Here is a 144,179-nt window from a genome sequence, read left to right as displayed (position 1 = left end):
TGGGGAGAGAGATTGTCGGCCCCTTTAGGATCCCTGAAGGCGCTAAAGATGAACTCCATAATGTATGTGGATTTTCTCAAACAGCACTTCCTGCCATGGTTCAAGAAGAAGAACCGTGTATTTCACAGCAAGATCATTTTTCTGCATGATAATGCACCATCTCATGCTGCACATAAAACATCTGCATCTCTGGCTGATATGGGCATAAAAGGGGACAAACTTATGGTGTGACCCCCATGCTCCCCTGACCTCTACCCCATTCAGAACCTTTGGTGCATCATTAAAAGGAGTGTCTATGATGGCGGGAGGCAGTTCACATCTAAGCAACAGCTCTGGGAGGGTATTCTGTCCTCATGCAAAACAATTGAAGCAGAAACCATCCAAAACCTGACAAATTCAATAGACGAGAGAGTTCAGAAGCTCCTTTCGAACAAGGGGTCCTATGTGAAAATGTAACATCACCTAGAATAAAGTTTTGAGTTGAAAACTGTTTGATTTCAGTTTCTAACAACCTGCTAATGCTTATAATTTCAAAAATGACCATTTTTTTGGTCTTTATTAAAATGAAAAGGTTGATCGAAAAGTTTGGGGGATCTAAGAGTGTGGCAACCCAGTAGTCATGATTACTTCGAATTCTGACAATATGAGGGTCATGCTGCAGGTAGTGCAGCAAGAAGGCACTTATGTGTCTTGCGCATCTCGGAGCCCCAAAATTATTTTCCGGGCTAGATGCAGCTAAAAATTATTATTAATTTTAAATCTGGTGAAGCTTTAGTATAGATGGCCTAATAGGATCAGTGCTGCACACTGCTACAAAGCCCAAATTATTTTCCAGTCAAGATACAGATAAACATGATTAGTTATTTTAAATCTGGTGGAGCTTATTATAGATGGCCTAATAGAATCAGTGCTGCACACTGCTACAAAGCCCAAATTATTTTCCAGCCAAGATACAGATAAACATGATTAGTAATTTGAAAGCTTAAAACGGTTGGTAGGGTGATTTTAACCAATCATCAAGCTTTTACTCTCCCCAGGATGACACAGGGGTAGAAAAGTCGTTTCGGATCCATGATTTGTTCATCTTTATGAACGTGAGTCTGTCTACATTATCAGTGGAGAGCCGCGTGCGCTTATCTGTCAGCACACCACCAGCAGCGCTGAACACACGTTCAGACAGAACGCTGGCTGCGGGGCATGACAAGATCTCCAAGGCGTAAGTGGCTAGCTCCGGCCATTTATCCAGATTGGAAGCCCAAAAAGAGCAAGGGTCCAGTGACACAGTCGTGGCTTCAATGTTTACTTGGAGATACTCCTGTACCATCGTCTCTAGGCGTTGACTATGTGTCAGACTTCTTGTCTCCTGTGGCCTTGCAAAGGATGGGCTAAAAAAGTGGTGAAATGATTCTGCAAAATTGATGTTACCAGCAGATACTGTGGTTCTGTTACGGTTTGAGTGCTGAACACTTGACGGTCCCACGGTTGGCAAGTTGGAACTGTGAGATTCACTACGTGCACCACTGGTATTTTGTGGAAAAGCACATGTAAGATTCTGCAACAGTCTCTGCTGATACTCCTGCATGCGTGCATCCCTTTCTATGGCAGGAATAATTTCTGCAAATTTACTTTTGTACCGGGGATCTAACAGTGTGGCAACCCAGTAGTCAGGATTATTTCTAATTCTCACAATTCGAGGGTCATGTTGCAGGTAGTGCAGCAAGAAGGCACTCATGTGTGTTGCGCATCCAGGAGCACCAAGTCCCTGTTGTGTTGGTGGCGAGGTAACAATCATGCTTCCTTCCTCTGTCCTCTCCCCCCAACCTCGCACAACAGAAATGTGATCAAGGTCTCCCTCATCTGATGAGTCTTCCATCAGTTCGTCCTCCACTTCTTCCTGGGCTCCTGCACCTTCCTCACTAGTTTGGCTGCTACCATGTGCCCTGGTAAAACCATCTCCCCCACCCTCACATGCCTGCCGCCTTGGTGCTGCCGACCGTCTGGACCTTGCAGATGTTAGCCCTTCCGCATACAACTCCTCCTCCTCTACTTCCTCCACCTCCTCTTGTGCCACCACCTGACTCCGAATTCTGTTTAACACGTGCTCCAGCATGTAAATCACCGGAATAGTCATGCTGATAATGGCATCGTCAGCACTAAACATCTTCGTCGCCATTTCAAAACTGTGCAGAAGGATGCATAGGTCCCTGATCTGAGACCACTCCTCCAGCGTGATTTGCCCCACCTCTGGATCTCGTTGGCCCAGGCTATACGTCAGAACGTATTGCACCAGGGCTTGTCGGTGCTGCCACAGTCGCTGCAACATGTGCAGAGTTGAATTCCACCGGGTAGGCACATCGCATTTTAGCCGGTGAAGTGGCAGGCCCAACGACTTCTGTAGAGATGTAAGTCGCTGAGCTGCGGGATGCGAACGGCGAAAGTGAGCACACAGCGACCGTGCCCTCTGCAGAAGGCCATCTAGTCTGGGATAGTGGGCTAAAAATTGCTGGACAACCAGGTTCAACACGTGAGCCATACAAGGCACGTGTGTGACATTGCCCCGGCGAAGGGCCGCACCCAGGTTTGCAGCATTGTCGCACACGGCCTTCCCTGGTTTCAGGTCCAGTGGAGACAACCATTCATGAAATTGGTTCTCCAGAGCTGACCACAACTCCTCAGCTGTGTGACTCACATTTCCCAGACATTTCAATGTAAAAACCGCCTGATGACGTTGAGCCCTACTGCCAGCATAGTAAGTAGGTGTGCAGGATCCCTTCTGCGCAGTTAGAAAGCTTGTGGCATGACCAGACAGGCTTTGGGTGCAGGTGGAAGACCGAGAGGAGGTTGAGGAGGCAGAAGCAGTGGAGGAACTTTGACATAAAGAGGATTGACGCACAACTCGTGGGGACGGCAAGACTTGGACAGCAGCCCCTTGTCCTGCTGTCACCATAGTTACCCAGTGCCCAGTCAGCGACATGTAACGCCCCTGTCCATGCCTACTCGTCCAAGTGTCTGTGGTGAAATGCACCCTGTCACACACAGAGTTTCTCAAAGAAGCGGTGATGTTGTGTGCGACATGCTGGTGGAGCGCAGGCACACCTTTCTTTGAGAAGTAGTGCCGACTGGGCATCTGGTACTGGGGCACTGCGACGGACATAAGGTCTCGAAAATCCTCTGTGTCCACCAGGCGGAAAGGCAGCATTTCTGTAGCCAAGAACTTGCAGATGGTGAAATTCAACCTCTTAGCTTTCTCATGGCTAGGAGGAAATGGTCTTTTACTTGTCCACATCTGAGGGACCGAGGGCTGGCTATTGTGCTTAGACGGGGTTGATAAGGGTGTCCCCGGCAAACTGCCGGTCTGTGAGGAAGATGCAGGCGGACATGTTAGGTTGCCTTGATCCAAAGGTGGTGCTATCGATGTCGGACAGCGCTCAACACCAGCTGGTGTTACCACCTCCAAAGAAAATGATGACCTGCCAATCACGCTGGCTGTTGCGGGTAAAGAGGTGGCAGGTCTGCGCCCCAAAACAGGTGTGACTGCTGTCCCCCCAGTCACAGAGGATGAAGTGGCCGCGGATGCACAAGATATGGCAGACGGTGGTTGGCCCGGCCGGCTAGGCCGCATTGTAGCACACTGAGCTTCCCACTGCAACTTATGCTTCATGTCCATGTGCCGGTTCATGCATGAAGTACTCAAACTATGTATTTTTTGGCCTCTACTTAGCTTTTGCTAACAAATGTTACAGATAACACGAGTTGGGTCATCTTTATCGATCTGAAAAAATGCCCAGGCTATGCAAGGCTTAGCACCCATGCGACCTGAAGAGCCACCACGACTTGTGGTGAGAGGCAGAGTTGTGTTTGAGGATGCAGTTGTTGACGTGCTTCCAGTACTACGTCTCTGTCCAGGAAGGCGCAACCTGACCTCGTCGTCACTAGCATCTTCCTCCACCTCCTCTGCTGACCTCATCTCTTGGCTGACTGTGGGTTGACAGTAAGTGGGATCTCCAACCTCATCATCATCACCCTGTGCGTTATCACACCCGTCGTCCTCAGAGCCAACCTGTTCCTGCCCTGACAAAAAACTAAAGTTGTCGCTCCAATCAGGTATTTGAGTCTTATCATCGTCTTCCTCATTGTCTCCACCAACAGGAGTTACAGTTTGGGAATGAGGGTCTACATTATGGTCAGAACCTTCTGCGTCTGGTCCTGGATCCGACTCATAAAGATTCTGGGCATCAGTGCAGATCATTTCCTCGTCTGGATTCACAGAAGCGCTGGAGTCGACCTCTGATTCCCAGGCTATAGTATGAGTAAACAGCTCTGCAGACTCAACCATCTGTTCTACCTCATACTCAGACGGGCAGCTGGAGATTTGGGAGCTGTGAGGAAGCAAGTGCGATTGGGATGACACCTTTGAGGACTGGAGTATTTGTGATGTTGAAGTTGATGTGGAGGAGAGCCCACTTAAAGGAGCACTTGATATCCGTTGAAGCACCTGCTGTTTTTGTGCCTCATCTGGAATTTGTAGCGATTGGCGTGGCCGTAAGAAAGGGATCTTATCACATTGTCCGCTAAAAGAAGTAGACATTTTAGTTTGGCTGGAAGATGGTCTTTCTTCTGCAGATATTACTGTTGCTTTAACACCTACCCCACGGACACAACCTTTTTTCCCCTTCCCAACACGCCTATTCCCCTTTCCACCAGCAGCAGGCCTTTTTCCACTCATTTTGGTGGTTAACTAATTAACAACTCTGGAGTTGTTTGCACAAAAAAACAATGGATGGGAACCGAGCAGAGCTGAGTGGCCAAACTGTGGTATTAGGCCAAAACTATTGGCTGGGTTAGATGCAGAAAAAAATTATATTCAATTTGCAACCTGATGGAGGTCAGTATAGATGGACTAATAGAGAAAGTCCCACACACTGCTAGAAGGCCAAATATTTTTTCAGAGCTAGATGCAGAAAAAAATATATTCAGTTTGCAACCTGATGGAGGTCTGTATAGATTGATTAATAGAACAAGTCCCACACACAGCTAGAAGCCCAATATTTTTTCAGAGGTAGATGCAGAAAAAAATATATTCAGTTTGCAACCTGATGGAGGTCAGTATAGATGGACTAATACAACAAGTCCCACACACAGCTAGAAGTCCAATATTTTTTCAGAGGTAGATGCAGAAAAAAATATATTCAGTTTGCAACCTGATGGAGGTCTGTATAGATGGATTAATAGAACAAGTCCCACACACAGCTAGAAGCCCAATATTTTTTCAGAGGTAGATGCAGAAAAAAATATATTCAGTTTGCAACCTGATGGAGGTCAGTATAGATGGACTAATACAACAAGTCCCACACACAGCTAGAAGCCCAATATTTTTTCAGAGGTAGATGCAGAAAAAAAATTATTCAGTTTGCAACCTGATGGAGGTCTGTATAGATGGATTAATAGAACAAGTCCCACACACAGCTAGAAGCCCAATATTTTTTCAGAGGTAGATGCAGAAAAAAATATATTCAGTTTGCAACCTGATGGAGGTCAGTATAGATGGACTAATACAACAAGTCCCACACACAGCTAGAAGCCCAATATTTTTTCAGAGGTAGATGCAGAAAAAAATATATTCAGTTTGCAACCTGATGGAGGTCTGTATAGATGGATTAATAGAACAAGTCCCACACATAGCTAGAAGCCCAATATTTTTTCAGAAATAGATGCAGAAAAAAATATATTCAGTTTGCAACCTGATGGAGGTCTGTATAGATGGATTAATAGAACAAGTCCCACACACAGCTAGAAGCCCAATATTTTTTCAGAGGTAGATGAAGAAAAAAATATATGCAGTTTGCAACCTGATGGAGGTCAGTATAGATGGACTAATACAACAAGTCCCACACACAGCTAGAAGCCCAATATTTTTTCAGAGCTAGATGCAGAAAAAAATTATATTCAATTTGCAACCTGATGGAGGTCAGTATAGATGGATTAATAGAATGATGCTATGCCCAAAATATTTTACTTCACTAGGTGCAGTAAAAAAATTGGTATTCTATACACAGGTGGTATATCTTGCAACACAGATAGGCTACTCCACTGACTAACACACTCTGCAATAGGCCAAAAAGGATTAGCTTTGCTAGATTCAGCCAAATGCTGTGAAAAAAACTTGCACAGCACTAGCACAGACCTGCCTGGCAAAAACTGATAGGAACTGATGTAACCTAGTCCTGAAAAGGACTCCAATTACAATTAGTCTTTACTCCCACAATCTATCTATTTAAGAGCACAGACCTGCCTGATAAAAGTCGTAGGAAATGCTGTAACCTAGTCCTTAAAAGGACTGCAATCACAACTATTCCCTACTCCCAAGCTATCTGTAGATTTGTGCAAAAATTGGCTTGAAATTAACAAGGTATAGCGCACACAGCAACAGCGGTGCCGTCTAACACGCAGCTGCAGCAGTGAGAAAATGGTGGCGACGGGGAAAATGGCTTGGTCTTATAGGGCAAGGACATGTGACATACACTGCCAATGACACATGCCCTTGCTTGTGTGAAAAAAAGCACTTCGCTCCGTGTGTGCGCTGCTGATAGGCTGACAGATTGCACCTCCCCACTGTAAATGCGGGAAAGAGAAAAAAAAAATGGAGATCTTCATTGTTCCTGCAGAGATCCATCCCCTGCCCCTCCCCCCACCCCGCTGTACACTCAAACTGCGTATTAACATTAATTTTCATCATTACTGAGAAAAAATCCAGTTATGATTTTGGTGCACGAACAGTTATCGAACATAACCTCGAACAGCCGAATTTTTCTCAAATTGTTCGTGTTCGCCGAACGGCTCGAACACCGCCCAAAACAGCTCGAATTTGAGATTGGCGAACAGTTCGAGTAGAACAACGCTCATCTCTACAGGGGTCCTCAAACTACGACATGCGGCCCGCAGAGGATTTTTATCCGGCCCGGCGGGCTGTGGGCGGAGGAGAGCGGTGCCAGCGCCCACTCCCTCCCGCTTGCTCAGGGCCCCGGCAGCCGGATACTTACCTCTCCCCGTGTCTCTGCAGATCCGCTGTCTTCCTGCTGTGCGCTCCCTGTGACGTCTCAGGTCAGAGGGTGCGGTGACATCTTTCCACCGCGCCCTCCCCTGAGCCGTCACAGGCAGCGCAGAGCGGGAAGACGCCAGCGACGCTGAAGTCGGGACCTGAGCAGCGGCAGCAGGTGAGAAGTGAGGTGAGTATTTTTTTTTTTTTTAATGTATGGAGGCATGGGGCAAAATATTAGGGGTGACATCCTGCATGGGGCTAAATATGGGGGGGTGACATCCTGCATGGGGCATTATATGGGGAGTGACATGCTGCATGGGGCATTATAAAGAGAAGGGGGTGATATCCTGCATGGTGCATTATATGGGGGGGTGACATGCTGCATGGGGCATTATATGGGGGGTCACATGCTGCATGGGGCATTATATGGGGGGTGACATACAGCATGGGGCATTATATGGGGGGGTGACATCCTGCATGGGGCATTATAAAGACAGGGGAGTGATATCTTGCATGCGGCATTATATGGTGGGAGAAAGGGACATCCTGCATGGGGCATTATATGGGGGGTGACATCCTGCATGGGTCATTATAAGGGGGGAACAGCCTGCATGGGGCATTATAAGGGGGAAACAACCTGCCTATTGGGGACATTTACCTGTCCATTGAGGACCTATGCTGCCTATTGGGGACATTTACCTCCCCATTGAGGACCTATGCTGCCTATTGGGGACATTTACCTCCCCATTGAGGACCTATGCTGCCTATTGGGGACATTTACCTGCCTATTGGGGAAATTTACCTGCCTATTGGGGACCTATGCTGCCTATTGGGGACCTTTACCTGCCCAATGAGGACCTATGCTGCCTATTGGGGACATTTACCTGCCTATTGGGGACCTATGCTGCCTATTAGGGACATTTACCTGCCTATTGGGGACATTTATGTGACGCCTCATTCTCGAAAGAGCCCTTTTAGTTTTGAGTTTACCCTGGGTGATGGGGGACTCGGTGTCGGGTCCTGAGATGAAGAGATGGAGTGCAACCGTGGCCCGGACACGACCCGTGCTCAGGGCCGTCACATGAAAAGGAAGATGTTGTGGGCTCGTCCGGGTTGAGTGGCTTATTTAACGACTACGCCACCTGTGGTGCCTGGTGAAGGGTCACCAGCGCCGCTGCAGTCCGCCGAGGCCCGGTGTCATGGCGGCCAAAGTTCTCGCTGCTCCCCACAGGCGGAGCAAGGCCTCAGGGCAGGCAGACAGGATGGAGGGGGAAGAGTAGTAGTACGGGGAGTACGGGCACCGCGTCGCATGGTATGGCGCATAATGAACAGTCCGGAGGCCATAGGGGTGAACTTCCAAAGCTTTACTCACTTAGAGATGACAGCGGGAAGGCGACTCCCTGCTCCCCACGGAGTCCTGCGGCTACCAGGGATGGGGGTCTAACTACCTCCGAGGAAGTCCAGCATTCAGTCGGGACCCTACACCAGAGTGTTCCTGCACTACAGACCTCACCCTTTCCTGTCCGTGTGTGTGCAAATAGGCCAGGACTCCCTCTGAGAACTAGGGTATGGGTGGCAATTCCTCTCCATCCTATGCCCGGTGGGATCCTCTGGGCCTACCGGGCTTTCCCGACCAGGACATGGAGTAGCAAGGTCGTATGTCGGGGGCCGGTACCCCTTTTGCAGCCGGAGTCCCTCCGAATATATCAGGTTGGCTAGGACAGGTGGCGTACTCCGCTCCGTCTGCATCCTGCCTGGGATCCATTTGCTGTGGAGCCACACTCTAGAGCTCCCGGGCCTTCTTGCTCATGGTCCTCGACCGGGCTGAGATATTCCTTATCTCCCGACTGCCCATCATCCCAAGGCCTAGGGACTAGGGCCGTGTTCCATCCCCTGCAGGCCCACACAGGATCCACTTTCAGGGTAGGAGATCACGTTCTGACACCAGTCAGGGTACAGCCATAGAACAGCCGAGTACTGTCCGGATACAGTCAGAGAACAGGACCGAGGACCAGCACAGAGAACCCAGAGGCAAGATGGCTTTTTATTAAATATCAAATTTAAAGTGTAACTAACTTGTAAGTCCTCCACCCTCACCCATTAACTGGTTCCTACCACTTTGTGTTCCCCAGTCTCCCTGTAACCAGGGGAGCAGCACCTAGTGCATACTAGCTCCCTCTGGTGGAGAAGTGTGGTGTTGGATGCAAAAGGTTGGGTCACGACTATCACACCGGCCTTACCTCAGAGGAGGGACACCACACTCCATTAAAGAAGTGCAGCATCCCTGTGGCGGTCGAACCCTCAGGGGCACCACATTCCCCCCTGGTAAAACACAGCACATCCACGGGCTGCAAAAGAAGCAACACCCAGGAAATTTTCTTTTTATAATAACATGAACTATCTTCCCTTTATGGGAGGCACATATCCTTAAACGTTGCATAACACGGTATACAGTATAAAAATATAAAAGTATAAAATTATAAAAGTGCTAGCATTTTTCCAGAGACATTTGTGCAAACAGACAGATACAAGTGCAAGGACGCAGAGTCAGTTCAGAAGTGCGAGGGACCTGCCCTAAACCCTCAACGTGGGCCCTGACAGGTTTTTCTTCTGAGGTCGGTCTTGAGGTAGAAAATATCCGCGGTTTTGTATAAAACCAATATGGAGCACCTAAAGAGATGCAAACTAAATACAATGTAAAGAGTCTGTCTGCTGCCAGTCCGCAGTTACACGTGTCTCTATAAACCGGGTAAGAAATTAAACAATAATAGAAGAAAGTCAACACACACTAAAACTTGTAAACGGATTGCAACAGCCAGGGCTGCTTTAAACCTCGGGCTCTCTCCTTGGAAAGGGCTCATTCCTCCCGACGGAGGCTAGCCGGTCCCCTGAGGCTGAGCGCGGGGTGGCGTCGCTCCCGGACACTTTGTGCACGTCCAGTGCGTACCACCCTCGCACCCCCTGGTGGCGAGAGAAAGTCACTGTATCGCCCGGGAAGAGGTTCCGACCAGGGTGTCCCTTCTTGAGGCGCGGCTCAACGTCCCGCCGGCTGACGAAAACATCGTCCTGGTACTGGGGACTTCTTATGAACCCCCACCACGCCTCATGGTGAAAACGGACGACTTGGCCTTCCACTCGGGGACTGGGACGGGTGGCCTCCTCCTGACGCGCCCGAGATTTAGCAGCTTTAGCCCGTACCTCGAGGCGCTCACAGCGCTGCTCCCGCTGACGCTGCTCCCGTGCGAGCTGGAATATTTGATCGCTGCACCACTGGCTCCTCCTCCGCGCTGCAGCCCGGGTCTCCCGGGGGAAGCCCATCAGGTCGCCCCCCTAGTTTTCTCAGGCCCACTCCTCAGCCTCGGGCCAGGTTACTGCTGGTGCGGGTAGCGGGGTAAGAACAGGTTGCTGCGGGTCCTCTGCAGGGGCGGACCAGTCCGGGTTGGAGCCGGTAGTTTCCTCCGCAGTTTCAGGCACCTCCGAGTCAGGGTTTGGGCGGCACCGCAGGTTCCCACTCATGGCTGCTGATTGCAGCTCTGGAGCCAACGCTTGCTCCCAAGTGACCGCGTGGGGAATTAGGTACTCCGTCATGAGGTCCAGGATAGTCACGGTAGGCTCTGCAGCCGGGGCAGGGATTACACACTCACCCGCCACTGGGCTGCCCTCGACCTCTGTCACCGTGTCGCCTTGTCCTGGGACCTCAACTCCTTGGCGGCGGTCCCAGATACGCAGCAGCATCTCCTCCCGCCACGCAGCCGTCGCCGCCTCCTGGGCCTCTCTTTGCCTTCTTAAGAGTCCCGGAGCTTCCTGCCGGAGAAATACAAAATCTCCCGAGGTCAACACGCTGCCGCCTTGCTCTCTGCCGGGTGAAGGGCCTGAACCGGGTTCAGTAGACGCGTGGACTTGCTCCCCAAGGCGTCCATGTCTGCCTCTGTTGATTGCCAAGCTCCGACTGCAATGGACGCACCTTGTTGCTTTTCTTCTTCCTCCTCTTTCGGGGCGGTTCCTGGGCGGAATGCTGACAGGCCCGCCTTCGTTCAGCCCATCCGATTTGACGGGCATTACCCCGCGGACAGTCTCTGATGGAAGGGGCAGTCCACATTTTTGGCGCCAAGCGGGAGCCCAGTGTTATGATCTGCTACAGGGACTAAGGAAAGACAGGAGAACTGTCCCTACAATAGAACTAAACTAGATCCCTACGATGTAACGGGGAACCTGATCCTGCGATCAGACCCGCTAAAGTCCTCAGCTAGTCTGAACGAAGACCTATAGATGTGAGGGAGGGATCCCTACAAGAACTAGGGACTGGGATAAGTTGGACACCTCCTAGCAGAAATAGTAGCAGTCAAAGACAAACACACAACAAAAAGCATAGAGGTCAGAAGACCTAGCAAAACTAACAGAGAACGGCAACAGAGCACCAAGCTAGCTCAAGAGTAGTAAATACAATGAAGTCCAGCAAGACCAGGAGGGCGGAGCCGGATTAAATAGGCAAAAATGGTCATGTGAACAGCAAACTAAAAAAAACCTAACAGGAGAGTTCTAACAGTACCCCTCTTCTAAGAGGATCCTCCGGATCCCCTAGGCCCAGGCTTACCAGGAAACCTCCTGTGAAACGCTCTGACAAGTCTGGAAGCAGAAACATCATCCGCCCTCACCCATGAGTTATCCTCAGGTCCGAAACCCTTCCAAGCGACGAGATACTGCAAACTCCCTCTATACCGTCTAGAATTTAGGATGCGGGAAATTTCATATTCCCCGTCCTCCACCACCGGAGGAACAGTGGCAGAGGCGTCACCATCAGACACATCAGCTTTTTTCAACAGAGAAACATGAAACACCGGGTTAATCTTCCAGGACGTAGGAAACTCCAACCTAACAGCAGATTGGTTAACTATCTGAAGCACCTTAAACGGACCTACGAACTTGGGACCCAATTTTTTAGAAGGAATCCTCAATCGCAGATTCTTAGAGGACAACCAAACCATGTCACCAACAGCAAACAAAACCTCTTGCCGTTTCCTATCAAAGTACCTCTTAGATTTTTTGTTAGCCTCCTGAAGATTACCACGCACATCCGTCCAAACTCTCTCCAAATCACTGGAAAAACTCTCCTCCTCAGGCACAGCCGAAACCAATTTGGAGAATGACCCAAAAGACGGATGTCTCCCAGAACAACAAAAAAAAGGCGAACACCCAGCAGAAGAGGATGTATGGTTGTTAAGAGCAAATTCAGCAAGTGGCAGAAACTCAGACCACCCCTCTTGATTGTCTGCCACAAAACAACGCAAGAACTGCTCAACATCCTGGTTCTTCCTTTCTGTCTGGCCATTAGACTCAGGATGATATCCAGATGAAAACGACAAATGAACTCCCAACCTGTCACAAAAGGCACGCCAAAAACGAGCCACGAACTGAGGTCCCCTATCAGAAACAATGTCAGTAGGAACACCATGTAGTCTGACAATTTCCTTGACAAAGGCCTTAGCGAGTGTCTTAGCGCAAGGCAGTTTGATGAATGGAACCAAGTGACACATCTTGCTAAAACGGTCCACGACCACCCAGTTGACCGTGAAACCTTCAGAGGGGGAAGGTCAGTAATAAAGTCCATAGCCAGATGTGTCCAAGGTGCACTAGGAACCTCCAGAGGGCAAAGCAGCCCCGCAGCAGGAGCATGCGAAGACTTGGATCTAGCACACACAGTACATTGGCGCACCCACTTAATGACTTCCTTCTGCCATCCAGGCCACCAAAAACTGCGACCCACAAGTCTCTTGGTCTCAGAAATTCCTGGATGACCTGCCAACCGAGACTCATGACACTCAACAAACAAATCTCTCCTAAAGGTCCTAGGCACAAACAACCTCCCATGGGGAGTGTTAGATGGGGCATTCTCCTGAGCTTTAAGAATCTCATCCTCCAAAACGGAGTCCAAAGCAGCAATCACAACACCTTCTTGTAAAATGCTCTCCTCTTCCTCCTCAACACCGACCATGGGAGAAAAGCTGCGAGACAAAGCATCCGCTTTAACATTCTTGGTACCCGGGATGTAAGTAACGGAAAAATTAAACCGCGAGAAAAAAGGTGCCCACCTAGCCTGACGGGCATTCAAGCGCTTGGCAGCATCAAGATAGATCAGATTTTTATGATCAGTGAAAACCTGAATGGGAAATTCAGCACCTTCCAAGAGGTGATGCCAGTGTTCAAATGCGAGTTTAATCGCCAGCAATTCCCGATTACCAATATCGTAATTAAGTTCAGTCTCAGAAAATTTTTTTGAAAAAAAGGCACAGGGATGCATCCTTGTTTTCCTGAGACAACACCGCACCGACCCCCACCGAAGAAGCATCAACCTCAACCAAAAACGGCTTAGTCACATCAGGCTGCATAAGGATGAGAGCAGAGGTGAACCTCTCCTTTAGAAACACAAAAGCTTCAATGGCCTCAGAAGTCCACTGAACCGCATTAGCACCTTTCCTGGTGAGATAGGTCAGCGGTTTGACAATAATAGAAATTTTTTTTATGAATTTTCTGTAATAATTGGCGAAACCCAAAAACCTCTGTATCGATTTCAAACCAATAGGCCTAGGCCATTCCTGCACAGCTTAAACTTTAACCGGGTCCATCTCAAAACCTTCACTGGAGATAATGTAGCCCAAAAAACTAATTCTCTGTACAGCGAACTCACATTTCTCCAGCTTAGCAAAAAGCGAATTGTCCATTAATAACTGTAATACCTCACGTACGCTCCGCCAATGAGACTCCAGATCAGGCGAATAAATCAGAATGTCATCCAAATACACAACCACATTTTTGCCGATTAAAGGTCTAAGGATGTCATTAATAAGATTCTGAAAAAATGCTGGAGCATTGGTAAGACCAAAAGGCATAACCAGATTCTCAAAATGACCCACAGGAGTGTTAAAAGCAGTCTTCCATTCATCACCCTCCTTCATGCGCAACAAATTGTATGCCCCCCGGAGATCAATTTTAGAGAACCACTTGGCCCCCACTAACTGGTTAAATAAATCAGGAATCAATGGCAGTGGGTAAGGATTGCGTACAGTAATTTTATTAATCTCACGAAAGTCCAGACAAGGACGTAAACCGCCATCTTTTTTTTTTACAAAAAAAAATCCAACAGCCACAGGAGACTTGGAAGGCCTAATGTGACCGGTGGCCAAGCTTGTCTGTATGTATTCCTCCAAAGCCTTTCTCTCAGGAATAGTAAGATTAAATAAACGACTTTTAGGAAGAGTCGCTCCAGGGACAAATTCAATGGTACAATCATAGTCTCTATGGGGAGGCAAAATTTGTGACTCCGCCTCAGAAAAAACTCTCCAAAAATCCTGAATAGGTACAGGCAATTCCCCTTTATCCACAGCAGCAATACGTCCGTTACAACACTTGTCATAACACTTAGGGCTCCAGGACTTAATTTCATTGGTAGACCAATCCAGTACAGGATTGTGCAATTTTAACCAGGGTAACCCCAATATTACTGGAGAAGGCAAATTATACAATACCACCAAATCCAAATTTTCTTGGTGAATATCATTAATAGTGAGGGGAAATTCACAGACCTTATGAGTAACACTCTTCAAGGGAGAGCCATCAACAGAAACCACAGCAATAGGGGATGACAAAGTTTTAGGTTCTAATCTAAGTTTTTCCAAGAATCCCCCATCAATCACATTCAGAGTAGAACCACAATCCACAAATACCCGAAATTCAATTAATTCATCCTGAGCAGCAGTACTGGCAGATAGGAATACTCCCTTAGAATTTAAACAGGCAATACGGGCATAACTGACCATTTTTTTTCTTTCTTCATACGAAGCACACAGTTCTTAATAAAATGACCAGAATTTCCGCAATAGAAGCACAAGCCTTCAGAAAGCCTGCAATCTTTTTCCTGAGAGCGGGGTGCCATCGCCCCAATCTCCATCGGCTCTCCATTGTCAGCACAGACCCTCTCAAGACTCGGAGCTGACATAGCAGAGGATTTGCTCTCATTAACCCTTGCACGCAGTCTCCTGTCCACCCGTATAGCTAATTGCATTGCCTCCTGCAAGTTTCCAGGTGTGGGATAAGCAATCAGTAAATCCTTAACCCTTTCACCTAGCCCTGCAAGAAACAAGCTTTTCAAAGCTGAATCGTTCCACCCCACCTGGGCAGACCACCGACAGAAGTGAGAACAATATTTTTCCACATTACCTGATCCCTGCCTCAAACGTCTCAATTCAGACTCAGCAGATGAGACACGATCAGGATCATCATACAACAAACCCAAAGCAGAAAAAAAACTATCCACTGATCTAAAGCACGGATCACTAGGTTGGAGAGAGAAGGCCCATCCCTGAGGTTCTTTGCGCAAAAGTGACATTATGAACCCTATGCGCTGTGATTCATCACCAGAGGATCCGGGTCTCAAACGAAAATACAATAAACAAGCATTTTTAAAAGAAAAAAAATCTTGTTGTTCGCCAAAAAATAAATCAGGCAGACGTACCTTTGGTTCCACAAAATGTGCTCCAGAACAGCTACTCACGTGTTGTTGGAGCTTGGCCACCTCCAGAGAGAGTCCCTGCAAGCATTGAGCCAAATCTTGAACCGAGACCATGATGGAAAACTGGAGATCTTTCCTTAGAGAAATTTTTTTTTTTTTTTTTTTTTTAGGGCTGGACTTACTGTTATGATCTGCTACAGGGACTAAGGAAAGACAGGAGAACTGTCCCTACAATAGAACTAAACTAGATCCCTACGATGTAACGGGGAACCTGATCCTGCGATCAGACCCGCTAAAGTCCTCAGCTAGTCTGAACGAAGACCTATAGATGTGAGGGAGGGATCCCTACAAGAACTAGGGACTGGGATAAGTTGGACACCTCCTAGCAGAAATAGTAGCAGTCAAAGACAAACACACAACAAAAAGCATAGAGGTCAGAAGACCTAGCAAAACTAACAGAGAACGGCAACAGAGCACCAAGCTAGCTCAAGAGTAGTAAATACAATGAAGTCCAGCAAGACCAGGAGGGCGGAGCTGGATTAAATAGGCAAAAATGGTCATGTGACCAGCAAACTAAAAAAAAACTAACAGGAGAGTTCTAACACCCAGCCCACGATGGGAGGCGTTCAAAGACAGTCTTTTTACAGCATTACGGCGCCTTTTCTTCTTGGGCGGGCGTAATTTTAAGTGTAAAACAACAGTTCAAGGTGTAAGGCACACAGTACCCGGTAGCAATGGGCACTTCTTCCTTTGCTGCGGGCACGCGATCCTGCCGACTACGCCAGGTTGTGATGCCTCATTCTCGAAAGAGCCCTATTAGTTTTGAGTTTACCCTGGGTGATGGGGGACTCGGTGTCGGGTCCTGAGATGAAGAGATGGAGTGCAGCCGTGGCCCGGACCCGACCAGTGCTCAGGGCCGTCACATGAAAAGGAAGATGTTGTGGGCTCGTCCGGGTTGAGTGGCTTATTTAACGACTACGCCACCTGTGGTGCCTGGTGAAGGGTCACCAGCGCCGCTGCAGTCGGCCGAGGCCCGATGTCATGGCGGTCCAAAGTTCTCGCTGCTCTCCACAGGCGGAGCAAGGCCTCAGGGCAGGCAGACAGGATGGAGGGGGAAGAGTAGTAGTGCGGGGAGTACGGGCACCGCGTCGCATGGTATGGCGCATAATGAACAGTCCGGAGGCCATAGGGGTGAACTTCCAAGGCTTTACTCACTTAGAGATGACAGCGGGAAGGTGACTCCCTGCTCCCCACGGAGTCCTGTGGCTACCAGGGACGGGGGTCCGACTACCTCCGAGGAAGTCCAGCATTCAGTCGGGACCCTACACCAGAGTGTTCCTGCACTACAGACCTCACCCTTTCCTGTCCGTGTGTGTGCAAATATTCCAGGACTCCCTCTGAGCTCCTCTCAGGACTAGGGTACGGGTGGCAATTCCTCTCCATCCGATGCCCGGTGGGATCCTCTGGGCCTACCGGGCTTTCCCGACCAGGACATGGAGTAGCAAGGTCGGGTGTCGGGGGCCGGTACCCCTTTTGCAGCCGGAGTCCCTCCGAATATATCAGGTTGGCTAGGACAAGTGGCGTACTCCGCTCCGTCTGCATCCTGCCTGGGATCCATTTGCTGTGGAGCCACACTCTAGAGCTCCCGGGCCTTCTTGCTCATGGTCCTCGACCGGGCTGAGATATTCCTTATCTCCCGCCTGCCCATCATCCCAAGGCCTAGGGACTAGGGCCGTGTTCCATCCCCTGCAGGCCCACACAGGATCCACTTTCAGGGTAGGAGATCACGTTCTGACACCAGTCAGGGTACAGCCATAGAACAGCCGAGTACTGTCCGGATACAGTCAGAGAACAGGACCGAGGACCAGCACAGAGAACCCAGAGCCAAGATGGCTTTCTATTAAATATCAAATTTAAAGTGTAACTAACTTGTAAGTCCTCCACCCTCACCCACTAACTGGTTCCTACCACTTTGTGTTCCCCAGTCTCCCTATAACCAGGGGAGTAGCACCTAGTGCATACTAGCTCCCTCTGGTGGAGAAGTGTGGTGTTGGATGCAAAATGTTGGGTCACGACTATCACACCGGCCTTACCTCAGAGGAGGGACACCACACTCCATTAACCCCTTAACAATATTTGACGTACTAATACGCGTCTGTGCCCTGGGACTTAAGAGCCAGACCCGTATTAGTATGTCATGGCGATCGCGCGCGCACACAATCTGTGCGGGCGCGATCGCCGGCGGATGGCAGCTGATTGTCACAGCTGACACCCGGTACTATGTGCAGGGAGCGGTCACTCACCGCTCCCAGCTCATTAACCCCCGCGATGCTGCGATCGAAGTCGATCGCAGCATTGCGGTGGCAAGGGGAGGTGATCTCAGATACTCACCTCCTCTTCCGGCTTCCAGCGCTGTCTGCCGTGGCTTCCAGGATGTTGCCATGACGACCCGATGTCGTCATGACAACATCCGGGTCACCAGACAGCAGGAAGATTTTTTGGACATGCGCAGTGCATCTCCAAACAATCTTCTCCCTGTCCAGCGCTGACAGCCTGCATGGCACAGGGATGGTGCTGCATTCCTGTGCCATGCAGGTGATCAGAGAAAAAAAAGTGAAAGTCCCATAGTGGGACAAAGTAATAAAGTATAAAAAGTATCAGAAAGTGAAAAAAAAAATAAAAAAAAAATTGCAAAAATATTAAAAAAATAAATAAAAAAAATAATCCACCAAAAATAAAAAAATAATGTAACCATCAATAAATATTATTATAAAAAAAAATAAAAAAAATAAAAGTACACATATTTGGTATTGCCGCGTCCGGAACAACCTGACCTATAAAACTGTCCCACTAGTTAAGCCCTTCAGTGAACATGGTAAAAAAAATAAATAAAAAATGAAGCAAAAAACAATGCTTTATCACCATACCGCCAAACAAAAAATGGAATAACACGCGATCAAAAAGACAAATATAAATAAAAATGGTACCGCTGAAAACGTCATCTCGTCCCGCAAAAAAACAAGCTGCCATACAGCTCCATCAGCCGAAAAATAAAAAAGTTATAGCTCTCAGAATAAAGCTATGCTAAAAAATATTTTTTTCTATAAAATTGCTTTTATTATGTAAAAGTGCAAAACATAGAAAAACGATATAAATGTGGTACCGCTGTAAATGTACTGACCCGAAGAATAAAGCTGCCTTATCAATTTTACCACACGCGGAACAGAATAAAAAAAAAACAAAAAAAACAATTCCTGAATTGTTGGTTTTTGTTTATTCTGCCTCCCAAAAATCGGAATAGAAAGCGATCAAAAAATGTCACGTGCCTGAAAATGGCACCAATAACAACGTCAACTCATCTCACAAAAAAACAAGCTATCACATGACTCTGTCTGCCAAAATCTGAAAAAATTATAGCTCTCAAAATATGGCGATGCAAAAACTAGATTTTACAAAAAATGCGTCTTTAAGTGTGTGACAGCTGTCAGTCATAAAAACCCCATATGATTCTGGTATTGCTGTAATCACACCGACCCGAAGAATAAAGTCGTCTAATCACTTATACCGCACGAGGAACGGCGTAAAAAATAAACTCCCGGGTTAGGGTTGGGCTAGGGTTAGGGCTGGGTTTGGGCTTAGGGTTGTGATGGGGTTGGGATTTTTTTCAAAAGTAAGAAAAAAAGATGACGATATGGCGACTAATGTTGAGCGCAAGTGCTCGCTACTTGAGTTTGCATCGGGTGCTCTGGTATGCATTGAGTATCGTGGGTATTTGAGTGACATGCTCGAGTCTCCGTCCCATATGCTTCGCGGCCAAAAAAACTTTGCGGGGATTGCCTGCCATGCACGAGCGATCCCCGCATGTTTTTTTTTGGATGTCTAATAACCGTGAAACATGCGGAGCAGGGATTCGAGCATGTCACTCGAGCACACGCTGTACATGATGCATACCTGAGTACCCGATGCAAACTCAAGTAGCGAGCACTTGCGCTCAAGACTAATGACAACTTATTCAATATGATGACCTAATGTTATCAAATTCTGTGTCGTACCTCTGGGTTCAAGATGTTCACTATACACCTTAATAAAATCCTTGAGGGGTCTAGTTTCCAAAATGGGGTCACTTGTGGGGGAGCTCCAATGTTTGGGCACACAGGGGCTCTCCAAACGCAACATGGTGTCTGCTAACAATTTGAGCCCACAATTTGTTAGCGGATACCATGTTGCATTTGGAGAGTCCCTGTATGCCCAAACATTGGAGCTCCCCCATAAGTGACCCCATTTTGGAAACTAGACCCCCCAAGTCACCTATCTAGATGCATAGTGAGCACTTGGAACTCCCAGGTGCTTCACAAATTGATTCATAAAAATGAAAAAGTGTTTTTTTTTTCATTTTTACGAATCAATTTGTGAAGCACCTGGGGGTTCCAATTGCGCACTATGCATCTAGATAGGTGCCTTGGGGGGTCTAGTTTCCAAAATGGGGTCACTTGTGGGGGAGCTCCAATGTTTGGGCACACAGGGGCTCTCCAAACGCAACATGGTGTCCGTTAACAATTTGAGCCGATTTTCCATTCAATTTGTTAGCGGACACCATGTTGCATTTGGAGAGTCCCTGTGTGCCCAAACATTGGAGCTACCCCACAAGTGACCCCATTTTGGAAACTAGACCCCCCAAGGCACCTATCTAGATGCATAGTGAGCACTTGGAACCCCTAGGTGCTTCACAAATTGATTCATAAAAATGAAAAAGTGAAAAAAAAACACTTTTTCATTTTTACGAATCAATTTGTGAAGCACCTGGGGATTCCAAGTGCTCACTATGCATCTAGATAGGTGCCTTGGGGGGTCTAGTTTCCAAAATGGGGTCACTTGTGGGGGAGCTCCAATGTTTGGGCACACAGGGACTCTCCAAACGCAACATGGCGTTCACTAATTATTCAAGCAAATTTTACAATCAAAAAGTCAAATGGCGCTCCTTCCCTGCCGTGCGCCCAAACAGTGTTTTTTCCCCACATATGGGGTATCTGCGTGCCCAGGGGAAGTTGCACAACAAATTTTGGGGTCCATTTTTTCTTGTTACCCCTGTGAAAATAAAAAAAATTTGGTCTAAAATAACATTTTTGTGAAAAAAGTTAAATGTTCATTTTTTTCTTCCACATTCCAAAACTTCCTGTGAAGCACCTGAAGGGTTAATAAAGTTCTTGAATGTGGTTTTGAGCACCTTGAGGGGTGTAGTTTTTAGAATGGTGTCACTTTTGGGTATTTTCTGTCATAAAGACCTCTCAAAGTGACTTCAAATGTGATGTGGTCCCTAAAAAAATGTTTTTGTAAATTTTGTTGGAAAAATGAGAAATCGCTGGTCAACTTTTAACCCTTATAGCTCCCGAACAAAAAAAATTTTGGTTCTAAAATTGTGCTGATGTAAAGTAGACATGTGGGAAATGTTATTTATTAACTCTTTTGTGTGACATATCTCTCTGATTTAAGGGCATAAAAATTCAAATTTTTAAAATTGCCAAATTTTCAAAATTTTCGCCAAATTTCCGTTTTTTTCACAAATAAATGCAAGTGATATCGAAGAAATTTTACCACAATCATGAAATACAATATGTCTCGAAAAAACAATCTCAGAATCAGGGGGATCCGTTGAAGCGTTCCAGAGTAATTACCTCATAAAGTGACTGTGGTCAGAATTGTAAAAATTGGCCTGGTCATTAACGTGCAAACCACCCTCGGGGGTTAAGGGGTTAAAGAAGGGCAGCATCCCTGTGGCGGTCGAACCCTCAGGGGTGCCACATTTACCTGCCTATTGGGGACCTATGCTGCCTATTGGGGACATTTACCTGCCTATTGGGGACATTTACCTGCCTATTGGGGACCTATGCTGCCTATTGGGGACATTTACCTGCTTATTAGGGACATTTACCTGCCTATTGGGGATATTTACCTGCCTATTGGGGACCTATGCTGCCTTTTGGGGACCTATGCTGCCTATTGAAATACCGGTTGATTTAACTTTACTTGTTCTTCATTTTAAATATTGTATTTGTTCCTGTATTGTTTTTTTACTTCAAAATAAGATATGTGCAGTGTGCATAGTAATTTGTTCATAGTTTTTTTAAAAAAATTATATTCCGGCCCTCCAATGGTCTGAGGGACAGTGAACTGGCCCCCTGTTTAAAAAGTTTGAGGACCCCTGTTCAAAGACATGGTCCAGAGCCTCTCACCTAGCCAAATCAGTTCTCATACTTTGCACTGACGAGGGCCAACAGCCCGAAACACCGTGTCTGCAACTTGAGATTCTGATTTGGCTTTTATCCTAACTCATATTGCACGACTCGTTAAATGGTTGATTGTGACTTGTAGGATTGCTGCTTCCAATAGGTGGCGCCAGGGGCGTACATAGAAATCATGGGGCCCCATAGAATAAACAATAATTGGGACCCCCCCAAAAAAATAAATAAATATGCTGAATATTTGTGGAGCTCAGACAAATATTCAGCATATCTCACAACTTTCCAGCATTTACATAGTAATTTTCCTCCTGCTGAAGTCCTAGATCCCTCTTTCGTTGCCCCATAAAGTATGATGCCAACAAAAGTGCCCCCCAAACACAGTATGATACTCCCATGGTGAATTCCTCCACATTAGCCTCCACATGCAGAATATAATGACCTTATTGTGCCCCACCTCAACTCCCAAGACAAATTATGGTGACCCCAACAAAGTATGAGCCCCCAAATGTGACTCCCACACAGCCCTCCATACAGCATAATGGGCCTTCATACAGTATAATGTCCCACACTTGCCCTCCAAACAGTATAATGCCCGCACACAGCCCTCCAAACAGTATGTTGGACCCCACTCAAACCTTTACACCTTATAATTGCTTTCATGCAGTATAATGGCCCCCCACATAGCCCTCAAAATATTTTAATGGCCCCACATAGTATAATATGCCACCGATAATCCTCCATATAGTATAATGCGCCCCCATAATCCTTCATATAGTAATGTGCCCCCCATAATCCTTCATATAGTATAATGAACTTCCCATGGTCCTCCATAGAATATAATGCACTCCCCATAGTCCTCCATACAGTATATTACACACCCCAGAGGGTAAAATGCAGCCCCCATATAGTATAATGCACCCCACAGTCCTGCAGTATTATGGACACCACGTACTCACTGATTTTTAAAATACCGTATATTTTAAATAAGCCAACCCGAGTATAAGCCGAGGCCCCTAATTTTACTGCAAAAAACTGGGAAAACGTATTGACTCAAGTATAAGCCTAGGGTGGGAAATGCAGCAGCTACTGGTAAATTTTCCCATCCTGGTATGTATGGCACCCCTCATCCTCCAATCCTGGTACGTATGGCACCCCTCATCCCCGAATCCTGGTACATATGGCACCCCTCATCCCCCAATCCTGATACGTATGGCACACCCCTCATCCCCCAATCCTGGTACGTGTGGCCTCCTCAATCCCCGAATCCTGGTACTTGTGGCCTCCTCAATCCCCGAATCCTGGTACTTGTGGCCTCCTCAATCCCCGAATCCTGGTACTTGTGGCCTCCTCAATCCCCGAATCTTGGTACTTGTGGCCTCCTCAATCCCTGAATCCTTTTACTTGTGGCCTCCTCAATCCTTGAATCCTGGTACTTGTGGCCTCCTCAATCCCCGAAGCCTGGTACTTGTGGTCTCCTCAATCTCCGAAGCCTGGTACTTGTGGCCTCCTCAATCCCCGAAGCCTGGTACGTGTGGCCTCCTCAATCCTTGAATCCTGGTACGTGTGGCCTCCTCAATCCCTGAATCTTGGTACGTGTGGCCTCTTCAATCCCCGAATCCTGGTACGTGTGGCCTCCTCAATCCCCGAATCCTGATACGTGTGGCCTCCTCAGTTCCTGAATCCTGGTACGTGTGGCCTCCTCAATCCCCCAATCCTGGTACGTGTGGCCTCCTCAATCCCTCAATCCTGGTACGTGTGGCCTCCTCAATCCCCCAATCCTGGTACGTGTGGCCTCCTTAATCCCCAATCCTGCTATGTGTGGCCCCCTCATCCCCCAATCACTGCACACACAAAAAAAATAAACACATACTCAACTTCCTTCCTGACCTCTGCTCCAGTGCTGCTGTGTCCTGTCTGCCTGCAGCTCATGTAGGCATCTGAGCAGCGCGCGCTCTCAGACACAGAGGTGAGCTGCTGCTGCTGCTGTCGGCATATTCACTCCTCTCCACGCCGGGACTATGGGAGTGGAGAAGCGTGAATATGCATTCTGTTTAGTAGCGGGCACTGACGGCAGGAGCCGCGGTTCAGCGCTCCTCCGTGCCCGCGGCTAAAGCGAATGAATATTCCCTCTTCTCCACGCCCATGGGAGTGGAGAAGAGGGAATATTCATGTCCCTTTAGCAGTGGGCACACGCGGTAGCTGTAGCAGCGGCTACGGCTGGTGTCTGCTCCTCCACCGGCCTCACCTCCCTTCCCCCACCACTATCTACCAATACTCACCTATACAACTCGTTCCCCTGATGCTTGGGGCCCCCCAGCTCGCGGGCCCCATGGCAGTGCGTGGCCTGCCGGCATTGGCGGTACGCCACTGGGTGGCACTATAAAGTTCAAGTCCTCTTTTTCTCTGAAGAGGCAATTTGCACAGCTTCAGAGACATCATTCCACTAACCTCTAGTGGCTACCTTATAGAACTGCACACAAGCAGTTTGTTGTTATTCACACTGCTTTGCAACTGTATAAATCTATCTGCTATCCTGAACTGAAATTACCTGTGCCTAATTACGCTAATTCTGGCAGGTTACCTGTTAAACCTGTTGCCGTGGGAGACGACCACGCCGTTTGACTCTGAGGTGCGCCAGCTACGTTGCCTTCACGAGCCTGTGCTTGCCTTCACCCTGGCTTGCAGTGCACAGAGCCTCCTGCTCTGCAGCTTGCTAACAAGCCACTGAAACCCCCAAACCTTTGCTGAAGGTGTTTAAATGGAATCTGTGGCCATGAGCCACTTGTAAGACCTGGCTGGAAGGAGTGACCCACCCCACTGCAGATCACTCCCAAAATAAAAGCCCATGTCGGGTTTTCTTAAATCCGACTTGGTCAAATAGTTTGACCAGGTCCAAACTTTACTTTTATTTTGCACTGCAATCACAGCTGTGTCTGTGATGGCAATGCACTCCAGCGGGTTCAATATGCCGCCTCTATGCGCATCCTAGGGGACACATACCGTCCCTCGCATATGATCCCCCTCACTGCCTCACAAGGGGCAAAACGCTGCCTCGCTAAATTATGGCTCCTGGATCAAGAACTTTCATATTCAATCTCTACTCCTCCTCAGCAAGCTAAAGAACACCACTCCAGGTCACGAAACCCACCTACTCCTCCATGAACTTTAGGTTATGATGTTTGTCCATACTTACACTCATGATGGACTTCATGTACTTTTTATTATCATTTTGTTTAATTAGGCTTACAGCCTATTAATGACGCCCATAATTTTAAATCGATCGGGTTGCAGTTGTGTGCATTTGTAATACTACACAGCCACTCACATATCTGCCAATTCATTGAGGGGACGGCTGTCACATCAGTATATTTCGCACCAGTGCTGCCCCGGCCTTTATCATGGGGGTCTGCTGCATCCTGCTTGTGCATTGGTTATTTGACCTGGTGTTGGTAAGGCTGGTGTTTTTTTTTTCTGTATTCAAGAAGCCTTATGTTAAAAGAGAGATAGATACGCTAAAATAGCTGCTCTTGAGAAGAGGCTGTCAATTTTAAAGCCCCAAATGAAGAGCTTACCCTCCCCTACAACATATCACCCTCGCACAGAACAGGATCTCTGCCTCTCTGAAAATGCAGGTCGGGCTATTCGCTGGTCCCAACAATGTTTTTACACCTTAAACAACAAAAATAATTCCAACCTGGCCCGGCGTTTAAAATGCCTTAATATGCCTCGCAACCCTATACGTTTACGAACAACCTCCGGCCTTACGTCTAACCCACAACGCATTACCAACCTGTTCCAACAGAAACTAGAACAGTTACATAACGACACTTCTTCTAATAATGCAAATAAAATAGAAACTTTCTTAAATTCTATTTCTCTCCCATCCCTCAGCCCTAAGCTAACTGAACTTCTTAACCAAGCTATTACCCCTTCTGAATTAGAAAAAGCAATTCAGCAACTAAAGACTAATAAAAACCAGGCCCAGATGGATTCACAGCCCTTTACTATAAGACGTATGCTTCTATCCTAATCCCCAATCTTACTAGTTATTTTAATTTGATGAGAGATGGATTTAGGCCAGGAGCATCATCCCTATTCACAGCAATCTCCATGATTCCAAAGCCAAACTCAGACCATACACTGTGGTTCAACTACAGACAAATATCCTTAATTAATATAGATCTCAAACTTTTAGCTAAAATACTATCCCAACGCCTAAACTCAGAGCTTGGTTCCCTAATACATAAAGATCAGGTTGGCTTTGTACCCCATAGACAAGTGTCAGACAACTGCCCAACTTCTGCACCACTGCAAACAACGCATTATAGCTAGCATGATATCATCAAAAAAGCCTTTGATTCTATATCATGGCCATATTTGTTTGCGGTCTTTCGAAAATGGAAGTTTCCTGAATAGTTCCTCTCATGGATCTATGCCTTGTACAGTTCCCCATCGGCCTGTGTTCGTTATTATGGCTTTTCTTCAAAATGTTTTCCCATTAATAGAGGTACCCGCCAAGGTTGCCCCTTATCTTCACTATTATTGCTCCTCGCTATAGAACCATTAGCTATCAATCTTTGTTCCCATTGGAACAAATGTCATTTACCAGAGTAGTAGGGCCAGGAGGCACTATAAGACCCAGATGTAGGTGCCGAGCGGTGGTATGACTCTTCTGCGGTGTTGTGCAGTTTGGGGTGCCACGGTGCTCTTAACTGATTCCTGGCGCTCCAGACCCGTTCACAGGGTACATCAAGCAGATTTAGAGGTAGGTAGGAAGAAGGCAGACCAGACCTTGGTATGAACATTTCAAATGGTTTACTGCATCACAGATCAAGTAATCACAGCTTCTCCAGCATTTAGTTTCAACACTGGTTTTCCATACAGGTGGCGGCTGAATGGCAGCAGGACTGATACTCTGATATGGGAAAAATATTTGGCCTTGCTGCGATGGGCTCTAAAAAGACTGTCAAGGTACTTAATCCTGGCAGCCCCTGTACCCTACACCTGACCTCTAGATGGGCTTGACTCTTGACTAACCGCCAACTGCCAACTTCCCCTGGTCACCATAGTGACCAGACTATAGAGGATGTTGATCAGACATCCTCCAATACAGTCCACTGCTGATCCTTATACCGCCACCTGCTGGTCTCCAGTGGTATTACAGAGCAACAATTTACATTTAATTTAACAGAATGACACCAGGCAATACATCAAAGCATAAATTATTCCACAGACTCCTATGAATTCAAAAATCTTTGTAATGCCCATTTTTGGGTCATCACACATACAAGGGATAGAAATTGCATCAGTTTCTCAGAAACTCTTTATGTTTGCAGACGACATTTTGCTTTTTCTAACTTCCCCACATTCCTCTTTAGCCGCCCTGCTTCATTCTTTCAACAAATTTGAAGAAATTTCTGCCCTACAGATAAATCAAACAAAGTCATACACCATGAATATTTTCCTTCCCATTGCCATAGTCTCCCAACTTAAACAAGATTTCCCCTTTCAATGGGCCCCTAATCATCTTGACTACTTAGGGGTGAAATTAACTTCCAACTTACACTCCGTTTTTTCAGCAAACTACCCCCAAATACTGCAAAAACTCTGTTTGCTTCTTCAAACCTGGGAGAAACTACACCTGTCCTAGCTAGGTCGCATTCGGGCGCTTAACGTGACCTTTCTCCCTAAAATACTTTATCTTTTTCGAGTTATGCCTATCCATGTCCGATCTCATTATCTCAAACAAATACAGCGATTAGTAAACTCCTTTGTTTGGAGGGGAGGCCATGCCAGGGTTAACAGAGCTGCAATCTTTTACAACCACCCCTTGAAAGGAAGTTTAGGAGTCCCTAACCTTTCTAAATATTACCAAGCAGCTCAATTAACTTTGTACCATGCCTACTCAGAGCCCCCGTTGTGGCTGTCCTTGGAGGATCTGGAGTGCCACCCACTAACTCTAGATACCTTACTATGGTTTCTCCCAACCCAATGTAAACACATCACGAACCCATTCATACCCATACGAACCCAACTTTTTCTCAAAATTTGGGAGTCCCTGAAATATTCCTCTAATTTAATTTCCCCCTTCTTACCTCTAGCCCCACTTTGGGGTAGCCCACAGTTTCCTTTCCTCCAGGCAATGAGTCCCTCCTGTATTTTCAACAATGGATTATAGCCGGGATTATAGGAATTCACCATTTATTCTATGTAGATGGTATCATCCCTTTCCCAGTCCTCCAAAACAAATATAAGCTTCCCTCTAAGGAAATATTTCGTTATTTACAACTTAAGAATTTTGTCATGTCACTGCTGAGAAACTCTACCCTGCCATATACTTTTACTCCTTTTGAACAAAGGTGTTGTCAAAACCCACATGCCCCAGGAACAATTTCCCTCCTTTATTCCTACATCAATCATACCTCACATAGACGTAACCTTACCTACACTTCTCTATGGGCATCTGATATTGTCTCTGCTTTATCTGACTTTGGTCCCAAATTTGGTCCTTTTCAACAGCAGGTTTACTGAACACCCTAATGTTGGAAACAAACTATAAAGTGCTAACTGGATGGTATCTGACCCCAGCTAGAGTGGCCAAAGCGGTCCATAATTATTCTTCCAGATGCTTTAGGGGTCGCAGTTCCTCAGGGGACATGTACCATATTTGGCGATTATGCCCAATTGGGCGTAGATTCTGGATTAGAGTATACCAACTCATTTTCTCAATCATAAACATCAGTCTTAAGAAAAACCCTTGGGAAGCCCTTCTTATCAAACAAATTCCTAGCACTCCTAAAGGCATCCAAGCCCTGCTTTCCTTTATATTTCCAACTGCTAAGCAAACTATAGCATTGGCATGGAAAAAATCTAGTTTAGATATATTTTGAAGTTAAGAGGCGCCTTACCTGTTATATGATCAATGAAAAACTCAGCTATACTCTTGGACAAAGTAAAAAAAAATGAGAAAATCTGGCTACGCTGACTAACCACACCCACTTTGCTACTCCTTCTTTACGTCTACATGCTCCTGATCCCCTGACTCATCCTGAATCATGGACTTAACATATTCTTTCTTCTCAGGCTCCCCCCCCCTTTTTTTCTACTCCCAAGCCCTCCTGTCCTATATATGTTTGTCTTCCCTGTTGTATTCCATTTAAACATAAGTTTGTTTTAAAGCCAGACATCTAGATTTCTTAAGAAAAGAGAAATATACTATTGTGTTTGTCAGGGCCGGCTCCAGGTTTTTGTGGGCCCTGGGCGAAAGAGTTTCAGTGGGCCCCTTTAACGATTCATGATGCACAGATACCGCAGAGAAATATAGGTATAGTACAATGCAAAGATTTCACTTCTTACATTACATAAGTGATATCTATTGTAAATTCTACAACCGGCGAATTCTCACAGTGCACAGTGCAGACCGGACAGTATAGTCCTCCATACAATATTATGGGCCCCATATATTGCTCCATACAGTATTATGGGCACCACTAAGTCCTCCATACCGTATTATGGGCACCACAGAGTCCTCCATACAGTATTATGGGCAACACAGAGTCCTCCATACAGTATTATGGGCCCCACATAGTCCTCCTTACAGTATTATGGGCCCCATATAATGCTCCATACAGAATATTGGACCCCATATAATGATTCATACAGGATACTGGCCCCCATAAAATGCTCCATGCAGAATACTGGCCCCCATATAACGCTCCATACAGAATACTGGCCCCCATATAACGCTCCATACAGTATACTGGTCCCCATATAACGCTCCATACAGAATACTGGCCCCCAATATAATGCTCCATACAGAATACTGTCCCCCATATAATGCCCCATGCAGAATACTGGCCCCCCTATAATACAACATGCAGGTGCCCCATATAATGCCCCATACAGGCTGTGCCCCCATATAATGCCCCATGCAGGCTGTGCCCCCTTATAATGCTCCATGCAGGCTGTGCCCCCATATAATGCCCCATGCAGGCTGTGCCCCCATATAATGCCCATTGCAGATGCCCCCATATAATGCCCCATGCAGGTGCCCCCATATAATGCCCCATGCAGATGCCCCCATATAATGCCTCCTGCTGGGCCCCCATATAATGCCCCATGCAGATGCCCCTATATAATGCCCCATGCAGGATGTCACCCACCTATATAATGCCCCATGTCTCCATACATAAAAAAAAAAAAAATAAATCAAATACTCACCTCACTTCTCACCTGCTGCCGCTGCTCCGGACTCCTCACCCATGCCACCGTCTTCCCACTCTGCGCTGTGACGGCTCAGGAGAGAGCGTGGTGGAAAGATGTCATCGCAACCTCTGACCTGAGACGTCACAGTGCAGCAGCTGCGGAAGAGAAAGGTCCTGCTACGGAGGCACAAGCTGTTGTTATAAAGTATTCTAATTTACTGAGATAATGACTTATAGCGCACCCTCTTCTCCCCGCTTGCTCAGGGCCCCGGCAGCAAGTACAATACTTACCTCTCCCTGTGCCTCCGCAGCAGGACCTGTCTCTTCCACGGCTGCTCTTTGTTTCATTGCAGCCATTTGGTAAATTCTAAAAAGTTCATTTTTTTCTCATTAAAGTACACTCTGCCCCCTGAAAAAAAAAAAAAAAACTAATGTAGAAATTTTTGGAAATTTATTAAAAAAGAAAAACTGAAATATCACATGGTCATAAGTATTCAGACCCTTTGCTCAGACACTCATATTTAAGTCACATGCTGTCCATTTCCTTGTGATCCTCCTTAAGATGGTTCTACTCCTTCATTGGATTCCAGCTGTTTAATTAAACTGATAGGACTTGATTTCGAAAGGCGCACACCTGTCTACAATGTGTGCAGAATTATTAGGCAAGTTGTATTTTAGAGGATTATTTTTATTATTGATCAACAACTATGTTCTCAATCAACCGAAAAGACTCATAAATAGCCAAGCTTAATATTTTTGGAAGTTGGAGTGGTTTTTTTTTAGGTTTGGCTATCTTAGGAGGATATCTGTTTGTGCAGGTAACTATTACTGTGCAGAATTATTAGGCAACTTAATAAAAACCAAATATAATCCCATCTCACTTGTTTATTTTCATCAGGTAAACCAATATCAGTGCACAAAATTTAGAAATAAACATTTCTGACATGCAAAAACAAAAAAAAATTAGTTATCAATATAGCCACTTTTCTTTATGATGACACTCAACAGCCTTCCATCCATAGATTCTGTCAGTTGCTTGATCTGTTTTCGATCAACATTGCGTGCAGCAGCCACCACAGCCTCCCAGACACTGTTCCGAGAGGTGTACTGTTTTCCCTCCCTGTAGATCTCACATTTTGTAACATACCTGGTGGCGGGCTTGCATGGTGCACCATCTCTCACAAACTTGATCTTCAGTCCAGTCTGCTAGCCTGGCTTCTATTCATGCTGTCTGTTTGTCTCTGTTCTGACTGCTTAGGGCAGGGTTCTACCCTCTCTATTTTCCTACCGATTGGGCTAAAGTGACATTTATGTTATCCTACCTAGCGGGTGATGCCTTGAAATGGATCACCCCCCTATGGGAAGCATGGGATCCTATCGTCCTTGACCTGCAGGCCTTCCTGGTGGCCTTTCTAATGGTCTTTGATGACCCCAATCCTGAAGCCTCTGCTAATGCTTCACTTCCCAGTATTACCGATGGGTAATGTGTGTGGGTAGCTCACCAGTCCTACAGCCCGAAGAGACTGATGCCCACTCAGAATCCACACAGGATGACTACGCTCCGCAGAATACTTCTCTTACCAACCTCAAGAGGCAGTCCAGACGTGCAAGGCGTAGAGGCAAACCATCACGCCAGGTTCTGTCCTCCCAAAGACCTCTTGTTCCCTAGCCTGCAGAAGCAGCTACCCGCACTGAATCCATGAAGGTTGACCATGTTCGGCAGGCAAAGCAGAGGCCGGAACTCAGTCACGAAATCGGATTGCAGTCCCGCTGCGGTTGTTTGGGTCCCCCTGACGGTCTTTGTCCAGTGAAGGTTGGAGAATCCCAAGACATTAGGCCTGTAGGAGAAGCTGCCCTGGGCATTGGTGTTTCCTCTCCACAGATGACCATGACTGTCTCCGTGGCAAGTAAAAGCCTCGGATTAATCGGAAGTTTCGGGCTTAAAGCCTTGAAGAGTCAGTGTCTGATTCCCGTCCGAAAACTCCAGAAGCCGGTTTGGGCATTGTCTGCAGAAGGACGAGCCCTACTCAGAAACAGTCAAAAGATGTCTGTACAAATTAAGCTCCAGATTGGAGCATTACACTTGAAGAAGCTTTCCTTTCAGGTGCTGACTGGTTTACCCACAAGTCGTCCAGAGCCGAGAAATCTAGTGCCCGCTCAGGTCTGGAGACCTTGCATGGTGTATCGTGGGGGACTGTTAAGGTACAAGGGGTGTCCAGTCCCCATATCTTCAGGACACTCAGCAATGTCTTCTTCTTCTTCACCAGATCTGCTAGTCGCTGACTCGCTGTGCGCTGAAGTCTCCGAAGGAAGAGAAGCGGAGGCAATGTCCCCACACAGTCTCGACGATTGTACCAATGATCTGGCTTCAGGTACCGTCCCGCCTCAGACATGTCATCTCTGAAACCAGTTTGAGGATGGTTCCAAAGCATGAACCCTCCATCTTTAATAAATCTGGCCTTGCTTCCATCGAGGCAGTGGATACCCCCAAGTCTCTGCACTCCTCCAACCAGGCGGAGGACCTCCAGTTGCCTCCTGAATTCTCCGGGGTGCTACCTGATAACAAATGGACAGAGACTTTCCTACACCCTGTACCTGATATCTCGCTCACTTCGTCCAGTGAGCTTGACCAAGTGTAACCCGAAGCAGTGGTTACCCCCGAGTCTCTGCACCCCTCCAACCAGGCGGAGGACCTCCAGTTGTCTCCTGAACCCTCCGGGGTGCTACCTGATAACAAATGGACAGAGACTATCTTACACCCTGTACCTGGTACTTCACCCACTTCATCCATTGCTGAGGATGGCTTGATGAGAGGAAGCATCCTAGTTACCAAGATGATGAGACCAGTTTCTTTTCCTCTAGTGGACAGAGGAGGTAATCCTCTTGAAGAGAAGGATTGGCCTCCCAATTCTCTGCGGAACACTCTTGCAGGCTTGAAGAAGAGGGGGCGTGAAGGGGGGTACTGTAACATACCTGGTGGCGGGCTTGCATGGTGCACCATCTCTCACCATGCAAGATCGCAAACTTGATCTTCAGTCCAGTCTGCTAGCCTGGCTTCTATTCATGCTGTCTGTTTGTCTCTGTTCTTGTTAGAACTCTCCTGTTAGGTTTTTTCTATTTTGCTGGTCACATGAACTTTTTGCCTATTTAATCCTGCTCCGCCCTTCTGGCCATGATGGACTTCATTGTAATTTCTACTCTTAAGCTAGCCAGGTGCTTTGTAACCTTTCTCAGTCAGTTTAGCTAGGTCTTTTGACCTTTATGTTCTATGTTGTGTGTTTGTCTTTTTACTGCTACAATTTCTACTAGGAGGTGTCCATCTTTCTCCCAGTCCCTAGTTCTTGTAGGGATCCTTCCCTCACATCTATAGGTCTTCGTTCAGACTAGCTGATGACTTTAGCGGGTCTGATCGCAGGATCAGGTTCCCCGTTACATCGTAGGGATCTAGCTTAGTTCTATTGTAGGGACAGATCTCCTGTCTTTCCTTAGTGCTTGTAGCCTATCATAACAGTTCTGACTGCTTAGGGCGGCGGCCCGGTTACTTCCTGTTTCTTGTAGCTGCTGTGGGCACACCCCTAATGCGTCCTCAGCCTATTGCTGTCTGTCACTGGATATTTAAACCAGCTTCACCTGGAAGCTGATACCTGAGCAACGCGATCATTCAGTGTGCTCCTTGTCTCTGAATGTGCCAGGTCCTGTTCTGTTCTTGTCTATTTCCGCCACTCTGGGGACTGTATTTCCAGACTGGCTCCTGTATCTCTTTCAGTAGCAGTTCCTGTCTGAACTGTACCCTAGCCTGTTCGTCCCGCCTTCTAGGGGCCGCATACCTAGATCTGTTATCTGTGTTTTCTTGCCTGTCTGCCCACATTCCTGGAGGCTGTATTTCCAGGCCAGTCTGAACACGCTCCTAGCCTGTTCGTTCCGCCTTTTCTGGGGGCCGCATACCCAGACTCGCTCCGGTATCTCGCTGCAGTGTCAGTTCCTCTCTGAATACTCAGTTCCTGTCTGAACACTCTCCTAGCCTGTTACCTGGCTTTCTCTATGTCCGTACCTTCCCTTTTTCTGCAGAGTCTGAACCTGCACCTAACTCCTACTCGTTGTCGCTGTACTTCCGTTTGTGAGTTTAGAGTCCACTCGCTACTTCATTGCAAGTATCTTGTGTGTATCTGGTTCTGCCTTTCCCTTCCAGTCTGTTCCGTGTGAACAGATCCCTGTCCCCTCTGCTCTGCCTTTGCTCACCGCTCCGGCGGTTTCTGCCCGCTCTGCCTTGCTCACCGCTCCAGGCGGTCTCGCTCCGCTCTGCCTTGCTCACCGCTCCAGGTGGTCTCGCTCTGCTCTGCCTTTGCTCACCGCTCCAGGCGGTCTCGTTCTGCCCTGCCTTTGCTCACCGCTCTAGGCGGTCTCGCTCTGCCCTGCCTTTGCCCACCGCTCCAAGCGGTCTTGCTCTGCCCTGCCTTTGCTCACCGCTCCAGGCGGTCTAGCTCTGCTCTGCCTTTGCTCACCGCTCCAGGCGGTCTCACTCAGCTCTGCCTTTGCTCACCGCTCCTAGCGGTCTCGCTCTGCCCTGTCTTTGCTCACTGCTCAAGGCGGTCTCGCCCTGCTCTGCTCTTGCTCACCGCTCCGGCGGCCTCGCCCTGCTCTGCTCTTGCTCACCGCTCCGGCGGCCTCGCCCTGCTCTGCTTTTGTTCACCGCTCCGGCGGTCTCGCTCTGCTCTGCTTGTCTACCGCATCTGCGGTTCTGTTCCTGAGTCCCAGTCTGTACTGGACCTTATCCAGTCTGTGCTCCAACCTGCTAGTGCCTCCCCGTCTGCACGCCAGCCGTACTTGTCAGTACCCCCCTGTCTGCATACCAGCCGTGCCTGCCAGCATCCTCCTGTCTGCACTCCAGCCGTGCCTGCCAGTGCCCACCTGTCTGCATGCCAGCCTAACCTGCCTGTTGCTGTATTCTCTGGTGTGGGTCAACAGCCATGTCCGGGGTCTGACCTGGAGTAGCACCTGGTCCCTCTGCTCGGTTCCTCCCTGGTGCACTGGCGTCGTTAGCCGTCGTGCGACCTTGGTCGGATCGGGTAGATACTTAGTTACGCCCCTCCAGGCACTCTCCGGTTCATGGTCCAGTGGGATCACTAAACACGCACACGCCAGTCAGTCCGGGCGTGTGCATAACACATTTTATGAGGCCCACAGGTACTCTATGAGGTTCAGATTAGGTGAACAAGGGGGCGATGAAATGAAATGCAAAATTTACTTTGCATTTACTTAGTGTCAATGACTGTCAAATCAGCAGTCTTCTCCATGATTGTGGAGCCTACTGAAACAGACTAAGGGACCTTTTTGAAAACTTAGGAAGCCTTTGCAGGTGTTTTTTGTTAATTATTTTAGTTTATTGATATAATGACTTTTGTGTTTTCATTGGCTGTAAGCCATAATCATCAACATTAACAGAAATAAACACTTGAAATAGATCACTCTGTAATGACTCTATATAATATAGGAGTTTCACTTTTTGTATTGAAGAACTGAAATAAATTAACTTTTTGATGATATTCTAATTTTGTGAGATGCACCTGTATGTGTTTATTGTCCCTTTGGTGGTTCAGTAAAATATTGCCACACTGTTTTACCCTCACCCTGTGTTGTCTGAGTAGTATTATGCCCACAGAAGACCCCGGGTCTTCACAGCCAGTGATAGTCTGTGTGTTTATTTCAATTAATAATACTGGCACACCCAATTTCCCCCTTACAGCTCCATTTCTCTGACCTATGCTCAGTACTGGGGGTCCGGCTCTTTACGTGTTATAGATTTGGGGCATCTTGGTAGAAGTTTCTCCCGGTCTCTTACTTAGGCCACGTTCACACATTCAGTATTTAGTCAATATTTTCCATCAGTATTTGTAAGCCAAAACCAGGAATGCAACAATCAGAGCAGAAGTACAGCTCTGCCAAAAATTAAGATACCATTGCAAAATTTTCATTTTCTCTGATTTGTCTCTTTATAGGTATATTTTTGAGTAAAATGTACATGGTTATTTTAGTCTATAAACTACTGACAACATGTATCCGAAATTCAAAGCTAAAAATTTTGTATTTATTTGCAGCAAATGATAAAGCGTCAAAATACTAAAAAAAGACACAGTGCTTTCAGACCTCAAATTACTCATGTTTTAACTGTGAAATCAATATTTGGTGGACTAACCATGATTTTTAATCACAGCTTTCATGCATCTTGCCATGCTTTCCACCAGTCCTTCCATGCTTTCCAATAGAAAACTGTTCAGTGGTCTCTTAATTTTTGCCAGAGCTGTATAATAGAAACACGTCACCACTTCTGTATTTATCACCCACTCCTGGTTTAGACTTACAAATACTGATATAAAATACTGACCAAATACTCAAACGTGTGAACGTGGCCTAACACTGATGGGCCGGAAAGTTTAACATTTCTGTTTTTGACTCTGAAAGTTCTTATTGGCTCTTAATTCGTAGGGAACTTTTCCTTTGTCTGCGATCCTATTTAAGTGCCTACATGTGCAGAATAAAGCAGAAGTCCTGAGTACACCATACAAGGCTGTGCTGTATTGACCCGGGATTTATAGGAGACCCCTAATGTAAAATAATAAATATTTAAAACATTAAAAAAATATAAAAGTTGAAATCACCCCCCTTTCGCCCCATTCAAAATAAAACAATTAAAAAAAAATCAAATAAACAAATATTTGGTATCGCCGCGTTCAGAATAGCCCGATCTATCAATATATAAAAAGAATTAATCCAATCGTTAAACGGCGTGACGGGAAAAAAAAAAGTAAAAACGCTAGAATAACATTTTTTTAGTCGCCGCAACATTGTAATAAAATGCAATAACAGGCGATCAAAACATTGTATCTACCCCAAAATGGTATCGATAACAATGTCAGCTCGATGCACAAAAAATAGGCCCTCACCCGGCCCCAGATCCCAAAAAATGGAGACACTTCGGAATATGATGCCATCTTTACACCTGCAAGCGGGTAAGGTTGATACCTTGAAAATTTTGATGACACTGTCAGATGATACTAACATCTATTTGTATTTATACCAAACCAACTTTTCTTCTACCTGTGTTGTGCTTTACATAACATAGTAACATAGTCTTCCTTCAACCTTAAAAACTAAGTCCATCTAGTTCAACCCATAGCCTAACATGTTGATCCAGAGGAAGGCAAAAAAAAAACATGTGGCAAACACTAGGCTCCGCATTGGGGAAAAAATTCCTTCCCGACTCCATACGACAATCAGACTAGTTCCCTGGATCAACGCCCTATCAAGGAATCTAGTATATATAACCTGTAATATTATACTTTTCAAGAAAGGCATCCATGCCCTTCTTAAATTTTAGTAGTGAATCACTCATTACAACATCATGCGGCAGAGAGTTCCATAGTCTCACTGCTCTTACAGTAAAGAATCTCCGTCTGTGATTATGATTAAACCTTCTTTCCTCCAGACGTAGAAGATGCCCCCTTGTCCCCCGTCTCAGGCCTCGGAGTAAAAAGATCAGTAGAAAGGTCTTTGTACTGTCCCCTCATATACTTGTACATAGTAATAAGATCACCCCTAAGCCTTCTTTTTTCCACAGTAAATAACCCCAAGTGTAATAACCTGTCTTGGTATTGCAGACCCCCCAGTCCTCTAATAACCTTGGTCGCTCTTCTCTGCACCTGCTCTAGTTCAGCTATGTCTTTCTTATACACCGGAGACCAGAACGGTACACAATATTCTAAGTGTGGCTCGCACTAGTGACTTGTATAGAGGTAAAATTATGTTCTCCTCATGAGCATCTATGCCTCTTTTAATGCATCCCATTATTTTATTTGTCTTTGCAGCAGCTGCCTGACACTGGCCACTAAACGTGAGCTTGTCGTCTACCAATACACCCAGGTCTTTTTCAGGTACAATTTTGCCCAGTGTTTTACAATTAAGCATATAATTATACATTTTATTTCCTCTGCCCAAGTGCATTACCTTACATTTATCCCCATTAAAGCTCATTTGCAATTTATCAGCCCAAGTTTCTAGTTTACATAGATCCTCCTGTAATATAAAATTGTCCTCCTCTGTATTGATTACCCTGCAGAGTTTAGTGTCATCTGCAAATATTGAAATATTATTATTATTATTTATTATTATTTATTATTATAGCGCCATTTATTCCATGGCGCTTTACATGTGAAAAAGGGGGTATAATACAAGAACAATTTCAATAATCTTGAACACAATGTGACAGCGACTGGTACAGGCGGAGCGAGGACCCTGCCCGCGAGGGCTCACAATCTACGAGGGATGGGTGAGGATACAGTAGGTGAGGGTAGAGCTGGTCGTGCAGCGGTATGGTGGAGCGGTGGTTACTGCAGGTTGTAGGCTTGTCGGAAGAGGTGGGTCTTCAGGTTCCTTTTGAAGGTTTCCACGGTAGGCGAGAGTCTGATACGTTGGGGTAGAGAGTTCCAGAGTAGGGCGGAAGCACGGGAGAAATCTTGTATACGATTGTGGGAGGAGGAGATAAGAGGGGAGTAGAGCAGGAGATCTTGTGAGGATCGGAGGTTGCGTGCAGGTATGTAACGGGAGACTAGGTCGGAGATATATGGAGGAGACAGGTTGTGAATGGCTTTGTATGTCATGGTTAGGGTTTTGAACTGGAGTCTCTGGGCAATGGGGAGCCAGTGAAGAGATTGACAGAGAGGAGAGGCCGGGGAATAGCGGGGGGACAGGTCGATTAGTCGAGCAGCAGAGTTTATGATAGATTGGAGGGGTGCGAGAGTGTTAGAGGGGAGGCCACAGAGCAGGAGGTTGCAGTAGTCAAGGCGGGAGATGATGAGGGCGTGCACTAGTGTTTTTGCAGATTCATGGTTTAGGAATGTGCGGATCCGGGAGATATTTTTAAGTTGGAGTCGGCAGGAAGTGGAAAGGGCTTGGATATGTGGTTTGAAGGAGAGTTCCGAGTCCAGGGTTACCCCGAGGCAGCGAGCTTGAGGGACTGGGGAGAGTGGGCAGCCATTGACTATGATGGATAGGTCAGTTGGGAGGGTTGAATGAGATGGCGGAAAGATGATGAATTCTGTTTTGTCCATGTTAAGTTTTAGAAATCTAGCAGAGAAGAAGGATGAAATAGCAGACAGACATTGTGGGATTTTGGTTAATACGGAGGTGATATCGGGTCCAGAGAGGTAGATCTGTGTGTCATCAGCATAGAGGTGATAATGAAAGCCATGAGACTCTATGAGCTGTCCCAGGCCTAAGGTGTAGATGGAGAAGAGCAGGGGTCCTAGAACTGAACCTTGGGGGACACCGACAGATAGGGGGCGAGATGAAGAGGTGGTGTGTGAGTGGGAGACACTGAATGTCCGGTCTGTTAGGTATGAGGAGATCCAGGATAGGGCCAAGTCTGTGATGCCGAGAGATGAGAGAGTCTGTAGTAAGAGGGAATGGTCCACTGTGTCAAAGGCAGATGACAGGTCTAGGAGGAGGAGGACAGAGTAGTGTCGCTTAGATTTGGCAGTTAGTAGGTCGTTTGTGACTTTAGTCAGTGCAGTTTCAGTAGAATGGTGCGGTCGGAAACCAGATTGTAGGCGGTCAAAGAGGGAGCAGGAGGAGAGGTGGGAGGACAGTTCAGAATGGACATGTTGTTCCAGTAGTTTTGAGGCATAGGGGAGAAGTGATATGGGGCGATAGCTAGACACAGAGGATGGGTCAAGGGAGGGCTTTTTGAGGATGGGTGTGATTGAGGCATGTTTGAAACATGAGGGGAAGACACCAGTTGTTAGTGACAGGTTGAAGAGGTGGGCTAGGGCTGGGATGAAGATAGTGGTAAGGTTTGGGATGAGGTGGGACGGGATTGGGTCAAGTTTACAGGTGGTGAGGTGTGATTTGGAGAGTAAGGAGGAAAGTTGATCTTCAGAAATGGTGGAGAATGTAGTTTTGGGGGAGGAGGGTTGAGTAGGTGTGGGGAGGGGCTGTGGGGGCTTTAGGCAAAAGCTTTGTCTGATGGTGTCAATCTTCTGCTTGAAGAATGAGGCAAAGTCTTCGGCTGAAATAAGAGGAGAGGGAGGAGGCACTGGGGGACGGAGGAGAGAATTGAAGGTGTTGAATAGTTGTTTGGGGTTGTGGGACAGGGAGGATATGAGAGATGTGAAGTATGTGAAATATTACTCTGTATGCCCCCTACAAAGTCATTAATAAATATGTTAAAAAGAAGGGGGCCCAATACTGACCCCTGTGGTACCCCACTGTTAACTGAGACCCAGTCTGAGTGTTTTCCATTAATAACCACCCTTTGTTTCCTATCACTGAGCCAATTCTTAACCCACATACATATATTTTCCCCTATCCCCATTGTTCTCACTTTATGTATCAACCTTTTGTGTGGAACCGTATCAAAAGCTTTTGAAAAGTCTATATACACAACATCCACTGCATTTCCTTGGTCCAGTCCGGAACTTACCTCTTCATTAAAATTGATCAGATTAGTTTGACAGGAACAGTCCCTCGTAAACCCATGTTGATATTGGGTCATGAGGTTATTCTTCTTCAGATACTCTAGTATAGCATCTCTTAGGAAACCCTCCAGGATTTTAAGCACAGTAGAGGTTAAGCTTACCGGCCTATAATTTCCAAGTTCAGTTTTTGTCCCCTTTTTGAATATTGGCACCACATTTGCTATACGCCAGTCCTGTGGTACAGACCCTGTTATTATGGAATCTTTAAAGATTAAAAATAATGGTCTATCTATGACATTACTTAATTCCTGCAGTACTCGCGGGTGTATCCCATCCGGGCCCGGGGATTTGTCAACTTTAGTGATTTTTAGACGCTGCCGTACTTCCTGCTGGGTTAAGCAAGTGACATTTAATGGAGGATTTTTGTTATCACTAATCATGTTTTCTGTCATGCGATTTTCTTGTGTAAATACTGTTGAAAAAAAAAATCATTTAGCATATTGGCTTTTTCCTCATCCTCATCCACCCATACTATTTTTAAGGGGGCCAACACAGATTCTCAAAAGTGGAGTCCTAGAGCCACAAATGGGGGGCGTCCAAGGCCCAAAGGGCCTGCTGAGGGGTTCCAAAAGCCACAATTAAGGACTTAACTTGTTGGAGGTGTTAGGGTCCTGGGCATGTAGTAGCTCAGTGTTCCATGTCCACTGAACTGATGGACTGCAGCCTAGTTCAGCGCGGTTTGTATTACGACTATCCAGTCTGCAGTGTGGACTGTCAACCTGGAAGAGAGCCGCAGTTATGTCCTGTGACCACCCTGTCGCTTGAGTGACCATAAAAAAGAATTGTGGTACTGAGTGCCATGAGGTCAGAGTAGTTAAGGACCTGATACACCCAGTTATAATAGTGCGGCACTTTACCTTATTCTGGGACTTATGGCCAAAAGGGGAGGTGCCAAGTGACTTAGATAAGATCAGATTTGCCATTAAAAAACTTCCATTGCAGTCGTACGCGAATGGGTTTCCCCTGTGTGTGCACTTGCAGGTGATGATGATGAGAAAGCGACGCATGAGGCCAACATCCCTGAGTTGAGGGCCTCCAGGGAGATCATTGGGACTGCTCAACTAAAGGACATTATGCTAAAAGGGCGTTTGATAATGTCACTGTGTTAAATAGGGTTGCTTAAGAGCCAGGGGCTGACATTAGGTTCCCACATTTTGCAGTAAACAGGGATTTGCTATGTCAGGTGACTAAGCTAGGGGGAGAGGTATTGGAACAACTGGTAGTACCAGGGCCCTATTGGCATAGGGTGTTAGACCTGGCCTATTCTCATGTCTTGGTAGGTCATCTGGATGTAGACAAGACCCACGAGCGGATCCTTGAAAAGGTTCTACTGGCCCAGATGCCACAGAGAGATTTCAAACTATTGTAGGTCTTTTCCTACTTGCCAGCTAACCGCCCCTGTCTCTCCCTTTCGGAGTCACCTAGTGCCGTTACCCATTATAGAAGTCCCGTTTGACCGCATTGACATGTATCTAGTCAGACCCTTGGTAAAGTATGCCTGAGGGCATCAATATATCCTGGTGGTCCATCACTACGCGACACGGTACCCAGAGGCGGTACCCGTAAGAAACTCCTCAGCCAGAAGTATAGCCCGAGAACTGGTCCATATTTTTTCCAATATCGGCCTACCAAAGGAGATCCTGACGAACCAAGAACTGCATTCATGTCCAAAGTGATGAGAGAGTTCTGTAGGGCTCTCCAGATTACGCAACTGTCACGACTGTTGTCGGGTATCCCGGGACCAGGGGCTCCTTCCCTGTCCCTAAGGCTTGGGGTGCCCTGGCTGGTCCTGTTCCCCGGATTATGTCTCAAGGTGAAGATACCGGTGCCACGTACATTGTACGAGCTCCTCAGTCTGTTCCATCCCACCACCCAGGAAAGTGGAATGAATATTGTATGGCAATACACCAACCCGACTAACAAGCTAATACATATAGGGATAAAGGAAAATACCAATCATACAAATATATGCACACAAATAACAGGAGGATAACACTGGGAAGTGGAGGATGGGGAAAAACCAAGGTTGGAGGAGAACATTAACACACATTCAAAACCACGCGACAGTCTTAGCTAAATCCACAAAACGTCTTCTCAAACAACATCTCTCCACCAAACTCCTAGAACCATGCAGCATGAAGCTAGCTCTGGCAATGACTGCTTGACAGCGTCCAGTATTTATAGGAGCAGTGAGTGGCTAACAGTAAACAGCTGAGAGCCTTAATAAAGATAAGCTTCCAGTAGCTCTCAACTGAGCAGACTAAACTCTGCACTGCTAAAAGAAACCTGCACCGTTTAATATGAAGGTGAAAGGCTTTTAATGATTGCAGGGGTAGGAGGAATCAAGACACTACGGTGTTCTGGCTCCTCTCTGTCGCGGTAAACCCGTGACAGCAACTCAGGACATTGCTATACCATCTGCAAATGGACAGCCTAGTGGAAAGGTTTAATAAAACCCTGGAAGCCATGCTCAAGAAAGTGGTGGACAAGGATGGTCAAAACTGGGACTGCCTACTCCCGTATCTGCTGTTTTCCATCAGGGAAGATCCACAGGTCTCTACAGGGTCATCTCCACTTGAACTTCTGTTTGGTCAGCACCATCGAGGTCTCGTGGATGTTGCAAATAAGACCTGGGAAGCAAAAGTTACACTGCACCGGAGCATCATCAAGCATGTTGCAAACCCTAGAGCCAATGTTGAGGTGGCAGAAACACTATCACCGGCCCAGAAAGAACAGTGCTGAGAACTCCAGTGAAAACAAGATCTGTTTTCACAGTTGCCGGGATGTACTCATACTGTGGAGCACAAATTTCTGACGGAGCTACACGTGGAGGTAAACCTTAAGCCATATCGAATCCCTGAAGCTTGACACAATGTGATTTTGATGGAGATAAGAAGAATGTTGAACTTGGTGTCATCGAAGAGTCAAAGAGCGGCTGGTCCAGTCTCAATGTCCTGGTGGCGAAGTCAAATGAAGAATTGCAGTTTTGTAATGATTACCATAAGTTGAATGATGTGTCCAAGTTTGTTGAGTATCCGATGTCCCAGGTCGATGAGCTCTTTGAGAAGTTGGGGTGAGCAAGGTACATCACCATCCTTGACCTATTAAAAGGGTACTGGCAAATCCCCATGTCCCATTCGGGCAAAGAGAAGACAGCCTTCTCTATACCTGATAGGTGTTTTCAATATCCCAAAATGCCTTTTGGTCTGCAAGGAGCCCCAGCCACCTTCCAGGGAGCCGCAGGTCCTAACTCCTCACAAGATATACTCCACAGCTTACCTAGACGAAATTGTGATCTTTAGCCTGGATTATGAAAATCATCTGCAGAAAGTCGGTACTGAACACTCTGAGGAAGGCGTGGTTTATTATAAACCCGAAGAAGTGCACCATAGGGATAGAGGAGGCATAATAACAAGGCAACATTGTTGTGATGGGCGAAATCAAGCTGCAGTAGAACAAGGTGGAGACGATCCAAAATTGGCCGCAACCAGTCTCAAAGAAACAGGTTAGTGCTTTTCTGCGAATTGTAGAATACAATTTGGTTCATCCCAAATTTCGCCATGATAGCCACACCCCTGACTGACCTCCTAAAAAGGCACAAAATCATCAATGGCCAAGTGGACTTCTTAAGCGAAGCCGGCTTTCGAGGAGTTGAGGCTAGCCCTGTGTAAATAGCTGGTCTTGGCATATTAATAAGAGAACAAGACTCAGGGTATAAAAACTATGCACACCCAAGGATAGAAAAAATATATCAAAAGATCTTTATTTATCACAATTATACAAATCACCAAACACACAAAGAGATAAAAACATTTAAAAATAGGCAAAACATTGCACTACATAGTTGCAAAAAAAGGTGGTGCTGGTGTGGTAACCCAAATCAGTAAATCCCCTTTAAACCACAGGTATATTGAACATCATTTGTCAAATATCCCAAAATACAGTGCGAGCATGACTGTCAAAGTACCATGACATCTATATTATAAACAGGATAATACACATAAATGCAAGTAATGGTAGAAATCTCCCTTGGTAGTCATATCATTGATCAATATATGCTAGAAAGAATGAATTGGGATAATTACCTGCCGGCACTGAGGACCCTACGCGTTACGCTGGTGAACCGCAGCTTCGTCAAGGGTAAGTTGTCAGTGGACATGTATGCATTTAAATAGTATGTCTAATTTAGTGTGACCCTTTGCAGGTGAGGACCCATGGCGTGGTATGATTTCAAGCCATGCGGCAGACAGGCGTCAGCATGGGACGCCGGCTGACCGCTTCCTGTATCAGATGCGTTCCACCTGAGTCTTGCGGTGGAACGCAACTGGAAGTGGGCGGTGTGTCATATCCGGCTAGCGGAACGCCCTCATAACGTGATCGCAGCAGAAGGAGAACATGCGTTCCACCTAATCTCAAGGTGGAACGCAAAACCGGAAGTAGCGCGTCTGCTACAAAATATCGGTAAGAGAAGAATCAAGCAAAGCGCTGGCAAGGTAGATGCATATGTGTCACCCTGGCCTGGATGCCACAAAATGTAATAAAGCTGTGTCTGAGAGCAAGGGGGAGGTTCTCTAGTCAGGGGAACATTAGCATGCAGTACCTCCTGTCTCAGGCCAGTAGGGGGAGCAGGCTGCCCCTATAAAAGCTGGTGCTGGGGGCAGGGTTAGAGAGAACTGGATGGCCTGTCTCAGCACTGAGACGTGTCCCGGAGCAGAGCAGGGACAGAAAGTTGTATTGCACCCAAGAGGAAGTGTGGCAGGAGGAGAGCCACAAGCCAGAGACAAGAGGCGAAGAGAGCCTGTCTTGGCAGATAACGGACTTAATTTACCAGACTTTGGTGTCTGAGGCTGGGAGGATTCCACATCCCCCAGCAGATAACCAGTCCGCAGGGGACTGTATATTCCTTGGCCTAAGAAGCCTGAAGGCCCTGCCACAACAGAAGGGACCAGCAAAGCCGTACAAGGCTGGGAGCAGAAAGGAACCCACGTCGCAGGCCATACAGGCGAGAATACACGGAGAGCTCGGAAACGTGGGCTGTTACCCTATAAGGAAGAGATAGCCAGAAGGAGCACAGAAAGCACGGTAGGCCTACACCCTCACCCTGACCAGGGCCAATTTCCCCGTTTCTCTCAGACATCCAGGTCCCCTCCTAGCCGGGACTGTTTGTGGGTCAATTTACCTGTTCTAGTAAAGACCCTGGACTGCAACCTGTTGTCTGCATGCTCCTTGCTCCTCCAGCACTATCAGCACTGGGACTCTCACTACCATCACTCCCAACATCCACTACACTGCCCTGGGGCCGCACTCTTCCCGTGGGGAGTCACACCATCCCAGCTGCATACATCATCAGCCCCAGCGGTCTGCCTTGCAGCGGCGGTTCCTACTGACCGCAAATCCACGGGTGGCGTAGTCGGACATAATCATCAGCACATAATGGACTACCACTGGCCTGACCACACTGAGCCACGGAACCGGGTTGCCACTACTACTCCCATCGTTCCCCTATTGCCCGGATCCGAGTGCCCCAAGGCCCAGGGGGCGAGTCACATAGATACGCCGATGGGGTAGAAAGGTGTCCAGGTCAAAAAGTCAATAGTGAGCAGTCCAATATAAAACTACGTGCATCCATGCATAGACGTGTGGCCACATAAAACGAAGAACAAACAAAATAGCTGGTCTTGGTCGCACTGGACTTCATGAAGGAGTTCGTGGTCCAGACAGTTACTTCAGAAGTTGGGTTGGGAGCAGTGTTGTCACAAGAAATAAATGGAGAGGAACATCTAATCCTTTACCTAAGTAGGAAACTTTCCTCCTGTGAGAATAATGATGCTATCATAGAAAAAGAATGCTTGGCCATGCTAGGATACTGTTAGACCATGCGTCCATGAGTTGGATGAGGGAAAAGAACGTGAAGAATGCCCGAGTGACTAGGTTGTTTCTAGCGCTCCCAAGACTTCAGCCTCCATGTAGAGCATAGGCCAGGGAAACTACACGCTAAAGCAGATGCCCTGACGAGGCTTCCCTGTCTAGTGACTGAAGATGCCAAACCCTCAGGCTTTGGCCAGAGGGGTGGGATATGTAAGATGGTCACTGGTATTGCGCTGGAGGGGAGATATGTTTCACTGAGGTTATTAGCTTCAGTTATATGAACCTGGAAATTTGCTCCAGTATATTATGTGCGGAGATGGGTTAATCAGCCATGACAGGGCCAGGTTTATTGTGAACAGCTAAAGAGTTGGGCGGGACGGCTGTTCACCATATCTCCACCCCCGGGTGTGGCCCAGGAGGTAAAAGTGAAGCCTCAAGATTTACTGATTATGCTGTGTGCTATGAAAGTAGGCTAACCTACAGAGCTCTGCTCTTGCTAAAGAGACCTAAATCCTGTTTTCTGAGCGGGCCGACCCGCAGTTATATGAACTGTAATGAGTGCTGTTTGCTTATGCCAACAAGTCTGAATATGGCTATTTTTCTGTTGACCTAGTTGATGAGGCATATTTTAATAAATCAAATGAAGATTTAAATGAAAAGCATTCTGCCTCGTTAAGCAGCGGAGTGAGCCGATCTACCACGGCACATAGAATATTGCTTTTTATTTGCTTATTCCATGAAAGATATTAGTAACTGTATATATTTTTATTGGAAATTATGGAATTCTAATTCTGTATTTTCTGGACTATAAGAAGACACTCTTTATCTTAAGACGCAGCCCAGGTTTAGACAATAGAAAATAGGAAAAAAAAATTCTCATTAAACCTTTATGACACCTCAGTTCCAGGTGTAAAGTGGAGGGGTTAATGTGAAGGAAATAAATAATCAATAAGGGAAAGTATAACAGCAGTAGAGTTATATTTAGTGGACTAAAGGTTGAAATTGGATATACCAGTATTGCAAACAAAAAGAGGTTTTTGCTGGAGGTGCCAAACATGACACCTCAGCTCCTGGACTATGAGCTTCAAAGTGAGACACATGATCTGTAATTAAGCAGTATATTTCCTATTCACTGTATAAAGAGGAGTGGGGGGGACACAAGATATTTGAAATGAAAAGCTATTAGTTCATCATCCAGTCACTAAACAGCAGTTTGTAAATAGTCCATTCAGGTGATCCTGAAAATATGAGCCTATGGTCAGGACTATAAAATGCTGGGTGGCACAAAAGAAGTTGTTCACATGTGTGGGCTGCCTAGGATGCTGTTGTGATCCATAACTCATTTCTCCTTCCCTTAAGGAAACAGAAGATAACTGTAGACAGAAACGTTTAAGTATTTATGTTATTTCTCTCTTTTTGATTTATAACTGTTTTACATATTTGTGTGTTGGTTTATTATATTTTTATATCATTTACTGTTAGCACTGTATATTTTTATCATCAAGGTTAAAATCTTTAAGAAGTTTGAGATTTGTATGATCTAAAGAATCCATACACTTTCAGAGAGAGTGTGATCTTTTGATTGCCAGACAGTAACATATTTTGGGGACTCATCACCCCGTGTATTTGATGAGTGGTGGCAGCGAGTTTAGATATTGGTGTGTGCGGAATGTGTCGGGGTGTGATTTATGCTTACTTTATAGCCTAAAACAGAGGTTGAGAGCTGGATTGAATGAGAGATGACTTAACCCTTGCAAGCGCACCCCATGTCACGTGCTGAGAAGTACACGTATGTACGTAACAGTCAATATCACTAATTGTAATGCACTTGGGTGCAATAGGGAAGTAATACATTTATTGCTAGTGTTTCTCTGCACCATGTGTTATATGTAATATATATATATAACATCACTGCAGGGACATTAATGACCACTCTGCAGTGCACATAAACACACACAACACTGCTAGACACTGCACATTTACATACACACAGCTCTGCTACATATGCACAGCTCTATTTTTTATAAAACATTGCTTATATAGCGCAATTATATTCTGCAGCGCGGACATTATCATTGCTGTCCCCAATGGAGCTCACAATCCAAATTCCATATCTCTTTGGGAGGAAATCGGTTCTCAAGGATTTATTCAAACAGGTGGTTTTTAGTCAACATGTTTCAAAGTGTCAAGCACTTCTTCAGGAAATTACCACAAGGCTTCTCCCCGTGTGAGCTCCCTGGTGTCTAACAAGTGATGATTTATGTACAAAACATATTCCACATTCTGAACATGAATACGGCTTCTCCCCTGTGTGTGTGTGACTTCTCTGGTGTCTAACAAAGTTTGATTTCTCTCTAAAACATTTCCCACATATAGAACATGAAAAAGGCTTCTCCCCTGTGTGAGTTCTCTCGTGACTAGCAAGCGATGATTTCCGCAGAAAACATTTTCCACATTCTGAACATGAAAAAGTCTTCTCCCCTGTGTGAATTCTCTGATGTGTAACAAAATGTATTTTCTTTGCAAAACATTTTCCACATTCTGAACATGAATATGGCTTCTCCACTGTGTGAGTTCTCTCATGAGTAACAAGCAATGATTTCTGTATAAAACATTTTCCACATTCTGAACATGAATATGGCTTCTCCCCTGTGTGAGTTCTCTGGTGTCTAACGAGTGTTATTTTATGTGCAAAACATATTCCACATTCAGAACATGAAAAAGGCTTCTCCCCTGTGTGAGTTATCCTGTGTCTATCTAGGCGTGATTTCTCTACAAAACATTTTCCACATTCTGAACATGAATATGGCTTCTCCCCTGTGTGAGTTCTCTGGTGACTAACAAGCGATGATTTCCGCACAAAACCTATTCCACATTCTGAACATGAAAAAGGCTTCTCCCCTGTGTGAGTTTTCTGGTGTCTATCTAGGAGTGATTTCTGTACAAAACATTTCCCACATTCTGAACATGAAAAAGGCTTCTCCCCTGTGTGAGTTTTCTGATGTGTAAGAAGATATGGTCTCTGTGCAAAACATTTTCCACATTCTGAACATGAAAAAGGCTTCTCCCCTGTGTGAGTTCTCTGATGTATAATAAGATGCGATTTCTCTACAAAACATTTTCCACATTCTGAACATGAAAAAGGCCTCTCCCCTGTGTGAGTTCTCTGATGTATTACAAGATGTGATTTCCCTACAAAACATTTTCCACATTCTGAACATGAATATGGCTTCTCTCCTGTGTGAGTTCTGTGATGTATAACAAGATGTGATTTCTGTCCAAAGCATTTCCCACATTCTGAACATGAATATGGCTTCTCCTCACCAGTATGAATTCTCTCATGCCTAACAAAATCTGATTTCTGGTTAAAATATCTCCTACATTTCCAACAAGAAAATGTCTTCTCCTCTGTGTGAATTTCTTGATGTGTAACAAAAGATGTTTCGAAAGGAAAACTATTTCCATATTCTGAATGTGTAATTGGCTTCTTTGCTTGAAGAGCAGTTTGTTTTGTAATGCCTCTTTTCTGACTTTTATTTTTCTTTGTAGTCTGTAATGAATCAGAAGATAGGACCTGTTTCATAGGATCAGATGATAGATCTTTGCCGTGTAGGGATGATGGGATATCTGGAGTAATGACATTCACTTCAAATGTATCCTGTGTGATCTCAAGGGCATCAGATATAAAAATTAAAGATGTCAGTTGTCCCTCTGATCTCCTGGTACAGTCGTCTGCCAAGAATAAAACAAATTATTATTTTTGAATAAAATATTCTTAAATTGTATTTTTGAACATTTCTACTCAAAATCTCCATAGAAATGGGAAGTTATGTAGCAAAATTGAATCATTCACTAAGACAATGAAAGTTCCCAGTCTACAAGAAGACGTCAACATGAACTAATAGAGCTTGGTGTTCAACTGTTTATTCATTCTGCCTCCAAAATATTGGAATAAAAAGCCACCAAAAATGTTATGTAGGCAAAAATTATACTAATAAAAACTTCTTCTCATCCCACAAAAAACAAGCCCCCACACAGGTGTCAAAATAGTCACTACTCATATAGATTAATTCACTGATGGTTATAATTTACAAATTTGAGTAACTTTATGGGGTTTTCTTCTACTCTGGTTTTCTGTCATTTTACAACATTGGAGCTTCTACAAACGGTGTGTCATATCTCCTTGGGATCTGCTCCAGCGGCCGCCATCGTTCATTCTGCAGGTGGCGTTGGTGATGGAGGAGACATTGTAACCAGAAGATCTGGGTAGCACAGGCTTTGTCCAGCCACCAAGAATAAGGTGGCTGGGACCAGTAGTACTATCGAGTGTGGCAGTATGGGTGTGTGTGATGTCCAACTGGAGTAATCAGCTCCCTGCTGTAATTGTAAAGCACCACATCCTATCAAAGCTCGAAGAATATTGTCGGAACCTGCCAGATACAGCCTTGTTCTCCTCTGGTTCAGTTCTGTGCATTTGATCTTCTTGTGATCCTGGACAGTTTACGGTCCACTCATGTCTTCTGATTTTGTATTTTCTGTGCCCTCCAGGTTCGTTCTAAAATCTAGGCCCCTCAAAGTAATTTCAAAAGTGAGAGGCTAGTATCTCATTATCTGGCAGCATACAGGACCTGTATAACCGCGAGTGGATGGTAAGGGTATTATTAAAAAGTGTCAAGAGGAACCACAGACGTCACTCAGCAACTCAACTGATGATTTATTAACCGATTTGCGCCAGAGCCTGTTTTCGCCTTCGTGGCCATGCCAATTTTTTCAATTCTGACCAGTGTCACTTCATGAGGTAATAACTCTGGGACACTTCAATGTATCACAGTGATTCTAAGACTGTTTTTTGTGACATATTTTACTTCATTATAGTGGCAAAATTTGTTCGATATAACTTACGTTTATTTCTGAAAATATACAAAATTTGGCGAAAATGTTGAAAAAAATTAATAATTTTCCAACTTGCAAGTTTTATGCCCTTAAACCAGTTATGTCACACAGAATAGTTAATAAATAACATTTCCCTCATGTCTACTTTACATCAGCACAATTTTTAAAACATAATTTTTTTGTTATAAGGGCTAAAAGTTGATCAGCAATTTCGCATTTTTCCCAAAAAAAATAGAAAACAAATTTAAAGTAGCTTCGAAGGGTCTATATGACAGAAAATACCCTGAAGTGACATCATTCTAAAGACTGCACCTCTCAAGGTGTTCAAAACCACATTCAAGAAGTTTATTAACCTTTCAGGTGCTTTGCTGGAATTAATGGAATGTGGAAGGAAAAAATTAAAATTTTATTTTAGACCCAAATGTTTGATTTTCACAAGGGTAACAGGAGAAAACGCACCATAAAATTTGTTGTGCGATTTCTCCTGAGTACGCAGATACTCTATATATGGTGGAAAACTACTGCTTGGGCGCACGGCAGGGGCACCATTTGACTTCTGGAATACAAAATTGGCTGGAATCGATAGCGGACACCATGTCGCATTTGGAGAGCCGCTGAGGTGCTTAACAGTGGAAACCCCCACAAGTGACCCCATTTTGGAAAGTAGACCACTCAAGGAATTTATCTAGATCTGTGGTGAGCACCTTGAACCCTCGGGAGTTTCACAGAATTTTATAAGGCTGAGCCGTGAAAATTAAAAAAAAAAAACATTTTTCTCATAAAAATATTATTTTAGCCCCAAATTTCTCATTTTCACAAGGATTAACAGGAGAAAATGCACCATAAAATTTGTTGTGTGATTTCTCCTGAGTACGTCGATGCCCCACATGTGATGGAAAACTACTGTTTGGGGGCACGGCAGGGCTCAGAAGGAAATTGGCTGAATTGACAGCGGTCGCCATGTCGCATTTGGAGGATCCCTAAGATGCCTAAACAGTGGAAACCCCCACAAGTGACCCCATTTTGGAAACTAGACCCTTCAAGGAATTTATCTAGATGTATGGTGAGCACCTCAGGGGCTTCACAGAGTTTTATAGTGTTGAGCCGTGAAAAAAAAAAAAAAAAAATTGTTGCCCACAAAAATGTTTTAGCCGCAATTTTTTTTTATTTTCACAAGGGTAACAGGAGAAAATAGAACCCACAATTTGTTATGCAATTTCTCTTAAGTACGCTGATACCCCAAATGTGGTGGAAAACTACTGCTTGGGGAACTGCCGAGCTCGGAAGGGAAGGAGTGATATTTTGGCTGGAATAGGTTGCGGACATTATGTCACATTTGAGAGCCCCTGACATGCCAAATCAGGAGAAACTCCCACAAGTAACCCCATGTTGTAAACTATTCCTCTCACGAAATTCATCAAGGGGTAGTGAGTATTTTTAACTGTCAGGCGATTCACAAACTTTATAACATTGGGCTAAGAAAATGAAATATTACTATTTTTTCCACTAAAATGTCGCTTTGACCACAAGTTCGCAATTTTCAAAAGGGTTAATAGGAGAAAACGAACAGTACCAATGCTACTGAGTACATAAATACCCATTATGTGGTCGAAAACTACTTTTGAGGTATAGTGTAAAGCTCAGAAGGGAAGGAGCGCCATATTGGTGTTCAGATTTTGCTTGGATGGTTTGAGGTTGTCATGTCCCAATGGCAAAGCCCCTCAGGTCCCTGAATAGCAGAAACCCCCCATAAGTGACCCCATTTTACATACTACACCTCTCAATGAATTCATCTAGGGGTGCAGTGATCATATTGATGCCACATGTGACTCACAGAAATTTATACAATTGGACGGTGAAGAAAAAATAATTACATTTTTATCACAAAAAATTGTTTTAACCCCAGATTTTTTATTTTCACACAGGGCAATGGTGCCAAAATTTCTGCTGAACATGGAAATACATGAGGCTGTATAGTACTGCTTAGCCACATGTCAAGACTCGGAAGGGAAGGAGTGCCATTTGCCTCCTGGAGCACAAATTTTTCTAGAATACTTTGTGGAATCCATATACAGAGCCCTAAAGTGTTAGAAGAGCAGATTCCCACCTAAATATACCCCTATTTTGAAAATTATACCCTTTTAGAAATTTATCTACAGGTGTAGTGACGATTTTGACTCCATGGGTGTTTTCCAGAAACAAGCAGCAGTGGATGTTGCAGAGTGAAAATTACAAACTACCGTTGTAGTGATCAGTACGTTATTAATGACCAGTACCTTGTGCCCAGCTCATGCTTCTGGAGACACGCACCAGTAAATTAGGAGTGCTCTCATCGCTACAGAAATGCCATATATGTGGATGCTAACTGCAGTTTAGGCACACTGGGGGGTGAGTACTCATAGCGCTTTTCCAGAGCCTTTGTACTATCAGTAACATGGAAGCCCCCTATATTTCCGATATGAGATGACCTGGGTTGGGACTTGCTTTTTTTTGTGGATTGAGTTGAATCTTTTATTGGGAACATTTTGCGGATCCGGGTGGTGGAACCTCTGTGCTGCGGTGCAAGGAGGGACCAGAGGGGCATAACTAGGTATCTACTCGGACTGACCAAGGTCGCACGGCGGCTCAATCGACTCCGTGAACCAGGGAAGGACCGAGCAGAGGGACCAGATGCTACTCTGGACCAGTCGTTGTATGAGAGCAGGTGACTCCCATGGGTCAGAAGGCAGGGACTGACCGGTACAGCAGATGAGCACGGCAGGCAGGCTGACGGGTGATCCGGGAAGACGGACTGGCAGACACCACGGGTAACTGGCAGGAGCCTCCAGGTAGGCTGGCTGATAGGCACGGCAGGTAACTGGTACGTTCTCTGGGTAGGCAGGCAAGCCTGGCCCATAGACAGACTGGCGGGTTTGGACCGTAGGCAGACCGTCGGGCTGGAGAGTGTACTTGGCTGGCGGAGACAGGTAGACAGGCTGGCGGACTGGACTGGTGGTCAGGCTGGCGGACTGGACTGGTGGTCAGGCTGGCGGACTGGACTGGTGGTCAGGCTGGCGGACTGGACTGGTGGTCAGGCTGGCGGACTGGACTGGTGGTCAGGCTGGCGGACTGGTGGTCAGGCTGGCGGACTGGACTGGTGGTCAGGCTGGCGGACTGGACTGGTGGTCAGGCTGGCGGACTGGACTGGTGGTCAGGCTGGCGGACTGGACTGGTAGTCAGGCTGGCGGACTGGACTGGTAGTCAGGCTGACGGACTGGACTGGTAGTCAGGCTGGCGGACTGGACTGATAGTCAGGCTGGCGGACTGGACTGATAGTCAGGCTGGCGGACTGGACTGGTAGTCAGGCTGGCGGACTGGACTGGTAGTCAAGCTGGCGGACTGGACGGCAGGCTGGCGGACTGGACTGGTAGTCAAGGTAGCAGCGGGACCTGAGGGCTGAAGCAGAGTTTAGAACACAAAGCTACAACCTTGCACGGGCACCTCCATTTTGGAGGAGGTGCATTTTATGTGAGAAGTCCTCCGGCCATTCGCCGGGGACTCCTTAGGACGGCGCGCGCGGCCCCTTTAAGAGGGAGGGAGCGCGAGCGCCCTAAGCACAATGCCCGGCAGCAGCAGCAGGAGAGCCGGAAGACGCCGGGCCAGGAGCGCGGCATCGCTGCCTGTCAGGGGGCAGAGACGCAGATACTACACATAACATTTGGGACCACATTTATCCTGCACTCTAGGCTGAGCACTTACATCGGGGTTTCCATCGAAATCTCAGAGTGATGTGATTCAGATGAAACCCCCAAGGGATTCCATCTGGCCTTTTTCTTTTCAGAAGTGCACAAAAATGTATCTGACAGCACTATTATGCACGCCTAAAAAGATTGACATCAACAGATCACAGGTCAGACGGCGTCCACAGTGCCCCATCTGCCTCATAATAGGGAGTCTTCCGCCTGGGTTCCGTCTGAATCATGTATTTCATAGATTTAAACGAAAACCCCAGTGTAAGCGCTCAGCGTAGAGCGCAGGATAAATGTGAATCGAGCCTTACTGTGATCTTTGGGAGGCAAAATGAACAAATCAACAGCAGGTGAAGAATGGGTTTTATTTATTTTTTGCGCAGTTCCTCGTGCTGTATAAGTGCTTAGGCTACTTTATTCTTTGTGTCGGTGCGATTACAGTGATACCAGACTTATTTCGGGTTTTTATATTTGCCTGCTATCTAAAAGATGCTTTTTTTTGCAAAAACAAGTTTTTGCATCACGATATTTTGAGAACTATAATTTTTCCATATTTCGGCCGACAGTAATGTGAGTTTTTTTTTTCTGGGACAAGTTGATGTTTTCATTGCTAAAGTGTTTAAGGCACATAATATTTTTTTATTACTTTCTATTCCATTTTTCGGGAGGCAGAATGAACAAAAAACAGCAATTCAGGAATAGTTTTGGGTGTTTTTTTTTTTTTATACCGTTCACCATGTGGTAAAAGTAATAAGGCAGCTGTCACAGTTCCACCCCTCAGTGTGTCTGGGATGAAGTTACTGACAGCTCGGTTGTCCAGTCTGGTACAGGGTCGTGCTGAAGCTGTCAGTGTGTTGATTGACAGCTCGGCTGTCCAATCTGAAACTGGGAGGCGCTGGCTATTTGCAGGTGTTGATTATTCCAGGTGACTGCCAGGCTACTTAACTGGGCTGTTTCTCAAAGACCTCTGCCAGAAGTACATTCAGCTTGTGTGAGGTTTAATGCTTTGTGCCTAGTGTTCTGTGTATTGATCTTCTGTTGCCTGACCTTGTTCTGACCATCTATCTGTTTAATCCCTTCTGCTCTGATCCGCTATCCTCCTGGTATTCTGACCAATGGAACATTACCTGACTATGACGTACCCTACTGGCTTTTGACTTCGGACTCCCTGACTATTCCATTTCACTACTTGGCCGTGAAAATTGACTCAGCGTCACAGCAGCTTTATTCTTCAGGAATAGTTATGGTTGTTTTTTTTATGCCATTCACCGTGTGGTAAAATTGATAAGGCAGCTTTATTCTTAAGGCCAGTATGATTAGAGAAATACCACATATAATTTTTTTATGTTTTGGCGCTTTTACACAAAAATAAAAACTTATAGAAAAAAAAATTGCTTTTGCATCACTGTATTCTGAGAGGTATAACTTTTTTATTTCTCCACTGAAGGAGCTGTATTGTGGCTTTCTTTTTGCGGAACAAGATGACATTTTCAAAGATACTATTTTTATTTCCATTCATCTTTTTGATCGTGTTTTATTCCACTATTTATTCGGCCGTAAGATGGTAAAGATTACTTTTTTTTGCCATGTTTTTATTTATTTTTTTTACAGTGTTTACTGAAGGGGTTAACTAGCGTGACAGTTTTATAGGATGGGTTGTTTCGGATGCGGCAATACAAAATGTGTACTTTTTTGTTTTTACATAAATATACCTATTTATTGGTATAATTTATTTTTTTACTTAGTCCCTCTAGGGGACTTTTATTACTCTGTTCTCTGGTATAATTCATTGTAATGCATTATTCCTGTCAGGATCACACTGACACAAGCATCTTATGCCATACTCCTGCATGGTCTAACAGGCTTGCCGTACGTCTCTGACCCAGAGATTATCATGACGATAGGGCCAGGGGCGTACATAGAAATCATGGGGCCCCATAGCAGAAGCTTTAATTGCCCCCCCCCCCCCCCCCAAATAAATAAATATTTGTCTGTGGCACAGAAGAGCAGATCTCACAACTTTCCAGCCTTTACAAAGTAATTTTCCTCCTGCTGAAGTCCTAGATCCCTCTTTCATTTCCCCATAAAGTATGATGCCAACAAAAGTTCCCCCCAAACACAGTATGATACCCCCATGGTGCATTCCTCCACATTAGCCTCCACATGCACAGTATAATGACCCCTATTGTACCCCACTTCAACCCCAAAGGCAAAGTATGGTGATACCAACACAGTATGATCCCCCAACTGTGACCCCCACAGAGCCCTCCATACACTATAATGGGCTTACATACAGTATAATGGCCTGCACTAGCCCTCCAAACAGTATAATGACCCCCCACATAGCCCTCAAAATATTATAATGGCCCCACATAGCCTTCCATATAGTATAATACGCCACTGATAATCCTCCATATAGTATAATGCGCCCCCATAATCCTCCATATAGTATAATGCGCCCACCATAATCCTCTATATAGTATAATGAACTTCCCATGGTCCTCCATAGAATATAATTCACTCCCACAGTCCTCCATACAGTATATTACACACCCCATAGGGTAAAATGCAGCCCCCATATAGTATAATGCACCCCACAGTCCTGCAGTATTATGGGCACCACGTACTCACTGATTTTTAAAATACCGTATATTTTAAATAAGCCGACCCGAGTGTAAGCCGGGGCCCCTAATTTTACTACAAAAAAACTGGAAAAACGTATTGACTCAAGTGTAAGCCTAGGGTGGGAAATGCAGCAGCTAATAGTAAATTTCCCAATCCTGGTACGTATGGCACCCCTCATCCCCCAATCCTGGCACGTATGGCACCACTCATCCCCCAATCCTGGTATGAGTGGCCTCCTCAATCCCCCAATCCTGGTATGTGTGGCCTGTTCAATCCCTCAGTCCTGGTATGTGTGGCCTCCTCAATCCCCCAATCCTGGTATGTGTGGCCTCCTCAATCCCCCCATTCTTGGTATGTGTGGCCTCCTCAATCCCCCAATCCTGGTATGTGTGGCCTCCTCAATCCCCCAATCCCCCAATCCTGGTATGTGTGGCCTCCTCAATCCCTCAATCCTGGTATGTGTGGCCTCCTCAATCCCCCAATACTGGTATGTGTGGCCTCCTCAATCACCTAATCCTGCTTTGTGTGGTCTCCCCAATCCTGGCATGTGTGGCCTCCTCAATACCCCAATCCTGGTATGCGTGGCCTCCTCAATCCCCCAATCCTGGTATGCGTGGCCCCCTCAATCCCCCAATCCTGGTATATGAGGTCCCCTCAATCCCCCAATCTTGGTATGTGTGGCCCCCCCAAACCACCAATCCTGGTGTATATGGCCCCCTCATCCCCCAATCACTGCACACACAAAAAAAAAATAAACACTAATACTCACCTTCCTTCCTCACCTCTCCTCCAGCGCTGCGTCCTGTCTGCTGCAGCTCATGTCGGCATCTGAGCAACGCGCATTCTCAGATCCCGAGGTGAGCTGCTGCTGCCGGCATATTCACTCCTCTCCACGCCAGGACTATGGGCGTGGAGAAGCGTGAATATGCATTCTCTTTAGTAGCAGGCACTGTCAGCAGGAGCGGTGACTCAGCGCTCCTCCGTGCCCACTACTAAAGAGAATGAATATTCCCTCTTCTCCACGCCCATGGGAGTGGAGAAGAGGGAATATTCATGTCCCTTTAGCAGCGGGCACACGTGATAGCTGCTTCAGCGGCTACTGTGTGTGCCCACTCTGCCGCAACCTCCCTGCCCCCACCACTATCCACCAATACTCACCTATACAACTCGTTCCCACGCTGCTTGGGTCCCCCGCTGCTTGGGGCCCCCCGCGGTCACCGGCCCCATAGCAGTGGCGTGGTCTGCCGCCATTGGCGGTACGCCACTGGATAGGGCCCTTGCAATGACATCGAGGGGGCACCGATCGGACGAGAGAGGGAGCCCCCTTCCTCTCCAAGCATCACAAATGCTGCGGTCGATATTGATCGCGACATATATTAAGGTGCTGCGGTCGATATTGATCGCGACATATATTAAGGTTAAACAGTCGGGGGCAGTGTGGACACTTCTCCTGGCAGTGACAGATTTCAACTGTCCTGTTGGCGATCGAATGAGCGCAGCTTCTGTACCACGCACCATGGCTATGATGTATCCGTACGTCAAACGTCGGGAAGCTTTTAACAACTATGACATATGGGTATGTCAAAAGTCGTGAAAGGGTTAAACGCTACCAAGGAGTTTCAGACTAATATAAGAGAGGTAGACCGATCCCACCACAATCAAATATATCATAAAGAATGAACTCGGGGGGGAAAAAGTGAGACAGAATAAAAAAACATGTTACATCCCCATAAAGAACATATGTTCTGGGGGAGAAATATAACACTAAACCAGAGTTGCAATCATTTATTTTGGACCCTTGGAGCTACTATGCGTTCTGACCAGAAGAGTAGAGAAGGTATTAGTGCTCCACACTTCAGGAGCGATTGTGCAGTAATCTGAATTCCTTAGGATCGATAACATAATGGAAATACTGACATGGAGCAGGGGTGCACAATTCATTTTCCCGAGGGGCCACAATAGAGACAGTGACTGTTGTGGAGGGCGGCTGAACCAATAAGCTGAAATTAATTCTGCTCAATATTAATATATTAATTATTATTAATTATATTAATATTTACGGGCCCCACACAGCCTCCCCATATACAGCATGAAAACCGCACAGCCTCCCCATATACAGCATTAGCCCCACACAGCCTCCCCATGTCCAGCATGAGACCCCGACAGCCTCCCCATGTCCAGCATGAGAGCCTCACAGCCTCTCCGTGTCCAGCAGGAGAGCCCCACAGCCTCCCCATGTCCAGCATGAGAGCCCCACAGCCTCCCCATGTCCAGCATGAGAGCCCCACAGCCTCCCCATGTCCAGCATGAGAGCCCCACAGCCTCCCCATGTCCAGCATGAGAGCCCCACAGTCTCCCCATGTCCAGCATGAGAGCCCCACAGTCTCCCCATGTCCAGCATAAGAGTGTCACGCAAGGGGTGGAAAAGACTAAGTGCAACACAAAGGGACGAGGGGAAGGGAGCCCAGACTCTAGGGAAACAGGGGAGGGGAGACCTCCTAGGCTGATCTGATATCACCCTGTCTCCCCTACCGTCCCTATATTGGTTCTTCACCAATCGCTGCACAGGAACCTATTTTTGTATTTCTCTAGCGCTTGGCCCTGGATAGGGAAGGGGGGGGGGATCACTGGTGGATCGCCACTAACAACTAAAGACAACAAGGAAGACAGACACTGGGGAAAGATAACATAGCTTGAGCCGACTTCAGAGAGATAACCCACACGTCCTCTTAGCACCAGATAGGAAGTAAACAGACTGCACTGCTTTCACAAGGAAACATGTGAATATCACCGGCAGCAAAGTGAAACTATTTAAACACCCAGGCAAGGGTGTCAACTAGAGAAGGAGGAAGGTAGCCTTTGGGTCCTAGAGTGAAACAACTAAGAAGGTGTCTGTAATGCCAAACGAAGAGATCTTCTGTAACTAACTGCAGGGCAACTGTCTGTCACATCTGACACACCCGTGACAGTACTCCATCCCCTCTACGAATGGCTTCAGGACAAGCAGGACCAGGTTTCTCAGGATAAGAGATGTGGAATGAGCGAACCAACCTGGGCGTGTTCACCTCTGATACTGAAATCAACATCCTCTCCTCTGGACCATAACCCTTCCAGTGCACCAAGTATTGTAGAGAACAATGTTGGAGACGAGAATATACAATCCTCGAAATCTGAAACTCCAGATTACCACAACCATTACTGGGGACGGCAGTAGAGGTAAGGGCTCAAGAGGTTCCACATATTTCTTGAGTAAGGACCTGTGGAATACATTGTGGACCTTAAGGACCTGAGGAAGCTCAAGACAAAACGCTGCTGGGTTAATGACGGCGGTTATTTTATAGGCACCAATAATCCTAGGTCCCAGCTTCCAGGAAGGGACTTTCAACTTTATATTTCTGGTAGAAAACCACAAAAAGTCATTCACATTCATGTCCGGACCTGGCAAGCGTTTTCTGTCAGCCATGCGTTTATACCTGTCTCCCATGATCTTCAAATTACTCAGCACCCCCTGCCACACCGAGGAGAGCGACGAAGCAAAACATTCCTCCTCAGGAACTCCCGAAGCTCCTCCCCCACTAAAGGTACCAAACTGTGGATGGTAACCGTATGCACCAAAGAAAGGTGACCTGCCAGTGGATTCTTGACAATGATTATTAATGGCAAATTCTACCAGCGGTAAATAGGATACCCAATCCTCCTGATTTTCGGAGACGAAACACTAGAAGTAGGTCTCCAAATTCTGATTGACGCGCTCGGTCTGTCCATTCGACTGAGGGTGGAAGGTAGAGGAAAAGGACAGATGCACCCCTAGTCGAGAACAGAATGCCTTCCAGAACTTGGAAACAAACTAGGTCCCCCGATCTGACACCACATCGGAGGGAACCCCGTAAAGCTTCACAATCTCATTTATAAAGACCTGAGCAAGTGTCTTGGCATTAGGAAGTGCAGGTAACGTGACGAAGTGAACCATTTACTGAACCTATCTACAACCACCAAAACCACAGTTTTGCCTGCAGAAACCAGTAGATCATTAATAAAATACATGGACAAGTGTGTCTATTGCCTACTAGAGATAGCTAGTGGCAGAAGAGTACCAGACGGATGGGTATGCAAGACCTTAGAACGCGCGAATACTACAAGCAGATACGTGTTTAATCAAATCCTGATGCAACCCCGGCCACCAAAAATGATGAAAGAGGAGCTCCACAGTTGCCTTACCACCTGGATGACAAGAAAGCACAGAGTTATAATGTTTCTTAATTACTTTGTGGCGAAGATTAGATGGTACAAAGAACAATCCTGAAGGGCAAGAGGCAGGAGCACCCCCCTGAGCCTCCAAAACCTCACCCTCCAATTCAGGATATAATGCCGAAATAACTAACCCCTTCTGTAATATCGGGGCAGGGTTCTCATGCCACCAGGGAAGCTCCGGGACAAAGCATCAGCCTTCACATTTTTGACCCCTGGACGAAAAGTGACAACAAAATTGAACCTAGTAAAAAACAGGGACCATCTGGGCTTGCCTAGGGTTGAGACGTTTAGCTGACTGAAGATATGACAGGTTCTTATGGTCAGTAATAAGATCCAGTCTTCCAGATGAAGTCCTCTTCTCCTAACCTCCTTTTTATACCGGAGCACATACCAAATATGCCTCTCCTCTCACATTATCCCCCCTCTCCCTCCCGCCATGCCTTAGAATACTTTCCACATTTTGTCTCAGTAATAATAAAGAAAGTTAAAACTATGTACATTTCACATTAGTGCAATATATCTGTGGTTTCAAAAAATATTCGCCACTGCCCTGCCCTCCGACAAGGGCACATATTGAACCTAGTAAAAAACAGGGACCATCTGGGCACATAGAATCCGTATGTTTCGCAGCGACTCCTCCCTCATCTGTCCAATATTTTCCTCCTGAAAAAGAGAAAACCATGCCACAATAGACCAACAATAGGAATCAGATTAATCCCATACCAAAAATGAAGAGGGTAGAGAAATGGAGGTGAGGGGCGAAAAATAAAAGCCCGCCCCTCCTACTCACATGTCCAAGACTATATAAATGCTTGCACAGAATGCTCTACAGGTGACCCCTCCTCGAGCAAGCTATCCTAATTGCCAAATAGTCACTGCAAAACAATAAAGAGTCTGTTTAACAAATGTCCTCAGCCGACCGCTCCATTGAGGAGTATTTTTACCTCCGTGGTAGTCCCTCAATCTTTGGCTTGTAGAGATTTCACATTAACGTCAATCCATTGTGTGGCCTCTTCTGGCTCCACAAAAAAGAAGACTTTATCCATAGCTACCACTCGCAGTTTGGCAGGGAACATCATTGAGTATGTTACACCTAGTTCTCTGAGGCGTCTTTTTACTCCTCCAAATTGCATACGCTGCTTCTGGACAACTACCGAATAATCAGGGTATATGCCAATCCGTTGGCCATTCATTGTAATTTCATCACTCTCCCTTGCTTTGCGGATAATGATGTCCCTATCCCTATAGAGAAGCAGCCTTGCAATTATAACTCGCGGTCCTTTGCCCGGAGGTTGCGGCTGCGTGGGCACCCTGTGTGCCCGCTCCACAGCGTAAAATTTAGTGAGAGTCTGCTCCAATCTGCTCTCTCAGCCACTTCTCAACAAATTCAGTGGGATCTCTTCCCTCAGTCTTTTCCGGAAGTCCGACTATCCTAACATTGTTTCTTCTGGATCGGTTTTCCAGATCGTCGTTTTTTTGCCATAACTTCAGAAACTTGTTGTTTAAACTGCTTTTCAGACTTTGTGAGTTTATTAATCCGATCCTCGGCCTCTCCCACTCTGGTTTCCACCTCTCCAGTCCTGGTGTTAACCTTGTGCATGTCTTTTTTTATGGTGGCCACTTCAGATTGTAAGCCCAGAACTTGCTGTATTAAAGTAGTTTGTGCCTCTTTACATAAAGACACCACAGCGAACACGTCCTTAAGAGTGGGGTTCTCCTGTATGTCACACTCCTCCTGTGCTGCCACAGACACCATCTCCCCATCGGTGTTACTGCTCCCTGGGGACATTCCTCCTTCCCGCTCAGCCTCTGGCACCATCACTTCTTCCCTGTCCTCCTCCTCCCCTCCATCTGACTCCAGCTGTTCGGTGCTCTCCACATTGCGGGCATACCTCTCCAGCTTCGCTGCTACATTCATGCGGCGCTGGCAGGCTGCATTAGCCTTGGCCACTTCCTCCCTCTTCTCGGCGCCATCTTGGGAGCTGCTTCCTTCTCCCCAGCCCGCGTCTTTCTGTCTCCGGCGGGTCATTTCGGCTCACTGCAACACTCAGCAGCACTCCCGGTGATCCGCAGCTCTTCCCACACCCTCTGGTCAGCTAAGGCTGGCGGTGGCGGCGGCAGATCGTCCTAATTAGCTAGGCACCGGAGGGAGAGCACGAAGACACCTCCTCTCACATTGCCTACCAGGCTCCGCCCCCTAGGAAAAATCACTTGAAGAGAAATATTATGATGGGCCTCTAAGAGAAAGCGGAGAGTAATTATGCTGTTACTGCTGTTACTACGTGGGGTACCCGGAGCCGGGCCTGTAGATGCTGGGGGTTGTAGTCACAGTGGCGGTGACCCGGTCCGTGACCCAGGTGGTCAATCCAAGGGTAGTAGATGTATATAGGTTATATAATGTCCGACTACGCCACCTGTGGAGTGCGGTTAACAGAGAAAGCCGCTGCGGAACAGTCCTCTGAAGCCGATGGTTTGGCAGCAAGGGTGGTATAACTTCCCACAGGAAGAGTGTAGCTTCAGGGCAGTGTATGTGGATGATGGTGGTTGTGCAGGGTGTCGCGGTGCAGAAATAACCACAGAGTCCGTGCAGTGCAGTCCCAGGGTCTTTACTGGTAGCAATTAGACAGGCCTGGACTGGAGTACTGGCTAGAGATAAGAGTCTGGTCAGTCTGGGAGCAAGCATAGAGTCCTCCTGGGCAGGTGGAGTTGTAGGCCTGCCGTTCTCACTATTCTCTTTGGCTATTCTGCTTGTAGCTGTGATGTAGCCCACGTCCCTGAGAGTAACGTTCTGTGCTCACCCGTATGGCTGGCATCTCGGGCCTTGTGGATGCTTCGCTCCTCCTACTGGTCCCTCGGTGCTGCTGAGCCTCCGGGCGTCTGATGGGGGCCAGGAGACCTGCAATCTTCTGCCCTACGGTATCTGCTGCTGGGCCTGAAGGGTCCCACAGCCTCAGACTCTGGTGTCTGGTCCTCTGTGTAGTCCAGCTAGGACGAGCTATCGCCAGCTCCAGTCCCTAGCTCCTCTCTCCTCGATGTCCTAAACACAACTCCTGACACTAAGCTAAACTAACCCCGCCTCCATATCCAGTTGCCAAGGGGAGGAACTCCCCTTGCTGGCCTGGAGCCCGGAAAATGTTGCATGTATAGTGTACCTGACCAAAAAGGGCCCCCGCTTGCTTCCAGACATGGTATTACCTCTTTTGAGGGAAGCAATACCACTGTGGCAACCAGACCCTCTGGGGTGCCACATTACCTTCGTAGAACCCTGATATCTTATTGGATGAATCTACCTTTTCTTCTGTGCTGCTGAATGTGCTCATATGGTCCCTACACGACCAGGTCCAGTCTTTGTGGCCAAACTTCACTTTTATGATCGACAGCATGAAATGTGCAATGAGGGCCAAGTGTGAATTTCTGTACAATAACAACAGAGTTTCCCTTTATCCTAAATTTTCAATTTCTTTTAAAACTGACTTAACTTCATAGAGGATTGCGATAAGCTACATAGAAAACAATCACACCTGTGCCATGATATATACCTAAGCTGTGTGTGGCTGTTGGCTATTATATACATTTATTCACAGCTGCAGGAGATGTGTTGGCATGCCTCAAGCCCTGGTTTTATGACATCTCTCCATGTCAGACCTTGGCAAAGTGCTGCCCACATGCCACATCCGGCCCTCTGGCTGTTCCAGTCCGGCCCTCGGTCAGAGACAGCCGAGGGGCTGGAAAACAATGGCCCCCGGGCCGCACCGTGCAAGCACTCTTGCTGTCTCCTCTTAAGTCTGTCTCCATCTGCGCCTCCGGCCCATTCCTCCACCAATCAGCGTGTGAGATAGCTGATGCAATAATATCATTTCATCGCGTCTGCTATGTACTCCGGGGAGTCAGTGCACCAGAGACCGGAGCAGAGCCAGAGCGCCGGTAGCACGGAACCGAGGCGAGTATGTGGGGTTCCTTTTTTTCATGTGTATGGGATGTTTGGCTGGACATGGGGAGGCTATGGTGGTCTCATCCCGGACATGGGGAGGCTATGGGGCTCTCATACTGGACATGGGAAGGCTGTGGGGCTCTCATGCTGGACATATAGAGGCTATGGGGCTCTCATGCTGGACATGGGGAGAGGCTGTGAGGCTCTCATGCTGGACATGGGGAGGCTGTGTGGGTCTCATCCTCGACATGGGGAGGCTAGGGGACTCTCATTCTGGGCATTGGAAGAGGCTGTGGGGCCCTCATGCTGGGCATTGGGAGAGGCTGTGGGGCTCTCATGCTGGGCATGGGGAAAGGCTGTGAGGCTCTCATGCTGGACATGGGGAGAGGCTGTGAGGCTCTCATGCTGGACATGGGGAGGCTGTGTGGGTCTCATCCTCGACATGGGGAGGCTAGGGGACTCTCATTCTGGGCATTGGAAGAGGCTGTGGGGCCCTCATGCTGGGCATTGGGAGAGGCTGTGGGGCTCTCATGCTGGGCATGGGGAAAGGCTGTGAGGCTCTCATTCTGGACATGGGGAGAGGCTGTGGGGCTCTCATGCTGGACATGGGGAGATGCTGTGTGGCTCTCATGCTGGACATGGGGAGAGGCTGTGGGGCTCTCATGCTGGACATGGGGAGAGGCTGTGGGGCTCTCATGCTGGACATGGGGAGAGGCTGTGGGGCTCTCATGCTGGACATGGGGAGAGGCTGTGGGGCTCTCAAGCTGGAAATGGGGAGGCTGTGGGGTTCTCAAGCTGGAAATGGGGAGGCTGTGGGACTCTCATGCTGGAGTTTTTGGGGTACTTGTTGTCATCTTTGGGTTTTCGGATAGATCCGGAGAAGATCCATGCAGTCCTTGATTGGGACCGTCCCGAGAATCTGAAGGCTCAACAACGTTTTCTGGGCTTTACTAATTTTCAAAGGAAATTCATCCAAAATTACTCAGTAATTGTGAAACCCCTTACGGACATGACTAAGAAGGGGTCTGATTTTTCCAAATGGTAGGATGCCTCCCTCCAGGCTTTTTCTTCCTTAAAGAATTATTTTGCCACTGCACCTATACTCAGTCAACGAGATGTTTCCCAACCTTTTATTGTGGAAGTGGATGCGTCGTATATGGAGGTTGGGGCTGTGTTGCCTCAGGGTCCATCCCTTGGTAAATGGCATCCATGCTCCTTCTTTTCTAAAAAATTGTCTTCGGCTGAGAGAAATTATGACGTGGGTAATATTGAACTTTTGGCAATCAAATTGGCATTCGAAGAATGGCGACATTGGTTGGAGGGGGCTGTCCATCTCATTACTGACCATAAGAACCTGTCATATCTTCAGTCAGCTAAACGTCTCCACCCTAGGCAAGCCCAGATGGTCCCTGTTTTTTACTAGGTTCAATTTGTGCCCTTGTCGGAGGGCAGGGCGGTGGCAAATATTATTTGAAACCACAGATATATTGCACTAATGTGAAATGTACATAGTTTTAACTTTCTTTATTATTACTGAGACAAAATGTGGAAAGTATTCTAAAGCATGGCGGGAGGGAGAGGGGGGATAACGTGAGAGGAGAGGCATATTTGGTATGTGCTGCGGTATAAAAAGGAGGTTAGGAGAAGAGGACTTCATCTGGATGACTGGATCAGGAGTGGAGAACCCACAGCTCTTAGAGAGCATACAAGGGGTGGAGGAAGAAGGGTGGAAGAGGGGGAAGAGGAGGGGGGAGAGGGGAAGGGGAGGGGGGAGAGTGGAAGGGGAGGGGGGAGGGGGGAAGGGAGGAGGGAATCGACAGCTGGGGAGAGAAATGGTAAAATAAAGGGAATGTTGCTAATTACATATAATGGGTAGTTTTAGAGTTATGAGTTGGAACGTTACGGGTTAGTTTGGAGAAAACAAGAAGGGCGACAATATTTAAATGTGTGCAGGATCGGGGAGCCTCGGTGATATGCCTTTTAGAAACCCATTTACAAAAGGAAACAGCTCACATTATAAACAGAAGGTGGATACAAAAGGCATATCACTCTACTTTCTCCAATTATGCTAGAGGAGTATCAATTTTAATTAATAGATCCACACCCTTTGAAGAAATTGACGCTTATATTGATCCAGAGGGGCAAGGGGTGGCAGTTAAAGGGGTGTTTTTTGGAAAGCCGATGTGCATGGTGGCACTTTACATCCCCCCCCTTATTCTAGCTCTAAAATTAGAGTAATGCGGGAATATGCTGAAAGAGGTAGAGTGATGCTGCTACTAATGGTAGGGGACTTTAATAATGTAGTAGACACTTTTTGGGATCGGAGTAAGAGGCAACTGGGTGTACAAGACAGCACCAATACAGTCTTTGGTAACTTAATTAAAGAAATTGGTTTGATTGATACATGGAGGGCCAGGAATACAGAGAAACGGTGCTACTCATGCCATTCTGCATCATATGGCACGCTATCACGAACAGATTTGGCGTTAGCGGATGGATTGGCAGATGCTATGATAGGAGAGGTACAATATCTCCCTAGGGTGATCTCAGATAATAGTCCAGTTATGGTAACCATTGGGTATGGGCCTCAGAGGGGAGTAGTCAGGGAAGGGTGGAAAATGCATCCTATCTGGTTACAACATCTTAATGTTCAGAAGATAGAGGAGGAAGTGGAAGAATATTTTATTCATAATGACGGTAGTACAGATAAATTAGTTGAGTGGGATGCGATGAAGGCTTTTCTTAAAGGGCTCTTATTTAGAGATATCTGTAGACGTAAATCACAAACTAAAAAAGAAGAAACAGAAAGTCTGGAAGCATTGGGAAGGGCGGAGGAAGAAGCTATAAACAATAACACACCTGAAACACAGCGTGGCCTTAGGAATATGCAGGATAAGATAAATACGATTTTACTAGATAAAATGGCAAAAACACAGGCGTTCCAGAAAGCCAGTTTCTATGCTGAGGGGGAGAAGGTGGGACATCTATTATCCGTTATAGCCTCGGCACAAAGAAGTAACTCGTTTATCTATGAAATGGTGAATGGAAAAGGGAAGACTGTTACAGAGTTGGAGGGGATACTGAAAGTCTTTAGGGACTTTTATAAAAAAAACTTTACTCCTTGGAAGAAAAAATAGCAAATGAGGAGATCGATAATTTCTTGGGGTTAGGATTGCTCCCTAAGCTAAACAACGAAAGCTGAGAGAGGTTGGACTCCCCTATTACTGTGGAGGAGATGGAGATTGCTCTGCATGGCATGACCAATGAGAAGGCCCCGGGTATGGATGGGCTACCGTCAGAAGTATACAAGCAATTTGCAGAACTTTTGCTTCCTAAATTATTAAAAGTATTTGAGGAGGCCAATGAGAGAAGGTTGCTGCCGGCCTCTATGAGGGAGGCGGTGATAGTGGTGATCCCCAAGGAGGAGAAGGACCCCAGAGTACCTGAATCATATAGACCAATCTCATTATTAACAGCTGACGTTAAAATCCTGGCAAAAGTTTTGGCTAATCGGCTAACTGGGGTCATTTCTTCCTTAATACATCCGGATCAGTCGGGGTTCATGCCCAACAGATCTACGGTGGTAAATGTAAGAAGATTGTATCTTAATCTCCAATTGCAGGCTGATAACCCAGGTCGTAGAGTAATCGTCTCACTGGATGCCCAAAAGGCATTTGATAGCGTACGATGGGAATATTTGTGGAGGGTCATGCAAAAATTTGGTTTTGGAACACGGTTTATCGAGTGGGTGCAATTGTTGTATACCCAACCTACGGCCAAAATTAGAGTTAATGGAGCGATGTACTCCTCGTTCCATCTGGGAAGGGGAACCAGACAGGGATGCCCACTGTCGCCGCTCCTCTTTGCCATAGCAATTGAGCCACTAGCTGCAGTTATCAGGGAAGCGAGGGAGGTCCAAGGGTTCAAGTATGGAAGATTGGAGGAAAAAATTGCTCTGTATGCGGATGATCTCTTATTGTTCCTGGGAGATCCATCTGAGTCATTGAGTTGTGCCATGCAGATAATCGAGAGGTTCGGGGTGATATCGGGGCTGAAGATTAATTGGTCCAAATCAGTTTTGTTTAAAGTGGATCGGGAGGTGGAGTGGACAGATAGAGATAAGGAAGCAAATACATTGCAGTGTAAAGAAGTGTTTAAATACTTGGGGATACAGGTATCATTGCCGGTTTCAGAATACCTCAATATCAACTTAGCACCATTACTCAAAAAATTGAAAGCCAAAATAGAGATCTGGACTAAGCTGCATTTAACAGTGGTGGGGAGGATCAACCTTTTTAAAATGATCTTGATGCCCAAGCTGTTGTATGTCCTACATAATGCGCCTATGTGGATATCCAAAAAGAAGTTTAAGTCTTTGAATGTGTTGTTCAGAGCTCTGGTATGGGGGAAGAAGCAGGCAAGAATAAGACTGGAAATCCTTCAAAGACCCAAAGATGAGGGTGGATTGGCGCTGCCGAACCCGGCAGTGTATTTTCTGGCGGCTCAGATTCAGCACTTTAGAGGGTGGTCATGCTCCGGGTCTGGCGGATCTATTAAAAGAACATTGGAACACTACATGGATGAAAGACTGTTACTGGAGGGCCTGGAGGGAGGTGACGTGAAAAGGTTGGGAGAAAACATGCCTACGTTAGATCTCATACATAAAATCTGGAACACACTAAAGAAGGTGAGAGGGGTAAGGGGACTAACCAAGTTTACACCCATATGGAATAATAGTAATCTCCCGGAGATACAAAAAATTGGCACTATAAGAGAGTGGACAGATAGAGGAATAACTTATATGCATCAAATAATGGAGGGGGAAGAACTCAAACCTTTCTCACAGTTGCAGAGTGAATTCCTACTGCCAAAAACAGAATGGTATCACTACGGGCAGGTTAAACATGCAATTAGATCCCAAAGAGTCAAACAACGACTGGTAGTGGAGGCAGATCTGGTACTGGAGTATATTTGTCAGGAGGGGGGTACCAGGGGAGTAATCTCGGGTACGTATAGAGATGTTCTGCATACATTTCTTCTGGAGTTTCCACTGAGAGCCAAGAGTAAATGGGAAGTGGAAGTGGGATACATAAGAGATGATATATGGGAGAACATCCTGGAGTATATACCCAAGCTTTCCATGAGCGATCCTGCAAGACTGTCACACATTTATGTAATTCATAGAGTTTATAGGTCACTGCTAATAATGCACAAAATGGGGTTGAGGAGAAACTCAGAGTGCCCAAGATGTGGAAATGGTGAGGCAGGTATATTCCACATGATGTGGGCGTGCCCTAGGCTATCAACGTTCTGGTCTGGGGTACTTGCTATGATTGAAGGGTCGTATGGATGCGGTGTCTCTGGAGACCCTGTTACATGCTTGCTGGGCTATGTGGAAGAAATTTTAGCTGATAAAAATAAAAAAATAGCCATTGCTAGGTTACTTTACTGCACCAGGAAATTAATTGCAAGAAATTGGACTGGGGCTGATCCCCCCTCGGGTGAAGAATATTCTAAGCGGGTAGCGCACATTATACAGTTGGAAAGAGGTATATATGAAAAAAGAGGGAAACAGAATATATATGAAAAAATGTGGATGCCATGGATACAATATAAGGGACTGTGAGAGGAATGATTCCAAACCTGTAAGATACTTTATAAACTACTACTTGCACAATGAACTTCTGGGTTTCTACCATAAAGGGTAATTGAGAATTACTTTGTTTTTATGATATAACAGAGGGGAGGGGAATGCTGTCGTGGCGGGTGGGGGGATTGAGGGTTTGATTGGATATGTTATATTTCTTATTGTATTCTGATGCCTTGAGTAATATTGTCTAATCAGAATATGTTCAATAAAAATGTATTTGATTAAGAAAAAAATGATTTTTCCTAACTTCTCAGCACATTCTACTTATGCAGTCATTTGGCTTAGTAGTTTACAGATCTGGGCAGGTAAGGGTCAGCATTTTCTGATGCCAGGAGGTTGGTGGATCCTCCAGGTTGTAATCTCTATAGAAGAAGGGCTTTCAATACCCAAAGTAATTTAAAAAGTATTGGGTGGCGGAACATCAGGGATATAACAGCAGAATGGTGATCATATGATTGTCTGATAAAGCAGTGAAAGCTGATGACTGAGAAGAATCTGTGACTTCTCTGTATTTAGTGGTCACTGCTCACCTGGATAGTCATATGTAGGAATCTCCTCTTTACACCGCTCATCATCCCACACATATGTCTCTGTAGTATCAATATGGGTCAGATCTTCACCCTGAAACAAATATTGTAAAAGTCACAGACAGATGGAGAAGTCACATCTATGATCAGCTCTAATCCTGCCATCTCCATCGTTCTCATTACACAAGTATAAAACATATAATATAAGACTGAGCAAAAGACCTTCACAGCTGTCTACACATCATAGGGGAGATCTCATGACACCTTCTCTCCATCTACCTGATGATCCTGAGGAACATTGGGATCTTCTTGTTTACAGTCCTGTGGAAGAAGAGGATGGGGACATCTCTCTGGTGTTGTCCTCTTACTGGATAGAACTGGAGAAAACACAAACAGGGAATTAATTCATTCTTTACATACAGATAATTATAGGACGTGTTTATTTAGTCCTGTCTATTACCAGGTGATGTGAGGGGCTGGGGAACCTCCATCATGACGTCCTTGTACAGATCCTTGTGTCCTTCTAAATACTCCCACTCCTCCATGGAGAAATAGACAGCAACATCCTGACACCTTATAGGAACCTGACACATACAATGATACGGTCATCACCCACATTCCCTTCATAGCAATACCGTATAACGTCCCAGTATTCCCAGCAGTGTCACCTCTCCAGTCAGCAGCTCAATCATCTTGTAGGCGAGTTCTAGGATCTTCTGGCCAGTGATGTCCTCATGTATAAGGGGGTGAGGTGGAGGCCAAGTGATTGGGCTCAGGGGTCTTCCCCATCCCTCAGACACAGGGTCCTGACAGAGTTCACTAGAGGTCTTCTTCACTACTATGTAATCCTGGTTATGGAGAGACACATTAATAAATCTCACTACAGACATTTCCAGAGTCCTCACCTCTCCAGTTCTGTCCATCTGTTATTCCCATAGATAAGAATGATGTAATGTGACGTCATCAGAATCTCTCACCTCTCCAGTAAGCCGGGAGATAATCTCTAGGGTGAGGTGTAATATCCTCTCCACCATTTTGTTCTTCTCCATATCCATCCTTGATGGGTAAATCAGAAAAATTGTCTAGATATAGAAGAACTCCACTGGGAAGATCTGCTATGGTAGGGACCTGAATGTGAAGAAAATGAGCCGATGTAACATCATAAAGAATTCCATGTAATAATACAATAACTGGAGATAATAAGAGGAAACATGATGAAATAAAATTTGCAGATTTAATATTCTCTCATCTCGTACAGAGTGGAGCATAAGTTGAATTGCTGACCAAGTCATCTCCTCCATTCTCCCAATCACTGGCTATGATGGCCTTTGCTTCAACAACTAATTGGCCACAGGTATCAAGATTGTTGGGACTGAGCAGGAAATAGAGAGACTGGTGGAGGACTCAAGCAGTGGTGGCTCAGGAGTAGTGTGGAATCATTAACGTGTTACTATCTTTATTATATTCTGTTTTTTTCCTAACATCTACTAATAAAACCTATATACTTTAGATCACACATCAGACAAAAAAAAAAGAAATGGTCATGAGCCCACAGATATATAGAAAGTAACTAACTCTTTATTAGGTAAAAGAAGTCTAGGTCCAAAACATGAACACAGTAGTTTAAACAGCGTCATCCACAGCCCACCACCAGAGGAAGGCAGGGCTGGCACCATTCCAGCAAGAGAGGACACTTATGGGTCGGTGTGATGCGCCCAGGGGATGGGGACGACTCGGCGCCGCGGAGGAAAGAACGGACAGAGGCGGTAGTTGAAGTCATCCAAGTCTTTACTCACTTTGGTGTCTAGTCAGCTCAGAGCTCCTCTCCGCTGTCACACAGCGAGCTGCGGCCGCCAGGGTGGGGTTCAGCACTCTCCAGATAGTTCAGGAGCACTTATCAGGACCCCCGCTCTAGTGTGTTCCTCTCTGGTTCAACTTCTCCCGCCTTGTGTCCCCACTGAGTCCCGTACAGGTACTACGATGTCCCTTGTGGGTAACGTGTAGTTCCCGGACCGACTAGGTGCCCTTCTTGGTGACTTGTGGTGAGAACGTGGCGTGAAGGCCCCGTCACACTAAGCGACGCTACAGCGATCCCGACAACGATACGACCTGTCAGGGATCGTTGCTGCGTCGCTATGTGGTCGCTGGTGAGATGTCAAACAGTCAGATCTTCCCAACGACAAAGCAACGATGCGGCAACCCGTAACGATCTGTATAACGATGCACGCCTATGTGTTTCTGTGTCTGGGTCGTTAACAAGGTCGTTGGTAAGGTGTCAAACACAGTGATGCATGCTACCCAGCGGGGCCTCAACGATCAAAGAAATGTCCAGACCATTCCGACACGACCAGCGATCTCACAGCAGGGGCCTGGTCGCTGCTAAGTGTCAAACGTAGCGAGATCGCTACTGAGGTCGCTGTTGCGTCACAAAACTTGTGACTCAGCAGCGATCTCGCTAGCGATCTCGCTAGCGATCTCGCTTAGTGTGATGGGGGCTTAAGGCCGGGTCCCTCTGGATAAACTCAGATTAGGGCATACAGATGGCGACTCTGCTCCGTCCGTATCCCCCTGGGATCCACATAAGCCTCCGGACTTTTCCGACAGAGACGTAAAGTGCAACGTCAGATAATCGGGGACCGGTACCCCCTCTTGCGGCAGGGTCTCTCTGGCAGGGCCAGAATAAGGTATGCAGGTGGCGACTCTGCTCCGTCCGCACCCCCTGAGATCCTTTCGCCTGTGGAGCCTATCTCCTCTGCTCCCCTCCTGGGCCTTCTTGCTTGGACCCTGACCGGGGACAGAGCCGGTTATAACTCTGCCCCGACCCCCCCGTCTCGAGGCCTGAGACCGGGGACCGTGGACCCTCAGCCGGCTGCAGCCTTGTGCTGACTTGCTGTCCCAAAGACCCACGACCAAAGACCTTGTTATTAAAATGGCCTCCAGTTATATAGAATTCTAATAAAGTGCTTAGGTAAATTCTTCCTCCACCCTCACTCACTACGTGGTTCCCCCTAACTTTGGTTCCCCCCAACTCCTCCATTCAGGCCCGGGGCAGCACTATGGTGCTTTAGACCCCCTTGAGAACTGGAGTGGTGTAGTGTTGAGTGTGTGGTTGGGGTCCTGTGTAGTACTTCATCCTTACCTGGGAGAGGAGATACCACACCTCGTTCTGAGGTGCAGTACCCCTGTGGCGACTGAACCCTCAATGGCGCCACAGGTGTATGTCTCTACTTCCCAACACTGTTATTGCTATTGTTACAGCTAACAAAGAAATCCCCTAAAATATCAATATCTATTAATCCATTTAAAAACAATCCCAAACAATACGAGATATAGAAAAACACAGTATGGTGAGGAGATGTGTCAGCTAATATCTGTAGACAGTGGAAATAGATGTGCAGCTGATAATGTGTATAGCTGAAGGCTTTTTTCACTCTATAAAGGGACCATATTGATGACATCACACACTCCCAGAATGCTAGAGGGCTAATGCAGTGAGGACAAGTGTCCCCAAATGGTGTATAGCGCATGGACGCCGGCAGCAGGATCTTCCAGGGCGCATGTGCAGGTATTCCAGACACAAGAGGTCAAGATCACGATTTGAAAATGTGTCCTGGAACTCAGATAATGTCAGGACGTCTAAAACAGTGCCCCGTACAGGTGCATGAGCAGTACGAGTCCATCGATGCGGACCGCGCTCCCCCGCTGTCACAGCAACAGTCAGTTACCTGGAGGAGGCGCCGGCGCGGCATAGGAAAGGATAAGATATTGCTGCAGTTTACAAAAAATGCCACAACGGGAACCAATAAATGTCACAGTAGGTGCGATATTAACACCTATAAGGGAAAACATATAATGCAAGAGATTCATATAAGTTACTGCAGATATTTATATATCTTATTAAGGGCTAAAATAGATATAATCAGAATCAATATACAGTGAAGGAAATATATTTGAACCCTTGCAGTTTTTGTAAGTTTTCCCACTGACTAAGACATGAACAGTCTATAATTTTAAGCAATAACGTAGCTACCGGGGGGCAGAGCACTGAGGGGGCCCACCCGGAGCTACGTTACTGTAACTGTATCGGTGTGCACAGCACAACTTTACAGTTACACTCCGGGCAGAGCAGAGAGACTCTGTCCCTGGACTGCCAGGCGGCCGATATGCGGCCCTTGAGCAGGAGGGGGGGGGGCCCGGTTCCAGCATCAGGATCCCCAGCCCGTCACCGCCGCAAGTTAACTGATGAGAGAAGGAGCGCGACGCTCCCTCTCCCATCAGTCTCCCCTCTGCGTCTGATGTCAATGACATCATCACCTGGCGCCAGGCCGCTGTGCTGAAGATGTGTGCCGGCCGGGCGCTGGAGCAGCGAGGGAACGAGGAGGAGAGGTGAGTACAGTGTTAATTTATTTATTTTTCCTATTGGTGGAGGGTGATATTATGCTACATACTTTGCTTATGGTGGAGGAGAAGATTATACTACAGACTGCCTATGGAGGGGGGGGGGATTACACTACAGACTGCCTATGGGGGGGGGATTATACTGCAAACTGCCTATGGGGGGGGGGAGAGATTATACTACAGACTGCATATGGGGTGGGAGAGATTATACCACAGACTGCATATGGGGTGGGAGATTATGCTACAGACTGCCTATGGGGGGGGGGTTATGCTACAGACTGCCTATGGGTGGGAGTAGATTATACTACAGACTACTTATGGTGGGGAGATTATGCTACAGACTGCCTATGGGGGGGGGGGAGATTATACTACAGACTGCCTATGGGGGGGGGAGATTATGCTACAGACTGCCTATGGGGGGGAGATTATGCTACAGACTGCCTATGGGGGGGGGGAGGTTATAATATAGAATGCCTATGTGGGGGAGGAGATTATACTACAAACTGCCTATGGGGGGGAAGAGATTATACTACAAACTGCCTATGGGGGGATTATGCTACAGACTGCCTATGGGGGGGGAGATTATGCTACAGACTGCCTATGGGGGGAGGAGGAGATTATACTACAGACTGACTATGGGAAGGGGGGGGGAGATTATGCTACAGACTGCCTATGGGGGGAGGATTATGCTACAGACTGCCTATGGGGGGGAGATTATACTGGAAACTGCCTATGGGGGGGAGATTATACTACAGACTGCATATGGGGTGGGAGAGATTATACTACAGACTGAATATGGGGTGGGAGATTATGCTACAGACTGCCTATGGGGGGGGGGTTATGCTACAGACTGCCTATGGGGGGGATTAAGCTACAGACTGCCTATGGGGGGGTTATGTTACAGACTGCCTATGGGGGGGGTTTATGCTACAGACTGCCTATGGGGGGGATTATGCTACAGACTGCCTATGGGGGGGGATTAAGCTACAGACTGCCTATGGGGGGGTTATGTTACAGACTGCCTATGGGGGGGGTTTATGCTACAGACTGCCTATGGGGGGGATTATGCTACAGACTGCCTATGGGGGGGGATTATGCTACAGACTGCCTATGGGGGGGGATTATGCTACGGACTCCGCCTATGAGGAGATTATAGTATATGGAGGACTATCTGGTGCATTATACTATATGTAGGCTATTTATACAGTGTGGGGATTACAGTTATGGTCATACAGTCTGGGACATAATGTGGGGTCTTTGCACAGTGTGGGGGCCATCATACAGTGTGGGAGATAATGTGGGGTCTTTGTATAGTGTGGGGGCCATCATACAGTGTGGGAGATAATGTGGGGTCTTTGCACAGTGTGGGGGCCATCATACAGTGTGGGACATAATGTGGGGTCTTTGTGCAGTGTGGGAGATAATGTGGGGTCTTGGCACAGTGTGGGGGCCATCATACAGTGTGGGCGATAATGTGGGGTCTTTGTACAGTGTGGGAGCCATCATACAGTGTGGGAGATAATGTGGGGTCTTTGTGCAGTGTGGGGCCATCATACAGTGTTGGAGCCATCAGTTTGGAGCCTACTAAGGGGTCAGTATAATGTGTGGGGTACTATAAAGTGAGGGAGCATTATACTGTATATAGGAGAGCGTCATACTGTGTACAGGGGAGCTGTACATGGGGGGAGACTCAAGACATTTTTTAATGTTAAGTAAGCAGTTATCGTTATAGGGGAACTCAGGTTATTATGACTGTCAAAGGGGCACACAGACGGCATTATTACTTTCTAGGGGGCAAAATGTGGGCACTGTTTTCTAGGGCACTTGCACACATCCTTACAATATTCTAGAGGTTTTGTTTAACCATCTACAGGGCACACAGCAGGTGCAGTAATAGGGTCAGGTACAGCATCAGAGGCTCAGTATTGGGGTATCAGCAGGATGAGGGGTTTTTGCTGGTTGGGAATAGATGGAGACGGGGCCTGAAATGTAAGGAGTCAAATGTGTCTTTGTTGTGATCTCTGAGGACCTGAGACTGAGTCCTAGATGGAGAAGTTGTCGCGTTGGTCTGGGCCAGATGAAAAAGATGGGAAAAATGAACAATTTAATCAGAAAGAACGTCAGCTGTAAGTTACAATATATAACTGTGCTGTGATCTCCTATATGTTTTGCAGGACTGGCATCTATCAATATATGTCACCATATGGCGGTAATATCAGTGCTGGTCTTTGTATAGAGATTATTTTCAGTAACAGTGTGGTCATCTGCTGAGGTTTTCCTACATCCACTATCTGGGCGCACCACCATAGCTGTAATCAGGGTTACCTGGTAAGGGGCCCATTCAGAAGTTTCGCCCCCCTGAACCAAAACCCTAGCTACGCCTCTGATTTTAAGGGTAGGTTAATTTTAACATTGAGAGATAGAATATCCCAAAAAAAGTCAAGAAAATCACATTGTATAAATTAGATATATGTATTTGCATTTTGCAGTGAGAAATAAGTATTTGATCCCCTACAAACCATTATGAGTTCTAGCTCCTACAGACCAGTTAGACACTCCTAATCAACTTGTTACCTGCATTAAAGACAGCTGTCTTACATAGTCACCTGTATAAACGACTCCTGTCCACAGACTCAATTAATTAGTCAGACTCTAACCTCCACAACATGGGCAAGACCAAAGAGCTTTCTAAGGATGTCAGGAACAAGATCATAGACCTGCACAACGCTGGAATGGGCTGCAAAACCATAAGTAAGATGCTGGGTGAGAAGGAGAGAACTGTTGGTGCAATAGTAAGAAAATGGAAGAAATACAAAATGACTGTAAATCGACATCGATCTGGGGCACCATGCAAAATCTCACCTCGTGGGGTATCCTTGATCATGAGGAAGGCGAGAGATCAGCCTAAAACTACACGGGGGGAACTTGTTAATGATCTCAAGGCAGCTGGCACCACAATCACCAAGAAAACCATTGGTAACACATTACGCCTTAAAGGTTTAAAATTCTGCAGTGCCTGCAAGGTCCCCCTGCTCAAGAAGGCACATGTGCAGGCCCCTCTGAAGTTTGCCAATGAACACCTGTATGATTCTGTGAGTTATTGGGAGAAGGTGCTGTGGTCAGATGAGACAAAAAGACGTAGTTACTCACCGGTAACGGGATTTCTCAGAGCCCATAACGGCACCAAGGAGAGAGGGGATCCGCCCTTCAAGGACAGGAAACCTACAGATAAAAAGGGCGGTACCTCTCTCCTGCATACAGAGCACAGAGAGGACCCCCAGATTAGTAACACAAATTTTAACATTTTTAAGGAGTTTATCAGGAACACCTCGTGACTACATATAAATAACAAATAAGTGTGTACACCCATGCGTGAAGGGAGGGAATGTACGGGTGCCGTCATGGTCTCTGAGAAATCCCGTTACCGGTAAGTAACTACGTCTTTCTCCTTCCCCCATGGCGGCACCACGGAGAGAATTGCAGAGAAGTGTCGTTTAGGGAGGGACCACCGCTTTCAGAACCCTTCTACCAAAAGTAAGGTCTGAAGAAGAGGTTAGATCCAGCTGGTAGTGTTTAAAGAATGTAGAGGGGGAAGACCAGGTTGCAGCTCTACATATCTGTTCTACTGAAGCGCCGGCTTTTTCCGCCCAGGAGACTGCTACTGCCCTTGTCGAGTGAGCTTTCAGATTCTCCAGCACGGTTTCCCCACTTGACAAGTATGCCAGGGAGATGGCATCTCTTGTCCATCTTGCCAGTGTGCCCTTGGAAGCTTTTTGTCCCTTCTGAGGTCCCTGGAAGCACACAAAGAGAGCCCTATCCTTTCTACACTTTTGTGTGGCCTCTAAGTATTTGATAATGCACCTTCTGACGTCTAAGGTGTGTAGGTCTTTTTCCCCCCTGTTCTTAGGACTAGGGCAAAAGGAAGGGAGGGTGACCTCCTGCAATCTATGAAAGTGTGATCCCACTTTAGGAAGGTATGCTGGGTCAGTCCTAAGTGTCACCCTGTCCTCTAGGATTTGCGCGAAGGGGGACCCTGCCGATAGAGCTTGTATGTCGCTAACTCTTCGTGCTGACGTGAGAGCTACTAAGAGTGATGTCTCAAGAGATAGGGCTTTTAGAGATGCATCCGCTAAAGGTTCGTAGGGATGTTTGGTTAGGGCTGTAAGGACTAAGTTTAAGTTCCAAGGAGGAGTATTCCGGGAGGGGGATGAGCCTAGACCTGGATGATGCCTTGATGAATCTAGATATCCACCTATTTCTGGCCAGGTCGCAATTGTATAGGGCTCCTAATGCCGTAATTTGAACTTTCAGTGTGCTTGTGGCCAGACCCCATTCTAACCCCCTTTGTAGGAACTCTAAGATGGAAGTAATAGGGACCTCCCCTTGTACCTTAGAACTTGAATATGAGAGGAATTTTTTCCAGGTTTTACCGTAAAGTCTGGTAGTTACGGGTTTCCTGTAGTAGAGTGGAGATCAAATTTGGGGAAAAACCTCTATCCCTTAAGAGCGCCCTCTCAAAATCCAGGCTGTCATGTGTAGATTTGCTACCGGAGAATGGAGGACCGGTCCCTGGAAAAGGAGATCTGGAATTTCCGGAAGAACCCTGGGGTTGGAGGTGGACATTATCCTCAGCCAGGAAAACCAAGGCCTCTTTGGCCAGAAGGGGGCTATCAAAATTACGTTTGCCCTGTCTTCCCTGACTTTCCTCAGAACTGCCGGAATCAGTGCGATCGGGGGGAAAGGCATAGGCTAGCTGGTGGTTCTATGGGATTGTAAATGCATCTAGTGCTGCTGGGTTCCCCTTGGGGTTTATCGAGCAGAATATGTCTACTTTTTTGTTCTGCCAGTTGGAGAATAGGTCTATGGAAGGGTATCCCTACATTTCCGTGATTTGGTTGATTCAGCTCCCATTCGCCTTGTCTCAGCTGGGTTCGGTTCAGGAAGTCTGCGGTGAGATTTTCTGTTCCTTTTATGTGGAGTGCAGACAGAGACCCCAAATTGTTCCCGGCTAACAGGAGGATGGCTTTTGTTACTTGTAGTAGAGAATGGGACCGGGTCCCCCCCCTGGTGATTTAAGTATGCTACTACTACCCTGTTGTCCGAGAACACTTTTACATGGTGGTACTGTAGAGTGTTTAGAAATTCTGAGAGGGCGAATTTTACTGGTAAAAGTTCCTTCATGTTGGAGGATACGCCTTTTAAGTCCTTTGCCCAGACCCCTTGAGCTATTTGGTCCATGGAACGCCTCGGGTTAAACTGTCCACCTTCGCCCACCATCTTAGGGAAAGTAAGGTTTTTGATGACAAAGTTAGCTGACCGTCTAAGTGCCCTTTTAGCGATTTTTCTGCTCCCAAGATTTCCCACTGTAATTCCCTGGTATGTATCTCGGCCCAAAGGACCCCCGGAATACAGGCAGTCATGGAACCTAGAAGGGACATTGCTTTTCGCAGAGTCATAGAGGCGTGGTCCTTTACTTGAGATATCCGAGCTATCATTTTCTGAATTCTTCCTGCTGGGAGACGGCACTCTTGATTCCTCTAATCTAATAAAATGCCTAGATACTCTTGTACTTAGTCCGGCTCCATCTTGAACTTTTTTAGGGTCAAAAGCCAGCCTAAATTCGTCAAGGAATCCATGACCCTTGCCAGTTGGCCCTTGCAATGATGGAAAGAGTTGCTTATTATCAGCAAATCGTCCAGGTACGGGGTAATCAGAATGTATTGCTCCCTTAGATGGGCCATTACCTCCGCCACTATCTTTGTGAAAACCCGTGGGGCTATAGCTAGACCGAATGGGAGGGCCGTATACTGGTAGTGTTTGACTATTCCCTTTATCGATATTGCTATCCTTAAGAATTTCTGGTAATTTCTGTGTATGGGACGTGATAATAGGGGTCCTTCAGATCCAGGACAGCCATAAAACAGTCTGGAAACAACAGTTTTACTGACGATTTTATTGACTCCATCTTGAAGGTTTGAACCTTCAGAAATTTGTTCAATTTTTTCAGGTTTACAATTGTCCTGAAAGTTCCGTCCGTTTTTTTTTTTTAGGAACAGAGGGGAGTAGAATCCTTCGCCAGCCTCCTGGGCAGGGACTTCTTGAAGGACTGCTCTTTCTTTTAGACCTAAAATTTCTTGTTCTAGTGCTGATTGTTCTACTTCTGACGACCTCTTGGGGGTTATGACAAAGTTCGGTCGGGGAATGGCGTGAAACTGAAATTTTAGACCTGTTTATATCAGGTCTAAAATCTAAGGGCTGTTTGATATCTTTTCCCAGGCTGGGAGGAAATGAAGAAGTCTCCCCCCTACCAGGGGCTGACCCTCATTGGGCGGGTTTTTTATTGTCACTGGGGGTCTGTTAAACATAAATCCTTTAGTTTTTTTCTTCCTATCCTCCCACCTATCCTGGTCTTTGGGGAGTTTCCTGCGTATAAATTTTCTGCTCCGAAAGGGCTTCCTGTATGAAGTACTAGAGAGGATAGGGAAACGTTTCTTGTTATCCCCAGCCTTGTCGAGGATATCGTCAAGAGTAGGTCCAAATAGGAACTCACCCTCGCAAGGAATGGAACACAGCTTTGAATTTGTTGGGTGGTCACCCGGCCAGCATTTAAGCCAGAGGGCCCGTCTGGCTGCATTAGAGAAGCCCGCTGCCCTGGCTGCCAGCGTAACAGAGTCGGCTGACGCATCAGCCAAAAATGCTGCTGCGCCTTTCATTACTGGGATGGAGCCTAGTATATTATCCCTGGATGTTTTGTTTTTAAGTTGTGCCTCTAGTTGGTCTAGCCAGACCATTAATGATCCAGCTGTACATGTGGCTGCAACTGCGGGTTTTAACCCTCCCCCTGCGGCCTCCCAAGCCCCTTTTAGGTAGGTATCCGCTTTTTTATCCGTTGGGTCCTTTAGTACCCCTATGTCCTCAAACGGCAGGGAAATTTTTTTAGAGGCTTTAGCTATTGCCACATCTAATTTTGGCACTTTTCCCCAGAATGAACATACCGGGTCCACAAAGGGGTATTTCCTCTTAGGGGACAACAGGCCCTTTCTTTCTGGCTTTTTCCATTCTCTTTTAATGAGGGAGTGGACTTTATCATTGAAAGGGAAAGATCTTCTTTTCTTTTGTTCCAGGCCGCTGAACATCATGTCCTGGACCGATTTCTTGGGGCGAGGATCTACCAACCCCATGGTGGACCTGACTGCTTTAATTAAATTGTCCGTTTCCTCTATACTGTGTGCAGAATTATTATGCAAGTTGTATTTTAGAGGATTATTTTTATTATTGATCAACAACTATGTTCTCAATCAACCCAAAAGACTCATAAATATCCAAGCTTAATATTTTTGGAAGTTGGAGTGGTTTTTTTTTCGATTTGGCTATCTTAGGAGGATATCTGTTTGTGCAGGTAACTATTACTGTGCAGAATTGTTAGGCAACTTAATAAAAACCAAATATAATCCCATCTCACTTGTTTATTTTCACCAGGTAAACCAATATCAGTGCACAAAATTTAGAAATAAAACATTTCTGACATGCAAAAACAAAAAAAAAAAATTAGTGATCAATATAGCCACCTTTCTTTATGATGACACTCAACAGCCTTCTATCCATAGATTCTGTCAGTTGCTTGATCTGTTTTCAAATCAACATTGAGTGCAGCAGCCACCACAGCCTCCCAGACACTGTTCCGAGAGGTGTACTGTTTTCCCTCCCTGTAGACCTCACATTTTATGATGGACCACAGGTTCTCTATGGGGTTCAGATCAGGTGAACAAGGGGGCCCATGTCATTATTTTTTCTTCTTTTAGACCTTTACTGGGCAACCACACTGTGGAGTAGTTGGATGCATGTGATGGAGCATTGTCCTGCATGAAAATCATGTTTTTCTTGAACGATACTGACTTCTTCCTGTACCACTGCTTGAAGAAGTTGTCTTCCAGAAACTGGCAGTAGGTCTGGGAGTTGAGCTTCACTCCATCCTCAACCTGAAAAGGTCCCACAAGTTCATCTTTGATGATACCAGCCCATACCAGTACCCCACCTCCACCTTGCTGGCGTCTGAGTCGGAGTGGAGCTCTCTGCCCTTTACTGATCCAGCCTCTGGCCCATCCATCTGGCCCATCAAGAGTCACTCTCATGTCATCAGTCCATAAAACCTTTGAAAAATCAGTCTTAGGGTATGTGCCCACGCTGCGGAAGTGAAGCAGAAATTTTCTGCTTCATTTCTGCATGTCCTCTCCCGGATAAATGCATGCGGAATTCCGCACGCATTTATCGTGCGTTTATCGCGCGATTTCCACATGCGGAATTGCCTTGCGTTTTTTATTGCATTGCAAAGGCAATTCCGCTTGCAGAAACGCAAAATTAATTGACATGCTGCGGATTTTTCCCCGCATCATAAACGCAGCGGAAAAATCCGCAGCATGGGCATTAAACTTGCGGAATCCCCTTGGGGACCATGGGGGGCGGATTACATAGTGTTTCACAAGCGTTTACGCTGCGGAAATTCCGCAGCATATACGCTTGAAAAACGCTACGTGGGCACATACCCTTAAGATATTTCTTGGCCCATTCTTGACGTTTTATCTTATGTTTCTTGTTCAAAGGTGGTCGTTTTTCAGCCTTCCTTACCTTGGCCATGTCCCTGAGTATCGCACACCTTGTGCTTTTTGATACTCCAGTAACGTTGCAGCTCTGAAATATGGCAAAACTGGTGACGAATGGCATCTTGGCAGCTTCACGCTTGATTTTCCTCAATTCATGGGCAGTTATTTTGCGCCTTTTTTTGCCAACACGCTTCTTGCGACCCTGTTGGCTATTTCCCATGAAACGCTTGATTGTTCGGTGATCACGCTTCAAAAGTTTGGAAATTTCAAGACTGCTGCATCCCTCTGCAAGACATCTCACAATTTTGGACTTTTCAGAGACTGTCAAATCTCTCTTCTGACCCATTTTGCCAAAGGAAAGGAAGTTGCCTATTAATTAAGTACACCTTATATAGGGTGTTGATGTCATTAGTCAACACCTCTCCTCATTACAGAGATGCACATTACTTAATTGGTAGTTGGCTCTCAAGCCTATGCAGCTTGGAGTAGGACAACATGTATAAAAAGTATCATGAGATCAAAATACTCATTTGCCTAATAATTCTGCACACAGTGTATAGGAAAACAGCTACGTCCCCCTCCACCCCCGGAAGATGATGAGGACGAAGATAAGAAGGACGAATCTGAGTCTACCCCCTCCCCGTCCAAACTGCTAGATTCTGATACCGGAGACAGATTCCAGGTTTTCTCCCATTTCTTCCCTCCTTTCTGCAGGGACTTCAAGGTATTTTCTACCTGGGATTTAATCAAGGATCTGAGCTCTGAGGCGAACTTAGGGGTCTCCTCGCAAATTGTCTGTTCAATACAAGAGCTGCATAGTCTTTTCTCCCATGTGGTGGGCAGATCCTCTGCGCAAAGCGCGCAGTTCCTGTGTTTGGACTTGCACGTACTCTTCCTTCCCTGATGAGAGAAGAAAAAGAAGGGGTGGCCAAATTATAAAGTGAGCTTTCATGAAGATCACTTACCATCCTGCTGTAAGAGGGAGTACCAGATTTGGAGAGGAACCCGTTCCTGTAGATGGGTTTTTCCTCGAAGTTGACGCCCCGCTGGAGTCCTTGCCGCGCTGCGAAGACCTGCTGGAACGGCCGCTTCCGCCGTTACCTTGCTCGTACTGGCGGGAAGGGTCACCGGGGGGTCCTTTCACACGCTTCCCTTGTTGCGGCGGTGGTGGTGAATGGGGGTGAAGGGACTGCACCTCCTGTAGCTCCTCCTCGCTCATAGCTAATGCCAGAGTGTGCTAAAGAAGTACTTTCCCAGTGCTTAGCACCGGTATTTGAACCCCTATAGGGCTCCACCCCTCCACAGCTGGCTTGAATTTTCAATCAGCCAGCCGTGGGGCATTTGTGCGCTGCACCCCCCCTTGGGGGATATGGGCGTGCACCTCTTCCAGTGTGGGGGACACCCCGCTGAAGCTGTTGTGGGCGCAATGTGTGGCGTCACCGTCCGGTCTAGGGATCCCGCGCACGCGTCCAGACACGCCGCTACCAGAAATGCACTGCGGCATGCGTCACGCCCGGCCTGTGTGTGCCCAGTTACGACGACTCCCCAGTGGTGCACCGCGGCACACAGCACAAGGAGGCACCCGGCGCACACGCTCATGCGCAGTGAGACTCGGAAGTCCCAGGCCTACTCACCGCCCTGGACACCAGACACCACCAGAGAACGCGGCGGCTCCAGCCTTCTTCTGCGCTGCATCTCCCTGCCACCCTGGAAGCCCACTGACCTCAGCGGTGGCGCTTCAGGACACCGCACCAGCCAAGGCAGGGAACCCCCGCTGCCTGAGCCAGTCTGGCCAGGCCTGGTATGTCATTATCATGATTTTTCTTTCTTCTTAGAAAAGTTGTAGGTCCCCGTCACGGACAGGAAACCAACTGATGCGGGAGAGAGGTACCGCCCTTTTTATCTGTAGGTTTCCTGTCCTTAAAGAGTGGATCCCCTCTCTCTGTAGTGTCGTCATGGGGGAAGGAGAAACTGAGCTCTTTGGCATTAACTCAACTCGCTGTGTTTGGAGGAAGAGAAATGCTGCCTATGACCCAAAGAACACCGTCCCAACTGTCAAGCATGGAGGTGGAAACATTATGTTTTGGGGGAGTTTCTCTGCTAAGGGCACAGGTCTACTTCACCGCATCAGTGGGAGAATGGATGGAGCCATGCACCATAAAATCCTGAGTGACAACGTCCTTCCCTCCATCAGGACATTAAAAATGGGTCGTGGCTGGGTCTTCCAGACAATGACCCAAAACAAACAGCCAAGGCAACAAAGGAGTGGCACAAAAAGAAGCACATTAAGGTCATGGCCAGTCTCCAGACCTTAATCCCATAGAAAACTTATGTAGGAAGTTGAAGCTCCGAGTTGCCAAGCGACAGCCTCAAAATCTGAATGATTTAGGGATGATCTGCAAAGAGTAGTGAACCAAAATTCCTCCTGACATGTGCACAACCCTCATCCTCAACTACAAAAAACGTCTGACTGCTGTGCTTGCCAACAAGGGTTTTGCCACCAAGTATTAAGTGTTGTTTGCCAGAGAGATCAAATACTTATTTCTCAGGGCAAAATGCAAATAAATGCATCTAATTTACACAATGTGATTTTCTTGTTTTTTTTAGGATATTCTGTCTCTCAATGTTAAAATTAACCTACCCTTAAAATTATAGACTGTTCATGTCTTTGTCAGTGGGCAAACTTACAAAAACAGCAAGGGATCAAATAATTATTTCCTTCACTGTATATAGTAGCAATCTCTCTGGAAAAGCCCAAAATAGGCAGATTAGTATAATGTAGATACATATATCAGTCAGTGCAATATTGAAAGCATGAGTGTGTGGAATAATAACTGGGGCTCACAGAACAGTAGATATCACCTGTGGTGTACACCATGATAAGAGGTGTCTAGCAATGCAAAACTTGGCTCTCTTGTATGGTGACAGAAGTAGTGTAACCGGCTTACAGTAGAAATTCCCATATACAGATCCTAAATAAAACCACCAAGGCCATCTGTTCATTCAATCCCGTGGGGGCGAGAGTACAAATGGAAAATCCATTGGAATTCTTTACGAAGGATTAGTTTTCGACAAGCTCCTTTTCTGACATTTTGCTTGACAACCTCTAAAATACAAAAGGAGATAGTTTTGCTGACACCCAGATGATACTCTCTAATTTGTCTAGCAATGGGGTATCCCTTTTATGTCCGATGTCCCCGAGGTGGCACTGATGCGTCTTCTAAATTCCCTTTTAGTTTTTCCCCCAAAGTCTAAATATAGTGACATTCTTACCAAAATTTTGGTTGAGGGTCTGGATAAAACACTAATCTCAAAGAATAAATTTGAATCATGGCACCTAATTGTCACCATTCCCACTATTTATGTTCTCCATAAAGCTCACAACTTAGTGGACGACAAAACCTAAGATAGAAACTAAATGAGCATATACCCTACTACAAGTAAGTTTAAAGCAAAAGTGCATATAAATAACATAGGGTACTTAGTACACTGTGTTCCAAATTATTATGCAAATAATATTCTCTCAGATTTTCCCAAATTACCTATATGAATTGCAGTCATTGTAATTTTCCAGTCAAATAACTATTAGAGTATGTAACGGGTCTGGGAGGCGGAACCTCTGAGCAACTTATACAAGGGGGCGGTCCTTGTAAGGAAGCAGGTGGCGACCAGGGAAGACAGGCAGGCAGTCACAGCAGGTGACCGGGCCAGTCTCTGGGTAAACGGGCAGGAGGTCACGGCAAGTGACCGGGACAGTCTCTGGGTAAACGGGCAGGAGGTCACAGCAAGTGACCGGGACAGTCTCTGGGTAAATGGGCAGGAGGTCACGGCAAGTGACCAGGACAGTCTCTGGGTAAACGGGCAGGAGGTCACAGCAAGTGACCGGGACAGTCTCTGGGTAAACGGGCAGGTACGACCTGTGACGGCTGAGCCTCCAGGTAGGCTAGCAGGCAGATGGCAGATGAGTGCTCCCAGGTGAGCAGGCGAGAGTCTCTGGATAAGCAGGTGGTCACAGCATGTGACGGCGGAGCCTCCAGGTAGGCTAACAGGCAGGTAGCAGATGAGCGCTCCCAGGTGAGCGGGCAAGAGTCTCTGGACTGGCAGGTGGTCACGGCACGTGACGGCAGAGCCTCCAGGTAGGCTAACAGGCAGGTAGCAGATGAGCGCTCCCAGGTGAGCGGGCAAGAGTCTCTGGACTGGCAGGTGGTCACGGCACGTGACGGCAGAGCCTCCAGGTAGGCTAACAGGCAGGTAGCAGATGAGCGCTCCCAGGTGAGCGGGCAAGAGTCTCTGGACTGGCAGGTGGTCACAGCACGTGACGGCGGAGCCTCCAGGTAGGCTAACAGGCAGGTAGCAGATGAGCATTCCCAGGTGAGCGGGCAAGAGTCTCTGGACTGGCAGGTGGTCACAGCACGTGACGGCGGAGCCTCCAGGTAGGCTAACAGGCAGGTAGCAGATGAGCGCTCCCAGGTGAGTGGGTTAGCTGGTCCATAGACAGACTGACAGGAGTCGGAAGGCAGACCGTCGGACCTCAGGCTAGCAAACGGGTAAGCGGATAACAGGCAGGAATCAGACAGCAAACTGGCAGGAAACTGGCAGGTAACTGGAAACGGGACCTGAGGGCTGAAGCAGAGTAGTGAACAGTGCAACAACATTGCTCGGGCACCTCCATTTTGGAGGAGGTGCCTTATATATGGAGGGATCCTCCGGCCATTGGCCGGGGACTCCTTAGGGCGACGTGCGCGGCCCCTTTAAGAGAGGGGGAGCGCGCGCGCGTTCGCCCTAAGCACGGTGAACGGGGGAGAGCGGGCGCTGCAAGCAGAGCGGGAGGAAGCCGCCGGGCACGGAGCAGAGAGGTGAGGGGAACAGCGTCCCTGCCTAGCAGGAGGCAGGGACGCCGACGCTACAGAGTACAATTGAAAGGTTTTTGTACAAACTGCCTATGATAACAGTATATTTTTAAAAAAATAAAACACTCAAACTGCACTCAAAATGCATGTTCCAAATTATTATGCACAGCCGAGTTTTCAACCTTTTCATTTTAATAAAGAACAAAAAAATGGTCATTTTAGAAATTATAAGCATTAGCAGGTTATTACAAACTGAAATCAAACAGTTTTCAACTCAAAACTTTATTCTAGGTGATGTTACATTTGCACATAGGACCCCTTGTTCGAAAGGAGCTTCTGAACTCTCTCGTCCATTGAATTTGTCAGGTTTTGGATGTTTTTTGCTTCAATTGTTTTGCATGAGGACAGAATACCCTCCCAGAGCTGTTGCTTAGATGTGAACTGCCTCCCGCCATCATAGACACTCCTTTTGATGATGCTCCAGAGGTTCTGAATGGGGTGGAGGTCAGGGGAGCATGGGTGCCACACCATAAGTTTGTCCCCTTTTATGCCCATAGCAGCCAGAGATGCAGATGTGTTATGTGCAGCATGAGACTGTGCATTATCATGCATGAAAATGATCTTGCTGCGGAATGCACGGTTCTTCTTCTTGAACCATGGCAGGAAGTGCTGTTTGAGAAACCCAACATACATTATGGAGTTCATCTTTACCCCTTCAGGGATCCTAAAAGGGCCGACAATCTCTCTCCCCATGATTTCAGCCCAAAACATTACTCCACCTCCTTGTTGGCGCCGTAGCCGTGTTTGCATGGGGTGTCCATCAACCAGCCATCCTCCACTCCATCCATCTGGACCATCGAGCGTTGCACGGCACTCATCGGTGAACAAAACAGTTTTGAAGTCAGTCTTCATGTATTGTTTGGCCCACTGGAGCCGTTTCTGCTTGTGTGCAGTGGATAGAGGAGGTCGACAGGATGGCTTACGCACAGCTGCAAACCTCTGAAGGACCCTGCATCTTGTTGTTCGGGGGACGTTGGAGGCACCAGCAGCTTCAAAAACTTGTCTGCTGCTATGACAAGGCTTTTTTGCCGCTGCTCTTTTAACCTGACGTAATTGCCTGTAGGAAGGAGTCCTCCATTTTCCCTTATCAGCACACACACGTGTGTACTGTGAATCAGCTACATACTTCTTGATTGTGCGTTGATCACGATGAAGTGTCTTGGCAATGTTGATTGTAGTCATGCATTGACCTAAACACTCCACAATTTGTTGCTTCTCAGCAGCCGACACATCCTTTTTCTTTCCCATTTTGAAAGAAAATGTAGGCTGCTTAATAATGTGGGACAGCCTTCTTAAGTAGTCTTGCCTTTCATTGGACACACCTGCCAAACTAATTAGCACAGGTGTCTGCAATTGCTTACAGTGATATAAAGAGCCCTGACACACATCACCATCAATGAGTTTAACTGACAAACAAAAAAATTCTTACCTTATCACTCCTAAACAGTTTTTGAATAATAATTTGGAACACAGTGTAGTGATGAGCGAACACTAAAATGCGCAGATGCTCATTGCTCGGGTCGAGCAAATCGTAATGCTCGTGTGCTCGACCCGAGCAACGAACCGAATGTAAGTCTATGGGAAACTCGAGCATTTTTCTGGCAGCCCCCCCTTTTCCGGAGATCTCGAGGGGGCCTAAAAATTGCCGAAATTGATGGGAACAGTGCTGAAATTAACCCGTTACTGTTCAGGTTCGGCTAATTGAGCCGAGCCCCGAACAGTTTATTAAAAGTTTGGTTCGGGTACCAGAATGAGGGAGCCGAACATACCTGGTTTCCCACGCTGTCATCTGAGTGTCAGCGCAGTAAACACAGGCTCTGATCGGTAGTACATGGTTACCGAGGTCCAGTGCTGTGGGGTCATGCTGACAGATGTCAGCATGATACCACAGCTGTGACAGTGACCTGCGGTAAAAAGCTTACTGTGGGTCACAGATGCTGGCTGATGGGACTACTACCACCATCAGTTGGTGCCTGCTATCATAGGAAATAGCTAGCACAGGCACTGATGAATGCGAGCAGCAGTCTCTCATCAGTGGCGTCTGTACCGAAAGTAATAAAAAAAAAATTTAAATTAATAAAAAAAAATATTCAAATAAAAAAAAAACACATTATACTCATCTACACTTGTTCCGAATCCCCTCGTCCCCTGCAAAAAAGAAAAAACACCATATACTCACCTTACACCTAATCCCCAAAGTCATTGTCCCCTGTAATAAAGGTAAAATAATAAACTAACATAATCCTCACCTGTCCACCATAGTCCATATAGCGAGTGTCCCATGTCAATCTCATAAATAGAACGGTCACATCAGGTAATGTGACCGCTCTATTCTGCAGCCACTATACACTGACAGGAGCGCAATCACTCCAGTCAGTGTACAGGCTGAGCTGCGGGAAGTGAGGTCACATGAGTTCCTCAACTGGTGAACTCATGTGACCTCTGTGCCAGCAGCTCAGCCTTTACACTGACACAGGAGTGATTACACAGGCGTTAATGGAATGGGCGTTAGGTAAGTATTTTTGTTTGTTAATTAACCCTTTCGCAACCTTGGGTTTTGTCGTTTTTGCGTTTTCATTTTTTGCTCCCCTTGTTCGCAGAGCCATAGCGTTTTTATTGTTTGGTCAATATGGCCATGTGAGGGCTTATTTTTTGCGGGACAAGTTGTACTTTTCAACACCATTACAAGTTTTACCATATCATGTACAGGAAAACGGGAAAAAAAATTCCAAGTGCGGTAAAATTGCAAAAAAAGTGCAATACCACAGTTGTTTTTTATTTATTTTTTTTACCACGTTCACTGAATGCTAAAACTGACCTGCCATTCTTATTCTACAGGTCATTACAAGTTCATAGACACCAAACATGTATAGGTTCTTTTATATTTAAGTGGTGGAAAAAAATTCCAACATTTGGTAAAAAAAAAAAAAAATAGCGCCATTTTCCGAGACCTGTAGCGTCTCCATTTTTCGTGATCTGGGGCTGGATGAGGGCTTATTTTTTGCGTGCCGGGCTGAAGTTTTTATTGATAACATTTTGGTGTAGATCCGATGTTTTGATCGCCCGTTATTGCATTTTATTGCAATTTTGCGGCGACCAAAAAACGTAATTCTGGCGTTTAGAATTTTTTTCTCGTTACGCCGTTTACCGATCGGATTAATTCTTTTTTTATATTGATAGATCGGGCGATTCTGAACGCAGCGATACCAAATATGTGTATGTGAGGTTTATTTTTTATTATTTTATTTTGAATGGGGCAAAAGGGGGGTGATTTAAACTTTTATATTTTTTCAATTTTTTTTAAAAACTTTTTTTTTTTCACTTACTGCATGCTTCAATAGTCTCCATAGGAGACTAGAAGCAGCAGTTGTCTGATCGGCTCTGCTACATACAGGGGACCAGCAGATTCCCTGCATATATCAGAATTGGTCCTGTGCTATGAGCGCCGACCACTAGGTGGCGCTCATAGCGACCAGATCATGACAACCACAGGCGTCTGCTGCAGACCCTGGGTTGTCATGCACGCCCATCGGCGACCCGCGATCACGTGACGGGGTCGCCGGTGGGCGGGGCTTAGGACGCGCTTCCAGGAAGCGCGCGTTAAATGCCGCTGTCGGAGATTGACAGCGGCATTTAACAGGTTAACAGCCGCGGGTGGATCGCGATTCCACCCGCGGCTGTTGCGGGCACATGTCAGCTGTAAGAATCAGCTGACATGTGCTCGGTTCAGTGAGGGCTCAGCGCAGCAGCCCTCACTGAACGGGCAGTACGCAAATGTGCTTACTAATACGGCATGGGCTCTAAAGGGGTTAAGAATCAAATATAATTGTGTGTGCTTTTTGTTTCAAATAAAGGACTTTTTTTCTGGCCGTGTATTTATTTCTCCAATTTTACTATAGAATTAGTAATGGGGGCGTCTTATAGACGCCGCTCGATTACTAACCTGGGCTTTGTGTCAGCCGCCAATACAAGGCTGACATGAATCCCAACCCGATTTCCACACTCGCCACCGCTACACGGCAGTGGGAAGAGCCAGATTTGGAGCATCTTATGGATGCGCCTTTTCTGGGGCAGCTGAGAGCTGATATTAGTCTTGGAGGGGGCTAGTATCCATGTCCCCTTCCCTGGCTATTAATATCAGCCCACAGCTGTCTGTTTAGCCTTAGGTTAGATTTTATAAGGGGACCCTGCGCCAATTTTTTCTGACACTCCAGATTGTCCCACGGCGATCATCAGCTGATGAACTTGTGTGAACTCACTTACAGCACTTCTGCTGCATGAGAAATTCCCATGCAGCAGTAGTGCCGTAAGTAAGGTCACACGAGTTCATAAGCTGATGAACTCGTCTGACCTCACTTCCCTCAGTTCAGCCTGTACACTGACTGGAGCGATTGCGTTCCTGTCAGTGTATCACGGCTGCTGAATAGAGCGGTCACATTTTCTGATGTCGCCGTTCTATTCATGAGATCGATGTGGGACACTCGCTATATGGACTACGGCGGACAGGTGAGGATTATGGTGGTTTATTATTTTACATTTATTATTGGGGATAATGGCTTTGGGGATTAAGTGTAAGGTGAATATATGTTTTTTTTTTATTTTTTGCAGGGGACAAGTGTATCAGGGACAAGGTGTAGGTGAGTATGATATGTTTTTTTTTTATCTGAATTTAACATTTTTTTTAATTACTTTAAGCACAGGCGACGCTGACAAGAGACTACTGCTCCCATATGACAGCACCTGTGCTAGCTATTTCCTTTGACAGCAGGCGCCGGCTGATGGTGGTAGTAGTTCAATCAGCCAGAGCCTGTGACCGGTGGTAACCTTTTTACCGCGGGTCACTGTCACAGCTGTGGGATCATGCTGACATCTGTCAGCTTGATTCCACATTGCTCTAACCGCGGTAACCATGTACTGCCTATCAGAGCCTGTGTTTCCTGCGCTGCCACGTAGATGACAGAGAGGGAAACACCCGAACAGGTATAAGTCTGTACCGAACACCTATTGACCTAACAGTAGGTGTTTGGTACGGACCTATACCTGGCTTCAGTGTGGCGCAGCTCAGATGATTCAGAGATCAGAATCAAATGAGCTTATTACAAGGACCCGAGCACCACGCAGTACTCAGCACTGCTCGATACTTGATCAAGCACCCCAATGCTCGGGCGAGTACCGAGCAGTGATGAGCACACTTGACCATTACTAGTATTTAGTAAACACTGGTTTTAATTAAATAAAAGCCATTTATGCTTTAGTTTCTTGCACTCAGTGAAAATTTACAGCTGAAAGAATCTCATTAACTTATTAAAAATTAACTTTTAATCAAATATTTTAAAACAATTATCGCAGTATAAAAGCTGCGCTCAGATCAGTCAAACGCTTATTCACACTCACAGAATAGCTGGGTAGATAAGGTGCTCACTGCGATCAGTAGTTTCAGCAGATTGCAAAGATTAAATGCACAATCAGAGCTTCAAACATAGTAAATCTCCAAAATACCTGCAGTACATTGATCAAGTGCTCAGTATTACCAGTGCTCAGGAAGAATGGCTCTGTGGTGACCCTGAGGGTTCAGTCGCCACAGGGGTACTGCACCTCAGTAGAGATGTGGTATCTCCTCTTCCAGGTAAGGCTGGAGCACTTCTCAGGACCCCACTTTACCACTCAACACTACACCACTCCCATCCTGTAGGGGGCCTAAATGCACCAGGGTGCTGCCCCGGCCCGGGATAGAGGAGATGGGGGGAACCAAAGATAGGGGGAACCATGTAGTGGGTGAGGGTGGAGGCAGGGGCGGAACTACCGCCCGTGCAGCCCGTTCATTGAACGGGGGCCCCGAGGGAGAGGGGGCCCCTCCAGCCTCCAGCAGGGCCGCCATTAGGGCATGACTGCCCTGACTCCAGTATGGGGCCCAGCCGGTAGGGGCCCCCTCGGAGCCCCATTGGGGGCCCCCCTCTTGTGCGTGTCTCTCCTCATGGGGCCCCCGGCCCCATGCTAAGAGCCGGGTCCGGGACATCTCAGCGCTGCGCTGCTGCAGCAGCGCCTTCATGATTCCCCTGACTTCCGGTCATGTGACGGCGCCGTCACATGGCCGGAAGTCGGGAGAACCTGGTGTCAGCGATTTGGACGAGCGCCAGGATTCTGCAGGGATCGCATGGGGGTAAGTATAACAAGTTTTATTTTTTTTAAATACAATTAACTAGGAGTGGGGGGAGATGAGAGATGCACATGTGGGGGGGGGGTGAGAGATGCACATTTGGGGGGGGGGATGAGAGATGCACATGTGGGGGGGGAGCTGAGAGATGCACATGTGGGGGGGGGGATGAGAGATGCACATGTGGGGGGGGAGATGAGAGATGCACATGTGGGGGGGGGAGACGAGAGATGCACATGTGGGGGGGGGATGAGAGATGCACATGTGGGGGGGGAGATGAGAGATGCACATGGGGGGGAGATGAGAGATGCACATGGGGGGAGATGAGAGATGCACATGGGGGGGAGATGAGAGATGCACATGGGGGGGGAGATGAGAGATGCACATGGGGGGGAGATGAGAGATGCACATGGGGGGGAGATGAGAGATGCACATGGGGGGGAGATGAGAGATGCACATGGGGGGAGATGAGAGATGCACATGGGGGGGAGATGAGAGATGCATATGGGGGGGAGATGAGAGATGCACACGGGGGGGAGATGAGAGATGCACATGGGGGGGATGAGAGATGCACATGTGGGGGGGGAGATGAGAGATGCACATGTGGGGGGGGGGATGAGAGATGCACATGTGGGGCGGGAGATGAGAGATGCACATGTGGGGGGGTGAGAGGTGCACATGTGGGGGGGTGAGAGGTGCACATGTGGGGGAGGGGGAGAGATGCACATGTGGGGGAGGGGGATGAGAGATGTGCACATGGGGGGAGATGAGAGCTGCACATGGGGGGGTTTGAGAGCTGCACATGGGGGAATTGGGAGAAAATGAGCTGCACATGGGGGAATTGGGAGTAGGGGGATAATGAGCTGCACATAATGAATGTGGGGTGGGGGAGAGTAAATGATGATGGGGTGGGGAGAGCACGGACATAATATAATGAATTGGGGCAGGGGGTGCATGTAAATAATGAATGCGGGGAGCAGGAAGTATAGAGTAGGGGGCGTTGCGGATGCAGGAGTGTAACTGGTAACAAATTGGCGGAAAGAGTAGAGGTTCTAATTAAATTATATATTAAGTGCCTATTTACAGTTAATGGGGGCACCGTGGTGGATTACAATTTATATTTGGAATGGTAGGTTGTATAATAACTAACCATATATTGATGGTGGATGCACGTCTGTATTCAGCTGCGTAATGTAGACGTTGGGGAATGTGCTCTAGATAACTGTGTTATTTTATGCAGAGACGAGTCCTGGCTGGAAGATGTGATGGCGGTCTGTGCTGGATGAAGGAGAAAAGCGTAGCTGAAGGACTTCACCTAGAGACGTCACCAGTGAGTCAGTGTATTACATGTACACTTACACTATATACTATGTACCGGGCTCCTGTGTATAATGTCACTGGTGATCACTGTATTACCTGTACACTATATACAGAGCTCCTGTGTATAATGTTACTGGTGATCACTGTATTACCTGTACACTGACACTATATACAGAGCTCCTGTGTATAATGTCACTGGTGATCACTAGATTACTTGGACACTTACATTATACATACCATGTATAGAGCTCCCGTGTATAATGACACTTATGGTAATATTAGTAATGTGGTGGTAATATTAGTAATGTGGTGGTAATATGTGGTCTGGTCATGGTGTGGCAGTTTTTCTTCCTTCTGTGTGGCATTTTTCGGTCACTATGTTGTGGTAATATGTGGTCTGGTCATGGTGTGGCGCTATTCCCTGTATGTGGTATTATTGGTCATTTTTTAAAAAAATGTATATGACACATTCCCTTAAAGAAAACTAAATAAAAATATATCTAAAAGGAGTATTGGATATTTTAAGAAAATTTTAATAGGTTAGAGTAGGGCCCGGCCAGAAGAGTCTACCTTATCGTGGTGGCGACTTTAAAAATCTTTTGGCCAAAACAAAAGCTGCTGGCTATGCATGTGGCGCCATCACATGGCCGAACGTCAAGAGAACCTGGTGGCAGCGACGTGGACGAGCGCCAGGATTCTGCAGGGATCGCATTGGGGTAAGTATAACAAGTTTTATTTTTTTTAAATACAATTAATTAACTAGGAGTGTGGGGAATCAGAGATGCACGGGGGGGATGAGAGATGCACAGGGGGATGAGAGATGCACAGGGGGATGAGAGATACACATGGGGGGTGAGATGCACATGGGGGGGATGAGAGATGCATAGGGGGATGAGAGATGCACAGGGGGGGATGAGAGATGCACAGGGGGGGATGAGAGATGCACAGGGGGGGATGAGAGATGCACAGGGGGGGATGAGAGATGCACATGGGGGGATGAGAGATGCACATGGGGGGGATGAGAGATGCACATGGGGGGATGAGAGATGCACATGGGGGGATGAGAGATGCACATGGGGGGGATGAGAGATGCACATGGGCGGGATGAGAGATGCATGGGGGGATGAGAGATGCATGGGGGGGTGAGAGATGCGCGGGGGGGTGAGAGATGCACGGAGGGGGATGAGAGATGCACGAGGGGGGATGAGAGATGCACGGGGGGTGAGCTGCACATGGGGGGATGAGAGATGCACAGGGGGGGGATGAGATGCATGGGGGGGATGAGAGATGCACGGGGGGGATGAGAGATGTACGGGGGGGTGAGCTGCACATGGGGGGGTGAGAGATGCACAGGGGGGGTTATGTTTACATAACTTTGTTGCCTTATGAAGGGCAGGGGGGGGCCCCCAAAAATTTCTTGCACAGGGGCCCACTACAGTCTGTGTCCGCCCCTGGGTGGAGGACACACTTTTAGGCAACACTTACTAATTCATACTTAATCTACGGCCATCTTAAGTTCAAGGTCTTTTGATTGTGATCTTCGTCTCTTGATTGTGGTCCTCTGCTAGAGTCTGCATCCGACTGAAGATATACGGTCCTCGTACTCTGGCCTTGAGACGAGGAGCGGGTCAGAGTTAACCACTGTCTCTACCCGGTCAAGGTCCTTACCTAAGAAGGCCTGGAGGGGAGCAGAGAAGATAGGCTCCACAGGCAAAAGGATCCCAGGGGGATACGGACGGAGCGGCCTACGCCACCTGTATTCTTTATTCTGGCCTAGTCAGAGGGATTCCTTCTGCAAGAGGGGTGACCGGCCCCCGATATCTGACTTTGTTACTTCATGTCTCAGTCAGAAAAGCCCGGAGGCTTAGTGGTTCCCAGGGGGATATGGACGGAGCGGCCTACGCCACCTGTATCTCTCACACTGCGTTCACCCAGTGGGACCCTGCCTTACACCTTGTTCTAACCACACAAACAGTCAGGAGAAGACTTAGTGGGAGAACCTACCAAGGAGAGGAACACACCCCAGAGGAGTCTCGACAGGTGATCCTGATCTACCTGGAAAGTGCTGGACCCCCTTCCCGGTGGCCGCAGTATGCCGTGAGGAGCAGAGGGAAGCTTTGCGGCTAAAAGTTCATCTGAATGTGAGTAAAAGCCCTGGATGACTTCACACCCCGCTTCAGCCTGTTATTTCCTGCACGGCACTGCACCCACCATTTCTCCACACACTGCCCCGAGGCATGCTCCGCCTGCGGGGAGCCGTTCCACCTTAGCTGCTGGTAACACTGGCCTCAGTGGACTGAAGCAGTGCTGGTGCTCATCACCGGAAACCGTAGGTGGCGTAGTCGAAAAATACCACTCTTACTTGAAAGCCCATTAAACACCCCCCCTTTTTATGTGACCGCCCTGGGCACGGACAGAGTCCAGGCCACGACTGCATCCCCCGCTACCCTTACACCGACCCGGCTCCGAGTAACCCCATTTCCCAGGGAGGGCCATCACAACTCCATCTCCCCTCACTCCTTTCTGGATGCACTTAGTTCCTGCTGGATGGAAAGACCGGGTCAGCAGCTTACAAGAAGGTTCTTTTCTACTGTCCCGGTCGTGCCCAGCGAAGCTCCCGTACCCAAGTGTATATCCTAGAAACAAACGTACCCCCACAAAAATCCCTACCTACGCTTTTCAGCCTCATTCATGAGGTCTCATCAGGGAGTGTATTTGTATAAGGGCAATGGATCTAGTAGATCCAAAGATTGAGAACAAGATGGGGTATGGAGCCGGGCGTGAGCCCAGCTTATGTATAGGAGAAGTGTGCAGAGTTCTGCACTCCTCCATAAAAATTGAGATTCTGGGGCGTGTTTGGTGTTGCACAGGTACCCCCACCAATACCATTAGCTTCCCTAAAGAGTCGCTAATATACAGTGGGTACGGAAAGTATCCAGATGCCTTTCAATTTTTCACTCTTTGTTTCATTGCAGCCATTTGGTTAATTCTAAAAAGTTCTTTTTTTTCTCATTAAAATGCACTCTGCACCCCATCTTGACTGAAAAAATGTAAACATTTTTGAAAATTTATTAAAAAAGAAAAACTGAAATATCACATGGTCATAAGTATTCAGACCCTTTGCTCAGTATTGAGTAGAAGCACCCTTTTTAGCTAGTACAGCCATGAGTCTTCTTGGGAATGATGCAACAAGTTTTTCACACATGGATTTGGGGATCCTCTGCCATTCTTCCTTGCAGATCCTCTCCAGTTCCATGAGGCTGGATGGTGAACGTTGGTGGACAGCCATTTTCAGGTCTCTCCAGAGATGCTCAATTGGGTTTAGGTCAGTGCTCTGGCTGTGCCAGTCAAGAATGGTCACAGATTTGTTCTGAAACCACTCCTTTGTTATTTTAGCTGTGTGCTTAGGGTCATTGTCTTGTTGGAAGGTGAACCTTCGGCCAAGTCTGAGGTCCAGAGCACTCTGGAAGAGGTTTTCATCCAGGATATCTCTGTTCTTGCTGCATTCATGTTTCCTTCAATTGCAACCAGTCGTCCTGTCCCTGCAGCTGAAAAACGCCCCCGTAGCATGATGCTGCCACCATGTTTCACTGTTAGGATTGTATTGGGCAGGTGATGAGCAGTGCCTGGTTTTCTCCACACATACCGCTTAGAATTATCACCAAAAAGTTCTATCTTCGTCTCATCAGACCAGAGAATTTTATTTCTCATAGTCTGTGAGTTCTTCATGTGTTTTTGAGTAAACTCTATGCGGGCTTTCATATGTCTTGCACTGAGGAGAGGTTTCCGTCGGGCCACTCTGTCATAAAGGCCCGACTGGTAGAGGGCTGCAGTGATAGTTGACTTTGTGGAACTTTCTCCCATCTCCCCACAGCATCTCTGGAGCTCAGCCACAGTGAGCTTGGGGTTCTTCTTTACCTCTCTCAGCAAGGCTCTTCTCCCACAATTGCTCAGTTTGGCTGGATGTCCAGGTCTAGGAAGACTTCTGGTGGTCCCAAACTTCTTCCATTTAAGGATTCTGGAGGCCACTGTGCTCTTAGGAACCTTGAGTAATGCAGAAATTCTTTTGTAACCTTGGCCAGATCTGTGCCTTGCCACAATTCTGTCTCTGAGCTCCTTGGGCAGTTCCTTTGAGCTCATGATTCTCATTTGGTCTGACATGCACTGTGAACTGTGAGGTCTTATATAGACAGGTGTGTTCCTTTCCAAATCAAGTCCTATCAGTTTAATTAAACACAGCTGGACTCCAATGAAGGAGTAGAACCATCTCAAGGAGGATCACAAGGAAATGGACAGCATGTGACTTAAATATGAGTGTCTGAGCAAAGGGTCTGAATACTTATGACCATGTGATATTTCAGTTTTTCTTCTTTAATAAATTTGCAAAAATTTCTGTTTTTTTTCCGTCAAGATGGAGTGCAGAGTGTACTTTAATGAGAAAGAAATGAACTTTTTAAAATTTACCAAATGGCTGCAATGAAACCAAGAGTGAAAAATTTAAATGGGTCTGAATACTTTCCGTACCCACTGTATATATATATTGTGAGCCCTCGCGGACAGTGTCCTCTCTCCTCCTGTAACAATCGCTGACTCGTTTTTGTTCAAATTATTGTACTTGTTGTTTGCTATGTATACCCCTTTTAAACATGTAAAGGACCATGGAATTAATGGCGCTATAATAATAAATAATAATATATATATGTACATATACATATATGTTATATACACACACATTGCACCCTTAATGCTTACCGCATTCCAGGTGTGTGATCCCGCACTTCCTGTCTAAATAAACCAGGGAGTCAGCTGTTTAATCTATGTACTTTCCCTCCATCCCCTCCTGCATAACTAGGAGGACTCAATGCTTGTGCTCCATTAGATAATGCAGGTTCGGCGTGTGACGCTGCTTCCTGGCTGGTCAGTCAACATGGAGACATCTTGCTCTCACTTCATTGGTTCTGTCATGCTGACTCTCCATAATGTGCCACAACCACCTCCCTCATTTCCTTCCCGCATTAACTCATTGATCAGCATTGTCCTGGAGATACAGCCCTACAGCACTCCCGTAACACCACAAACCAAACAACACCATGAAGACCAAAGAACACTCCAAACAAGTCAGGGACAAAGTTGTTGAGAAGTAAAAGTCAGGGTTGGGTTATAAAAAAAAAAATATACCAATCTTTGATGATCCCCCAAAGCACCATCAAAGCCATTATCATGAAATGGAAAGAACATGGTACCACAACAAATCTGTCAAGAGAGGACTGCCCACCAAAACGCTCAGCCAGGGCAAGGAGGGTTTGACGACTCGGGGTCTTCCGTGTCCATAATACTATTCAGACAACACAGGGTGAGTATAAAACAGTGTGGCAATACATTATTGAACCAACAAACGGACAATAAACACATAGAGAACAGACCCAGCATAATACCCAAGATGGTACAAAATTACACAGTCTCAGGCTAAGTGTTCACGATGCAAAAATGCTGCATATTCTTTCCGCTTCTCCCTGGCAGGAAAAAAGCATGCGGATTTTACATGTGTTTTTCCTGCCAGGGACATGCGGATGTGAAGCGTTCTTCACATGCATTTCTGCATGCGGGTTATCAAGCGCTTTTCCAAGCGATTTTAGCATCACTTGGAAAAGTGCTTGATAACGTGGTCACACTATATAAATCCATGCAACCGGCATGGATTTATATGATGTGACCAAGTAATAGTTAAAAAAAAGAATAAGAATGGTAAAAAATAAAAAATAAAGATTATACTTACCTTCCGATGGCCCCCGGTGTTTTTTCCGCTCCGTCTGGTCTGTTGTATGGGTCGCGGTGGTGTGAAAGGACCTGCGATGAGGTCATTGAGTCATGTGACAGGTCACGCGACCGCCGACGACAGCGGTCGCGTGACCTGTCACATGACTAAATGAAGTCATGGCAGGTCCTCACACCACCGCGACCCATACAACAGACCAGACACATCGCTGAGGAGACCGGGGGCCAAAAAATGCATAGTGGGCACGCAGCCTCACCCTTACTCTGGCCTGTTGGGTATAGAACAGCTGTGACTTTGGGACTTACAGGGCCAACTACCTCAACCAGTGGCTCCCCGCTTTTGGCGTGACCCACAGAGCGGCGGTAGCAGCAAGCTTAGGAAGCTGACAGTCCATCGAAGTACAAGGCCAGAAGACCCGAGGGTCCCACCCTGGCCTCTCCGAGAGTTTGCATGGAGCCAGATGACCAACTGGTCCCAATATGACTTCTCTGAATGACTCCATGGGTTCAAGATTAACGGAGGGTCCCTACTTGCAACCCCAAACAACATATCTATAGGGCCAGGTGACTTCATTGTTCCAACCTGGTCTTCCAAAAATGTATCCATGGGTTCTCTGATAGTAAATGGAGCAGATTTGTATCTTTCCAGTCAGGGCTGTGTACCCCTAGGCTGGAATCATGTAGAATCCAAATCTGTGTCTCTCTGGATCAAGCCATGCTACCAAGCTGATGTCTTGAAGAGTCTGTCTGATCTTTGATTCTCCTTGTAAAGTCTCTCTTTCAATTCTGACTGCTATAGAGGCATATGTTCCTTAAATAGTTCCAATCATCCTCTCAAGTTCACATCCACAAGTCAAGGATTAGGGAAGGTATTATTCCACAGGGCTCAGGACTTCAATGATTGAGCATTTAATGAATTTGCATAGTTTGTCCTACTTTTTTGTGAGTCAACAAGCCACAGGGTCCACACAATGGTTAATCAGCATATTTAGCAAACATTCACTGTTCCTCTGAGTCACTGTCCTTCTTGATCAGCCAAAGAAAAAACACATACATTCAGAAGGCAACACAAACACAATAGTGTATTTCTCTTGGCTTAACAAATCTAGATGTCTGGCTGATTAAGATAAGAAGCTGTTTTGTCACAAAGGGCATTAAGTCATTCATCAGTATTGTCCTGAAGCTCCCGCCCTGCAGCACTCCCCTATGTTCTCTACAGTGTCCCACTGCTCATGACACTTATTCTGCCAACTTCTGTAAGGCCATGCTTAATCACTGCTAAATCAATTGAATATCTATTTATCACAATATCTATTATGTTCTAATTGTCATACATGTTAAAGATTCACTATTTATAACGGTGCTGAAGTGGCTGTACTATTGATATTAATCATATATCTTAGTAGTACGGAAGGTTTTCAATGGAGGGATGAGGAGTGAGTTTTGTATGTGGGGTTAGGAGGTTTTGGGGGGGGTATTTTTTGCAGTTCCAATTACCAACAACCTCCATAAATCCTCATTAATCTTATCTAGACATTCAGGAGCGCCATTTGTTCCTATTCTGGAATAGCTCAGCTACTGAGGGAAATTCATAATTCACCCTAAAGATAGTCGTGGTGTAAGAAACCTCCTGTGAGTGTACGACAATATAAAACACTTCACAAATGGTAGATTTCACCTTGAAACGGCTCTCTACTCGACCCCAATCGACTCTGGTATTCTTCGGAAGGGTTTGTCAGCCATCAATTGGTCAAGAAAAAGATGAGATCCAGCTTTCCCGATGTGAACCAAGACCCTCAAAATCAAACGAAGCAGCTGAAGTTCAGCTGCTCATTTAATCCCCCAGGAGCTGCAGTTTGTAATCGGAAAATCCATTTAGATTCTCTCTGAAGCAGCAATCTTTCAAAATTACCCCCTCTTTTTGGAGGTTTTACCAGGTCAGTTCCCATAAACCGTAAATATGATACGTCCCCTTCATGTACAGAATTAATATGTTTGGGTGTTCATCCACCCGTCTGCTAAGGTCTCATGTGGTTTTACCCACAAATTCCTTTCCACATCCGCATGTGGCCTTATAGACCACCCCTTTTGTCTTAGAATAGATGAAATCATTAATGGTGTATTCTCTCTGCGTGACCTGGCTGTCTCCATAACAGGACAGGCCACACAGCCTTTGCATTTACTGCAGCCCTTTGGTCTCTTTGGTAACCATGGTAATCACTGTGGGGCCAACAAAATGGCTGTGAACAACTCGGTCTTTTATTGATCGGTTCTTTTTGTGGGTAATTTTAGGGGAGGGTCCGACCAGTTTGACCAAGTCTCTATCCATTCTCAAAATCCCCCAGTATTTATCCACAATTCTTCTAACCCCTGTTGGTCCATTATCATAGGTGGTAATTAGTGATGATCGAGCACTAAAATGCTCATGTACTCGTTGCTCGGGTCGAGCAAATCATAATGCTTGGGTACTCAGAGTAAAGAGTATAATGGAAATCAGTCAATGGGAAACTCAAGCATTTTTCTGGTGGCCCGCCCCCGGAGGTCTGGAGGGGGGGAGGGGTCTAAAAATTGGTCAAATTGATGGAAACAGCGCTGAAATGACATGGGAACAGCATGGGAAGACCCCTGGAAGCATCTCTGACTCCCAGGTTGCTGCTGTGAGCAATGTTGTCAGAGTATTACACCACTTTTAAGTACAGACAATAAAACAAAGACAAAATGGATTTACCTGGAGAAAAATGTTAAGAAACATTCTTTCCAGGATAATGACTTGCACATTAGTCAAAATAAATAAGAGAAAAAAAAGGCTCCTCCACATCCTGGGCTATGTTCACATGTAGCATTTTTGCTGTGTTATTGCACCTTTGCATTGCTTTCAACGTTAAAAAAAATATTCACCAGTAAATGTAATTTTAACATTTTAGTACCTAATTTGCCCATGTGGTGTGTGAGACATAATCAGACATCCTCTTTCATGGCCTCATTTTTTGTCTCAGGGCCAAGAGGCGGCCCTCACTATTGTTAGATGGCCAGCAGGTGGCCCTCACTATTGTCAGAGGGCCATTCGACAGCCTGCACTCAAATTTTAGAGGGCCAACAGCCAGCCCTCACTCAACATTTTTGGAGGGCCATCAGCTGACTATGCTTTGCATAGCCATATATTGCTACTGCAATATAATTCATGCATCTGAGGTGGTAAAATTTTATTTTTTGTATTATGGTATTAATACTGTAAAATTTGAAACTTGGGAGGGCCAACAGGCGGCCTTCACAATTTATAGAGTGTTAAAAGGCAGCCCCCACTATTTTTAGAGGGCCAGCAAGCATCTTGTGGACAGATGAGAGCAAGATAGAGCTTTTTGATATAGCACATCATTCAACTGTTTACTATAAATGGAATGAGGCCTTCAAATAAAAGAACACAGTACTTACAGTCAAATATGGTGGAGGTTCCAAGATATTTAGGGGTTGTTTTTCTGCCTCTGGCACTGGGAGCATTGATTGTGTGCAAGTCATCATGAAAAGTGAAGATTCTCAAAGGTTTTTGGGTCGCAATGTAGTGCCCAGTGTCAGAAATCTGGGTTTGCATCCTATGTCAAGGGTCTTCCAGGAGGACAATGACCCCAAACATACTTCAAGAAGCACCCAGAAATGGATGGATACCAAGCACTGGAGAGTTCTGAGAGTTACATAAAGAAGCTACAGAGAAACTGCGAATGGACACATTACATCAGTAAATTTTGTTAACTTTGAAAAATTTCTGTCAACTTCAATGAAATTATTTATTTTACTGACTTATATAGTACCACTATGTCCACAACGATTTACAGACATTATCAACACTGTCCCCATTGGGGCTCACAATCTAGATTCCCTGTCAGTATGTCTTTGGAGTGTGGGTGGAAACTGGAGAACCCGGAGGAAACCCACGCAAACATGGGGATAACATACAAACTCCTTTCAGATGTTGTCCTTGGTGGGATTTGAACCCAGGACCCCAGTGCTGCAAGGCGGGAATGCTAACCACTGATCCACCATCCTGCCCATAATTTCTGTCAACTTTGATGAATTTCAAAAAACTTTGATGCATTTCTGAGTATAGGTCACCATAAAAATTAAGAATCAGTCAATGAGTGTATGGAAAAGATAAATCAAGTTATGGACTGTAAAAGAGATGTTTGTGAGCAGAACAAACACTCATTTCCAGCAGATAATACCACATCGCAGCTATCCCCATACTAAATGCAGCTAACAGCGGTATTAATAGGGAATAGAATAAACTTTTTTTTTTTCTGTTGCTGCAGCACGGACTGACTAGATGCCTGCAATATGCTGTCCCTTGTGCGAGAGCTTATCGTACATGAATTCCAGTAAGAGAATAAATATTGTATAATATAGAATCAATTTGAATCGGTCTCATAAAAAAAAATTCCATTATTAAGGAGTGGGTCTCCAAAACTGTTAATGTGTATGCAGTAAGTACAAGGGCTGGCAAAAAATTAGGAGGCACTCCAATACCCCTTTGGAGAGACGTAGTGAAGGGCCTTCAGAAAATTTTTAGTAAAAATAAAAAAGGAGTGGGTCTACTAGGCTGGTAATGCCCATGCAGAAACCGCTGAACCACTAAGTTCAGCACGTGGGCCAGGCAAGGTACGTGTGCGAGGTTGCCAAGCGTCAGTGCCGCTACCAGGTTACGGCCATTGTCACACATGACCATGCCTGGCTGTAGGCTCAGGGGCAAAAGTCACAGATCTGTCTGCTCTGTTACAGATTTCAACAACTCTGCAGCAGTGTGCGGTTTGTCACCTAGTAGATTAGCTTCAGCAGAGCCTGTTGCTGCTTGGCCGAGGCAGTGCTTCCAGCTTGCGACTGATGTTGCTGACGTTTGGAAGATAGGGGCTGAGTGTTAGAACCCTCCTGTTAGTTTTTGCTATCTTGTGTTTTGAGCGTCAAGTGACCAGCTGCCTATATATTCCAGCTCCACCCTTCTGGCTTTGCTGGACTTCAGTGTTTTTTGCCTGTCTCTCTAGCCAGGTGCTTCGGTGCCTCTCTCTGTCTAGTTTGCTTGGTCCTCTAGTACTTTTTGTCAGTTTGTCTTTTTGCTCTGCAACAACTGCTGTCAGATTGGATGTCCCTACTTCCTGAAAGATTAATCCTGTGTTTCATGTTTCCTTGTTGAAAAAGGCTGACGTTTCTAATAAGGACGCCACTGTCACAGTTCCTCCTGTGGAGGAAGACTGTGAATATGAAATTTCTCGTATTTTGAATTCAAGATGGCATAGAGGGAAATTACAGTATCTTGTCTCCTGGAAGGGTTTCGGTCCCGAAGACAACTCCTGGGTAAGGACGGATGATGTCTCTGCTCCTAGGCTTGTTAAAGCTTTCCACAGGAAGTTTCCTGATAGGCATGGGCCTGGAGGATCCTCATAGAAGAGGGGGTACTGTTAGAACCCTCCTGTTAGTTTTTGCTATCTTGTGTTTTGCGGTCACGTGACCAGCTGCCTATATATTCCAGCTCCGCCCTTCTGGCTTTGCTGGACTTCAGTGTTTTTTGCCTGTCTCTCTAGCCAGGTGCTTCGGTGCCTATCTCTGTCTAGTTTGATTGGTCCTCTGGGACCTCTAGTACTTTTTGTCAGTTTGTCTTTTTGCTCTGAAACAACTTCTGTTAGTGTTATGATCTGCTACAGGGACTAAGGAAAGACAGGAGAACTGTCCCTACAATAGAACTAAACTAGATCCCTACGATGTAATGGGGAACCTGATCCTGCGATCAGACCCGCTAAAGTCCTCGGCTAGTCTGTACGAAGACCTATAGATATGAGGGAGGGATCCCTACAAGAACTAGGGACTGGGATAAGTTGGACACCTCCTAGCAGAAATAGTAGCAGTCAAAGACAAACACACAACAAAAAGCATAGAGGTCAGAAGACCTAGCAAAACTAACAGAGAACGGCAACAGAGCACCAAGCTAGCTCAAGAGTAGTAAATACAATGAAGTCCAGCGAGACCAGGAGGGCGGAGCCGGATTAAATAGGCAAAAATGGTCATGTGACCAGCAAACTAAAAAAAAACTAACAGGAGAGTTCTAACAGTACCCCCTCTTCTAAGAGGATCCTCCGGATCCCCTAGGCCCAGGCTTACCAGGAAACCTCCTGTGAAACGCTCTGACAAGTCTGGAAGCAGAAACATCATCCGCCCTCACCCATGAGTTATCCTCAGGTCCGAAACCCTTCCAAGCGACGAGATACTGCAAACTCCCTCTATACCGTCTAGAATTTAGGATGCGGGAAATTTCATATTCCCCGTCCTCCACCACCGGAGGAACAGTGGCAGAGGCGTCACCATCCGACACATCAGCTTTTTTCAACAGAGAAACATGAAACACTGGGTTAATCTTCCAGGACGTAGGAACCTCCAACCTAACAGCAGATTGGTTAACTATCTGAAGCACCTTAAAGGGCCCTACGAACTTGGGACCCAATTTTTTATCTTTCTTCATACGAAGCACACAGTTCTTAATAAAATGACCAGAATTTCCGCAATAGAAGCACAAGCCTTCAGAAAGCCTGCGGTCTTTTTCCTGAGAGCGGGGTGTCATCGCCCCAATCTCCATCGGCTCTCCATTGTCAACACAGACCCTCTCAGGACTCGGAGCTGACATAGCAGAGGATTTGCTCTCATTAACCCTTGCACGCAGTCTCCTGTCCACCCGTATAGCTAATTGCATTGCCTCCTGCAAGTTTCCAGGTGTGGGATAAGCAATCAGTAAATCCTTAACCCTTTCACCTAGCCCTGCAAGAAACAAGCTTTTCAAAGCTGAATCGTTCCACCCCACCTGGGCAGACCACCGACGGAAGTGAGAACAATATTTTTCCACATTACCTGATCCCTGCCTCAAACGTCTCAATTCAGACTCAGCAGATGAGACACGATCAGGGTCATCATACAACAAACCCAAAGCAGAAAAAAAACTATCCACTGATCTAAAGCACGGATCACTAGGTTGGAGAGAGAAGGCCCATCCCTGAGGATCTTTGCGCAAAAGTGACATTATGAACCCTATGCGCTGTGATTCATCACCAGAGGATCCGGGTCTCAAACGAAAATACAATAAACAAGCATTTTTAAAAGGAAAAAAATCTTGTTGTTCGCCAAAAAATAGATCAGGCAGACGTACCTTTGGTTCCACAAAATGCGCTCCAGAACAGCTACTCACGTGTTGTTGGAGCTCGGCCACCTCCAGAGAGAGTCCCTGCAAGCGTTGAGCCAAATCTTGAACCGAGACCATGATGGAAAACTGGAGGTCTTTCCTTAGAGAAAATTTTTTTTTTTTTTTTAGGGCTGGACTTACTGTTATGATCTGCTACAGGGACTAAGAAAAGACAGGAGAACTGTCCCTACAATAGAACTAAACTAGATCCCTACGATGTAACGGGGAACCTGATCCTGCGATCAGACCCGCTAAAGTCCTCGGCTAGTCTGTACGAAGACCTATAGATGTGAGGGAGGGATCCCTACAAGAACTAGGGACTGGGATAAGTTGGACACCTCCTAGCAGAAATAGTAGCAGTCAAAGACAAACACACAACAAAAAGCATAGAGGTCAGAAGACCTAGCAAAACTAACAGAGAACGGCAACAGAGCACCAAGCTAGCTCAAGAGTAGTAAATACAATGAAGTCCAGCAAGACCAGGAGGGCGGAGCCGGATTAAATAGGCAAAAATGGTCATGTGACCAGCAAACTAAAAAAAAACTAACAAGAGAGTTCTAACAGTTAGGTGTCCCATTTTTGTCCCAGTCCTTAGTTCTTTTAGGGACCCCTCCCTTTATTCTATGGGTCTCCGTTCAGACTAGCCGAGGACGAAGGCGGGTCTGTTCACAAGGAACAGGCTGCCCGCTACATCATAGGGATTCAGCTTAGTCTTACTGTAGGGACAGCTTTTCCCATTCTTTCCTTAGTTTATGTTGCAGATCATAACACTGATGAGAAGGTGCAGGGACTGCTGTAGCAGGTGGGAGCAACCCTGATTGACCCAGGGCCCGCAATCCTCGGCATCGGTAGCATCTGTTCTGTCTCAGGGTCCAAATGGGTCTTGTCTTCCACAATATTCACCCAGTGTGCCGTTAGGGAAATGTAGCGTCCCTGGCCACAAGCACTTTTCCACGTGTCCTTTGTTAAGTGGACCTTCACAGTAACTGCGTTGGTAAGGGCATGGGTAATGTTATGGGATACATGCTTGTGTAGGGCGGGGACGGCACACTGGGAGAAATAGTGGCGGCTGCGGACCGAGTACCTAGGGACAGCCGCTGCCAAGAGGTTGCAGAAAGCTTCAGTCTCTACAAGCCTAAAAGGTAACATTTTCAGTGCAAGCAGTCTGTAAATGTGGCAGTTTAGTATTGTTGCTTGTGGGTGGGTGGCTGCGTATTTGCACTTGGGTTCTAAGGACTGAGGTAGGGACAACTGAACGGTACGCTGGGACATGGATGTGGACATGGTTGCTTACGGTGGTTACAAGTGTGGAACGACAGGTGCAGGGTTGGAGGCATCTTTGCCTGTGTGTTGGACAGGGGACTGGCGTGCACGTACAACAGGGAAAGAGGCAGTGGAGTCACAAGCAGACACTGTTTCTGAACCTTGGTGTTCGGCCCAACTAGTCGGGTGCTTTGCTGTCATGTGCCTGAGCATGCAGGTGGTGGTCAGGCTGGTAATTGCCCTGCCTCTGCTGATGCTGGCATTGCAGATGTTGCAAATTACCTTTTTTGGGTTAACTGGACAGTCTTTAAAAAAAGTGCCACACTTCGGAAGATCTAACAGTTGGACTGGCAACTTCCCTCATGTTAATGTTCAGGGGAACAGTTGCCCGCCTTGTGTTTGTGGCCACCACACTGCCTGTTGTGGTGCTACGGATCCCTCCCCCTCTGCGTTGCTGTCCTCGCTTTACATGTCACCGTCCCAGGTTGGGTCAGTGACTTTATCGTCCACCACATCGTCTTCCTCGTCAACACCCTGGTCCTCCTCCTGATTTTCTGGCAATTGTGTTTTATTATCATCCACCTCTTGCAACAGTAATTGCAGTTTCCCACCATCGCCTTCTTGTGATCTTGGCTGCTCAAATATTTAGGCATCGCTACATTCGATCTCCTCAAGTCCCGCTTGAAGCAGGCAGGATGAAAGTCCAGAACACCTGTGAACAGCTCTTCAGAGTGTCCAAGTGTGGGATCATTTGTCTCTGGGGCACTTGGCATGGTGGGAGGAAGAAGGATCAGGGTGAGGATTATGTGGTCCATACTCACGGATACTGAGACTGGACCATGTGGAACACAGGGTGGTGCTGGCAAACTGACTGGAAGCATTATCTCCTATCTACCCAACAACCTTTTCACACTGGTCGGGCTTCAAGAGTGGTGTCCCGTGCCCCCCTACAAAGTGAGACAGGAAGCTAGGTCGATATGATGTGGGTGTTTGTTGTGCTCCCGCAGCAGGCAAAGTTTAACCTTGCCCACGGTCTCGACCTCGGCATACACCATCAGCATCAGGTCCACTTCCCTGTCCCTTAGCACGAGCATTGCACCATTTTAAATGGAGTATTATATTTTACAGCTTCAAAAAAATTCAGGATTATTACTGAAGTAATATTTGACGACCTCAGATGGACAAGTTTCACTGCTTGCACTGTATAGCAATGATATTCAAATCAACCAAATCTGGCTGTAAGCTATTAAAAAACAAATGGACAAGTATAAATGGTGTATTATATTGCTTTTAACAAAAATTAGCAGGATTAACCGGGAAAAGATTATTATTGATATGAGTTCCAGCAGCAGAAAGAACGTGCAATGAACCCAATCCTGTCCTACACTATCTCTCCAAAAACTCTTCCTAACTACTGCTAACAACAGTATTAATTTTCATCAGAATGAGCCGTTACAAGGGCTGTTGGTGCAGATGAAATAAATCAAAGTGATGTATAATCCCTGCTTAGACGCTGGTAAAATTCTCTCCCTCGCTCAGCCGCAGCTCTCAACTCTGACTGTGTACAGATAGGGTGTCACGTACGGTGTGGGAAGACTAAGTGCAACACAAAGGGGAGAGGAAGGAAGCCCAAACACTAGGGAAAGGGGGAGTGGAGACCCGCTAGGCAGATCTAATAAATCCCTGCCTACCCTACTGTCCACATATTGGTTCCACACCAATCGCAAAGCAGGAAACCTAAGTTCTGTGTACCCCTAGAGCTAGGCCCTAGATAGGGAGGGGGAGGAGTGAGCACTAGTCAGGCCCCACTACAAACTATAGACAACAAGGAAGACAAACAAAGGGGATAACTTAGCTTGAGCAGACACCAGAGGAGAAAAGCCAGCAGTCCTCCATGGGCACCAGAGGAGAAGCTAGCCGACTGCTACTACTCCAAGCAAGAGCCAAGGAACATATAAATTTCACCAGCGAGTCCCTGAAGCAGACTAAGAGTTTTTAAACACCCAGGCAAGGGTGTGTCAATCAGAGCAGAAGGGAGGTAGCTGCTGGGTCCTAAAAGAAGACGGATTAAGAAGGAATCTGCAATGTCAGGCGCAGAAACATTCTACAAACAGATTCAGAGTGACTGTCTGTTACACCTGACACACCCGTGACACAGGGTAGACGGTGACGAGTGTGAAGATGTGCGGTTATGGATTTTAATGATCATATAAGCAGGTTAACAATGCAATTAGTTTTATTCTTTCCATCCACGGTAAACAGCAATTCCAGGTAAATTGGCCATAATGCAATTCTATCAGTCCTCAAGTTTCCAACCCGGAATCAGTAGTTACACTGCCCCGTACCAGGTGATACCCACTGTTCCCCAACTTTTGGTTGGCCCACAGCTTTCTGTATCTCCCGCTGGTATATCAGCAGTCACATCATATGCTCCTCCGGATGACAGATATCGCGACCACAGCACTTGAATACCACCCAGCACTCCCTCAGACTAGAAATGGGTCTTCTTTTTCTCCTACACTGGGATCGGCCCCTGAATGGGCACAAGAGCTCACCCTTCACCCCACAGGTAAGTGTGCCTTAGTGGAGATATTTTCTCAGGTCGAAGTCATCAGCTTGGTCTGCCTGTGAGACTCCCTGCGGTGATGGCTCCTCTGCGTCTACTCTTCCCATCTACACAAGGGATCTAGTGGCTGAGAGAACAATGGCCCACGGCCCCTGAGAAGAAGTCACTGAATGGAAGCACTGATATCTGAGGTTGAACTGATGACCAAACAAATCACTAATAAAACACAGCAAGCAAATTTCTAACAAAACACAACAATAAAATCTACAAAAATGGGTGCTCCATGCTAGAAAAGTTTTTAGTAAGTGGCCAGCTCCTCACAACGAGCATGGGGTCCTGGGTCTTATATAGACCCGATGACGCTATGCTGCCAGCCAATTCTTGTAATGCCACTACTAACATGGCAACGGCATTACAGTGACTGTCAGGCAATACCTGCATGTTAATTGGCAGCTAAAAATCTCCAAATATGTGGGGCAGGGACTCGAGCTCCCGCCCGAGCATTCAAAAAGCACTCACCGAGTAACGAGCATCTCGAGCACTGTGATGCTCAGGCGAGTAACGAGCATGCTTGCTCATCGCTAGTGGTAATCAATTGGACACATTTGTCGTCTCTTTCTTTTTTATTATTATTTCTGATTATCAGTGTACTGCATGAATTTTGGAGATTTGGCTATGATCTCTTGGCAGGAAAGAAGCTGCATCAAAAAAGATTGTTCAATTTCACACCTAGCTGAGACAATGTATACATTGTGCACATCACTAATTTAATTAAACTATCCTAATCCAATCTGCCATCACAGGTGACCAAGACAAGATGGTAAAATCACAAAAATAAATGGAGTTTCACACACTGCTGTACTTGCTTTTTTTCACTAAAAATACAACAAAACCTGGTAGCTATGTTCACACGAGGCGTTTTTTCAACCCCCATTACTTTCAATGGGTTAAAAACACTGAAAAAATGCTTAAAGAAGTGACATGCTCAGCACAAAATACTGATGACTAAAAAAATCAATGTGTGTGCATGAGATTTCTGAAATCTCATAGACTTTGCTGGTACTGTAAAACGCAGCTGAAAATTTGCAGAAAAAACAGTGAAAAAACGCCAGGTGTCAACATAGCCTTACTATGTTTGAAGCTCTGATTGTGCATTTAATCTTTGCAATCTGCTGAAAATACTGATAGCAGCGACCACCTTATCTACCCAGCTATTCTGTGAATCTGATCTGAGCTCAACTCTTTACTGTGATATTTTTAAAAAAATATTTGATTAAAAGTTAATTTTTAATAAGTTAATGAGATCCTTCGGCTATAGATTCTCAAACTCCCTCTGAAGTGATATGGATACCATTTTGGATAAATGGGAAAAGTCTTGATTCTTGCCCTCAGTGCACACAAGGGTGAGGTCTCCCTTTCTTTGAGCTGGTCATTACGTTTATAAAGCTTCCCATTGCTGGGTGTCCATAGTTGGACTCCGATCCTGCTCGGCACTTATTCACATTGAGTTCATCTTTGACACATGGTAAGGTTTTAATATTAGAGGTTAGTACCGTCATGACTGGGCTCACCTTGGCGCTAATAAGATGGCTTTTATGCTTTTTTTTTAATGAAAAACAAAGTTTACTAAGTATCCTATGTTATTTATATGCACTTGTGCTTTTTACTTACTTATAGTAAGGAATATGTTAATTTAGTTTCTATCTTAGGTTTGGGCTGTTTAAAGGCCAGTGTGAACATGCTCCTACACATTGCATATTTACCAACTTATACTCCAGTTCATTGATGCAAACATAACACCGTCTGTAAAAGAGCTGAAGTTGAAAAAGAGGATGGCTTCTACAAATGGTTAATGATCCTAAACACACGTCAAAATACAAACTAGACGCAAATGGCGCAAGCTGAAGGTTTTACAATGGCCCTCACAGTCCCTTGTGCTGAACATCATTGAAAATCTGTGGCTAGACCTCAAAATAGCAGTGCATGCAAGACGACCCAGGAATCTCACAGAACTAAAAGAATTTTCCAAGGAAGAATGCATGAAAATCCCTCAAACAAGTTTTGAAAGACTCTTGTTTGGCTACAAAAAGTGGGTCTGTGGGTCTGTGTGGGGAACAAAGGGCTCCTGTTACTTGTGTAAACCTGCAGGCTGAGGGTCTGCGTGCAGAATGAGTGGGTCCTGTTACTTGCGTGGGCCCTCGGGCTGGGGGTCTGCGTGGGTATGGCGGTAGTGCTGATACTTGTGTGTGGCTGAATTCTGGGGATCTGCGCGGGGAAGGAGGGATCCTGTTACTTGCATGGGGAAGTAGGGGGTCCTGTTACTTGCATGGGGCTGCGTGCTGGGGGTCTGCGTGCGGAAGCAGGGGGTCCTGATACTTGCGTGGGGCTGTGAGCTGGAGGTCTGCGTGTGGAAGGAGGGGTCCTATTACTTGCGCGGGGCTGCGTACTGGGGGTCTGCGTGGGGAAGGAAGGGGTCCTGTTAATTGCATGGGGCTACATGCTGGGGGGTCTACATGAGGAAAGAGTGAGTGCTGTTATTTGCATGGGGAAGTAGGGGGTTCTCTTCCTTGCGTGGGGCTGTGTGATGGGGGACTGCGTGGGGAAGGAGGGAATCATGTTCCTTGAGTGGAGCTGCATGCTGGGGGTCTGCGTAGGGAAGGAGGGGGCCCTGTTGATTGCATGGGACTGAGTGCTGGGGGTCTGCATGGAGGAGGGGGTCCTGTTACTTGCGTGAGGCTGTGTGGGGAAGGAGGGGATCCTATCACTTGTATGGGGGTGAGTGCTGTTACTTGCATGGGGCTGTGGGCTGGGGAAAGAGGGTGTGAAGACATGAGGGTCAGTGTCTGCTCTCGTTCGCTGGCCTGGCTGTGTTTAGAAAGACATGGACCAGATCTCATCCCAGTGAACTCCCGCACTCCTTCCACGAGGGCAGAAAACTACTTAGACCACACAGGGTGAGGGTAACACAATGGGGGGATACTTTATTGTATCACCAACAGTCAATAACATATAGAACAGTCCCAGCAAGTACACAAGATGGTGCAAATGACGGAGTCTCACCTTTTCGCTGGCTCACCGGGGATTAGAACCTCTGTGACTTCGGGGTTTCCAGGGCCGACTACCCCAACCAGTAGCACCTCGCTTTTGGAGGACACCCACAGAGAAGAGGTATCTACAAGATGACTGAGTACAGAGAGATATGTGGCCAGGTGACCTGACTGTCCCAACCTGGATTCTCCAGACGTCTTTGTGTGTTCAGTGATGGTCAGAGAAGCAGATTTGTATTCCTACAGCTGGGGCCGTGGTCTCTAAAGCGGACATCCTGTCTCTTAGAGAAGGAAAGAGGTCTCTTTTCTACCCACAGATGACATTCAGAGCATTATACACAGGCTTGGAGAAGGGTGGGAGGAGGCATTCTCTCTCTCATTGTTCCAGTGGACAATTAACCTGCATATTTATCCTGCAATGTTTGCAGACAGTCACCAAATAACAAACATCGATTGTTCAAACAACCCGCACCTTTGTTACCAAGGAAAACAGAACAATAAGCTGCAGGGGCTGATACAATAGAGAATCAACAGCCATTCACCAAATCATCATACAACAGACAAATCTACAGGAAGATGTACAGACTGGTGTGAACGACGGCTCATGTGCCCTGAATAATACGTCTGGCATAATTAAGAATAAAATCTGTGTAGTCACAGAGGGGGTCCTGTTACTTGTGTGGGGCTGTGTGCTGGAGGGGTCTGTATGGGGAAGGAGGGGGTCCTGTTACTTGTGTGGGTCTGCGTGCTGGGGGTCCTATTAATTGCATGGAGCTGCATACTGGGGTTCTGAATGGGGACGGAGGGGGAGCTGTTACTTGCATGGGGCTGTGTGCTAGGGGTCTGCATGTGACATGATGGGGTCCTGTGACTTGCGTGGGCCGGCATGCTGGGGGTCTGCGTGGGGATGGAGCAGTGCTGTTACTTGCATGGGGCTGCATGCTGAGGGTCTGCATGGGTAAGGAGGAGGTCCTGTCACTTGGGTAGGGCTGTGTGTAGGGGTCTGCATTGGAAGGTGGGGGTCCTTTTATGTGTGTGAAGATGCAGGGGGTGGGAGGAGGGTCCTATCACATGTGTGGGGATGTGTGCTGTGGATCTGAGTGGTGAAGTGGGTGCTGATACTTGCATTGGGCTGAGTTCTGGGGGTCAGTGTGGGGAAGGAGGGGATCCTGTTACTTGGGGCTGCATGGTGAAGGAGGGGGTCATTTTATTTCCATGGGGCTACTTGCTGGGGGGTCTATGTGGGGAAGGACGGGGTCCTGTTACTTGCGTGGGGCAGGAGGGGGTGCTGTTACTTTTGTGGGGCTGCGTGTTGGGGGTCCGCATGGGGAAGGAGGGGGTACTGTCACTTGCATGGGGCTGGGTGCTGGGGGTCTGCGTGTGGAAGGAGTGGGTGCTGTTACTTTTGTGGGGCTGCATGCTGGGGGTATTCGCAGGGAAAGAGGGGGTTCTCTTAATAGCGTGTGGCTGTCTGCTGGGGTATGCATAGGGAAGAAGGTGGTCCTGTTACTTGCGTGAGGAAGTAGGGGGTCCATTGATTTGCACGGTGTTGCATGCTGTGGGGTCTGTGTGGGGAAGGAGAGGGTCCTGCTACTTGCATGGGACTGTGTGGTAAAGGAGGGGTTCCTGTTATTTGCGTGGGGCTGCACGGGGAAGGAGGGGGTCCTCTTACTTGCATAAGTCTGCAGGGGGAAGGAAGGGGTCTTATCACTTGTATGGGGCTATGTGCTGGGGGTCTGAGCGGGAAAGGAGTGGCTGCTGTTACTTGCATGGGGCTGCATGCTGGGGGACTGCATGGGGAAAGAGCGGGTCCTGTCACTTGCATGGGGCTGCGTGCTAAGGATCTGTGTAGGTCAGGAGTGGTCCTAATACTTGTGAGGGGCTGCGTTCTGGGGTCTACATGGGGAAGGACAGGTTCCTGTTATTTGCGTGGGGCTGGATGGGGTCCTGTTACTTGAGCGGGGCTGCATGTTTGGAGTCCTATTGCTTGTGTGGGTCTGCATGAGGACCCTTGATTTCCTTGAGGATTCTCTATGGCTTTTTTCCTGGGCTATGGCGTTTCTCTGCATTATCTGTGGTATGGGGCCCAACCAAGCAGGGCTGCCACTAGGAATTTTTGGGCCCCCTTGAGACTCTACCCAGGCTCAGCCTCAGCTCCGCCTCCATCTCTTACACAGTCTACTGCTCACTCTTGGAAAAACTACACTTCTGCACCACGTCCTCACCATTCACACATTCGCTTTTGTTTTGAGCCAAAGATTTTTTAAGCCACAACCACGACAAAGTAGACTCTTCTGGCCAGGCCCTATTAAATTATACACAGAAGCTCTGTATATAGTGTCAGTGTACAGGTAATACAGTGATCATCAGTGGCATTATACACAGGACCTCTGTATATAGTGTCTGTATATAAATAATAGGCCACAGCCCCACTGTCAGTATTTTTTCTCAGGAGTGGGAGCCAAAACCAGGTGAGGAACAATCAGAGAAAAGGTATAATAGAAACAAGTCACCAATTCTGCATTTATCACCCACTCCTGGTTTTGTGTCCCATACACAGGAGCTCTGTATATAGTGTACGGGAAATACAGTGATCACCAGTGACATTATACACAGGAGCTCTGTAAATCCCACTGGGATTTAGCTTTCTCATAGCAAGCTAAATTCAAGTTGGCAGAAGGACCTGGTCCATTAGAGCAGGATAAATCCTAGTGGGCAGAAGGACCTGTTCTATTAGCCCACTAGATATGACATTAACCCCTTCACAACATATGATGCAGTTACGTCATAGGTCATAAAAATATGAAAAGAAAAGTGCAAAATCCCACTTTTGCCCCATTAAAAAAAACAATAAGAAAAAATACACATACTTGGTATTGCAGTGTTCAGAAATGTCTGATCTATCAAAATATAAAAAATGTATCTGATCTGTAAACGGCGTAACAAGAAAAAAAATTGAAACCCCAGAATTACGTATTTTTTACCTCTGCAACATTGCAATGAAATGCAATAAGAGGCGATCAAAACATTGTATCCACCCCGAAATGGTATCAATAAAAAGGTCAACTAAGGGCGCAAAAAATAAGAAATCAAACAGCCCCATATACAAAAAAAATAAAAACTATGGGTCTCAGAAAATGGCGACACAAGTTCTTTTTTTTTTACAAAATCATAAATCTTTGGTATCTGCATATTGGTACTGACCTGGGAAATCATATTGCCAGGTCAGTTTTACCATATAGTGAACGTAGAGCATAAAAACAAAATTGTGGAATTGCACTTTCTTTGCCTATTTTAACGCAGTTGGATTTTTTTTCCTGTTTTCCAGTACACTATGGGAAAGAACAAATGGAATCATACAAAAGTACAACTTGTCCCACAAAAAACAAGCCCTCACATGTCTACTGGGCCGAAAACTCAAAAGTCAGTGAGTTCACCGCAGGTCAGGGGCTGCTCTCGCTGCATAGTCATTCTCTTTAGCTCTTCACTGTAAGCAGTCGCCTCAAGCCACCGCTCATGGTGATGAGCAAATGTCACACAGATGGATCACGGCGTGGGACACTGGTTCTTTCAACTTTGGAAAAGTGAGGTAGACTGTTGTTTTCTATTTTATTCTTAATTTTACACTTGTTGGAGACAGTGGGGGCTGAATACAACTCTCAGCATTGTCCCCTGCTGAGGCTGATCTCAGGGGACAATGATGAGGCTAGCCTCCAGCACCCGATGCCTGGGAACCGTGAGAACTGTACTGCTGAGTCCCAGGCACCGCTACGTGTCACACTGATGTGACAAAAAAGCATCAAAACAGTCTCAGTGCTGAAAGGGTTAAAGTCCCCTGCTCCCAATAATGAGGAATCTCCACATACCTGCAGAGCCGCCACCACATATATGGCTGTTCTGTGCACACAGGACCTGTGATGAGGTCACAGGAGGGGAGGAGTCAGGGGTCACATGATCAGGGGCCTCAGTGGATGCAGGACTCTGCTGTGCTGGTTGTCATGGTGCTGGATGAGGGGAAGTTTATGTGTGGGGTCAGGAGGGGTTTACAGTGTGGATGTAGCAGAGCCGTGTGTGTACGAGGTGTATGGAGCAGAGCCGTGTGTGTGTACGAGGCGTACGGAGCGGAGCCGCGTGTGTACGAGGCGTACGGAGCGGAGCCGCGTGCGTACGAGGCGTACGGAGCGGAGCCGCGTGCGTACGAGGCGTACGGAGCGGAGCCGCGTGCGTACGAGGCGTACGGAGCGGAGACGCGTGCGTACGAGGCGTACGGAGCGGAGCCGCGTGCGCACGAGGCGTACGGAGCGGAGCCGCGTGCGCACGAGGCGTACGGAGCGGAGCCGCGTGCGCACGAGGCGTACGGAGCGGAGCCGCGTGCGCACGAGGCGTACGGAGCGGAGCCGCGTTCGTACGAGGCGTACGGAGCGGAGCCGCGTTCGTACGAGGCGTACGGAGCGGAGCCGCGTGTGTACGAGGCGTACGGAGCGGAGCCGCGTGTGTACGAGGCGTACGGAGCGGAGCCGCGTGTGTACGAGGCGTACGGAGCGGAGCCGCGTGTGTACGAGGCGTACGGAGCGGAGCCGCGTGTGTACGAGGTGTGCGGAGCCGCGTGTGTACGAGGTGTACGGAGCGGAGCCGTGTTTGTATGAGGTGTACGAGGTTTACGGAGAGGAGCCGCGTGTGTACTTAGCGGAGCCGCATGTGGACGAGGTGTACGGAGCGGAGCCGCGTGTGGACGAGGTGTGCGGAGCGGAGTCGAGTGTGGACGAGGTGTGCGGAGTGGAGCTGCATGTGTACGAGGTGTACGGAGCAGAGCCGCGTGTGTACGAGGCGTGTTGAGTGGAGCCGCGTGTGTACGAGGTGTGCGGAGCGGAGTCGAGTGTCGACGAGGTGTACGGAGCGGAGCCGCGTGCGCACGTGGCGTACGGAGCGGAGCCGCGTGCGCACGAGGCGTACGGAGCGGAGCCGCGTGTGTACGAGGCGTACGGAGCGGAGCCGCGTTTGTACGAGGCGTACGGAGCGGAGCCGCGTTTGTACGAGGCGTACGGAGCGGAGCCGCGTGTGTATGAGGCGTACGGAGCGGAGCCGCGTGCGCACGAGGCGTACGGAGCGGAGCCGCGTGCGTACGAGGCGTACGGAGCGGAGCCGCGTTTGTACGAGGCGTACGGAGCGGAGCCGCGTTTGTACGAGGCGTACGGAGCGGAGCCGCGTGTGTATGAGGCGTACGGAGCGGAGCCGCGTGTGTACGAGGCGTATGGAGCGGAGTCGCGTGTGTACGAGGCGTACGGAGCGGAGCCACGTGTGTACGAGGCGTACGGAGCGGAGCCGCGTGTGTACGAGGTGTGCGGAGCCGCGTGTGTACGAGGTGTACGGAGCGGAGCCGTGTTTGTATGAGGTGTACGAGGTTTACGGAGAGGAGCCGCGTGTGTACTTAGCGGAGCCGCATGTGGACGAGGTGTACAGAGCGGAGCCGCGTGTGTACGAGGTGTGCGGAGCGGAGTCGAGTGTGGACGAGGTGTGCGGAGTGGAGCTGCATGTGTACGAGGTGTACGGAGCAGAGCCGCGTGTGTACGAGGCGTGTTGAGCGGAGCCGCGTGTGTACGAGGTGTGCGGAGCGGAGTCGAGTGTCGATGAGGTGTACGGAGCGGAGCCGCGTGTGTACGAGGCGTGTTGAGCGGAGCCGCGTGTGTACGAGGTGTGCGGAGCGGAGCCGCGTGTGTACGAGGTGTGCGGAGCGGAGCCGCGTGTGTACGAGGTGTGTGGAGCGGAGTCGCGTGTGGACGAGGTGTGCGGAGCGGAGTCGAGTGTGGACGAGGTGTGCGGAGCGGAGTCGAGTGTGGACGAGGTGTGCGGAGTGGAGCCGCGTGTGGACGAGGTGTACGGAGCGGAGCCGCGTGTGTACGAGGTGTACGGAGCGGAGCCGCGTGTGTACGAGGTGTACGGAGCGGAGCCGTGTTTGTACGAGGTGTACGGAGCGGAGCCGCGTGTGTACGAGGTTTACGGAGAGGAGCCGCGTGTGTACGGAGCGGAGCCGCATGTGTACGAGGTGTACGGAGCGGAGCCGCGTGTGTACGAGGTGTGCGGAGCGGAGTCGAGTGTGGACGAGGTGTGCGGAGTGGAGCTGCATGTGTACAAGGTGTACGGAGCAGAGCCGCGTGTGTACGAGGTGTACGGAGCGGAGCCGTGTTTGTACGAGGTGTATGGAGCGAAGCCGCCTGTGTACGAGGTTTACGGAGAGGAGCCGCGTGTGTACGGAGCGGAGCCGCATGTGTACGAGGTGTACAGAGCGGAGCCGCATGTGTACGAGGTGTACGGAGCGGAGCCGAGTGTCTACGAGGTGTGCGGAGCGGAGTCGAGTGTGGACGAGGTGTGCGGAGTGGAGCTGCATGTGTACGAGGTGTACGGAGCAGAGCCGCATGTGTACGAGGCGTGTTGAGCGGAGCCGCGTGTGTACGAGGTGTGCGGAGCGGAGTCGAGTGTGGACGAGGTGTACGGAGCGGAGCCGCGCGTGTACGAGGTGTACGGAGCAGAGCCGCGCCTGTACGAGGTGTACGGAGCGGAGTCGAGTGTGTACGAGGTGTACGGAGCGGAGCCGCGTGTGTACGAGGCGTGTTGAGCGGAGCCGCGTATGTCCTGCAGTAAATGCTTCACCTCTGGGAGTTTTCATCATCGCATTTAGTAACATTGGTAAAGGGGTTGTCAGGAGCTTCTCCACTTCAGATGTGAGCGGCTCCAATAACGTTCCGACCCCACACACATGCATGATCAGCAGGTATAGTTATTGGATATTGATGACAGGTAGATAGTGATGATCGGGTGCTCATTACTAGAATTGAGCAGGTCAGACGCTGTGACGGACTCTACTCGAGTACCGAGTATAATGAAAGTCAATGGGAAACTCGAGCATTTTTCCGGAAGACCCCAACAGGAGGCCTGGGGGGGGGGGGGGCAGAAAAATTTCTGAAATGGATGGAAACAGCATGGGGAAGACGCCTGGAAGCATCTCTACCAGGTCACTGTTGGGAACAATGTTGTCAAGAGTATTACTCCACTTTTAGTGTACGTTCTCATGATCAGGGTTTGTTCAGGTTTTAATGCAGCTGAAATTCCACATGATGCTCGCACCTCAGCTCGCTTGCGATTTTCCCACATGCGTTTTTGTCCCTCTTTGGTGTGTTGATAGATAGATAGAGATATAAGTAATCAAAGGAATTGGAAGCAGCACTCCATTTCAAAAAGGGGAAAAAAGTTACTTTTTTAATGGCCCATATTAGAGGTGCATCTCACAAAATTATAATATCATGAAAAAGTTAATTTATTTCAGTTCTTCAATACAAAAAGTGAAGCTCATATATTATATAGAGTCATTACAAACAGAGTGATCTATTTCAAGTGTTTATTTCTGTTAATGTTGATGATTATGGCTTACAGCTAATGAAAACACAAAAGTCATTGTCTCAGTAAATTAGAATACTTTATAACAAGAGCTTGAAAAATGATTTTAAAATCCGAAATGTTGGCCTACTGAAATGTATGTTCAGTAAATGCCCTCAATACTTGGTCGGGGCTCCTTTTGCATCAATTACTGCATCAATGCGGCGTGTCATGGAGGCGATCAGCCTGTGGCACTGGTGAAGTGTTATGGAAGCCCAGGTTGCTTTGATAGCAGCCTTCAGCTCGTCTGCATTATTGGGTTTGGTGTCTCTCATCTTCCTCTTGACAATACCCCATAGATTCTCTATGGGGTTAAGGTCAGGCGAGTTTGCTGGCCAATCAAGCACAGTGATACTGTTGTTTTTAAACCAGGTATTGGTGATTTTGGCAATGTGCACAGGTGCCAAGTCCTGCTGGAGAATGAAGTTTCCATCTCCAAAAAGCTTGTCGGTAGAGAGAAGCATGAAGTGCTCTAAAAAATTTCCTGGTAGATGGCTGCGCTGACTTTGGTCTTGATAAAACACAGTGGACCTACACCAGCAGATGACATGGCTCCCCAAACCATCACTGATTGTGGAAACTTCACACTAGACCTCAAGCAGCTTGGATTGTGTGCCTCTCCACTCTTCCTCCAGACTCTGGGACCTTGATTTCCAAATGAAAATTGGAACTCTGGGATCTTGTGGAGTATGTCAATGACTGCCTTCTGAACATCTGTCAAGCCAGCAGTCTTCCCCATGATTGTGGAGCCTACTGAAACAGACTAAGGGACCTTTTAAATGCGTAGGAAGCCTTTGCAGGTGTTTTTTATTAATTATTTAAATTTACAAATACCATTACTCCAATTCCCTCCGCACCAGGGCAATCTGGAAGACCCAGGCAAAGCACCAGAATTGGAGCATCTAATGTGATGCGCCAATTCTGGGATGGCTGCAGGCTTGTATTTTTAGGCTGAGAAGGGCCAAATAACCAGGGACCTTCCCAGCCTGATAATATAAGCCCATAGCTGTCAGCTTTACCTTGGTTGGTTATCACAAATAGGGTGAAACCCACGTCATTTTTTTTAAATTATTTATTTATTAAAACCAGGCTAAAAATCACCTGCGTAAAGGCACTTACAATACATGTGCCTTTTTTTTTAAATTCTACACGATGACGCTCTAAAAATTATAAGTGAGGGCGCCTGTTGACCCTCTAAAGATTATGCGGAAGGGCCGCACGGTGACCCTGTTGATTTGGTAGAGGGTGTGTATAGCCCTGAAAAGGACCTTTGTTTTAATGTTGCAGCAGAGATATACAAGTACTGCAATAGCAATTAAACACTGTCTATATGCCTGCTCTAATCTAATCTCTCCCTCTTAGATCAACTTTCCCTGAACTGCTTCCAGAGGAGAGTGTGCTGAGCATCGCGTCACCGGGTCTTCTATAAGACACGATGCAGCCGGCCAATCACAATAATGCTGACATGGCTATGGCATTACCATGTATGGCAAGCAGTCCTCGCATGTTTATTGGCTAACAGGTGCAAAAAATGCGGGGCGGGGACTGAAGCATGGCACTCGAGCACCCCCGATACTCGATCAAGTAACGAGCATACCTGATCACCCCGAAACTCAATCGAGTATCGAGCAGTGCCGAGCACACTCATTCATCACTGCATGTAGATTATGTATGAGCAGTGTGTAGGGGGGTCCACTGTTAGTTGCCAAATTTTGACAGAGTAAAGAAGAAGGTTGTGGTCAGAGAGCACAAAGGGAGAGTTAGTAAAATTATCTGAGCAGGGTCGGGAGAAGACCAGGTCCTTTATGTTTCCGTTGTGAGAGAACAAACTCCATTTTGTATCCTCGTTATCCATTTTATCCGATAACTTCTGTGTCATGGTGATCAAATAAGCCCATGTTCACACTTTCAGTATTAGGTCAGTATTTTACATCAGAATTTGTAAGTATAATAGAAACACGTCACCACTTCTGCATTTTTCACTCAATCCTGGTTTTGCTTTACAAATACTGATGTAAAAAACTGACAAAATATTAAAAGTGTGAACATGTCCTAACACTGATTGGCGGAGTAGATTCACATTTCTATTTTTCCCCCTAAAAGTTCTTATTGGCTTATAGTAGGTAGGGAACTTTTCCTTTGTTGCGGTGCTATTTAAGTGCCTACATGTTCAGAAAACAGCAGAAGTCCTGAGTACAGTCATGGCCAAAAGTTTTGAGAATGACACCAAAATTATATTTTCACATGATCTGCTGGCCTCTGGTTTTTATTAGTGTTTGTCTGATGTTTATATCACATACAGAAATATAATTGCAATCATATTATGAGTACTAATAAGTTATATTGACAGTTATAATGAGTTAATGCAGCAAGTCAATATTTGCAGTGTTGCCCCTTCTTCTTCAAGACCTCTGTAATTCTCCCTGGCATGCTCTCAATCAACTTTTGGACCAAATCCTGACTGATAGCAGTCCATTCTTGCATAATCAATGCTTGCATTTTGCCAGAATTTGTTGTTTTTTGTTTGTCCACCCGTCTCTTGATGATTGACCACAAGTTCTCAATGGGATTAAGATCTGGGGAGTTTCCAGGCCATGGACCCAAAATCTCTATGTTTTGTTCCATGAGCCATTTAGTTATCACCTTTGCTTTATGGCAAGGTGCTCCATCATGCTGGAAAAGGCATTGTTGGGCGCCAAACTGCTCTTGGACGGTTGGGAGAAGTTGCTCTTGGAGGACATTCTGGTACCATTCTTTATTCATGGCTGTGTTTTTAGGCAAGACTGTGAGTGAGCCGATTCCCTTGGCTGAGCAGCAACCCCACACATGAATGGTTTCAGGATGCTTTACAGTTGGCATGAGACAAGACTGGTGGTAGCGCTCACCTCTTCTTCTCCGAATAAGCTGTTTTCCAGATGTCCCAAACAATCGAAAAGGGGATTCATCAGAGAAAATGACTTTGCCCCAGTCCTCAGCAGTCCACTCCCTGTACCTTTTGCAGAATATCAGTCGGTCCCTGATGTTTTTTCTGGAGAGAAGTGGCTTCTTTGCTGCCCTCCTTGAAACCAGCCCTTGCTCAAAGAGTCTCCGCCTCACAGTGCGTGCAGAAGCACTCACATCAGCCTGCTGCCATTCCTGAGCAAGCTCAGCACTGCTGGTAGTCCGATCCCGCAGCTGAAACAGTTTTAAGATACGGTCCTGGCGCTTGCTGGTCTTTCTTGGGCGCCCTGGAGCCTTTTTGACAACAATGGAAGCTCTCTCCTTGAAGTTCTTGATGATGTGATAGATTGTTGACTGAGGTGCAATCTTTGTAGCTGCGATACTCTTCCCTGTTAGGCCATTTTTGTGCAGTGCAATGATGGCTGCACGTGTTTCTTTAGAGATAACGATGGTTAACTGAAGAGAAACAATGATACCAAGAACCAGACTCCTTTTAAAGTGTCCAGTGATGTCATTCTTACTTAATCATGACTGATTGATCGCCAGCCCTGTCCTCATCAACACCCACACCTGTGTTAATGGATCAATCACTAAAACGATGTTAGCTGCTCCTTTTAAGGCAGGACTGCAATGATGTTGAAATGTGTTTTGGGGGTTAAAGTTCATTTTCTGGGCAAATATTGACTTTGCAAGTACAGTAAATGCTGTTAAGCTGATCACTCTTTGACATTCAGGAGTATATGCAAATTGCCATTACAAAAAATGAAGCAGTAAACTTTGGAAAAATTACTATTTGTCTCATTCTCAATACTTTTGGCCATGACTGTACACTATACAAGGCTGTGCTGTATTGATTTCCCAAGTGCTCGTAAAACAAATCTTATTTACAGTTTGAAAGGCACAGAAGAGAGTGTATTTCGCTCACACAGTGACCATCAGCTGACTAAATGACGTCACCGCAAGTCCTGCCAGTACACCGCGGGCCGCAGAAGAGAGAGGATCGCCGCCGGGAGGAGACCGGGGGCCTCCGGAGAGGTGAGTATGAATATTTTTTTTTCATTTTTTCCTTTATAAGGCGGTGTGCCCACGATGCGTTTTTAATGCGTTTCCGCAGTGTTTTTGCAGCTGCGGAAACGCATTAAAAACGCATTAAACACGCATGGTAGAAGGGCAGCAATGTTTCCCAATGATAATCCGCATGTGCTGTGCACATGCTGCGGAAATTTCCGCTGCGGATTATCATTGCGGAAAAAAAGGCAGCACTACCAATTATTTTGCGGAAGTGCTGCGTCTTCGCCGCCATTGACTTGCATTAGACCGCATGGATTACGCATCACTGTATATGTAGATGCGTAATCCAAGCGTTCTAATGTGCGGATGGTACCCGAGTGTAGATGAGAGGAGAGTCTCCTCCACACCCAGGTACCATTAAAAAATCTGTAAAAAAATAATAAAATAAAAAATAAATGTATACTTACCTTCTGTCGGCCCGCGCTGCGCTCCTACTTGCTTCCCGGCACTTTGCAGTGAATTGAAGGACCTGCGCTGACGTCAGAGTCATGTGACGGGTCACGCGACGCTGACGTCGGCAGGTCTTTCAATTCACTGTTGCCGGCAAGGGAGAACGGAGTGAGCGGGACACCGGGGGCCATCGGAGGGTAAGTATATATTTATTTTTATATTTTTACCACTCTCTCGGGTCACACTATATAAATCCATGCTGTTTGCATGGATTTATATAGTGTGACCTAGTTGTCACAAGCACTTTCCAAGTGATGCTAAAATCGCCTGGAAAGCGCTTGTCAGTCCACATGCGGAAATGTTAGTGGGTACCGCTCCATTTCCGCATGTCCCTGGCAGGAAAAAGCATGTACAATCCACATGTACAATCCGCATGTGTTTTTTTCTGCCAGAGAGATGCAGAAACGCTCAGGAAAAAATCCTGGGCATTTCTGCATCGTGGGTTCATAGCCTTATTCTTTTTTTAACTTGCAGGTATGATGGTACCTGGGTCTGATGAGAGTCTCCTCTTCTCCCAACCCAGGTACCATCCACGCATTGAACTGCATAATATCCCCGCATGTATACATGCGGTTCAATGCAAGTCAATGGATGCGAAATCGCGCCCAAATTGGTTGTGCTGCAGATTTTTCCGCAATGATAATAAGCAGCAGAAATTTACACAGCATGTGCACAGCACATGCGGATTATCATTGGGAAACATGGCAGACACCTTAAGGCTATGTGCCCACGTTGCATTTATGAAGCAGAAAATTTCTGCAAGTCCTCTCCCGGAAAAACGCATGCGGAATTCCGCACGCGTTTATCGCGCATTTTTCGCGCGTTTATCACGCGTTTTCCACATGCGGAATTGCCTTGCGTTTTTTATGCATTGGACAAAGGCAATTCTGCTTGCGGAAACGCAAAATTAAATGACATGCTGCGGATTTTTGAACGCAGCATAAACGCTGCGGAAAAATCCGCAGCATGTGCATAGAACTTGCGGAATCACATTGGGGACCATGGGGTGCGGGTTACCAAGCGTTTTACAAGCGTTTCCGCTGCGGAAATTCCGCATCAAAAACGCTTGAAAAACGCTACGTGGGCACACAGCCTAACAAGCGATTTTAAAACGCATTAAATCTGCATCTTGGGCACACAGCCTAAAGGGGAAAGCTTCTGGAGATATGTGACCCCTCTATTCCTACACAAGGTCAAAAAATGTACAAAGGTCCAAAGTGCTTAGCGGACAATCTACATAATATAGTGGACAATCTACATAATATAGTGACACTTGGGCTTGCTCACACCACAGGGGACAATACTAACAGCAGCAAGCGGAAAAATACACCCCTGTTAGTGTAAAGCCCCCGTCACACTAAGCAAGATCACTAGCGAGATCGTTGCTGAGTCACAAGTTTTGTGACGCAACAGCGACCTCAGCAGCGATCTCGCTACGTTTGACACGTAGCAGCTACCAGGCCCCTGCTGTGAGATCGCTGGTCGTGTCGAAATGGCCTGAGGTGCCGCTGGGTAGCATGCATCGGTGTGTTTGACACCTTACAAACGACCTCATTGGCGACTCAGAACTGAGACACATAGGCGTGTATTTGCGTTGCATCGTTATACATGTCGCTACGGGTCGCCGTATCGTTGCTGCGTCGTTGGGAAGATCTGACTGTTTGACATCTCACCAGCGACCACATAGCGACGCAGCAACGATCCCTGCCAGGTCGTATCGTTGTCGGGATCGCTGTAGCGTCGTTAAGTGTGACGGTACCTTTAGTAATGCAGCAAAACACTGATCATTTTTCCCTGTAACACTGGCCATGTAAAAAATAAACATTAAAAAATGACCAGTCTTATAGGGAAAAATAACTTTTTATAAACATCTAGAGTTTTTTTTAGGTATGCTATTGTTATGGTTGTAGGAATAACCTAAGTAAGAAAAAACCTTGCAAAGAAATTATGAATTCAGGAAATAATAAAACCATAAAGAATATATGTCATGTCAAACGAGAGGGTTCATTTATGTAATTATTTGACCGTGTGTGAAGATGTACGTGGGCCGAACCAAGCGTGCCCTTTCAGAACGTATTAGGGAGCATATCTATAAGATCAAACGGGGGTTCAAGTGACAACCCCATCTCGCCATTTTTTAATTAAACACAATCCTCTAAAAATGCTGTCTTTTTGGGGTTGGAACATGTTCCTAGGAACTCCCACCTCTTCCGAAAAGCCTACAAGCCTACAACCTGCAGTAACCCTCGCTCCACCATACTGCTGCACGACCAGCTCTCCCCCCACCTACTGTATCCTCACCCATCCCTCGTAGACTGTGAGCCCTCGCGGGCAGGGTCCTCGCTCCTCCTGTACCAGTCGCCGTCATGTTTTGTTCCAGATTATTTTAATTGTTTCTGCTATGTATACCCCTTTTTCGCAAGTAAAGCGCCATGGAATAAATGGCGCTATAACAATAAATAATAATAATTGGAGGGGAATCATTTAATGCTAATGTCTCATACTGAATCCAAGTGGATTTTTAATTAAAATACTCTGGTTCCCAGTAGTTTAAATTATGATATTGAACTGTTTGCTTTCCAATAAATATGCAAACATGGGGTATCAGTTTATTCTTAATTCTATGCAAACCATGTCCTATGAGGAACGGTTACAGGATTTGGGAATGTTTAGCTTGCAAAAAAGAAGACTGAGAGGAGACTTAATAGCTGTCTACAAATATGTCAAGGGCTGTCACATTGTAGAAGGATCATCTTTATTCTCATTTGCACAAGGAAAGACTAGAAGCAATGGGATGAAACTAAATGGGAGGAGACACAGATTAGATATTAGAAAAAACTTTTTGACAGTAAGGGTGATCAATGAGTGGAACAGGCTGCCACGAGAGGTGGTGAGTTCCCCTTCAATGGACGTCTTCAAACAGAGGCTGGACAGACATCTGTCTGAGATGATCTAGTGAATCCTGCTTTGAGCAGGGGGTTGGACCAGATGACCCAGGAGGTCCCCTCCAACTCTACCATTCTATGATTCTATGATTCTATGATTCTAGGTTTGGCAGATGGGCTTAATGTGGCTGTAGTTATGTGTTTTAATAGTGAAATGCAGTAGAGCTATAGGCTGTGCCATTCATTAACATATGGGCTCAGCCTGTGTTGGTAGGATTGGATTGAGCTATGCACTATTTGTTTTTGATCCTTATCTGTGTTTGCCATTATTAACATGTGGGCTCAGCCTGTGTTTGATCAGGCTGAACACTAGTGACTTAAGATTCAACAACAAAGGTATTTCTACTGGCATACATGGTATGCAATTGTGTAAACCAAACAGGTTCCCTTTCTTTTTTTTTAAAAAAAGGGGTTACCAATACAGCACTACTACAACTATTTTAATAACCTGATTGGACTTTTATATTTCTCCTGTATGTAAGCCACTGTTGGGCTTTTTGTATTATAAAAAAAGGTCAAAGTTGCCTCCTAAATTGCTAAGATTGATTGCTCTAAAACAGGGGTCTCAAACTCAATTTACATGGGGGCCGCTGGAGGTAGATTCTGGGTAAGGCTGGGCCGCATCAAGTTTTCCACAAAAAATGCGCTTACAAAATATCATTATTCAGATTCAAATGTCTTTATTAACAGTTCTTTAACATTTAACTTTTAGAACATGAATGGACATAAACTGTTTGAACATGGCTTTATCTGCCTACTTCTTGCTGCTAGAGATCTGACAGCGCTTACTCTTGCATAGCCGAGCCACATTTGGCGTAAGTGAGGAAGCAGTTGAGACCCTCAGCACAGCTTGAAGATGAGCATCAGTAATTCTAGACCTGTACTTTGACTTATTGAAGTTCAAGGTAGAGAAGAGCTTTTCGCACAAGTATGTGCTCCCAAATAGACACATGGTCTGCTTGAACATTCGGGAAAGCTCAGGGAAGCTGGGGGGCAATTCTCTTAAAAATTGCCCAAGTTTGTCTGCTTTTCCACTCACATCCCTAAACTTGGCTTTGAGTTCAGAGTTACACTGCAGGTCAATGAGCTCTATTTGAAACACTGGAGGGGCATCTTGCACATCAAAGGAGAAGGGGTCTGCAAAAATTTGAAATGTGGCTCTGTGTCTCTTGAAGTCTGCAAATCTATGATCAAATTCCTCCTGTAGCCTCAAAATGACATCCACATACTCCTCATGACTGAATAGTGTGCCTGAATCAATGAGTGACTTGCATGCTGGGAAATGGCAAAGGTTTGTTTGAGAAAGCTGGTCTTTCCACAATATAAGTTTTGTAGAGAACGCTCTCACGCTGTCATAGGCAGCACTGACAAGTTGCCCCTGGCCTTGTAACCTCTTATTCAGTACATTAAGCTCATGTGCGATATCAACCAAAAAAGCTAAGTCCATGAGCCATTTTGGATCACTTAGCAAAGGAACAGAAGCCCCATCTTTCTCCATAAAAGCTTTCACTTCCGCTCTCAACTCAAAAAATCTCTTCAATACGTTTCCCCTGCTGAGCCAACGCACCTCGGTAAAGTAGAGCACATCCCCATATTCTGACTCTATTTCCTCTAAAAAAGCACGAAACATTCTGTGTTTTAAGCCCCTGGATCTGATTTGGTTGATGCATTTCACAACGAAAGACATCACGTTGTCAAACTTCAGGCATTTGCTGCAAAGGGCCTGCTGATGGATAATGCAGTGCAGAGCAATGACCTCCTCTAAACCTTCCTCTTCCTTTTTTTTATTAACAAGTGCCACCAGTCCTTTTTTCCTCCCGATCATTGATGGCGCTCCATCAGTTGTTATTCCGACAAACTTCCTCCAAGGCAAACCAGCATTCTGAAAAGCATCACACAGCTGGTGAAATATCTCTTGGGCGGTGGTCTGGCCATGCATTGGAACTAGTGAGAGCAACTCCTCCGTGACTTCAAAATTGTCATCAACACCCCGGACATAGATTGCAAGCTGGGCAGTGTCGGTGATGTCTGTGGTCTCATCAAGAGCGACTGAGTATACACTGAAACATTTTATTTTCTCACACAGTTGATCATAAATGTCACTTGAAAGGTCAGAAATGCGCTCTGCCACGGTGTTGGAAGAAAGGCTGACGTTGCTAAACTGACCTTTCTTTTCTGGAGAGATAATACTTGCAGCCTGTAACATGCACTTTTTTATAAATTCCCCTTCTTTAAATGACTTTCCTGCTTTAGCAATCATCATACTAACTACGTAGCTGGCTTCGACTGCTGCATCATTCTCTTTGGTTGCTTTCTTAAAGAAATCTTGTTGCCTCAGCAGACATGTCTTAAGTTTAGCAACCTGGTTGGCTCTCTCATCTTCCTGGTACTTTGCATACTCCTCAGCATGTCTAGTTGTGTAATGACGCTTCAAATTGTATTCTTTGGGCACTGCAACTTTCTCTGTGCAAATAAGACAAGTTGGGATGCCCTTGTGCTCAATAAAGAAATATTGCTTTTCCCACTTTTCCTGAAATTGTCTGTGCTCATCATCAACCTTTCTCTTCACTGCAGGCTTTGAGCAAGACATATTTGGGGCTGCGTAGCAAAAACTTAGGCCTATGGTGCCTTGAGATACCCACTTCAGCACAAGGTGCTCTGGATGAGCGGAAATAGAGTTTCCCAGTCCCCCTAGCTGCCTAGCATGACCTTCGGCAACATTAAAGAGGACCTGATTTTTACTCACAGGAGTAGCCAAATACCTTTAGGGTGGGCACGCACCTGGTCTGGTTTATAAAAATAGCACTCCTCCACTCTGCTGTGCCCCCCTGTATATTTCTTGCCCTGTATGCTAATACTGAGCATCAAGGAGGAAGAGACGCCGGGGTTTCTCAATGGGCGTCTCCTTCTCCATGTGCCTCAATCCAATCACAGTGAGAGTCACAGCCAGGAAGAAAAAAACTCCTTGTCTGTGACACTCTTTGATGTGATTGGATCACAACACAGCCAGGGAGAAGGAGACGCCCATTGAGAAACCCCTGCGTCTCCTCCTCCCATGCAGGGCCTCCAATGGCAGAACGTCCTGTCGCCTGACTGGGAAGAAGAAGAAAAAAAGTGGGGCGTGGAGAGCGTGACTGACAGGCTGGAGAGCCTGTCAGTCACGCTCTCCACGCCCCACTTTTTTTTTCTTCCAAGCCTGCACTAGATTGAAAACAAAAGAAGAAGCTGCTGTCATGGCGTCTCCCAGCGCAAGGGAAGCCCCGAGCTGGGAGACGTGTCTTCTCTATGAACGCGCCCTGTGCACCGAGGGGTCCCAAGCTCCTACCCCCCCCCCCCCGGTACTTGCCTCTCCGTGTCCCTCCCATCGAAGAAGATGAAGTCGCCGCTCTGAACGCACTTGGTGCAGGTCAGCCTCCGGCGGTGTTACACAGCGGGCAGCGCTCCACCGCCACTTACTCCCCCTGGTGTGACGCCGAGGTACTGTACTTGGCGGTGGAGCGCTGCCCGCTGTGTAACACCGCCGGAGGCTGACCTGCACCAAGTGCGTTCAGAGCGGCGACTTCATCTTCTTCAAGTACCGGAGGGAAGGGGACTAAGGTGGCTAAGTGCTTTTCCAGGCGGGGGGCCGCAAAATATTGTCCCGCGGGCCGCAGTTGGCCCGCGGGCCGCGAGTTTGAGACCCCTGCTCTAAAACATTGAAACTGCATTACTGCAATAGAAATATAGGAAAGTGCTACAAAATGTGCACATTAAATATTTCAATTTTTTTTCCTGTAATATTAATATGAAAAACTACAGTAAAGGAAAGCACTTAGCGCATAGATTGGCCAATATACAGTACAGACCAAAAGTTTGGACACACCTTCTCATTTAAAGATTTTTCTGTATTTTCATGACCATGAAAATTGTACATTCACACTGAAGGCATCAAAACTATGAATTAACACGTGAAATTATATAGTTAACAAAAAAGTGTGAAACAACTGAAAATATGTCTTATATTCTAGGTTCTTCAAAGTAGCCACCTTTTGCTTTGATGACTGCTTTGCACACTCTTGGCATTCTCTTGATGAGCTTCAAGAGGTAGTCACCGGAAATGGTCTTCCAACAATCTTGAAGGAGTTCCCAGAGATGCTTAGCACTTGTTGGCCCTTTTGCCTTCACTCTGCGGTCCAGCTCACCCCAAACCATCTCGATTGGGTTCAGGTCATTCTCTTGATGAGCTTCAAGAGGTAGTCACCGGAAATGGTTTTCACTTCACAGGTGTGCCCTGTCAGGTTTAATAAGTGGGATTTCTTGCCTTATAAATGGGGTTGGGACCATCAGTTGTGTTGTGCAGCTGATAGTCCTACCGAATAGACTGTAAGAATTTGTATTATGGCAAGAAAAAAGCAGCTAAGTAAAGAAAAAAGAGTGGCCATCATTACTTTAAGAAATGAAGGTCAGTCAGTGCGAAAAATTGGGAAAACTTTGAAAGTGTCCCCAAGTGCAGTTGCAAAAACCATCAAGCGCTACAAAGAAACTGGCTCACATGAGGACCTCCCTGAGAAAAGGAAGACCAAGAGTCACCTTCTGAGGATAAGTTTATCCGAGTCACCAGCCTGAGAAATCGCAGGTTAACAGCAGCTCAGATTAGAGACCAGGTCAATGCCACACAGAGTTCTAGCAGCAGACACATCTCTACAACAACTGTTAAGAGGAGACTTTGTGCAGCAGGCCTTCATGGTAATATAGCTGCTCGAAAACCACTGCTAAGGACAGGCAACAAGCAGAAGAGACTTGTTTGGGCTAAAGAACACAAGGAATGGACATTGGACCAGTGGAAATTTGTTCTTTGGTCTGAGGAGTCCAAATTTGAGATCTTTGGTTGTCCTTGTATGGAGAACTATAGAGAGAGCGCTATTCTTCTGTATAAAATATGTGATGTTGCTGTAGCCCTAATATTTCTGTGCAGGGGTCTCTGTAGAGATAATCTTAACCTCAGCTTTTATGATAAGGAGAAGGGAAAGGGCGATTGGGGACATTTCATTGTAATTTTCCCCTTCTCCCATGAGAAGAGCACCACCTGAGAGAGTAACTGCACACCAAGGACAGAAAACCTATTGAATAAAAAGGCGGTACCTCTCCTCCAAATCAGTTTGGTTTCCAGTCTTTGATGGGAACCTCTGAAGTGCGGCACTTCATGGACTTACCAGGCTGGGGGTGTCCAGGACTTAGGATGCCTCCGGTCTGAGATGTGCTGTCTGACAAGGAGGTCGGCGGTACAGTAGGCATGCAGGTGGGGTCCTCTCCAGCATGTCCCTAGCCAACAAGCATCCCTGGTCTGCGTGCACTGGGGTCTGCCTGTGGCAGTGCCAAGCGCGCTGGATTTCGTTCCGGGCCTGCGCAGGTGCTGGGCGGGAGGCCTCTGATGGAGTGCGCCGGGACCTGCTTCCGGGATTGTGCACTCGCAGGAGTGCGATGCATTATGTGCCCGTGGCTAAGCATGCCGGTAAGTGGGACTTCCTGGCTGCGTCCGTGCAGGAAGTTCCGGCGTGCCCTGATGACATAGCGCGCCAGAATACAGAGCCGCCCGGGACTGCACATGCAGAGGGTGTGTGTCAGGAGGTCCAGTGTGCTCTGAGGCCTGAGCGCACCAGAAACCATGGGGACAGTGCGGCAGTAGGAAAAAAAAATGCCTGCACATCTCCATCATGGAGCAAAAACAGAAGTCACCTGAGCAGCAGCAGCCAAAAGAGCCTCAGCAACAGCAGCTCCATCATCAGGCGCGCAGCAGTGACAGTCGTATAAGCGGCAGCAGACCAGCCAGAGAAGCAGGGCAGGTCGAGAGTCCACCACCTCCTGGAGGGAGAGATCATGTGAACTGATCCAGCCCCCATCTCCGGTGCCCTAGACTGAAAGGCAGAGTGGTGAGTGATCTCCATGAAAGTTCACCATATTAAATAGGTGCCTTTCTCTATGTATTTTTTCTACTAGGAAAAGCCAAAAAAATATAGTGCCAAAAGGAATAACAAAGAGTGTGCGCTGTGGAGAGTTAATTGTCCCGACACTTATAATAAAAGACTTTGCCCGAGCTGTATCCAAAAGACTATATCGGAGGAAACACCTAATTTTGCCATGGATTTAAAATTATTAATCCAGACGGAGGTTAGGGACTCCCTGAAGACGCTGACTAAGCGTAAAAAGAATTCAGAACAATCTATTGTATTCCTTGATCGGGAGGAATCTAATTCCTCTCCAACCTCCTCTTCATCCTCATCGTCATCCTCCTCAGATAGTGATGCAGGGGGAAATACAGATAAATTAAAGCCATAAGAATAACTATGGAAATAGCCGATATTAAGACCCCCTAGAACCGTTCAAGACATCATGTTCGGGAGGTCTGGATCAAAAGAAAAGGCAGACATTCCCAGTCAATGAGAGAATTAAAACACTCATTGACAAAGAATGGAAAAAACCCGGTAAGAGCAGCTACCATCATCTTCAAAACGAAGATACCCGTTTTAGGAAGAGGACGCAGCCAGGTGGGATAAAATCTCAAAGATTGATGTGGCAGTGTCTAAATCTTCTAAGAAATCCACTCTGCCGTTTGAGGATTTGGGAGCTCTCAAAAGATCCTCTTGACAAGAAAGCAGAGTCTTTCTTGAAACAACCATGGAAGTCCTCAGCAGGGTCATTGAAACCAACGGTCGCAGCTACTTGCACAGCCAGGTTAATGATGATCTGTCTGCAGCAGCTAGAAGACCAAATTAAAGGGGACATTCCCACATAAAAAATCCTGACCGGTCTTCCGCTAATGCAGGGAGTGGCTGCCTTCCTCGCGAACGCATCTGCAGATTCAGTGAGACTGGCATCTAGATCTGCAAATTTATCCAAATTCGGCTCGCAGAGCACTGTGGCTCAAGAGCTGGCCAGGTTATGTACAGTTCAAAACAAAATTGTGTTAAATTCCGTGTGAAGGGGAGTGGCAAAGTTCTGGATGACATTCTGGATAAAACGGCAGATAGAAAGTGGGGGTTACCCAGTGTGTCAATGCCTCAGTACAAAACTTACTTTCGCAAGATAACATACAGTACAGGTATATTATCCAGAAACCAGGGGAAATGGAAGGACAGGAAGCCAAAAAGTGGAGGCTTCATGTTCGAAGGTCCTTCATCTGAAAATAGGAAAACCCCTAACTGACGGAGCGATAGTCCCCTAGGAGGTGCTGCATCGGCGTCTCTGCCCCCTGACAGGCAGAGACGCCGTCCCCCTTACCGCCGCGCTCCGGGTCCGGCGTCTTCCGGCCCTCCTGCTGCTGCCGGCGTGCGCAGCTTCCCGAGCACTGTGCTTAGGGCGCGCGCACTCCCCACCTCTTAAAGGGGCCGCGCGCCGTCCTAAGGAGGACCTCTCATATAAAAGGCACCTCCTTCAAAATGGAGGTTCCCGTGCAAGGTTGTAGCTTTGTGTTCTAAACTCTGCATCATCCCTCAGGTCCCGCTGCTAGTCTGACTACCAGTCCGCCAGCCTGACTACCAGTCCAGTCCGCCAGCTGGACTACCAGCCAGTTACACACGGTGTCTACCAGTCCGTCTACCCGGATCACCCGTCAGCCTGCCTGCCATGCTCATCCGCTGTACCGGTCAGTCCCTGCCTTCTGACTCGTGGGAGTCACCTGCTCTCATACAAGGACTGGCCCAGAGTAGCACCTGGTCCCTCTGTTCGGTCCTTCCCTGGTTCACGGAGTCGATTGAGCCACCGTACGACCTTGGTCAGTCCGAGTTGATACCTAGTCATGCCCCTCTGGTCCCTCCTTGCACCGCAGCACAGAGGTTCCACCACCCGGATCCGTAACAGTTTGCACGGGCCATGGAACCCGGTGGCTCCCAGGCTCCTTCGCTTGCCAACCTGTACCAGGAGATCCCAACAGGAAACCATCCTGACCTACCTGCGGTCAGTCAACTCTCGCCTGGACACGCTGCCTGTCCCACCAGTGTCCGCCTCGAGCCGAGCGACACCCGCTCCGGCGGCGCCCCTGCCTACCAGTGCCACGGCATCCAGCTCAGGACCCCGGCTCTCTGCGCCTCCTCATTTTGGGGGTGACCCCATCTTATGTCGGGGTTTTCTGAACCAGTGCACGCTGCACTTTGAACTACTGGCACATCAGTTTCTCTCCGACCGGGCCAAGGTGGCGTTCATCATGTCTCACCTCACCGGGGAAGCATTGGCATGCCTAAACCCTCTATGGGAGAGAGGAGATCCCCTGGTGTCCGATCTTCCGGCCTTCCTCACTGCCTTCCGGAAGGTCTTCGATGAGCCCGGACGAAGAACTTTTACTGCCGCCTCATTGCTCCAACTCCGCCAAGGGAGTCTCACCGTGGGCCAGTATGCCATACAGTACCGTACCCTCACTTCTGAGCTTGCCTGGAACAACGAGGCTCTGGTTTTCACCTTCTGGGAGGGTCTTTCCGGACGGATCAAGGATGAGCTACCACCCTGGATGACCTGGTGTCACTAGCTTCCCGGACTGACATCCATTTCCTGGAACGAGCTAAGGAGACTACCCGGGAGAGAAGATTTCCTCATCTTGCTCCTATTTTCCAGAAACCTGCCTCCCAACCAGCAACTCCGTGGGCATGCTCATCCAAACCTATGCAGATCGACCAGACAAGATGGTCAAGTCTCGCCAAGAGATAAGCCGTGCCGAGGGGAGCTGTTTCTACTGTGGTAGTAAGGAGCATCTGATCCGTTCCTGCCCAGAGAAGCCGGGAAACTCTAGTGTCTAGGACCACTCGGAGAGGTCGTCCTAGGCAAGAGTAAAACCTCTCCGTTCTCGACTCTATCCGTTTCTATATCCTGTGGAGAGAACCGCTTCTTTGAAACCGCCCACCTGGATTCCGGAGCCGCCGGGAATCTCATTTCTCAGTCCCTTGTAGAGAAGTATCAGATTCCCACCAAACCTCTGGCTGAACCATTGGCAGTCGCTTCCGTGGATGGAAGAATCCTTCCGGTGACCATCGTACTCGTCACAGAGCCAGTGACCCTTCAGGTGGGAATGTTGCACTCGGAGAGGATCTCCTTCCATGTGCTATCTGGACTCTCTCACTCCCTATTGTTAGGTCTACCCTGGCTACAGAGACATGAACATGTTCTGAATTGGCGATCTGGTGAGGTGCTCCGTTGGGGGCAGGATTGCCATGAGACCTGCCTGGTTCCTTTTTGCCCGGTTCGACCTCCGTCTACTCCGACTAATTTACCTGGTCTACCGGCACCTTACTGGTCCTATGCAGATGTCTTCAACAAGAAGGAGGCAGAGACACTACTACCCCATAGGCCATATGATTGCCCTATCGACCTGGTACCCGGTGCCACTCCACCCCGTGGGCGTATCTACCACTTGTCGCTGGCCGACACCCGGGCCATGTCGGAGTACATCGAAGAAAATCTGGCTAGGGGATTCATCCAGAAATCCACCTCCCCGGCTGGAGCTGGATTCTTCTTCGTAAAAAAGAAAGACGGCTCACTACGCCCCTGTATCGATTATAGGGGACTTAACCAAATTACTAGCAAAAATAAATACCCCCTGCCACTCATCTCAGAGCTGTTTGACCGCCTTAAAGGCGCGAAGATCTTCTCCAAGCTCGATCTTCGTGGGGCGTATAACTTGGTCCGGATCCGCCAAGGAGACGAGTGGAAAACTGCAATCAATACCCGGGACGGCCACTATGAATACCGTGTGATGCCCTTCAGTCTCTGTAATGCTCCAGCCGTCTTCCAAGAACTAGTTAATGACATCTTCCGTGACCTCTTATATTCGTGCATGGTGGTGTATCTGGACGACATCTTGGTCTTCTCTCCGGATCTATCCACACACCGGAGGGATGTTCGTCAGGTCCTGCTTAGGCTCAGGCAGCAAAATACGCAAAATTTGAGAAATGCCTCTTCGAGCAGACCTCTCTTCCGTTCCTGGGCTATATTATCCCTAAGACTTGTCTACGGATGGACCCCGAGAAGGTCACTGCCGTCTTAAAGTGGCCCCGACCAGAGGGTTTGAAGGCGATTCAGCGATTACTGAGTGGCAGTAAGGAGCATCTGATCAGTTCCTGTCCGGTGAAGCTGGGAAACTACAGTGTCTAGGACCGCTCGGAGAGGTAATCCTAGGCAAGAGTAAATCCTCTCCATCCTTGTCTGTATCTGTTTCTATTTCCAGTGGTGAAACCCGCTTCTTTGAGACCATCCACCTGGATTCCATAGCCACTGGGAATCTCATTTCTCAGGCCCTTGTGGAGTGGTATGAGATTCCTACCATACGTCTGGCTGAACCATTGGCAGTCGCTTCTGAGGATGGGAGACTTCTTCCGCAGACCATCTTGCTTGTCACAGAGCCTTTAACCCTTCAAGTGGGAATGCTGCACTCGGAGAGGATCTCCTTTCATGTGCTGTCCGGTCTCTCTCACTCCCTCTTGCTTGGCCTACCCTGGTTACAGAGACATGAACCCGTCCTGAATTGGCGATTTGGTGAGGTGCTCCGTTGGGGGCAGGATTGCCATGAGTCCTGCCTGGTTCCGGTTCATCCAGCTCGTCCCCCGTCTAGTCCGGCTAATCTACCTAGTCTGCCGGCACCCTACTGGTCCTATGCGGACGTCTTCGACAAGAAGGAAGCCAAGACACTACCACCTCATAGGCCGTATGGTAGGGTAGCCGGTACCCGGTGCTTCACCTCCCCGCGGGCGTATCTACCCCTTGTTGCTGGCTGAGACCCGGGCCATGTCTGAGTACATAGAAGAGAATCTTGCTAGGGGATTCATCCAGAAATCTACCTCTCCGGCTGGAGCAGGATTCTTCTTCGTAAAAAAGAAAGACTGCTCCCTATGTCCGTTTATCGACTACAGGGGTCTTAACCAGATCACCATCAAGAATAAGTACCCCCTGCCTCTCATCTCGGATCTGTTTGACCGCCTTAAAGGAGCGAAGATCTTCACCAAGCTCGATCTTTGTGGGGCGTACAATTTGGTCCGGATCCGCCAGAGAGACGAGTGGAAGACGGCATTCAACACCCAGGACAGGCACTATGAATATCGCGTGATGCCCTTTGGTCTCTGTAATGCCCCAGCCGTCTTCCAGGAGCTGGTTAATGACATCTTCCGTGACCTCCTGTATTCTTGTGTGGTGGTGTACCTGGACGATATCTTGGTCTTCTCTCCGGATCTGCCCACACACTGGAGGGATGTTCGTCAGGTTCTGCTTAGGCTCCGGCAGAATCCCCTCTACGCAAAATTTGAGAACTGTCTCTTCGAGCAGACTTTCCTTCCATTCCTGTGATATATTATCTCCGAGACTGGTCTTCGGATGGATCCCGAGAAGGTTTCTGCCGTCTTAAAGTGGCCCCGACCAGAGGAGTTGAAGGCGATTCAGCGATTCCTGGGCTTCGCAAATTATTACTGCTTCATCCCTGATTTCTCCTCCCGGACCGCTCCCATCTCCGCTCTCACCCATAAGGTAGCAAATCCCACAGAATGGACTTCCGAAGCAGAGGAGGCCTTCGTCTCCCTAAAACAAGCCTTCTCCTTTTCCCCTGTGCTGCACCGTCCGGATTGCAATGAGCAGTTCTTCCTGGAGGTCGATGCTTCCTCTGCCGGAGCGGTGCTCACCCAGAAATCCCCGTCTGGGAGAATGGTAACCTGCGGCTTCTTCTCCAAGCTCTTCTCCTCGTCTGAGCGCAACTACTCCATAGGAGATCGTGAGCTGCTTGCCATCAAATTGGCACTGGAGCAGACGCTACCTGCTGGAAGGAGCTCTGCACTCGGTGGTCATCTACACTGACCACAAAAACCTGGCTTATTTACAAAACGCCCAAAGACTCAATCCGCGTCCGGCCCGGTGGTCTCTGTTCTTTGCCCGATTCTGCTTTACTCTACATTACCGCCCTGCGGACAAGAACATTAAAGCCAACGCTCTATCCCGCTCTTTCCTGTCTTTCAACCAAGAAGAAGAGCCTCTGCATATCATCGACTCCTCCAAAGACCTTTGTAGCGGTTCCGGATCGTAAGAAGGTTCTTCTCTGGGGCAATTCATCCAAACTAGCCGGCCATGCTGGCCAGAGGAAGACCTTCCTGCTCATTGCCTGGCA

General features: G+C 47.0%; 2 protein-coding genes across 4 annotated transcripts; both read right to left on the bottom strand.

Annotated features, from left to right (window-relative positions):
- Positions 1–44,369: 44,369 nt before the first annotated feature.
- On the bottom strand, positions 44,370–121,173 carry LOC141271778 (uncharacterized). Of its 3 annotated transcripts, XM_073681911.1 has the most exons (8): positions 121,100–121,154; positions 117,247–117,514; positions 72,968–73,118; positions 72,659–72,838; positions 72,451–72,574; positions 72,270–72,367; positions 71,994–72,084; positions 44,370–50,117 (listed from the first exon to the last, which is right to left on the bottom strand). In XM_073681911.1, exons 3-8 carry the CDS (start codon positions 73,043–73,045, stop codon positions 48,583–48,585), a joined length of 2,106 nt encoding a protein of 701 aa, XP_073538012.1. In that variant the 5' UTR covers positions 73,046–73,118; positions 117,247–117,514; positions 121,100–121,154; the 3' UTR covers positions 44,370–48,582. The 3 variants fall into 3 exon arrangements, with proteins under 3 accessions (XP_073538012.1, XP_073538013.1, XP_073538011.1); XM_073681912.1 differs by lacking the exon at positions 117,247–117,514 and having other exon boundaries at positions 121,100–121,173; XM_073681910.1 differs by lacking the exon at positions 121,100–121,154 and having other exon boundaries at positions 117,247–117,638.
- An 11,651-nt stretch (positions 121,174–132,824) lies between these two features.
- On the bottom strand, positions 132,825–134,660 carry LOC141271398 (general transcription factor II-I repeat domain-containing protein 2-like). The gene has a single exon (XM_073681487.1). The coding sequence runs from the start codon at positions 134,658–134,660 to the stop codon at positions 132,825–132,827; it is 1,836 nt and encodes a 611-aa protein (XP_073537588.1).
- Positions 134,661–144,179: the final 9,519 nt, after the last annotated feature.

This window comes from Phyllobates terribilis, unplaced genomic scaffold (assembly GCF_046119375.1).
Source record: "Phyllobates terribilis strain yellow unplaced genomic scaffold, ASM4611937v1 Scaffold_5__5_contigs__length_657084704, whole genome shotgun sequence".
NCBI lineage: Eukaryota > Metazoa > Chordata > Amphibia > Anura > Dendrobatidae > Phyllobates > Phyllobates terribilis.
The sequence above is the reverse complement of the archived record's forward strand: the minus strand, read 5'-3'. Positions and strand labels throughout refer to the sequence as shown.

Excerpts from the sequence above, each read along its gene's own strand:
- LOC141271778 (XM_073681912.1), bottom strand. The coding sequence starts at position 73,045 with ATGGATATGGAGAAGAACAAAATGGTGGAGAGGATATTACACCTCACC. Across the intron at positions 72,839-72,967 it reads TCTCCCGGCTTACTGGAGAG|GATTACATAGTAGTGAAGAA; the intron begins GTGAGAGATTCT and ends CTCCATAACCAG. Across the intron at positions 72,575-72,658 it reads TTGAGCTGCTGACTGGAGAG|GTTCCTATAAGGTGTCAGGA; the intron begins GTGACACTGCTG and ends TGTATGTGTCAG.
- LOC141271398 (XM_073681487.1), bottom strand. The coding sequence starts at position 134,660 with ATGTCTTGCTCAAAGCCTGCAGTGAAGAGAAAGGTTGATGATGAGCAC.